The 117,500-nt window shown below is 36.1% G+C and overlaps 3 protein-coding genes and 2 long non-coding RNA genes across 8 annotated transcripts in view; 4 read left to right on the top strand and 1 right to left on the bottom strand.

Moving 5' to 3' along the window:
- The window catches only part of LOC144958643 (chitin synthase chs-2-like), a 43,144-nt gene extending 43,004 nt beyond the window's left edge, over positions 1–140 (top strand). The window contains exon 26 of the mRNA XM_078890746.1: positions 1–140. This exon is cut by the window's left edge and continues 4,436 nt beyond it. The gene's annotated coding sequence lies outside the window, so the exon portion shown is untranslated.
- Positions 141–6,936: 6,796 nt separating this feature from the next.
- On the top strand, positions 6,937–12,383 carry LOC144959338 (uncharacterized). Its single transcript, XR_013642601.1, has 4 exons — positions 6,937–6,986; positions 9,518–9,626; positions 10,054–10,104; positions 11,957–12,383. It is a non-coding gene; the product is annotated as an uncharacterized LOC144959338 (long non-coding RNA).
- Positions 12,384–16,696: 4,313 nt separating this feature from the next.
- Positions 16,697–39,330, bottom strand: LOC144959104 (uncharacterized). 2 transcript variants are annotated; one of them, XM_078891524.1, is made up of 6 exons: positions 39,172–39,330; positions 35,557–35,703; positions 32,836–33,031; positions 31,457–31,598; positions 30,957–31,025; positions 16,697–30,390 (listed from the first exon to the last, which is right to left on the bottom strand). In XM_078891524.1, exons 2-6 carry the CDS (start codon positions 35,668–35,670, stop codon positions 30,276–30,278), a joined length of 636 nt encoding a protein of 211 aa, XP_078747650.1. In that variant the 5' UTR covers positions 35,671–35,703; positions 39,172–39,330; the 3' UTR covers positions 16,697–30,275. The 2 variants fall into 2 exon arrangements, with proteins under 2 accessions (XP_078747650.1, XP_078747652.1); XM_078891526.1 differs by lacking the exon at positions 39,172–39,330 and adding an exon at positions 38,634–38,719 and having other exon boundaries at positions 29,130–30,390.
- Positions 22,277–22,904, top strand: LOC144959105 (uncharacterized). Its single transcript, XR_013642561.1, has 2 exons — positions 22,277–22,405; positions 22,755–22,904. It is a non-coding gene; the product is annotated as an uncharacterized LOC144959105 (long non-coding RNA).
- Positions 39,331–47,401: 8,071 nt separating the features above from the next.
- On the top strand, positions 47,402–101,678 carry LOC144959113 (SPATS2-like protein). Of its 3 annotated transcripts, none has more exons than XM_078891538.1 (15): positions 47,402–47,581; positions 76,750–76,823; positions 78,085–78,193; positions 78,832–78,872; positions 83,341–83,539; positions 83,957–84,136; positions 84,552–84,662; positions 85,204–85,333; positions 85,654–85,712; positions 87,653–87,762; positions 88,094–88,196; positions 95,454–95,513; positions 96,135–96,220; positions 97,402–97,468; positions 98,659–101,678. In XM_078891538.1, exons 2-15 carry the CDS (start codon positions 76,788–76,790, stop codon positions 99,120–99,122), a joined length of 1,755 nt encoding a protein of 584 aa, XP_078747664.1. In that variant the 5' UTR covers positions 47,402–47,581; positions 76,750–76,787; the 3' UTR covers positions 99,123–101,678. The 3 variants fall into 3 exon arrangements, with proteins under 3 accessions (XP_078747664.1, XP_078747663.1, XP_078747665.1); XM_078891537.1 differs by lacking the exon at positions 47,402–47,581 and adding an exon at positions 73,852–74,617; XM_078891539.1 differs by lacking the exon at positions 47,402–47,581 and adding an exon at positions 75,076–75,130 and having other exon boundaries at positions 98,659–100,188.
- The last annotated feature ends 15,822 nt before the right edge of the window (positions 101,679–117,500 follow it).

The raw sequence follows: 117,500 nt of genomic DNA, 5'->3' as shown, positions 1-117,500 counted from the left end.
AACAATTCCAAATCATTCATCTTCGATAACGTGTTTTTGTTTTTGTATGTTTGTTTGTGCGTTCTTCATCAGTGATTAATCGTTTCGTATACATCGAAATAAAAATTGAAATGTTTTTCTTTATTCGTTACCAACTGTCTCAAAACGGTATTATTTGGGTGGGGTTCCTACCTCCCATAGTGGGCAGGGAGGTACTTGCTGTGTCTTCTATCCCCTCTTATCTGTTTTCCAATTGCTTTCTGTCTTTGTCTTTTAGTGAGATTGCTTGGTTTTGTCCTGACCTTGGTCGGAGTACTTGGCTGAGAGGGAAACAGTCGAATGTATAGTTATTGTTTTGGGAGATTATATTTTTTTCCTTGTAAATCATCTCTTTGTTGTGTACTGTTACTCTTTTCATTTTTAACATGATTTTTAAACATTTGAGTGTGTTCCTCTTAGTGGGGATCTGTGTTTGTGTCTGGATGAGACTTTTAGGTGATCTCAAACTAAGTACTTTGATAGTGTGCTCTTGGAATGTACATCTGTTTCCTATTTGAACCATTCCCCTTTGTCTTACCTTTTTCTTGGATGCTTTAATTGTAATTCTAGAACTTATTACTATCCCGTTTTCTTCCTTTTTACTGGCGCTGATATGACCTTAATGTGTTGCAAGCGCCGTAAAACCCTCAAAAACATCAAAAAAAAACAAAAACAAAACGGTATTATCTCGTTACCTGATGCTAATAATGCCGGACTCTGAACAAAACAAAAAAGACAAATTAAAAAACGTTGGCCATAAACCTTATCCTTCAAATGTCCATCGATTAAAATCACTTTCCTCTTATCAAAATCTCTGAACTTTCAGACCTGAGATTTCCTCAAAGTCTTCTTTGAAGTCCCAGGTTTGAAAAAGTTTATAACAAGATGAGGGTCATACTGATCGATCGATATTTGATGGACGAGTTTTATGGCCAAAATTGTTAAAATGTGTTCTGTTTTTCAGAATATCTACGGCAGAATGATTTTGGTTTATTTTTAAGAGTGAGTTGAAATAGATATTTCAGACCTGCCTGCTACAACAAAAATATCGTAGTAACACGAATTTTCGGGTCCTAATAGGCGTCAACAGTCGTGAGGTCACTTCCCTCGTAATGACGCATAGTAACTTAGTAACTGGTTCTAAACTATCGGAACAATGGCGGACGCCCTTATGAAATACTTCTCCGACGTGTACCCAGATGAGAAAAACATTATAAATCTGATCATTTTTTTTTACTTTTATACATTCTGATCACATGACATGTGAAAAAGTTCTAGCCAGCATGAAGAGTAAAAAGTTCCGATGTTCTTTGTTTAGAACCAACCTGCTCGTTGCTGGGCGGAAGTGTCATCAGACGATTGAATCCAATTGATAATTATATAAAGATTTTTAATTCAATACACTTCCTGAAAACCACGTTTGGTTGCCAGAGTTAGTATATATATAAAAGAATTTAAAGCATCGATTTAATGTATTTTAACATAAACTGGTAATTTGTATAAAGTAGTTATAATGTATACTACGTTATAACCTCCGAAAACTACGAATGTTTCCAATTTCAGGTAGGCAGCTCTGATATCTTTATATGGGGGGGGGGGGGGGGGGGGGGGGGGGGGAGGGGGGAGGGGGAGTGTGTTTTGTTTCTTATACATAATTCAAAAGCATATATTTGTGACCCACCGTCTCAAAACGGTATTTTGTATGGATTATTATTAGGACCCTGAAAAGTGCATTTTAAAGTAAAGTTATAATAGATATGGACTTCAGAGGGTTTCGCTGTTTTTTTAAATTGTATTTTGTTTGTTTTTTGTTGAGGTTTTTTTTTCGTTTATTTGTCGTTTCTTTTTGTATTTTTGTTTTGTTTGTTCGTTTTGTTTCTTGGTGTTTTTTTTCGTTGGGTTTTGTTTTGTTTTTTTTTGGGGGGGGGGGCTGTGAGGGGGGTGGCGGGTGGGTTCAATGTAAGAAATAGTGTCTAATTTATAATCCACCACATTATACTGTATTTGACTTCGTTTCATATTTGTTGCTATAGATTCGAATTCATGACTTGGTTCACTTCTTTATAATACCGTTTTAACCCTCTCCTTACCAACTGAAGGAAAATCGTCACATTTGTTACGATACAGACAACAGTTTCTTGTTCAAATGTGTTTTATGAATCAAAAAATTGTAAAAAAATATATCTGTATGGCTTTATTAAGAATAGAATTATGTATGTCGCATGTTATTATTGCTTAAAGATAAGACTTTAACGATTCAATTTGTGTCTTGGGGAGACATTTCAGTAAAAAAATTTGATCACGGCTGGTAAGGAGCGAGTTAAAACATCGGGTCACATTTCATATTTATTTTTCTTATGTTGAATTCTAACATGATTTGATTTTATTCCTTTCATCAAGCAAGACATATCATCAGATTGATGTAACGGGTCACATTTTTACATGAAATGTAAATGTGGGCACCAATGGTCAAATATTATTATAAAGTGTTCATTAAATTATTATCTCAAATCCATGTACATAACAGTGGCCTTATTGTGTTTGTTTTATTTTCCAATACCTTTTTTATGCATGTATGATGGGTTTGTTTGTTTTTATATCAGTAGTAGAGAATCCGCAATATTTCCGGAGAAATAATGACTATTATGGACAGGCACTCATTGGTTTTAATTAATATTCCAACCCTACCATTGGAAAACCCTATCATTCATCAGTAAATACGCAATGGTTGAATAATGCTTTGAACGCGTTGAATAAAAAATTTATTCAAGGATTACAGAATATTTTCGCTAAATTCATTGGCTTAGAATAAGGTTTAAAAGACAACTGATTGTTTAGTTAAGAATAATATTTTGGTGGGTGTGAATACAAATTGTTTTTATTAGGGTTGAAAGTTCCATACTAGCAGACGAAGAATAAAAACTGTTTGAGAATGACGAATCATTTGGAAGGGATTGATTGGCATTGAGGATATTTTGAGTAATTCTGCACTGAGAAAAATAATTCAAAACCAGATAAAAGAACAGTAAAGCCAAAAATATTCTGAAATCAGAACGAAAACAGAAACGTTGATTGAGTCAATGGATCCAGTACATTACGTGCGTTTCACGCAATATGGCATCTCCTTAGCATCCCATGAAGGAATGGAGATAAACCAGCAAACAAACCTCTGTCGACAGGAACCAATCAAGTTGTCACACTTGGTGTTGTCCTGATCTCCCAAGGTGAGCAAGAGGTCACTAGTTCAGTCTTCTATCCCCCTATAACTGGTTTATGAGTTGCTTTCTGTCTTTGCCTTGGAATGGGATTACTTGGTTTTGTCCTGGCCCTTGCCAGAGTCCTTGGCTGAGAGTGAAACAATCTAATGTATAGTGTTAGTTTTAGAAGGTGATATTTTTTTCGTTGTAAATCATCTCTCTGTTATGCAATAATAGTTCTATTTTTTGTTGTAAATATTTGAGTGGGTTCCCCATAATGGGATCCTGTGACTGGTGTGTAGATGAGACTTTTAGGTGATCTCAAACCAACAACTGTGCTCTTGGAATCTACCTTTCTTCCCTATTTGAACCAATTCCCTTTGTCTTACTTTTTCCTATGCTCTTTATAGTAATTATATAATTTTTTGACTCTTCCAATTTTATCCTTTTTATTGGCGTTGAAATGACCTAAATGTGTTTCAAGCGCCGTAAAATCCTTAAAAACAAACAAGTTGTCTCAGTGTTCCCATTATTGTCGGTTAATAATTTTGCCCTGGAAGTTAATTTAAAAAGCATTTCTAGACAAAATTACATGATATTTTAGTGATATTTTACTCGAACTCCACCATTAATGATTCAAACTAACAACAATGGTACCGACTCTTTTACCCTGAATCAAGCGTGTAGAACGGCTTGAGATGTGTGTTAATCAAACAATTGAGTGATTTCTAACACAGATCGTGATCAGATTGAAGAGGGCGAAGGGAGAACGCAAACGATCCGATATCCCCTGGACAAACACACTGTCCTGTTTTACTTCGAGTAAGTCCAGGTTTGTGACCTTTCCGGCGAGGTCATATCGTGACTGTTTCAATGTTAAATGTTAAATTTGTGGCCATTTGTTGATCTAATGGTAAAGATATCTTGTTTGCAATTTAGTGTCTTGTGGTATGAAATCCGCTTTCAGAGCCGTAGGTTCCTGGTTTGAGTCTCCTTCTGGGCGGCAAAGTGAGTCGTCCTTGAAAAGGTTCTTTGCTTTCATTTTCTCACCGTACTCAGGGTTAAAATAAATATCTGTCTTTTATCCTCCGTATCTGTTTTTCCTTTACGTGTTGCTCTCTGTCTTTTTACTGGGATGAGATTGCGAGAGGTTTTTTTCGGGTCCTGGCGGGGTTCCTTAAATGAGAGGGTGGCAGTCAAATGTATAGTAGATCGTGGATAGAGATGATATTTTACCATCCCTTTATTCTGTACTTTTATAGTTTTTAGTTTTGAGTATAATGTTGTATTTTGTAAGCATTTGATGGTATTCTTCATAACAGGATCCTCTGTTTGTGCCTGGAAGGGTTTTTTTTAGATAATGACATAATAGGCACATTGATAGATTTCTTATGGAATCGTCTGTTCCATGTCCTCCTTTGTCTTTGGTTCCGTTAACGTAATATATGCACCTTTTCTTGAATCATCTTCCTTTTCACTTACAATGTAATGACCTTAACGTGTTGTATGCTCCGTAAAACCCTTAAAACAATCAAACAAAAAACAAACAAAACAATCTGGCTAACGTAACAGAATTGTCTCAGTCAAGAAATACTGTAACATCGACTTACAGGCGTCGAATCGTAAATCGTCCTCCGTGTCAAGTGCTGCTGTTTTCTTGGGACCTCTTGTAACGCGCTTTGAACACGTTTTATCGAGTATCGTATTGCGCTTTATAAATGCTTAAGCTTCACATTTTGTGCCCATTTTGTCCATTCAAATGTAAAAGCACATTACCCCCCCCCCCCCAAAAAAAAAAAACAAAAAACAAAAAAAAAAAACAACTTTTGTGTTAGCCTTCCATATTGTATTATTAAGAAATGAAGTGAGTAGTATAGAGGTACAAGAGGACAATAGAATTTTTTAATTATTATTTTTATTTTCTGCGACAATGGGGATTTGAATCCACAACACAACTGTTACGACAACTCCGCCCGGACACGAGTGGGACGCTCTACAATCTACGCCACTCAAAAGTTTTTTTAAGTGGTGTATTAGAACCCATATTACTACCAGTCACTGTATAATATAGTCGAGAGGAATTATGTATATCTAAGTAGGTACGTGCCTCTCTCCATTTAAAACCAGGTACTCAATTACACTCGTAAAGTGTATCGATGTGTGGTGTGTGAAATGCCGTGTCCAAGGACACAATGCTTTGAAAATCGTTTTCCAATCGATTCTAAGAAAAGATCCTGGCGTTGATATGATCTAAATGTGTCGCAAGCGCATTAAAACCCTTAAAAACTTAAAAACATACGAAAAAATCGTCGACCGTCTAGATCTTTTTTTAAAAAATAAATATGAAGTCCTCAAGCCGCAAGGTTTTGTAGTTGGGGTTTTTTTTTCTGTTGGGTTAAATAACCAGTAATAATTTATTGCTGCCCTTCGGATAGGATGTTTGTCTGGTGGTATTTTATCAATCCTGCTACCAAAATATCATTTGCTGGACAGAGAGGCGTGTAAAAAAACGTGGCTATCTGAAGGGCTATTTGATGACACGTGCTGTGTGGTATGGAAATAAGCAGTAAAAGAGGGAAAAGAAATGACAGTAATAATAATGATAATAATGATAATAATAATGTTAATAATGATAATAATAATAATAATAATAATAATAATAATAATAATAATAATAATAATAATAATAATAATAATAATAATAATAATAATAATAATTGTTTTTAAAAATAATAATAACAAGAAGAAGAAGAAGAAGAAGAAGAAGAAGAAGAAGAAGAAGAAGAAGAAGAAGAAGAAGAAGAAGAAGAAGAAGAAGAATATATCAATATATCAATGTCATCACAACCACCACCACCACCATCATCATCATCATCATCATCATCATCATCATCATCATCATCATCATCATCATCTTGATAGAATATAAATTCCATTTATCATCAGGGAATGTTTGTCTATAACAAGCACAACCCGAGACAGACCAGCAGGTGTTAGCCACTAAGTAAAGAATACGTGGCTGGGTTTCTTGCTCAATGGAAAAAGAGTTGACAACAGGAGGGATAGAATCCGATCCCTCGGGTCGAAGCCTAATCCCCTCATCCATCCCGTCAGACCCCCCCCCCCCCCACACACACACTTTCCAAACCCCTTTTCCCTTAAATCATTATGTAACGTAGGCAGTATTGTCAAACTGTGTTAAGTGGTTATATAAAGGTGCATATTTGTTTTTTATTCAACTCTCTCTCTCTCTCTCTCTCTCTCTCTCTCTCTCTCTCTCGCTCTCTCTCTCTCTATCTATCTATCTATCTCTCTCTTTCTTTCTTTCCTTCTCTCTCTCTCTCTCTCTCTCTCTCTCTTTCTCTCTCTCTCCCTCTCTCTCTCTCTCTCTCTCTATCTATCTATCTATCTATCAATCTATCTCTCTCTCTTTCTCTCTTTCCTTCTCTCTCTCTCTCTCTCTCTCTCTCTCTCTCTCTCTCTCTCTCTTTCTTTCTCCTCCCCTCCCATCCGTCCTTCAATCAGCTATACTCATGACGCTGAGTCATAGTTTCAACAATGGTCAATGCTAAGTAAACGTCCCAGCTTGACCTTTTGGGTGTCCAGTTTCCCTCGGACAATCGCCCTAGTCACTTCGCACTGTTTGCATTGCGTGACGTCACTGACCAGGCCTTCCTTATAAGGCGAGTTTTCAGAACACTCACGACTTGACGAAAAAATTAAAAAGGCGAGCTTCTAAATTTTTAGGGACTGGAAAAGTTTATCAGATCGGTAAGCCAAGCTTTTATAAGTAGAAGATTTTAATTTGATAGAATTGATAATGTATACAATGTTCACCCAACAGTCATTGGATAGCTGGGTCTTTTAGATCTGGCGGAAAGTACTTCGCGTTAAAATAGTATCCTGTTCATTTGGTAGCAAGAAATTGTTATTGTCCGTTTCATGCTATAGAAACCGGGATGAACTCCGGGCCTAATGTATCTAAAGAACTGCTTTTTGTCATTTTTAACTTTATCTATGAAATAAAATGAATGAAATAAATGAAATACCCTTTATCCATCCCAGAGGGGAAATTTGTTTTTAAGGTCTATTCCAAGGGAAGATTGGAAGAATCAAGGCGTTAGCCGCAGTGCAGCGCCGTAAATTTAACTAGGGCGAAGTGACTTGCTCAAGGCCTCACAGAGCAGCGGCGGCTGATCGAACTCGGTATCTTTTGGGTACGAAGCAAAGACCGTGGTATAGTGGTGTGACACTTGATGCTTGACTTGTAGGTCGTTGGTTCAAGTCCTGTCCCGTCATGAGCATCACAAGGTTAAAACGAGTTCTTGGCAGGTACCAACATTGTCCCGGTAAAAAAAAATTGAATATGGCCATTTTGGACATCTTGTTGTGTCTTGTGCAACATGTTAAGTGTTGCTGTTAACTTGGAACTGTTTGTAAAGCGCTTTAAGCACATTAAAAAATCCTCGAAGTACAAATAAATGGGTTTTTTAAAATGACGACTGATATTACAATTAAGTGAAGTTAGGATGACATTTGTCCTAATGAGGAAATAAGTGAAACAGTCGGATACGCTTGGAGCTTGGTGAATAAGTCAGTGCCAATGATGAACGGAGGGGTCACTTTTGCTGAGTGTTCTATCCACCTCTATCCGTTTTCCCTTTCCATGTTGCTCTCTGTCTTCTATCTGGATTGAGAGTGCTAGAGTTCATTCCTGGCCGTGACGGGGATCCTTGAGTGGGAAGCAGTCAATTGTGTATATCATCTTTTTCATGGAGTGAGAGTGAGAGAGAGAGAGAGAGAGAGAGAGAGAGAGAGAGAGAGAGAGAGAGAGAGAGAGCGATGTTTTTCTTTTCTTGTAACTCACCTCTCTGTAATGTACATGTTGCTTCTCGAAGCTCGAAGAAATAGAAAACAATGTGAAATTGAATGTAAGCTTCAATTTAATTACAAAAAAACAGATAGAATGGACGTTTCGGGTTTCCCCTTCATGTTATGTACTATTATAGTTTCCAGTGTTTGATATATTATTTTACTAAATATTTATGTAAAGATTTAGTGTCTCCTTCATAGCGGGATCCTTTGCTTGTGCCTGGATGGGACAAAACTGATACATCGGTGGTTTGCTCGTGGGAAATCTTCTGATCCCTATTTGATCAGATGAGGGACAGAATTCCGAACCCCCAGGTCAAAGCCTTATCCCCTCACCCATCATCCCCCCCCCCCCCCCCCCCCCCCGCCCCCACACACACACCCTCTACCCTTTCCTCGTTCTGTAACGTAGGCTTTTTTTTCCGTGGAGCTTTCAACTCCCTTCCAAGATATATCAAAGACAGTAATGATGCAGATTTCTTTTTTAAAATATCTTAAAACGTTTCTTTTTAATAAGTAGCACTGTATACTTATATTGTTTTGTTTCATATTGCTTGTTTGAGTGGTTGTATGTTTGAGTGAAAGTAGCCACTTTACTGTTAAGCGCTTTGAGCTTGTTGATAAACGGGGTAAGGCGCTATATAAAAACCATATATTTTTATTATTATTAACTTCAGATCTCTACAACTTTCCCTTTATCATCTTTCTTTATACTGGCACTGAAATGGCCTAATAGTGTCACGAACGCCATAAAACCCCGAAAAACAAAAACAAACTAATCATAATACTGTTTGTAGATGATAGGCAGAGTGTGTGTTGAACCCGTGACCTCAATAAGTCGGGGAGAGAAGGCTCTAGTTAGACTAAGCTTTGAAGCGACTTTTTTTAGGCGTGGTGGATAGCTCATACCGTAGAGTCACGTCTCCCCGGCCAGGCGGAGTTGTACCTGTAAGGTCGTGGAATCGAGCCTCCATTGCCACTGCCAAGTTGTTATTCCCTGTTGTCTGTCTTGTGGCACTTTCCTATTCACTTCATTTTTTGCAGACGTTCAATCGACAAACTCCTAGTATTCCACAAAGCATAAAATGGAAAACTCGAAATTCCAACTAGCCATTTGAAACGGAACAACAACAAAACAAGAAACTTAGCATTTAATTTTGAAATCCCCCACTCAAGAACAAACCATCATCTTTACTCTTTCTTCCCCTCCACCATCCGACTTTGGAACTCCCTACCAACCACTTGTAAACAAACCCTTTCGACTGATGACTTCAAAAAATCTCTCCCTGCTACTGCTTCTCTCTAAAACCCTTGTTACTGAAAAGACGGCTATACAATCTTCAGCCTGAAGATTTGGCCTGAATGGAAGAAGAAGAATATGATAGAATGGCACGACATGTGAAAAAATCAATCTCCAATTATTTCCACAGAGCAACCACCATGAATCGCTACATCTTATTGATTGGTCTGCTGGTCTTAGCAGTGGCGGCTTTTGCTGACGCCAAGGGGAGTGCTGAATCCAAGTCCAAACAAAAGATGGTGAGTAGTACTTGCTTACTGTATAATGATGCCTGCTGTCATTTTAACAGGGGCCGTCGGCAGTAGAATATATTATGAAATAAGTGAAGTTGATGTATTTCGACTATTTGTTATTGTTTTTAGACGATCTGTTGAGTGGTTTGTTACCACTAAAATCCCACTAAGATTAAGAGACTATAAACGTTAAAGGTTATGCAGATGTGTGTGTTGCTATTTTGATACTTTTCATCTGGTGGGCAGAACATGTGACTATTTTATCTAAACGTTTAGTATCGATAAGACATTATATATAGGATTTAAAACGCTAAAATGACAAGTGTTTTGTTATTGTACAGCAGAAAAACAAATAAATTTTTATAGAATTTGTAGACGAATGGCTAAGATGTTTCAATAATAAGATTTATACAAGAAAATTGTATTCACCCAGGGAGACATGAGCAAAGCTGACACTGGTAAAGGCAGGAATGCTGGGGAAAAGGTAAAACATAGCAAACACGATTAATTTTCATAGTATTCAAATTCTCTCTCTCTCTCTCTCTTTCTCTCTCTCTCTCTCTCTCTCTCTCTCTCTCTCTATATATATATATATATATATATATATATATATATATATATATATATATATATATATGTGTGTCTCTCTCTATTCTCTCTCTCTCTCTCTCTCTCTCTCTCTCTGTTTCTATCTATCTCTCTCTTTCTTTATTCTCTCTTTTTCTCTCTCTCTCTCTCTCTCTCTCTCTCGCTCTCTCTCTCTCTCTCTCTTCCTCTCTCTTTCACATACACACATACGCACACACACACACACACACACAAATATGCAAACACATATACACTCCGTCCGTCTAATCTCTCTCTCTCCCTTCCTCTCCTCCCTTATTCTCTCTCATTATTTCACATACACATAAAACACACTTATAAAAACACATATATTTGCAATTTTTTTAAAAATTACTCATTCACTCGCAAGCACATGCAGGCTAAGTAAATGAAACTACATTTTTTTTCATATTTAAAAATATCCATCTCATATTTCCCTTGCTTAGCTGCCCTATGGTTTTTTTAACTATGACAATAACGTATTAATTCATTCTTAATGTCTTTGGTCGCCATTTTGAGAGCCCATTGTGTCCAGTGGAACTTGATAAAGCCAACACCGCCGGACTGGAAACAGTTGTTGAATTTAACAAAGGCTCACTTTATCCTTTTTTAAAGGAACACTTTTAGATAAAGAACAGAAAGTAATTTGGGACCAACAAGAAGTGTTGACTTTAAGCAGAAGTTGACTTTAACCGTGTTGACTTAAGGCGGATTCCACTGTATAAGATTTTATCAATCGAAAACTTTTTGATAAAGAACTGAAAACTTGAAGCTAACAAGAGGTATTGACTTTAATCACGAGTTGACTTTAAGAGTGTTGACTTTATCTGAATTCCACTGTATCAGAATTCAATGGAGCACACTTAGCTAGAGATCAGAAAATTGGAACCAACAGGAGGTGGTTTGTTGACTTAAAGCAGAAATTGACTTTAACCAACAATAGGAAAATCGTCACATTCGTTACATTTTTCATATTCACATTTCTTTTTTACATCAGAAAATTTAAAGAAAATGAACAGTGTGTTGTAGAGCTTGCTTTACTAAAGAAATTATTAATCGCAAGAACTTACTGCTATTGTGTTTGAGTGATAAAAAAAATTATTGTATTAGTTTGGAGTGAAGTTTTGGGGAAAATCCTGAAAATAGCTGGTAAGGAGAGGGTTAACAGTGCTGACTTTATACGGATTCCACTCTGTCCGATTTTATCAATGGAAAACACTGACTTAGATAATCAGAAACTGACATTAATAGAGTTGGCTTTATGCGGATTCCACGATATCAGATTTTATAAATGGAAAACACATATATAATCAGAAACTGACATTAATAGAGTTGGCTTTATGCGGATTCCGCGTTATCAGATTTTATAAATGGAAAACACTGACTTAGATAAGCAGAAATTGACATTAATAGTATTGGCTTTATGCGGATTCCACTGTATCAGATTTTATCAATGGAAAAGACTGACTTAGATAATCAGAAACTGACATTAATAGAGTTGGTTTTATGCGGATTCCGCGTTATCAGATTTTATAAATGGAAAACACTGACTTAGATAAGCAGAAACTGACATTAATACAATGAATATGAAGAAAATATATGTATTTACGCAGTTATTTCCCTTGTGTAATATAATCGGGAAAATTTATGGCCTTAAACCGAAATGCTATGATTGTTGGCTTTATGCTGATTCCAATGTATCCGATTTTTGCATTTGTATTTTGTTTTAGGGAGACGAAGATGATGAGAAGTCTCTGACCAAACAGAAGCTGGTGAGTGACAATGGGTATTAGAACGATTTTCAATATCAAAGTATTGAGATAAAATGCGCCATGCAGCAGCTTTGTGTGTGTTTGTGAGTGTGTATGTGTGTGAGAGAGAGAGATAGAGAGAGAGATAGATAGAGCGAGAGAGAGAGAGAGAGAGGGAGAGAGAGAGAGAGAGAGAGAGAGAGAGAGAGAGAGAGAGAGAGAGTTTTGTTGTCCTGGATTTACACTAGTGTTTTTTTTTCAATATTTTTACTTTTCTTTTTGTTGTGTTATGTTAGGGGGTTGTAAGGCTTTCATCACTTCACGTAACTAATTTTTAAAATAAGAAATATGAAGAGCACACGGAACAAACAATAAACGTCCACTTTTCGAAACCTCTATGTATGACTGCCCCATCTCTCTCTCTCTCTCTCTCTCTCTCTCTCTCTCTCTCTCTCTCTCTCTCCTCTCTTTTCTCTCTCTCTCTCTCTTCTCTCTCTCTCTCTCTCCCTTGAGTGATGTCATGGGTCCAAACCTTCCCTCCATGAATAGAACAGAGGAAAAACTACAACCATTTATATGGGTTTACCTGTATGTTAATTTTCATGCTTTCAATCCCGATGTGCACTGTTTTAGCCCAGTTTTTCCTAATACAATGAATATGAAGAAAATATATGCATTTACGCAGTTATTTTCCTTGTGTAATATAGCTGTGATTATAGGGAAAATTTAAGACCTTAAACCGAAACGATCGGATTGATTGCCAGAATGGTTCTATAGCAGATGGGTTTTTAATGGGTCTTAGCAACCTGTATGCAAATTTTCATGCTTTCAACCCGAATCTGCACCTTTCCTTTGGGGGTTCTTTGTTGCATCCATTCCAATAAAATTATTTATATCTTGAGAAAAAGGACCTTCAGTATCCCTGATAGTGGAAATATGCTGCTGGAGTGTAAACTGAGGTGAATACTCGAATGCAAAAGTCCAGACTGCCTCACACAGCACTAAGAGGGTCCCCATCGGGAAAGAGAAATTGAAATAGAGGCAGACCATTGGGCACCTGGAGGAGGACAATTATTGAAGCTGGAAAGACATGGAATGAGCTGAGCTGGCTGGCCCAGGGCAGAGATGCATGGAGGAACGTTGTTTGAGACTTGTGTTCCACCAAGGAGCCAAGAGGTTAAGTAAGTAACACTCCTACGTGCGGCTATGTTGTGCGGCTATGTGGTCGAGTGGTATGACACTCGCTTTCGGATCGGAAGGTCCTGGGTTCGAGCCTTGCTCGGCGCATAGTTGAGTCCTTGGAAAAGACTCTTTACTCACATTCTCTCACCGTACTCAGGTGTAAAATGAGTACCTGGCCGTTAACAGCGTTGTCTTTGTCCGAAAAATTGTAATATCGCCTAACAGGCGTCATGTCTCATCTTACATGTTAAATGTTGCTGTTGACCAGTGACCAGGGACCCCTTGTAAAAGCGCATTGAGCACGTTAAGTGGATATTGCGCTATATAAATGCTCAATTTTTTTTATGTAGGTCTGATAACCCAAATTGTTATAGGTTCGTTGTTGTAATGGAAATACTCTCAAACCAATGAAAAATGTTGTCCATTACAACGTTAAAACTACCCCAACACTGTGTTCAGCTTATCAGACCATCTAATACGAGTACATAGGTTTTAGCTGAGGCTACCTCCACCTCTGTCTTTGCTAAGTATTGACCGTTGCCCAATCCACCCCACCGACTGATACCTGGTAGGCAGCTACATATGTTCCCCTTATTATTTTTTATTTTTTTTCAGATAAACAGAGGACCGTCACAAACTCGTATAGTCTAAGGGAGATAACTTGGTGATTGTTTTTGTTTTTGTTTTTAAGGGTTTATGGCGCTTGCAACAAATTTAGGTCATATCAGTATCAGCGCCAGTAAAAGGGAAGAAAATTGATTAGTAAAAAGTTTTAGAATTACAGTGAAAGCACCCAAGAAAAGGTAAGTCGAATTAGTTCAAATAGGAAACAGATGTAGATTCCAAGAGTACACTATCAAATTACTTAAGTCATAGATCACCTAAATGTCTCATCCAGACACAAGCACAAGCCCCACTAAGAGGGATGCACGCAAATGTTTACATTTATAATACGTAAATAAAACATAATATAGTGCATAACAAAGAGATGATTTACAAGGAAAAAAAGATCATCTCCCAAACCATTAACTATACATTTGACCGTTTCCCTCTCAGCCAGGGCATCCGACCAGGGCATGGACAAAACCAAGTAATCTCATTCCAAGACAAAGACAGAAAGCAAGTTGGAAAACAGATATAGAGGGATAGATGAAACAGTAAGTGCCTGCCTGCCCACTATGGAAGGTCAGGAACCCCACCCAGATAATTTGGTGAGAGCTTCATTCATTCAATATAGAATTCAGAAAAGCCTTGTTATACAACACAGTGCCTAATACACTTTTAGAAGAAACTACATATAATCCAACACTTCCAAGAAATTGAGTTTAAAAACATGTCATGTTTATTCACATCTTTATACAAAATGTCATTATGATAAATAATAATAATAATAATAATAATAATAATAATAATAATAATAATAATAATAATAATAATAATAATAATAATAATAATAATAATAATATATAATAATAAGATAATGGAACTCTATCCAAAAAAATGGAAATTCATTCATAGCATGGCATCAAATTGTATTGACAAATGTGAATACAATTCAATAAAACAAAGCAAGTCATTAATCCATCATCAATTCAATCAGATAAATTTACCATCGACAAACCATTTCTTCTTGTCATTATCATTATGTCCACCATTTTAGTGGACCTCAATTCATGGTGATTTACAAGAAAACTATACACTGCATACACCTCACAGTTCAGTTCCTCCACACGATTAAATGATTATGTCGCGGAAAATTTGATATGATTGTGGGGAAAAAAATCTGGAAAAAAAGTGTGTATGAACAATGCCAGAGAAAGCAAAGACAAAAATACAAGAAAACAAAAACAAAAACATCAACAGGCTGTCAAGGCAGACTGAATTTCTAGGGTGTTTTTTTGTTTTTTGTTCGGGTAGTCAAAGCCTACTGATTTCTTGGGATGGGTTTTTTACTGGTTATTTTTTTTTTTGTAATTTTTTGTTTTTAAGTTTTGTCTGGTCCTGTCTCATACACACCTTTTCAGATTTTTGTCTCTACAATTTGTCATTATGATTGTGGGGATGACAGTTCTGTTGAATGTCAACTGTAACACAATGAATGTCAACTGTAACACAATGAATGTCAACTGTAACACAATAAATATCAACTGTAACACAATGAATGTCAACTGTAACACAATAAATGTCAACTGTAACACAATAAATGTCAACTGTAACACAATGAATGTCAACTGTAACACAATGAATGTCAACTGTAAGACAATGAATGTCAACTGTAACACAATGAATGTCAACTGTTACACAATGAATGTCAACTGTAACACAATGAATGACAACTGTAACACAACACATAGCCATATCGACATAATCAGTGGTGAAAACCCAGCTCCTGTCCCCCCCCCCCCCCCCCCCCCCCCCCCCCCCCCCTCCCAAAAGAACAGCTATCTTACTATCAATTAATATTTATAATTGTGATCCACAGTGTATCAATATGGTATTATGTCATCTTAAACAAGATGGAAGATCAAATGGGGCAGCTTGGCTCAGCGATACAGTCTTTGCATCGTAGCCAAAAGGTAAGGAGTTCGAATAGCCTACCTACTGCACTGTGTAACCTTGAGCTAGTCACCTCACCCTAACTCAGTTTGCGGCGCTGCTCTACAGCTGATGCCTGGATTAATCCAGTCTTGTCTTGGAAAAGGCGGTCTCAACATATGAAACTACAATTATCTGGCCCCATTGCTGATAAGAAAGAGGAGCAGCAATGTGCCAAGCAGGTAGAGATATCTACAACACTTGGAATGAAGAGGAAGACAGTATTGCTTCACTTTTCTCTCAATTGTCTGAATACTGCCAACCAAAGTGAAATGTAACCTTGGCCGGACACAAATCCAACGGTAGAACACAAAGAGAAAATAAGTTAACCGATCAATTCGTAACTTAACTGCAGCTTCTAGCTGAGGACTGAGAAAAGTGACTTAAAGGGACTCCTTGAATAGGGACAGAATTATTTGTGGCACATTAGATGAGAAGGTGAGAAAACGACTACTGCAAGAAGTCAACGCACCTCTGGACAGAGCACTAAACATAGCTCGTTCAATTGAAGCTTCTAGGACACAATTGTCATTAACCCTAGGCATACTTCGTGTTCCAAAAAATGGAACGTTTGATTTTGTTTACATGCTGCTCGGCAACCGTTTGGAGCTCATGACCCATTTTCTGTGACATCTCAAATAAACCATTTTTACATCATAAAATAATATTATCATCCAAACCAGATTTTATACTTAAGAGAAATTAACAAAAATAAATAAATAATCAAGTCATACTTCGTGTTCCACTTTTTGGGTCATACTCAATAAGAGGGGAAAAAACAGCATACTGCACTTCATACTTCGTGTTCCACTTTTTGGGTCATACTTTTTTATAGTGGGGTCAGAGGTCACTTAGTAGGAAGTAGCCTCTTTATCATGTTTGATTTAGAAACAACAACAATGGCGTCAAGACAATAATCTAGGCATGGTTCTTGCAGAAATATTTTTGATTTTGTTCAACAAGGAGTTGGGAATGAAGGTGATAATGAAAGTGAAATACATAGTGACAGAGAAGAAGAGGATGCTGATCAAAGGAGTGAAGCTGTTGTAGGGATCTCTAGCCGTAAACAATTGTACAGCTAGTGACCTTGGCAATGGTCATTCCTACTTCCGCTCTGCCTCGTCCCGAGCTGACCCGGCCCATATAAAGCCGAGTGGACCTCTCCATACATAGACTTACCTACGACTCTTACCTACTGTACGCTTACTTACGACACTTACCTACTGCACACTTACTTCTGGACACTTCAAGCTCTACACTCAACAGACTCTCTACACCTACTCCTTTACAAACTCACACTTACAGACCTTTTCTTAACCTATATTTTTATACTTTAACATTATCTATTTAATATCTAGTTTTAACTCAGTAATTCCGTGATTCACCGGCCATCTGGACCCATCCTAACCATGGAGTCCTACAGCCAGAATACCGAGTTCTGGCAATCACGGTAGTTACTACACTGTGATGAGGAGGAGTTTGTCCCTTTGAGTGATGATAGTGATAGTGAAACTAGATCTAGATGTAGTAGTGACAGTGATAGTGATTGCAATGATCCTGGCCCCAACTCTTCCATCACTGAAGAGCTAATTGATGGAGATGTAGTTAGAACAAGATATTATACAGGAAAAGAAGGAACATAATGGAGAAGTACCCCTGTGGCACCAAATGCCCAAACTGTGAGGGCTAATGTTGTGACTCTTCCCAAGAATCGAATCCCTAACACTCAGAATGCTTCCAGCCCAGCAGAGATATTTAATCTATTTATAAGTGATGACATGGTAAAAGTCATAGTAAAATATACAAATGAGGAAGGAAAGAGACAGAAAGGCGTATCATGGAAAAATACAGATGATATAGAGATACGAGGGCTGATTGGCGTCCTGTTATGGCTTGGAGCTCAAAAACAAAGTAAGGTAAACCTCATCACACCTCATCCATGACTCCGTTACAAATGCAAGTGTTTTGTTATTGAGATATTATTATCAATTTGTTCAACAATGCCGGATAAGTGTTGTGTGCCTGGATGTCGGAGTAATTATCGTGGTGAGACTGAGAATGTGTCTGTATTTAGATTTCCTGTAGATACTGACAGAAAACAGTTGTGGCTCAAAAAAAATTCCCAGAGACGATTTCTTCCCAGTAAACGTTCTGTTGTATGTGCTAAACATTTCATAGAAAAATTTATTATTAAAGTTGATTCTGTGACACGACCCGACGGTAGTATTTTGTCTGTTGAAAGACAATTACCAAAACTTACGAGTGATGCGTACCCCTCAATATTCCCTAATTGTCCGGCCTATTTGTCATCTGAACCTCCCCCCAAAAGGAGAAAACCAGACGACAGGCGTGCTGAAGAGGAAAGAAGGAATGAACAATCCTATATTGACTGGATCGAGATGGACACAATCAAAACATTCTCAGACTTTACAGAAAACCTGAAAAAATATTCTAAAGAAAACTGGATTAACAGGATCTGTAAGGACAGCACAGGACTGGAATACATCAGCTTTTACTACATTCACGACACCTCAATTGTCAATAGTGAGACCCCTCCTGTTCTAAAGTCTTCAATTAGAATTCACTCCAATCTTCAAGTTGAAGTCTTCACTGATAATGGAGGTAATAATTTCTTTGAATAAGTTATAGTTTAATATCCGTAAGGATATTTCCCATGAATACATGGAAGTTTAAGAGAGTTAAAGTGATTAGTAAAAATGGCTGTAGTAAAAAAGGGTGACAAAAACTAGCCCGTCTGAACCATCGAATTAGAGCCCATGAAGTCAGTTTATCAAATCATTGTCATAAGTTGACTTTAATTTCAATACAACCTTTTTGAATATGACGTTTGTGATAGTACTTTTGCCAAAACTAAGTTTAGTAAAAATGGCTGTAGTAAAAAAGGGTGACAAAAACTAGCCCGTCTGAACCATCGAATTAGAGCCCATGAAGTCAGTTTATCAAATCATTGTCATAAGTTGACTTTAATTTCAATACAACCTTTTTGAATATGACGTTTGTGATAGTACTTTTGCCAAACCTAAGTTTGATCTCGCATTCCATTTCCAAGTGGCATGGAGTAACAACAACAATGGTTGCCATTCGTTATGATATATCTTTGTCGTTCCTCTGTAATTATAAAGGCTTTCTCTATTTTAGTATTTAATTGTACAATGGGGGAAGAGTATGAGAAATGATAGTTAAGATATTATAATATAATGTGTTACATAGCTCATTTCTTTATTTGTCACTATTTTTCTGCAAAGAAAATCGGTTCTAGTTGTTTGTTTTTCCCCCTTTTTGACTTTCAGTTCGAATACCTGATAAAAAACTAAAATGGATTTTTGGACGTTTGCCTTGCATTCTTGAAAGATGGTCACAGTTTGAAAATTTAATGTCACACTTTTCGTCTTCAAGTTCAGTCGATAACAACATGAAGAAAATTGAAATCCATATCGATGCCTTGTATGAAACGTGTTCCAGTCTTGATGAAATTGACGAAGAAGAAATATGTCTAAAGAAAAAGCTCCTGTTTTTGATGGACCAGCTAAAGTTATGCTTTTCTCATCAGAAGAGATATTCATGTGATACTTTACTCTTTGCATTTCAAATGTATGCATCATCATCCTCTACATATTCTCTTATCAGAAATAATCTATTAACACTGCTCAGTATTTCATACTTGAGAAAACTTTCCTCTGTTTTTAACGTAGGAAGTGGAATCAACTGTGAGCCAAACCATGTTAATTACTTACAACAAAAATGTCAAAATCTGAGAGAAGAAGAACGGACTGTCATTTTAATGATTGATGAAATTCATGTTGCTCACAATATATCATACACTGGTGGAAAGATGGAGGGCATGGCATTAAACCAATCATCAACTGAGGCCTCAACTGTCCAAGTTTTTATGTTGGCATCTTATTTTTCAAAAAATAAAGATGTCGCTGCTATTGTTCCAGTGAAGAATATCAACGCTGACACACTCCAAATGTATACATGTCGTGTATTGTCAATGCTCCACAAGGTCGGCTTCACTGTCATTTGCCTTATATCCGACAACAACAGAATAAATAGAAACTGCTTTACTTCAATGTGTGGAAAAACATTGAAGCCATGGATTCCACATCCAGATGATCCATCCCAGAAATTATTTTTTCTTTACGATTCAGTCCATTTATTGAAATGCATTAGAAACAACTGGCTTTCTCAGTTAGATGCAGAGAAAACATTTATTTTGCCTTCTTTTACACAGCACGACAAGACGATGCGAGCTGCATTTTATCATTTACGTAAACTCTACAACACAGAAAAATCATCACCAGTAAAGTTAGCCCCTGCACTCAATAACAAATCTATGTACCCCACAAATACAGAGAGGCAAAATGTCAATCTCATGATGAAAGTTTTTGATGTCAGGAATGCTGTGGCCCTCAGTCATTACGAGGAAGAGTGGAATGTGGACACAAAAGGAACAATCGAATTCATCAATATTATTTCCAAACTGTGGACCATTCTTAATGTAAAACACCCCATGAAATATGTTCGACTTCGAAATGATGATTGTCAACCCATTAGACAGATGGATGACAAGAATGTCAATTTTCTCTCTGATGTTGTTAACTGGCTTGAGGCTTGGGATGAATCTTCGCTATCCAGACCAAGAGCAGGATGCCTTTCTAATGAGACCATGTTTGCTTTGACACATACCATCAAGTCTATTATTGAGCTTTGTCAACATTTGCTCACTAATAAAAATTTTCGATACATTCTCCTTGGAAAGTTTCAAACAGACAATCTCGAATTTCGTTTTAGTCAGTATCGCCAGCTTAGTGGATCCAATTATCATGTATCAGTAAGACAAGTATTAGAAGGTGAGAAAAAGTTAAAACTGATGAGTGTATTGACCCTTGTATCTGCATCAAAAGGAACGATCGCTTTGAAAGATTTGACAGACACCATACACACTGATTCTTCTTTAGACATCCAATCAAGTAACAACGAATTTGATTCTTTTTTAAATTGCCTTCAAGAATGTGAGAGCATTGACATTACACCTCAACAGTCCCAAGTTCTTGTTTTTATTGCTGGTTACGCAGCATCAAAATTATGTAAAACGACATCCTGTGAAATGTGCAGGTCTGAAATTATAGTTCAAGAGAAAAGGTTGAATCTGGAGCTCGACGACAATTACTGTTATCTTCAAACTCTTGACAGAGGAGGACTAGTCTGGCCATCGCAAACCGTTTTGGACATTGTCACAATTATTTTCATGATATTTCAAGTGATCATTGGGAATAAAGAAACCGAGGATAGATTTTTAAGATGTAAGAACCAAAGACGTGTCATGACGGAGCTGACACTGAGTCACCTGAATAGAAAAGGATTTCACTGGTTTAATTGTGAGTCGTGTGAAACAAGTCTGGAGGAAACCCTGAAGAAAGCATTGAAACCCACAATCAATATTTTACTCAACAATTACTCTAAGAAATTGTCAGATAGAGAAGGAAATGACAGTACAAGAAAGTTAAAAACATTCACCAAAAGGATATAGATGTCTAATACCTACCAGGAATTATTTTTTGAAGACCTTATTGAGCTTAGGCAAAAGATGTGCCAGGCAGTTTTTCCTTTTATGATGTTCACCAGAATGGACCCAAGTACTATTAATTATGACATATTATTACAACCAAGATCTTTTTAATGGGCCTTAGGAAATGCACACAATAAGAAGAGTCGCAAGTTTATTTATCTAGTTGGCTGGTACAACAAATTTACCATTTAATTTTGTCCTATAAGTTTCGCACTTCTTTTTTTTAAATTTGCATTTACACCGTTTTGATGTTGGTGTGGAGATTGTTTTGTTCTTATTGTTTTTGTTGTTGATTCAGTATTTTGTGCATAGCCTATGGCGGTTCAAAGCCCGCAGCTGAATTATTATTCAGTAACTCAGATGAGAAGGATCAGCTGTTCATTAGCTAAATAATAGATTCACGTATATGGTTGAAGATTTAGTAAACAAATAAACAACAACAAACAAACAAAACACAACAGACTAAAAATTTTAACACACGCACGAACACACTCAAAGAACTAATATGCATACCTACATAAATTACTACTGACACACTACCACTTCGCCTCTTTCTCTCTCTCTCTCGCTTGCTTCTCCGCTCGCTTCGTTCTGGGCCGGCGCCCGTGACGTCACATAACCTATGAGCGGGACTGTACATAACGAAGGACACGGTCAAGGCCATGCTGTTATGGAATTGTCATTGCCATATGTAAACAAAGGCAAGAATATCACCATGGACAACTTTTTTATGGACACAGCCTTAGCCGAAAAGCTCCTCCAAAAAAGGACTACCATTGTTGGGACTGTTCGAAGGAATAAACGTTTCCTCCCTGCTGAAGGCTAAAAAGAAGTTGAAACTTAATGATTCCTTGTTTGGGTTCACTGATGAACAATGCATTCTCAGCTACCAAAGACATAAGAACAAAAACGTCGTCTTCCTCTCGTCCATGCACAAGCAGCCAGAGGTTCTTCCGGGAGAAAAAAGGAAGCCGCTGATGGTCATGGACGACAATGCCACCAAATGCCGGGTTGACACTATGGATCAGATGTACCTGAATTTCACCACCAAGAGACAGGTAATTATAATTTATACATTTTTATCTCTTTGAACAATTATGTAACTAATCCACTAAAGCCTATAAATTGATATGACTAACAAATGGGAGGGAGAGGGGGTGGAGAGAGAGAAAAAGTGTTAGTGTATGTGTGTGAGTGATATAGAGAGTGTTTGTGCGCGCGAATGAGGAAGGGGCAGAGTGCTGAAATTTTTAGAAATTAGTGTACTGGTAATGTAAATTTTTAAAATATTCATATTTATCTTCCTTTCTTTCTTTATCATTTTACCTTTTTGTACCTTTCAGTGTAAGGTTTCATATTAATCTAATATTAAATATCTAAAATCCATCTCTTTACATCCCTTTTCAGACAAAACGGTGGCCTATGGTTTTATTCTACAACATGCTTGACACCAGCACTGTCGCAGCAGGCGCAGTCTACAGAGAAAAGAATCCAAATGACCCACTCTCCACCACCCATAAAAGAGCAGACTTCATTAGGAGTGTGGCAAAAGATTAAATGCGGTTCCAAATGCTAAGAAGGTAAGTAGTTTGTATACTACCTATTTCTGTAGATTTCCGATACATGGTTATGTACATTATTTGGTGGGCACATGTTACAATTAGAACACCAAGTGAAGCCAGTAAGGCGCTTTTAACTTTTACATTTTTTTACAAGGACAACCTCACCACTATGACGGTACCTCCAAATTTAACATCCAAGACACATAATATTTGTAGTCGTGATTCTGAACATGTTACCACTCGTAAACTAAGATTGACAGGCTTAATTCTCCCTAGCAGCGTACTTCTATTATCTGATTGAAAGCGCTCTACAAATTTGGAGCGTACTAGGTTAAGTCAGATATTTCTTGAATGCACAGAAGATCATTCTAGTAATAAAAATAGAGCATAACTCCCTGTTGTCTTTATTCTGATCTCCACTCCAGATACCAAGTATTAGTATTAGTCAAAGCATCCAGGGGCCTAAGGGATGTTATGAGAGCTTGCTTGCAGGACATGGGACTGTCAATAGAGGAAGGACCTGCATCTGCTTCCACCGAAGCCAAGAAAAGAGGACGCTGTGGTCTGTGCGACTGGAAGTCAAACAAGAAGGGCACAATCAAATGTGCCCAGTGCAAAAACTTCATGTGCAAGGAACATGTCGCCAAAACTGTTGCCGTTTGCAAAAATTGTGACTAATGATCATCATTTGTACATTTGAAATAAATATATTCCATTTTTAACCGTACTTGCGTCTTCTTTTATTCAGTCATTTATTGTTATAAACAGCTTATAGATCATTCTGGGTATATAATCAAAATTGATTCACTAACAACAAAATGATATAAATAGTTTTCTATATAAAAAGTATGACCCAAAAAGTGGAACACGAATACTTTCCCTATATAAAAGTATGACCCAAAAAATGGAATACGGAGTACATGGTGTATGCAAAATATCGAAGTATGCCTAGGGTTAACGATTGTCAATAACAAGGAAGTAAGAAAATTACCTCACAAACACAGCCTGAAACCAACCTGCATAAGTTTTAGTGCTGACAACGCCTCTATGATGGCAGGAGAAATATCTGGTGTAACATTATATCTCTGTAGCGAAATGACTTTGGTTTAAGCATAAATTTCTAGTTGACAATGGATCAATCCAAACACACATGTCCTAACCGCAATGAGACGGCATCAAGCGTCCATATCACCAAAACCTTGGTACGGTTCAAGACTGTATATTGTTGTTAGTCATGGAGGAGGCAATCTACTAAATGTTATCTGTTGTCTCCACGGGATTTACCCCTGATCAAATTTCCTGTGAAATTGCAATAGGAATGAATGAGATGAAAGGGTGGTGTTATTTTGGAAGATTGGCGAGCCAAGCCAATGGTTTTGTCAACGTTATGGGTTGAAGGGCCCATAGTTGTTTTTGAGATTTGTCATGTGTTCAGGGGTGGAAATTGAGTAAAATTTCAGTCCTCAGAATTAACCAATAATCTTGGCAATTTGCGTTTGGACGGAGGAGGAGAGAGGACCAAAACGTTGCTCTCGTTAAACTAAAATATTCATCTTTGTTTCATAGGACGTAGATTTATTTTAACACGTGTAGTGTTGTGTTGGCTCTGGTGAGGATGGCTTATATATAGTGTATTCTGGTTATGCAAAAAAAAAAAAATGTGTTTAATTAAATAGGAATCTTTGGAGTTTATAATGTGATTGATTCACAAAGGAAGGCGACAACACGCGTCTTCCGTCAGCATGACATGATCAAAATGGCTGCCAGCTTTAAAAAGACGCGTGTAGACCTTATCTGTGGCTACTTTTGTTTAAAATTCATGCCTTGTTTCATAGGAGATTTTGAATTTTCAAGTGTTCTAAAATATTGTGATCTTCCAGATCAAGTCCACAAAACCAACAACAATTAACGGCACAAACTATCAAAAGGAGAATCTCTGTGTTCTTAGCAGTTCGTGGCATCAATTCATTTCAAACCGGACAAAGACAAAAACAGTGAAGGTTTCGAATTTCGAGCCAGATGGAAGGCTGAAATGAAAAAAAAACGAGAATCCTATCTCATCAAATGTTGAATTTCTAAAGATAATACGGTGAGGTTCTCATTATTGTGTTCTTCATGAAACCACACTAGCTGTTGTTAAAACTGTTATAATTTAAATGCAGGGTTTAATGTTGTCAGTATCATCTCTGATAATAATAGAATTAGCTAACGAGTATTATTTCTTCACCGCTTAGGCTTGTGAATTTCACGTTAGTAAATCTTTTAAATTACTGTGAATTGTTAAACATCGTTCACGGTTGTGATAACAATTATAATTTTGTCCTAATTAAGGGACAAAGTCTTTTCAAGGATGGCTTTGTCTCAGATATCGGTTTCAACGAGCGGGATGCTGGTTTTCTTATCAAGGCCAAAGTGAAGGCGGAGATGAAAAAGACCAGTCTACATTGTTTATGTTATTATAAACAAGGATGGAAAGGCGAGATTGATTAACTCTTGACTTCTAATAATATATTCAATTATATTAATTTAGCTGTTTAGATGATTTTTTTTAAAGTTATTGGTCTCTGAATTTGAATGCTTCATCTTCAAGTCTGCGATGGGCTCTGCTGACACACCATACCACAGACTACCGGTGCGATCTATGCACCATACCATGACATGGGCCATACCCTGATTTCCACTTCGTGCAAGATTAGTTCGATCCAGAGTCACTGGTTCGATCCAATCCAAAGATATAATTATTAAATTATTTTTTTTTAATTTGGAAGTCAATGAACTCTTGGTTTTAGAATTTTAGATTTCTCTTGCTTAAAAAAATATTGATCAGATTTATTTTGTCTGCGCATTCCTATGCAATTTTACTTGCTATTGCCCTTTCAACATGTACTCGGTGTGATGAAATGTTTTTATTGCTAGATCTTTCACTCACAGGAAATTGTCTTTAAGAAAAGTTGGTGTTATTAAAGTGATGTCTTTCTTAGCAAACTCTGATTCTAGTGATGTAAAACCCCTATCTGCAAGAACCATATTACCCCTATCAAGTTTATCTATTAATCCGCTCCTCAATGTTAACTCCTTATCAGAAATACTGCCAAACCAAAGATCTGAAATAAAGGAAATAGCTCCACTGGGTGTGATTCCAATCAATGCCTTGACAGTGTTATAAATATTATGCTCAATGCTTTCGGATAATGAAGTTGCCAAAAATTATATTGTATGCAAGTCACAAATCGGAAAAATAAGCAAACAGATCTGAGACACAAATTCAACGAAGTGTATGGTGAGATTGCTTCTGACATACTAGAGATGAAGCCCAAACTAGCGATGGTGACAGATCTCAAGAAGAAAGTCGCACTCTTAGAAAGCACCTTGGAGGAAATGAAGAATTCGAAGCTCTATTATAAGAGAAACATGGAAATGAAAAAGACCATAGAAAGTTTGGAAAGACAGGTCAATGATCTTTCAGAGTGTAATTCAAAGATTAATAAAAAATTAAAGGTTATGAAAGTGGAACAGTCCAAAAAACTGAAATTGGAGCAAGATCTCAAGAACAAATACAAGAGAGAGAAAACTGCTAAAGCTGAGGAAAACGAGAACTTGCTGTATGCTCTCAATGACATCACAGAAGAAGAGACCTTGTATTTGAAAGACAAGAAAAATAAAACCACTAAGTATACTGACAACATTCGACAACTATATATGGCTCTACAAGGGAAGGCTAATGTTGCTGGAACTCAGGCATCAAAGGCTGTCATCTTAGTGGCAAAGCATCTCTTCAATAAAATTATAGACCTAAAAGATCTACCATGTCCCAAAACATGTCTCAATTTTATGGATGAAGCAAATCACATTGCGAAGCAGCAGATTGTTACCAAAATTATGGAGAGTAGTCATTTCACGTATGCCACAGATGGTACATCAAGACAAAAAAAACATTTCATGGAGCACCACATAGTACTTAATTCTGGAGCTACACAGTTTTTCTGAATTACTTGATGACAAGGCTGATACCCTGCTAGAAAAAAGTGTGGACCTATTTGATGAACTTTCCGATGTCTACTGTCAAGCAAATGATGATGACAAATCTAACATTTTGATGGAAATTATCACAAAAATGCAAGCATTAATGAGTGATCGGGCAGTGAATATGAAAGCATTTAATCGCAAAATGTTAGATTACAAAAAGTCAATTTTAGGTGAAGATGCGGAAATCCACTTCCTCTATTGTAATGCTCATTTCCTCATTGGTTTGGCAGAGGAAACGGATAAAGCTGTTCGGGATAAAGAAAATGATCTCATCTTGCTCTTGAATCACAAACTTGGTAGGGATCGACATCAAACTTTTGTAAATTTTAAAAGTGACGAAACTTCCACAAGTCGTTTGATACGAACGTGTGCTGATGTCCTTGGCCCCAGAGGTGACGAGAAAAATGGCTGCAGAGAGGAATGGCTGGCACAGTGCGACTCTACAAGAACAAACTCAATTTTTACATCACACAGGTCAAACAGGTTCAACAACACTTTTGAAAACTCTATTGCCTTGCTTTATCACCACAAACATGCCCTTCATTTCCTTATGCACAGAGTCACACATTCCAACCGCAAACTATTGAGTGTGATATATGACCTTGAAGACAAACACATCATGTCTTTTGTTGCTGCAATCGCCTTACTTGCTGTTCATTTGACCACCCTATACTGGAAGCTAATGAACAGCAATACACCCTTCCGAAGCATGTACAAGCAATGAAGCTTAAACTGGAAAAATGGACCTCTGAGAATTTTGACCTAGATAAACTCAATGATGAAATTCCCTTGTTTGGAAATGAATTTAAAGTTTCCACGGAGTTAACAACTACCTTTGTTAATTCAGATGCCTGTCACAAAGATCTTACCACAAGTGTATTTAGGATGATAGCTAAGAGATGTTTGACAGTCCCGGACCGACAGCTTTTAGATTTTCTTCCAGGTGGTGTCTATGGAGATACGTTGCCAGATGACCTGCAAATGTTTTTAGATACTTGCCCGCTTACAAATCTTGTCGGAGAGAGGGTGTTTGGTGATCTTGACTATGACATGTCAAGACGTAGAACTGCTGCAACTCATTTGAGAAGCACATTAAGTATGTGCAAGCATAACAATGTCTCTTCATTTCTAGATAATATGTCACCAACAGTAAAGAAAAGATCGATGGAAGCTGGAAAAAAACATGGGAAATCATTAAAAAGAAAAAACGAGACAGTGAAGGCCATTAGGGAACAAAAAAAAGGAAAATTGAGGAGAATGAAAGAATAAAGGAGAAAAAAGCTATTGCTGATAAAGAAAAAGAATTGGCACTTTTAACGGAAATTATACACCAAGGTGGATTGTGCACAACAAAAGTAGAGCTTCACAAATTGATGAGCCAACCAAGGGCAATAGAAAACCTCAAAACTCAGATACGATTTCGAAAGTATCACATGGGTGCTAAAGATCTTAAACTAACTGGAAACAAACATACTCTCCTCACTAGCTTGTGCAACCACTTGGGTGTGGAGTATGACAGTGACAGTGACTTGAGTGACAGTGACAGTGACTTGAGTGACAGTGACAGTAATGATGAGGAAGATGATAGTGATAGTTGTTGAATTATTACTGGTGTACATACAAAGCAAAGACATCATATTAAAGCTTATTTTATCACTCTTCAATGGTGCTATTGAAATATTTAAACCTGAATGCCTTCATCAATATGAGTACAGAAGTAAAATTTATAACTCAAATTCTAGAACATACTTCCGATGTGATGCAAAAATTATTTACATCGGTAGTATGTTCTTTGAGTCATAAATTTTACTTTTGTACTCATATTGGTGAAGGCGATCAGGTTTCATTATTTTAATAACATCATTATATAGTGCATAAAACAAGCTTTAATATGATGTCTTTGCTTTGTATGTACACCAGTAGGTTTTTAATTTACGATGATTTTTGTGTCTAGGTTCATTGGAAGTACGCTCTTGAATTTGAGTTGTAAATTTTACTTTCATAATCATATTGGTAAAGGCAATAGGGTTTAATTATTACAATAATAATGTCATTAAATACTGCATGAAATAAGCTTTGATATGATGTCTTTGGTTTGCATGTACATTAATTGGTACTTATTTTACGAACATATTTCGTAAAATATTTTGGCATAGAATTATCTATTTGAGTCATAAATTTTACTTATGTCTTCTTTTTAATGCATTTTATTTCAAATTTAGTGCTAAATCTATGTTTCCATTGTAAAGTGCTTAAATTGAAGTTTTATTTGGTATCTTGCTTTTCCTTGTACCTTCAGTAGTTCAGTTTTTATGAGCGCTTTTGTAATCATGGTTTTCGGCACGAAGCCAAATTCCTTTGATCTTCTCACATTTCTCCGTTTTGAGCTTTGAAGCGTCAGTAACATTACCATTTATGATATGAGATGTGTGAAAAAAATTAACCTAAATCTCTGCATGTTTTTGAATTCATATATATAATTTTGACCACATGCAAGTACATTTTATTTTTTTGTGTTAACTTGAATATTGGTATTTGACAATAAAATGTTTGAAATGTTAATTTTGTGAATTTTTGTCAACTTTGTGGTCTTGTTCTGTGACAAATACACAAGTAATGACTATGATGTTGGGTGATTTGTCACACAATGTTATGAAATTCATGAAAAAAGCATATTTCCAGTTTTGGGAATGCAGTTTTTTTGTGTGTCGTCAATTGAAAATCGCACCACAGCACGATTTTGCGGGTATGCGAAATATTCAAAACTTTGAAACCTCACAAAAACTTTATTTGTTGTCCAATCTTCAAAATTTAAATTGCTATTTTCATGATTTATCAAGAAGAATCCATTTATATTAACCTTTTTTATGTATTTTTAAAAAAAAATTACGCTCTCCACACCTAATTAAAGAGATTGAAGACGTGTTTCAAGAAGGGTTTGCACAAAAGCCTGTTACGTAGAAACTGTTGTATACATAGTGTATTATGTATAGTTGTGTGCGTTTAATCTTCAACTTCTTGTTTATTTATTGGATTTATAAATAATTATATAATACAACAATAACAGTCGTCAATTCAAAATTTATACAATGCTTATCTTCAACGACTTCAGCACAAAATAAAAAATTACGAGCCCCTTACGAAGTTTTATAATCTAGACTAAGGACGTCTGCATATGCAGAGTTTTTCATATTTGAGATCATGACTAAAATCTATTCTCTATACCTATCTACACACACAAACAAACATAAAAAAAAAAAAGGAAGAAAGAAAAGAATAAAAAGGATAAATATGAAATTTACACATTTTTATCCAAAAAAATAATTGTAATAACAGAGTTTTATATGACCTCCTTCCCTATAGCAATCTTCAAATGTTCTGTGATGGTCCGTCTGGCGTCTTCCTTATACAACGGATGTTTGTAAACTTGACGGAAGACATTAAGGTCTTTCTTCCTGGAAATGATACAAAATAAAAGAACTGTAAAACTTTCAAGTGTTAGTGATGATAACGACGACGATGATGATGATGAAGAAGATATAATTGGTTGTCAAGACTTATGCTATCATACATTGAAACACAGATGAAAACGACGACGAAAAATGAAATTTCATAGCAAAAAATTTTTTTTTTCAATCGACTGCAGACACCACTTCATTTTACTCCGTCATCACATCTTACTGTTTTCACCCAGGTAACATAAATGTGACATCGTTTCAACCCCTGTAATGTTCAATAAAACATCAAACTCTCTCCATCATTCAATACAAATACTCAGAATTGACTTGACTTGGAGCAACAGATATCACATGACATCAATTCATTTAAAAATCAGGTCAAATTATAAAAACATCATGAAATTTATAAATTATATGAAAAGAAGACGTTGAAAAGAAAGCACTGAAAGTATGGTATAGTGACCACTAAAATTTTAAACCTAAAAAGAATAATCAACGATGAGAAGACAAAGCAAACAAACAAAACAAAAAAACTGTAAGGATGAAACAAAACAAGGCATTACATTTGCTTTTTCCTTTTCCTCTCAGGCTGGGTTGATCTAACTTTTGTCACAGCATCTGCATCTTCATCCCTGAAAAATGAAAAGTCAAATCACACTTAATAAATAAAGTGAGGAGGAAAGGAGGGTGATCAGATTTTACAAATATATCATCTACTAATAAAGAAGTTTTCTCAGTGAGGCCAATGGTGCCCTTAGTAATGTAGTGAGTATAATATAATTCTGTCTTCAAGGCTCCAATGTCATCCTTCTCCATGACAAAGACAGGCTGCAACAAAAAAGAAAAAAAAAAAAAAAAAGAAAGAAAAGAAGAGACCTCATGTTGACCTACTGTAGTTAATAAAAAGGGGACTGAAATCTAGCAATCATTGCCCACCTTAAAGAGACCAGTCTCCTCAGCAACAAAATAAATTGATAAAAAATAAATTAATAAAATATGAATGTTCAACAAATTTTACATCCAACCATATGAATTAAAAATTAAAATTCTATAGACAACCAACCTTTGTTTTGGCGTTGTCTTCATCAGCAATTCTAAGGTAGGTAAAGCCTCCATCAATGGATCTATGTTTCCTATAATTGGAGTTTGTTCCTTTTTCTTTGCTACTTTTGCTTTTTTGGCAGATGTTTGAATATGATCTATTTCTGTGGATACACGAAAGGACAAATTACAAACATAGCCTATTTCTCTTAATCTTGGTTTATTAGACACACACAATCACAAACGAAGAAAAAGCAGAACAGCAAACCGGGAATAGACACTTTGCAATAATTTCAAAGTTTGTTTTGAAATGGGTTTTTTGTGTTAAATGAACAAATCCAGTCTGTCATCAAGATGAATTACAATATTCATATTATAGTCTATTTCTCTAAATGAATTAATTCCTTCTGTCACCAAGATGAATGAAAAGACAGACATTACAATATTATAATCTATTTCTCTAAATGAACAAATCTAGTCTGTCACCAAGATGAATGAAAAGACAGCAATAACAATACTAAAGTCTGTGCAGCTATGTGGTCTAGTGGTATGACACTAACTTTCAGATCGAAAGGTCCTGGGTTCGAGCCCCACTCTGTGCATAGTTGAGTCCTAGGAAAAGGCTCTTTACTCGCATTCTCTCACCGTACTCAGGTGTAAAATGAGTACCTGGCTGTACAGTGTTGTCTCTGTCCGAAAAGAATTGTAACATCACCTAACAGGCGTTTGTCCCGTCCTAAATGTTAAATGTTGCCTTTGGCCAGAGATCCCTTGTAAAGTGCTTTGAGCACATTTAGTGGATATTGTGCTATATAAAAGCTCAAATTTTTTTTTTAATTTCATTTAAATGAACAAATCTGGTATGTCATCAAGATGAATGACGATACAGCAATTACAATATTAAAGTCTATTTCTCTTCATGAACAAACCTAGTCTGTCATCAAGGTGTATAAAGACAGAACTAAAATATAGCTTATATCTCTTCATGAACATATCTAGTTTGTCATCAAGATGAATGAAAAGACAACAATTATCCAGAATATCTGATTAAAATCATGAGAGTTAAGTGTTGTTGTTGACCAGGGACCCATTGTAAGGCACTTTGTGCATGTTTAATGAATATTGCTCTATATAAAAGCTCAATTAAGGGCTACATAGGTCAAAAGTCCTTTAAATACCATGTTTTTTTCAAATATAAATATATAATAGGAAATACAATCAAAATTAAAAGATCAAATTGATGCATGGACATTATAAGTTTACAAAATCCCATAACCATAACTTCAACAGTTGCATAATATAATAGCATGCATCTAGCATCAAACATGCCAACCAGTTGTAAACAAAAACAAAAAAAAAACAAAAAAAAAAACAAAAAACAAAAGATAAATGCTAACATACTGGCCATCCACGCCTCGTGTCGCAGTTTCCGTTTTTTTTTTTTGCTGAGGTTCATCCCCTTGAAAGTCTTGCTGGTTATTGTACTCCTGGCATCAAAGTCTGGAAGTTTCTGGGTGACTAAATCCAAGGAACCGATATTAACATCTTTAAACAAATTATCTCCTCTGGCACCAAGAGCTGTGGGATCTGCTGGGGGCTGGTTGGGGGTGTGGGGAGATTACAAGAAACCATGGAATGTGTAAATAAGTTGTAACAATCCGACATGGCAGTTTTTTTGCAACAACAAACAAAAAAATCCCAAATTCTGCAAGCCAAAAACTCAAAAACAACAAGATTTGAAAAAAAAATCTGTAAATATTTGCGATTAATTTTCCTAAAAACCCATCATTATTTCACAAAAGAGAAAGGCATTTGTTTGTTTTAAAGGGTTTTACGGCGATTGCAACACATTTAGTAGCAATGACTATGAAAAATGTCTTTTTCTCTTTTTGAGGAAAAATTGTGTCTAAAATCAAAGCCCTATCTCCACTGAGTAAAATTAATTTTGAATTTTGAAAATCCATTCATAAATAAACAAGTTATGCAGTTTCAAAGGTGTCCTTTATTTGGATCACCCACAAAGAGGAAAAAAACGCGAAAATATGGGACGCTTTTTCGGCATTTTTTTTCGACCTTTGGTTGTATCTTGCGTAATAAGTGGATTAAAAGATTGAAACTTGAAGAGCAAATTAGGATGGTGTTTTGTAAAATACGGGAAAAGTACTCGTCATATTCATATGAAATTTTACAACCAAAAAGAAGAAATGCTCATGTATTACCTTGTCAGCGACAAAACCTCCACGCCCGGTAGTTTTAGAAATATTTTACTCCAAAGAGTAAACATCTATTTTTAACGGTCTTCTGCTAATCGCACGAGTTTTGTCGCTTGACATAATCTAAAATGACCATTTTTCTAACTGTGTGACAACTTTCAGACATATTCATTGATAAACAACGTCGTAATTAATTTTTTTAAATAGCATATACGAAACGGCTTCGTCCCATATTTTGACGCGAATTCGGGCATTTCGTGAGCGAAAAAGAGGCCCAAAGATTTGTGCGGGATAGTCATTGCTACATTTAGGTTAAATCAGCGCCAGTAAAAAGGAAGAAAATGGGATAATAAAAAAGAAACTACTCTTGATTAATTATCTTTCACGTTCTGCACGAGCTATCAAATCAAAAGGAAAAAAAAAAAATTCTTTTTTTTTCTTCTTTACAAAATCTTGAAAATTTACAAAAATTTTGTTGCGGCAATGCAAATGAGTGATATTTAGCAATTATTTACGACAAAAACCTACCATGCCAGAAAAATTTAGAAGGGACAGCATAAGCAATCAATGGCAATGTGAGGCAGTGTCTTGCAACTTTTCAAACAGCTAAAACGGGACACCCTAACACACAATACCGCAATGACCCAAAACAGCAGTATGTTTGAACTGTTATATTATGATTATACGATATAATCTATATTTAGATATTTTTCTGTTTCTTGTTTTAATTTGCTAGTCAAAAAGCAGAATCCTTTACATGCAAAGGGTCACATTTTCCATATAAATGTATAAAATATCCAATTCTTAGTATAATAGGCAGGTCTCCAAAAGCCCCTTTTCACCACTTAGACTTACAACTGCAAATTTCATTCACCGCAATGTAACTTGAGCATTTATATCGCGCAAAATCCACTTAATGTGAGTAAAGAGCCTTTTCCAAGGACTCAACTATGCACAGAGCGAGACTCGAACTCAGGAGCATCCAATCCGAAAGCCAGTGTCAAACCACTAGACAACATAGCCGCAGCGCAATGTAACCACATCCACTGTGTCATTGTCAAGAAAACAGTGAGTCAACCTTTTGTAAAAGCTTAAAAATGGCAGGAACATTCCTCAACTCACAGGCCCAACACGAGTGTGAGGTAAACCAAGGGTCAAGTTTGCATTTGGATAATACTTTGCAGAGCTGGATGATGAACAACGGGTTGCAACACCAAAAATAGCAAAGTCAAATAGGAGCATTCACCTGATTTTATTTAGCTATTTTTCTTTCTTTTTAGGGCCTGAGGAAGAGTGGTGGATCGATATTTGAGCAATAGCAGACCTACCCAATTGAAAACTTCAAATTTAGTCATTTCTAAGTCAATTTTTAGTAATTTGACAAGGAACAACCACAATTTGACACTGATGATCATTTCAACGTTACATCGCCATGCTTATGCGCTGTAGAAATGCTTTATGATTGTTATCATTATTATTATCATCGTACATAATTATTATTGTAGTCATTATTATTATTATTATTATTATTATTATTATTATTATTATCACCATAAATATTATTATTATTATCATTATTTAAGTAATAGTAGTACTTATTATCATTATTATTATTATTATCATCATCATCATTATTACCAAGAATTAAAATTCGTATTTTTCCACACAATTTTCATATTTTCGTAATTGGCCAAGAAATTTGTCTAAAATTCGTAAAATTATGAAAAATTCCTAAGATTCGGCAGGTATGCAATAATGAAGAGTCAGAATTGCGATTAACTATATAGTCTGAAGATATAAATGTCTGTTTATACACTTAGCTCAAAAAAAAAATATCCAAAACGGTTGAGGTATTGATAACCCCGGTTGGAACAGCACATATTGTTGACAAGGATTATTCTGTACTTACAGGAGGAGGTGGCATTGTGTTATCTTTCATTTCTTGATCATCCTCGGGTTGTTTTTCTTTTTTCCGCTGGGCCACATTGTGCAGCTTTTGCCTCATTCGTTTCATTTTGGCCATCTTGTTGATATTTTATGATACAAATATTGAAACCTGTGAAGTACAAGAAAATGTAGGTACATACGTGAAAATCTTAGCAATCTACCAGGGTCTTGATAGTTGATAGTGATAGTTCAGCTGGTAGAGTATTCAATTCTCACCCAACGGGACTGGTATTGATCCCAGGTGCAGTCGAGATATTTTTTCTGATCGCCTTGCCTTGTCCACCCAGCGCTGATTGGGTATTTGAGTTTGTAAGATTGTAAGATCTAGAAAAAAGCTACGATAGACTAGTATTCTCTATCAAAAAAGTAGCAAGCAGTTGGTATTGTCATTGTCTGCATGTGTTATAGAAACTAAGGTGTAAACTATGGGCCTTTTCTGTCTCTGAAGAACTATTTTCCCAAGCCAAACAAGCACATCACATTCATGACATGTTTGTTCATTTAGAGTTTAGTGGCGCTGATATAACCTAAATGTGTTGCAAGCGCCGTAAAACCCTACTTAAAAACAAACAAACAAACAAAACAATTTAGAGTTTAGATGATGTCTAATAGGCAGTTAGAAATAGTCAATTTTGAATCATAATGTTACAGAAAATGACCAAAATTAAATTCAGATTAAGATGTCATTTTGAAGAGCAATGAACCACAAAAATGTGATGCCATAATCAAATAAATCAGGAAATGACTACTGAAGCAAACAGAGGATGAAATATGAAAACAATTAAATTTAGCAGTCATGTTCATTGTAACAGTTACATGAACTATGAACATGTGAATATGAGTCGTGCAGAATGTAGGCACTTTGATAACTCCAATCCGCCGATAGGCTCACTGTAAGGTGAAACTCGTTTTTTGAGACTTTATTTTTGGCCCTTTTAACTGTTTTGGTCACCATGGCGTTATTTGTGAACCTATGTGACTAATTTTGGTATCATTTTAAAGGGCACAAAACAATCTTTCTAGCGGTGTATTTCGTTCTTAATTCCTGATTATATTTCTCAGAAAGCTAATGAAATAAAAAATTTATCAATTCTTGAATTATAAGAACTTTTAAATTATGGATACGTTTTAATTATACTTCATACCTCGATAGACAATTAATTGAAGAACATCTCTGCCAAATTTCACCAAAATTGCTCATTTTATTTTACCCGCCATCAACCCCACTTTTTTGGGGACAAAAGCCTCATATTTTTTCCCATTTTCATTTATCCTTAATTTTTTCAATACTTTTCATACATGACATGAAAAAGATTTATATGAAAATAAAGCTTATTTTCTGACCTTTAAAATGATACCTAACACTTGCCATTTATTTTTTAATTGAAACAAAATTACTGAAAACAATAAGCTGTGATTAATCCCAGACACCTGTCTGGGAATAACGAAAATTGGTTATTCCCAGACACCTGTCTGGGAATAACGAAAATCGGTTATTCCCAGACACATATTTGAAACTCCGCCCTTTTAAACAATTATCCACATTCCAGAATATGGAATGTTTCCAAATGCACATAGAAATAAGGAAAGTTAATAAAATATCTATAAAAACATAAAATTAACCAACAATAAATCAGTTGTTACTACATATACACAATATACGTCGACTTCGAAGCGGGTGTCATGGTCGAATGGTTAAGTCGTCTGCCCTGGAAGGTTTACCAGAATCGATGTTGTGGGTTCGAATCCTGGTTCCGCCACTTTTTTATTTTTTAATTTTAATTCCGTCTTCTTTTTACAGAGCATTGCAAGGGATAAATGTCCTATCCATCCCACCTCTTTTTTTTTTTTTAAACTCTCTCTCTCACAGTTCCTTTCTAGCAAATTGTCATATTCGTCCCCACTCCGATCTCAAAAAGTATCTAAAAAGAATAAATAATTAAAAAACAAACAGAAATATTCAGAGAGCGACCAAATGGTGTAAGATAGAGGAGAAAAAAAAAAAACAATAATAGTAATAGATCTAGAGCAAATTAAATAATGAAATAATATTATCGGAGAAGTAAAAAATTCAACTGATTAAAAAACTCTTGCTCGGAACAAAAGTGAAAACAATGATCACCAAATAGGAAGAAAAAAAAAAAAGAAAAAAAAAAAAGGGGGGGGGGGGGGGTGCGATTGGATTCAAATCTGTGCAGCTAAAAGGAGTAAAATGAAAGGTGGCCCAACCAACTGAGCTGTCTATCCCCACCGCTATCGATGTATCTTAAAATTCATATATGAGCTAGATAATTTTCCACCATCTTTGCTTCCTTGTTTTGATAGTTATTTTCATCTCTGATTCGAATATATTGTTGGATATAGTTCTGTGGACGTGTGATAATAAATTGTATTGTCTTGTGAGAAGAAGACAGTAAAAGAACAGGTGATGTCGGTTTTGGAGCTAACAACAACTTGGCCTAGGAATTTGTCAGCGAAATAAAAAAATTCCCGGCCATCATCAATATCCCCAAAATGTGGCCAGAATGAACAAATTATAGAAACAAAAGAAGATCAATAAAGTTAACAGGTAGGTAGGTAGTGAGAATCTAAATGGTTGGTGGACTATGAACAGATTTGATGATTAACACTTTCTTCCTGGTTGAAAATAAATAGACGAATTGCCAGTTTGACGTTTTCAGATCAAAGTGATAAAAGAAATTTCATTGATCCATTTGCTTTAAAATATTTTTTTTAAAAAGCTGGTTTTGACATCTGATCACTATTTACTTTCATCTTGTGTTAAATATCACTTGATATTGTCTGTTTTGGGACACAAATAACCACTAGCATTTTTTTCATAATATTTGGTATTTTTCACGCCTAGTTTGGCATTTTGCATAAAATTTTTCTGCCCATTTGCTACATGTGTCTGGGAATAACAAAAAGACAGTGTCTATGTACATGGTAACCGGGCACCTAGCTTCAGGATCTACGTACACGGTAACTCCGGTAACTGGTTTGCCGCTACAATACAATTTTATCAAAGTGCTCAATTACCTGTAATTTCATCTCACTGAAACTCGGAACAGAAATTCTCATCACGCACGACGGCGGCTTCTCTGTCAGTGTCAGTGCAGTCAAAGTACAAGTGACTGCCTCTACTTGAGAGGAGGGATCAAATTGGCTTCTTCAGCCTCGGCCTCACTCTGACCGTGGCCATAGTTTAGTATGGCCTGTCACTGACACTGGCCACTGGCCAAAAATTGACGTCAAAAGACAAGTCTTTGGCCACATAAGAAAACAAATCGTGATCGTGAGTTGTATTCAATAGGTCAATCAATGGAATCACTTCGTTTCCTTGAGCTCGCACACACCTAAAAAAAAGCTACACGTCCTAGAAGGCTCATGTCTCAGGCAAGTTAATCGATGGCTACGCTCTGACTTTACCGTACGGACAGCTCACTAATCACAAAGTTCACAAAGTAACTACACTACACTAAGGACAATTATAACAGTAAACAGAAACATGATGGCATAGGATAGCGGTTGGTACGTATTATATGCGAGAGGTTGAGTTTAATAGTAAAAAATTTACCTTATCAATAATTAATCTAAGAAACAGCAACTGTTGTGTGATAACAATGATACACGTGAGAATATTTTTGTTGACGTTTTTTAACTCGCATCCATAACAAATGTGCCAGATAATATATAATAAATAATCCAAACCATTGCGAAAAATAATCCAGGTTTCAAAAAAAAAATAATCCAAATTTCAGTTGAAAAAAAAATGTCTAGCTTACCAAATAAATATCTTTTTAAAAGAAAACAAATAAATAGAGAAATGTCATCCTCATCCTCTGTCTCCTCCTGTCTTGGGTCTACACCACCATCTAAATTCGATGCTTTGGATGTCCTTGCTTTTGGCAGCAGCTTCTTATGGTTCACACTATTATGTTATGACGATCGACCCAATCAGCAAAGTCCGGTCCGCATTCGTGCACCGTCGCGAACCCGCCTGGTAGCATCGTCACAACACACCTTTCGACTAGATGCTCTGCCGTTTCGGGTTCTTGCCCACAGCGTGGACATTGCTTTTGGCGTACTGACGTCTGCAGTGCTGGACTCAAATCGTTGGATCATACTACTGTTTGTTACAACAAAATCTTTGCAACATTAAAACCATGTCACTGTGGAGCTCACATGGCCTCCAGTGTACTCAAGTGTCTTTGGTTCCTTGGTTTTGTTTTCCTTTCTATACAGCATCGCCAACAAGTGTGGTATGCTGGTATGGCACGTCAATGCACAATTTGCAAGTCACAAATTACTCATTTTGCCTCACTTAGGGATTTATACTAAAGTTGACCATTTTCATGTCTCAAAACAAAACTTAAGAATCACGCATGTTTTTGCTTTCAGTTCTCAGAGGCTAGCACAACAGATTTCCTAGGATTTCTTTGGCTACCGCCAAAACTTTGCACGTCAGCCGGTGACGTTCCAACCTCTATTATTAATATAATAATAATAATATAATAATAATAATAATAATAATAATAATAATAATAATAATAATAATAATAATAATAATAATAATAATAATAATAATAATAATAATAATAATAATAATAATAATAATAATATATAATAATAATAATAATAATAATAATAATAATAATAATAATAATAATAATAATAATAATAATAATAATAATAATAATATAATAATAATGATGATGATGATGATGATGATGATGATGATGATGATGATGATGATGATGATGATGATGATGATGATGATGATGTTAATAATAATAATACTCTTATAGAGCATACGGTATCCTCAACAATTAGGCTCTTGGCGCTTTAAATTACATCAACACAAAATAATATTTAAAGTACATGACATCAAAAAAGAAATGTTTTCAAGGATTTCTTGAAAACAGACAATGATTTGGATTCTCGGATGCTCTGTGGAATGGTGTTCCATACAGACGGACCAAAATGAGAAAATAAGGGACCTTGTTCCCGCCTTTAGCCAAACGAATGGTGTACCCCTAATACTCTTCAACAGTCGTAACGTCACTTCCTTCCTAATGACGCATGGTAACATAGTAACACTGGCTCTAAACTATCGGAACAATGGCGGATGCCCGTATGAAATATTTCCCCGGCGAGCATAAAAGCGTTTCGAGCTGAAAAAAAAAACATAAATTTGATCATGTTTTGACTTTTACACATTCTGACCACAAGGAATATGAAAAGTTCTAGCCAGCATGAAGAATAAAATGTAATGATTTTCTTTGTTTAGAACCAAGATGGCCGCCGTTGCCGGGCGGCGTGATATCAGACTACTGAATCCAGTTATAGTAATAAATATTGTGATTCAAAATGTATTTTTTCATTAAAGAATATATAATTTTGAAAATTTCTTAAGGCAATATAAATCCAATAATCCAAACTTAAAACGCCAAAAATAATCCAAAAATAGGCTGCTTGGATTTATATAATCCAATCTGGCAATCCTGCTACCAAAACTTTCAAGTAAACTGCTGGAAACTGAAAGCTACATCACAAAATCACACCAAGGGATATTACTATGAAAAATATTCAAATAAATAGTTTGTTATGAGTTATGGGTTACTGTCCGTAAGAAGGACAATAAATCCATTTTATCTTGTGAGCAGGAGAAAGAGAGAGAAAGAGAAAGAAAGAGAGAGAGAGAGAGAGAGAGAGAGAGAGAGAGAGAGAGAGAGCGAGAGAGAGGTTACAAATTACCCTGATAGATCATACCCCACTCCCCTTCTCTATCTCTGGTTCTCCTCGGTTCTCTCTCTCTCTCTCTCTCTCTCTCTCTCTCTCTCTCTCTCTCTCTCTCTCTCTCTCTCTCTCTCTCTCTCTCTCTCTCTCTCTCTCTCTCTCTCTCCCTCTGTGTGTGTGTGTGTATATATATATATATGTGTGTGTGTGTGTATGTGTTGTGTAATGTATATGCAAAAAATATAGATTTACGTAGGTGAATGGGTCTTTATTCTACAAATCCGTGTTTCTCTATCTCTCTATTTTTAAAAAAATCCTGTTTATCCTATTCATTCATCAATCTATCTACCTATCTATCCATTTATCTGTTTATCTATCTACTTCTCTCTTTCTCTTTTTCTCGATCTCTCTTATCTCTCTCTCTTTCGCTCTCTCTCTCTCTCTCTCTCTCTCTCTATCCCAATCCCAATATTCTTCCCTTATTATTTCCTTACAGTCTCTCTCTCTCTCTCTCTCTCTCTCTTTCTCTCTCTCTCTCTCAATCTCTCTCTCTCTGACTGGTATGCAATGTTCTTATATTGTGTAAGACATTGAAACTTCTACTAATAGTAATTCTACTAATCCCTGATAGCCTCGTCCCTCCTCCCCTCCTCCACCTCACCCCCCTCCCCCCACTTCCCCACCCCAACCCACCCACCCACTAATCTCCCACCGCCTATAAACCATCACAGTTGTCCAGGTCATTCACTCAACTTAATCTATGCAGCTTGACGTCTCGTCTATATCCGATTAATTGAACCGGAGGAATTTGTGCACATCTGTTGTCAAAAACTCAGTGCTGAGGAACGGGATCGGGAGTGTCCATATTATAATATACTATTTGTAACATAGAGTTTTACCAAGCTGTTTGAAGATGCGGGCAATTTTTTTTTTTTTTTTTTTTTTTTTGTATTGAGAGGAACAAATAAATATAGTTTTCTTCAGTACAAAAAAAAAAACCCTAACCCAACTCCAAATAAAAACAAACAAAAAACAAACAAAAAAAAGAAAAAGAAAAAGAAAAAGTAAAAAAAAAAAAACCAGCAGCATAAAAAACAATCAGAAAAATAACAACAACAACAACAACAACAACAACAACAACAACAACAACAACAACAACAATGAAACAAAACAATATTAATAGCCGTCTATCTTCTAGTTTAAAGTAATGTTTTATAAATCACAAAATTTGTAAAAAAAAATAAAATAATAATAATAATTGTAAGGCTTTAAAAATAACACTAAATTATGTATATAGCATGTTATTATTGCTTTATAAATTTGAGGTTAACGATTTAATTTGTGTGTTGATATGACATTTCAATAAAAATTTGAACATGGTCGGTAAGGAGAGAGTTAACGTACAAACAATACAATATACCGCCTCAATGACTCAAAGCGAGGACGAGAGACGCATGCGCACAACCAACATGACGTTCACTCTCTAATAACTTTTCCGCCGGTGACGTCCAATCAAGGGACGCTACTCTTCCGCTAATCTCATTCCCTATAGTGTCTTACCCAAAAACACAATGCCAAAAGCAAGATTTTTGCAATCATTTTCATTCATCTAGTGACTAACCACATACACTCATCATCGCTTGCACTTGTATTATAAGACGAGACACGAGACACCATGCATACCTTCCATTGAACTACCGATGTCATACCAACAACAACAAAAAAGGATTACACACAGAAACAAAACAAAAATCAAAACATAACAAACCAAAAATAAGCAAAACAAGACAATTCCCCCCCCCCCCCCCCCCCCCCCCCCCCTCAAAGAAAAAATTAAAGCTGTATGGCTTCGCTATTGTATTAAGCTGCTAGAAGTTGTGGACTGTAAAAGGTGTCTGTACAAAAATGAAGATGACAGCTTCAAAATATGAATAGAATACTCTATTTAGCCAGTTAACAGCTGTACTCTGGAGAGAGAAAAAAAACTCGTCTTCGGTGAATTTGGCCAGTAAACTTGTCCTTTAAATTATGCCGATCTATTGTTATGACTCTCATCTTGTTAAAGATGTGCGGCTATGTGGTCTAGTGGTATGACACTCGCTTTCGGATCGGAAGGTCCTGGGTTCGAGCCTCGCTCGGCGCATAGTTGAGTCCTTGGAAAAGGCTCTTCACTCACATTCTCTCACCTTACTCAGGTGTAAAATGAGTACCTGGCCGTTAACAGCGTTGTCTCTGTCCGAAAAATTGTAATATCGCCTAACAGGCGTCATGTCCCGTCCTACATGTTAAGTGTTGCTGTTGGCCATGGACCCATTGTAAAGCGCTTTGAGCACGTTTAGTGGATATTGCGCTATATAAAAGCTCAATATTTTAAATATAAAAGACACTCAAATCTGGGACATCATTGAAGTCTTCCTTGAAGTCCCAGGTTTGAGAGTTTTTGACAAGATGAGGGTCATTTAAATCAATCAATGGATATTTGAAGGACGAGTTTTCTGGCCAAATATTTAAATGTGAGTTGTTTTTGGGTTTGTTTTTTTTTTTTCAGAGAACTGCAGTTATCTGGTTAAACACGGACAATTTTCAATAACCTCCAACCGTCTTTCTGGATTTGACGTAATGTGGTAACATCTTAAGTGGTTTGTTTGTTGGTTGTTTTGTTTGTTTGTCTATTTGTTTGATAGTATTTTGTTTGTTTGTTTTCGTTTTTTTTTTTTTTTTTTTTTTTGTTTTGTTTTGTATTGTTTTTTGTTTTTGTTTTTTTCGTTTTTTGTTTTCTATTATTACTTGCTGAAGAAGGGTTTTGAGCCCGAAACGTACAGTACTTTAATGACGTCACTAGCATTTTATCTACATATTTGAACTCGGGGTGACCTGGTATAAAAGTCCGTTAGTGTGTACCTACTTTTTAAAAAATCATATCAATAATCTTTTGATCACAATCTAAGTGTCAGAAAAACAAACAATGTGTTATCGAGTTATAGACGCCAGTAATCCGAGTTGGACTTGAGGAAATAATTGATAAAACTAAAAACGATTAAAAAGAAATCAATCAACTAATCAAAACAACGTCAGCGGTTATTGATTTTGATATCAATCGACGTGCACATAGTTGCAGGTCTGATAACCGAACATAATTATGGGCTCGATTTAACATCTAGTCGTAATGGGAAATGTTTTACGTTCGTTTGAGAGTACGTGTTAATGCCCATGACAACAATGAGCCCATTGACATTTTGGGTTGTCGGGCCTGTAAATAAGTATACGTTGATTTGAACCCTTTTACATCTGGAGTTCGAATTTGTGCTTGACTCGTAGTTATTTCAAGTTATGATAAAGGAACCTACCAGGCGACTGGTACTGTATGAAATGGAAATATGTTTCCGCGTGTCCTGTTATGGGGAATAAATGAAATATTGTGTGTGAAGCGCATTTAGCATGGTAACTCCGTAGAAATGCGTTCATATAGATATTCATATTTAGATAATTTGTTTAATTCGTTTGACAACCCAAATTGTAATGGTTTGTTTCATAGTTAAAATGGAAATTATGGTCTCAGACCAATGTGAAATTAATAGTACCGATCCATTACAACAATGCTAAATTAAGCCGTGTCATTGCATGACATAATCAGTCGGAAGGTGAAAATTTTGGATTTTTAAAAAAAAATTTTTTTCCTTTTTTTTCCTCATAATCTGAAAGAATATGCTCACCATGATAGTATTTCAATTTTTATCTGAAGTAAATCGGGTGATTTTTCATGAAGTTATGGTGATATGTATGGGGAAGGTATCCAGCAACTTTTCTCAAATTTCATACGTTTTCAACATGACAGCCATAAAAAAAATATATTTAGAAGTGAAATTAAGTTTTGATTTTTCCCGAAGATATACAAAAAGGGTTGATTTAATTGTTTGTGACAAGAACTCATTTTTGATAAAAACTAAACTTGGTAATATCTCAGTTCATCATCATCAACAACAACAACAACAACAATAATAATAATAATAATAATAATAATAATAATAATAATAATAATAATAATAATAATAATAATAATAATAATAATAATAATAACAATAATAATAATAATAATAATAATAATAATAATAATAATAATAATAATAATAATAATAATAATAATAATAACAATAATAATAACGATAATAATAATAATAATAATAATAATAATAATAATAATAATAATAATAATAATAATAATAATAATAATAATAATAATAATAATAACAGCAACAACAATATCACCACTACCACCACCACCACCACCGCCACCACCACCACCACCAACAACAACTACAACAACAACAACAACAACAACAACAACAATAACAAAAAAAAACAAACTCTAACACAATACATGGGCAGGCCCAGGTCATGACAAACAGCAACGATTTGACATAGCTACTAGGTTTAGTCGAATCAGCAAAAAGAAAATACTTTAGCGAGAACATCCGTAAACAGCTGACAGAAAACGTAAGAAGAGAGTGTCTGGGTTGATGGAGGCTGTTATGGTGAAGGGGGATTAAACTAGTGAGAAATTTTGAAATAATAAACGAACAATAACAGATTATTGAATAACGTGATATATAGATAATAGTAAAACTGCAGACTAGGCAATCGGGGTATCAACTTTTCAATATGACGTATTTCACTCCTCTCCCAAAAATAGTAACGCGTAGTGATATCAAGTTTACAATAACAAATTGTGACGTCAGATTATCAAGCGTTAAATTTCACAAAAAATTAGATTTTTAAAAGAAAGACGTATCTATCATTTAAGTATAGATAGTATGCGCTTGGCTAAGAAGCTCACAACTTTGCCATCCGGAAGTGTAACGGACCAACACACAAAACTATGTGTAACTTTGAACATTTATAGTCTGGATAATACAGTTAAGAAAGAATTCCTCATAAATGTGATGGCAACAAACAATAACAAAGACCGAATGACGTCAACTTCATTATATCTATATTGGAATATGTCTTTTATTCAAAGATGACTTATCGGTGTCGACTGAGGGGTAGAATATACGATTCTTTCATTCCTTTGTATTCAGTTACGAGTTATTTTTATCGTGCCGAATAAAACTACGAGCTTACGAGTGTGCGTTATTGCACGATAACATATAATGAGTTTTATAAATACAAAGGATATAAAGAATACGTTTATTCCACCCCTCCATGTAAGATATACAAGTCTAGATATTTTGTGACCAATTATATGGTAGTAGATAGTACTTCTATTAACGATAATTTGTATTTTTCTCCATCTGCTGGAATTACATTTTCACCACAACAACAACAACAAAAATAAATAAGATAAAAACGTTAGATTTGTATTCATGCAAACCAAAAGATTATTTATAAATGCCAACCACACACACTCACACACAGAATCGCACAACACAACACACAGAGATAGAGAGACAGACATATATTTAGAAAGATATATATATATGTATATATGGGCATATATATAATATATGCATATATGTATATATATATATATATATATATATATATATATATATATATATATATATATATATATATATATATCTACAGGTAGATAGATAGATAGATAGATAGTAGATAGGGAGTGAAACAGAAATACGAGTAAGAGGGAGGGAAAGAGAAGAAGAAGAGGTGAAGAGAGAGAGAGAGAGAGAGAGAGAGAGAGAGAGAGAGAGAGAGAGAATGTACGCGTGTGTGTGAGAGAGAGAATGTGTGTGTGTGTGTGTGTGTGTTAGAGAGAGAGAGAGAGAGAGAGAGAGAGAGAGAGAGAGAGAGAGAGAGAGAAATAACACACATAAATATGTCATACAAACAAAATACCCACACATCAGTCGCCAGCCAATATCAAAATGACATACAGCCTTTACCTATATCTATTATGGATTTTAAAATCAATAGGGTTAAATCTATCCAAACCTCCCCACCTCCCACCTCACCTCCGACCCCAGTAACACCCAACCCCTGAGACCGTTGGACTTTAAATCCATCTCATTGTGACATTGAAACACGGTGCACCTTTAGGAGATAACAGCATTCCGACAAGCATTTTTCTTGTCTCCACAACAAGAGAAACTTACACTGTGTATTCACTCGTTTATTCAATACCTATATCTAAATTTTACACACAAGTTTTATCTCTGTTTTCTTCAGTCTTCTTGTCACTTTCAGTGTGTCAGGCGTTCAGCTGTAGGACGGACCATAAAGGACGAACGGTAAGACAATTTATTATTATTAATAATCATATTAAAGTGGCCCAAAACAGTGTGTCCTACGCCCGGACGTTTAAAGGGGAGATATGAATTGCTTGACTGAAGAAATATGATGTCGGGACGGCGATAATATAGTCATTTTCAAGGGAAACTAGACCGTTTGTATTTGCCATTTTCTCACATAAGAGAAAAGAAAGTAGTACGTGTTATCTTAAAGATATAAAACAAGAATCAGCATTTTGATATTCCCCACGAAACAACAAACCATCATCTTTACTCTTTCTTCCCCTCCACCATCCGACTTTGGAACTCCCTACCAAATGTAAACAAGCCCTTTCGACTGATGACTTCAAAAAAGTCGCTCCCTGCTCCCTTCTAAAGCCCCTGTTACTGAAAAATCGGTCATACAATCTTCAGCCTGAAGCTTTGGCCTTAATGGGAGAAGAAGAAGTAGTCGACAATTTAATTGTTTCTCTCTATTGATGTATCGCTTGGCTTTTTTTGACACAATAAATGAGGAGCAGATGCAAAGTGACTTTTTGTAAATGCGCACCCAAAAGATAAATTTCAGGTATTAAATTTCACATAAGCGTTACTACTCACTAGTTGTCACACCAAATGTGACCCATCGTCTCAAAACGGTATTATGTCGGAACGAACCAGATGATTAAAAGCCGAATTTAATGTTAAAACTGGTCAAAAATATAAATTGTTGGCATTAGCACCCTAGAATATGGTATCCATTCTCCTCAATAAATCGTATAAACTCAACACAAGTCTAATTTTTCTGGCTATAAATTCAATTTTCAACATCTTTACCAACCCGACTTAATACCGTTTTGAGGCGAAGGGTCACAAATGTTCACGCTGACTGAACGTGGTTTCAAAAGCCCTAGCTACCCCTTTTTGCACAAAGTTGCTCGACTGAAATGGGCACTGGGATCTCAGAATAATATTAATGTGGGACAGTGTTCTATTTACAGACGGATCGCACTATGAAGTTGATTCTAGAGACACAAAACGGATTTGGATTTTGTGCTATTGACGTCGAGGTGAACGTTTCAATGACGAAAGCATCATTGAAGAAACACATCGAAGACTTGAATCTGAAATAATGCGAGAAGTGATAATTGGAAGAAAAACCTAATTAATACGTATCAACCAAAGGCTCAACTCAGACCTATTATTCTTATATATTATATGTGACCCATCGTCTCAAAACGGTACTATGTCGGAACGAACCAGATGCTTAAAAGCCGCTGGTCCAAAATATAAATTGTTGGCATTAGCACCCTAAAATATGGTATCCATTCTCCTCATCGTATAAACTCAACACAACTCTGATATTTCTAGCTATAAATTCAATTTTCAACATCTTTACCAACCCGACTTAATACCGTTTTGAGGCGAAGGGTCACATATTATCTTATATGCCCTGTCGTAGCGGCACCATAAGATTCCGTCGCCTAGGCATTTCCTGAAGGAATATAGATAATCCATCAATCAGAATGTCTGATGTCAACAGGAATCACCAATGAAGTCTAAGTGAGCAAATTGGGGGTTAATAATCTTGCCCTAGGAAAAAAAAACGAAATTGCCTGAAGTGGGGCTCGAACCCGGGATAACCGTGCAATGCCATTTCGCCCCCTATTATTATACATCAACAATATTCTTGAACCAATCGTCGTCAAGTAGTGATATTCCAGCATGATGACTCCTCACCACATAGAGCTCGTCAAATTATATCTATTTTCCTAAACGATTCAAATGTAAGGGCTAACCAGCACCGGAGACTGACTTAGACGACCCGGCACTGCCTTCCTCTGCCGTCTTCCGGATAAAGACGTCCGGCACGAACAAAATACTAAGAATTAAGAATAAAGAGAAGAGCCGCTTGACCTACCCATACCAAGCATCCGACGGCCTCTGCCGTTTTTGTTTTATTTCGAGTTTGGTAGGTCTAGCGGCTCTTCTTATTATTTTGTCAGTGCCCGACGTCTTTATACGAAAGACGACAGAGGATGGCAATGCCGGATAGTCAGAGTCGGTCTCCGGTGTGTGTTAGCCTTAAGGCCCTTAACCCTGGGTGATGACGCCGTGGTCAGCTGGTCACCTGACATCAATCCCACTGAACAAGTGTAGGATTTTATTAATAGAAAGCTAAAAAAGAAAAAGAAAAAGCAAGCAAGAACGCTGCAGGTACCAAATTCGATGAACTGTCCGTCAGAATAAATACTATTTGGGATGACAACATCCCAGCATAAACAGCCCGTCAGCCGATATCATTAATGAGGCAAAGAGCTGTGGTACTGATCAATTATAACGGTGAACATTTAGTGCCGCGCTGATGACCGGACCGAGGACCGGTCCCACGGTCTTTTAGCTGTGAACCGTGGTCCAGTCCCAAAGAGGAAGACCGCCGGCGGTCCTCACTTCTTATCACCTTTCAACGGTCTCGCGCCATACTACTTCCCCAGCGATTCGTTGCCTCGGTCCATTGCCTATCTTCCACCAATCACCACCCATCCCACTTAATTAATCGCACCCACCCCCCTTTGCCATACACTAAACGACACAGACGACCATAGAGGCAGACGACCACCTCCCTCCACTCCGCAAACCGCCCTTTCGTGTGTGAGATGGGGGGAACAGGAGGCGCACGCCTTGGACGATTCCATTATATGGGGTAAATTTCAAAATTTACTACACCATAATGATCGCAATGACAATGATCTATGATGAAGGCATGACCCCTCTTCTCTAATGTTTGAAATGTATGTGACTACTAAAGATGTGTGTGTGTGTGTGTGTGTGTGTGTGTGTGTGTGTGTGTGTGTCGAACCTAGCAAGTTGCATTCTGATTTTTTGTTTTCTTTTGTCCATCTCTTGTCGCCACTCCTTTCTATCGCATTGTTGTCATTTAAAATAATACAATAATATTAAAATTTCGTTTGGTGTTTTAACTAATCAAGTAATATGAGTTTCATTAGTTTCTTCCGTCCAAAAAAACCAGTTATAACGTCTGTATTTTTAAAAGGTCCAATAGAATATTTGGGGACCCCGATAGCTCAGTTGATAGAGCACTCTCTTTATACGCAAAGGGCCAGAGATCGATCCCGGGTGCAGTCGATTTTTTTCTGAATCCCTGTCTACTCAGCAATGAATGGGTAGCTGAGTTTGTTAGATCTGGCGAAAAGTCACCATCGACCCCTCTTATCACCTCATCCACCCCCTCTTATTATAACTTCACGTCTCTCTCTTACTCTTCAATGCTCGCTGCCCTCTAATGTGTGTGTGTGTGGGGGGGGGGGGGGGGGGGGTAGGAGTTGCGTGTGTGTATCAACGCCACGAACAAGTCGATCAACGCCTTGGGCGATGCCATTATCTCCGTTAATGGGGATAAATTTCAAATTTTATTAAATTATCGAAGTAACAATGAAGTACGGTGAGCAAATAAAGAAGGCATCACCCCTCTTCTCTAATTAGGTTACAATTTGAAATGAGTGTGACTACTCCGTGTGTTTTACTCCTGTAGGCCACGGTTTTCATCGTGTAGCGGTCTTTAACGGTTCAAGAATGAACGGACCGGTCTCTCGGTCCTTGCGGTCTTCATTTCCCAAGGACCGTAGGACCGTGGTCCTTAAGCTTGCCAAGGACCGCCCCGCACTAGTGAACATTCAAAATACTAAAGTGAAGTGCGCCGCGTTTGATGATTTCAATTTTTTGCTCAATTTTGCAAAATCGAGTTTTTGATCACTGCATTTGGATATTTGCGACTTTGAAACGGTTTACATAAATTCAATGAATTATACACCAAAAGAAAACGAGTTTTGTCTAGTTTCCAAATCTGTATATATGTCATTGTATTTGTTCCATCCAGTATCGAAATATTGGCGAAAACAAAATGTCTAGTTTCTTTTGTAAACGACCATAATATGCGGCTATGTGGTATTGTGGTATGACACTCGTTTTCTGATCGGAAGGTCCTTGGTTCGAGCCTCGTTCGGTGCATGGTTGAGTCCTTAGACATGGCTCTTCACTCACATTCTCTCACCGTACTCGGGTGTAAAATGAGTACCTGGCCGTTAACAGCATTGTTTCTGTCTGAAAAAAAATTGTAATATCAGCTAACAGGCGTCATGACTTTTTCTACCCGTTGCTATTGATCAGGGAAAATCGTTTTGAGCACGTTTAGTGGATATTGCGCGATATAAAAGTTCATTTATTTTCTTTTAGGTGAAGAAGTTATGTGATGTCGGGCCTACTTAATTGTGAAAATTATAGACAAAAGAAATTACTTTGTAAAATTTATATATATATATATATATATATATATATATATATATATATATATATATATATATATATATATATATATATATATATTTTATTATATATATATATATATTATTATTATATATATATATATATATATATATATATATATATATACATCACACACACACACACACACACACACACACACACACACACACGCATTGTCGCCATAAATTCTTAACATTATATTTATACATTTTTATGCATGCCACGTCTGTAAACAAATTTCCAATTTGTGGATGAATAAAGTCTATTATTAGTAGTATTATCTTTTCGCTGGGTGTGGTGGATTTTCTTTCGTTCGAGTTTCTAAAGGTTGATGTTAGGAGGTTGTATCTGGTTTTGAAAAAAAAAAAAATGAAAAAAATAAATAACAATGTGAAATTGAATGTAAGCTTCAATTAAATATACGAAAAGAGATAAAAGTGGACGTTTCGGCTTTCCCCTTTATCAACAAAACAGGATGAATGAAACACTACAGACGAATGAGATAATGTGGTGGTGGCGTTGTTAAGATGAATAAACAAAAACATTGATGGGCAAGAAATAGTATCTATTCTATTTTGTGAGGAATCACGAATTAAAATAGAAAAATAAGATATCTATTTATAAAAGGTGCGCAATTAATTAAGTCAAAAGTGGGGAAGCGGAGAGGGACTGTGTAATGCAGTAAAGAAAGTGAAATAAAATAAAGTGTGGACTATTGTTGGAAAATAAATACATTGGAATTGGAAATAAATACAAAATATAAGGGATGTAGGTAGTAGTATAATCATTAGTGGCAGTAGCAGCAGCAGGAGCAACAGTAGTATTGTTAGTAGTAGTAGTAGTAGTAGTAGTAGTAGTAGTAGTAGTAGTAGTAGTAGTGTGAGTAAAGAGCCTTTTCCAAGGACACAACTATGCGCCGAGCAAGGCTCGAACCCTGGACCTCCCGATCCGAAAGTGAGTGTCATACCACTAGACCACAATATAGTCGGAATGGACAATACTTATCTATTATTATTTTATTTATTTTGGTTTGGCCGATTACAATTCGGGTTATCAGCCCTGTATGTAAATCAGGAGGTGACGTTGAGTCTCGCTGGATAGGGGTTAAAATGCTTTCACAGACCACTGATTTTACATAATGATAAGAGGTAGGATTTAAAAAAACGAATTAGATCTATGTGTCACTTCTAAACACGGGCTACACCCAGGGTTGCAATATCACCAGCGTTCCTTGTGGCAAATTTCGATTTCAAAAGGTGATCAAATAGATAGAACGAAATGGACGTCACTCAGCTCTTTGCTATTGTTTTTAGCCTGTCAGTGTGGTGAGTCGTTCTCATTCAATTGTATCAATGAGACTATAAAATAAACGGTTTTAGGTTACACGCAGTTTTGTATGTTGGCGCGTTCTATCCGGCTGGCGAAATGTTGTGAGTTTTTTGGGTTTTTTTTTTTTTTACCACAATATAGAACCTCGCGTAGCCAGAAGTTACAAACACTTCAAACCCATTCAAAAAAAACAAAAAAAAAAAAAAAAAAAAAAAAGAGAGAGAGAGAGAGAGAGAGAGAGAGAGAGAGAGAGAGAGAGAGAGAGAGAGAGAGAGAGAGAGAGAGAAACCAACTCATCAATTTTGGTAATCAAACAAATCAACTACACTAGGGGAAAGATTGCTATTATTTTTTAGAAAATATAAATTGGAAAGAAAAAAAAAGGAATACATTAACAACTGAAGCATTGTTATCCTTATAGCACAGAGTAGTTATAGTCACTTTAAGCTAATTTGGCCACGCACATATCCATCTGGCAGCATTGGTTAAAACCGTGTAATCATAACCACATTCTTCACAGTACGTGACATAACAAACAACTGGACAACTTTCGTAAGAAACCGAAAATCAAAACCGAAACCAATCTCGTGGGGTCTTCTTGGAATTTCTTTATTTAATGTGACAGATAAAACTGCACGCCAAATCATCATGGTAGGATTAAAGTCTAATATTGTGATCGATAGCATAGGCTTCTTAGATATTAAGCGACGTGTACTTATTTGCAGGTCTGATAACCCAATACCTTATGGGCTCATTACTGTAATGGAAATCTAAAAAAAAAAAAAAAAAAATTTTTTTAATGACGCAAAATATTGTCCATTACAACAATGTTAAACGAGGCCCATAAGTGGGATCGGTTGTCATAATAATATTATTATATGTACACGTCGGCTTCTTATGTATTTAGCGACATACTTGGAACACCTAGGTATTAAATTAAATAAATTAATAGAAAAAAAGAAGTGTCGACTGGATATTTTTTTAAGAAGAAGAAGAAGAAGAAGAAGAAGAAGAAGAAGAAGATGATATTGAGCGAATGCATTATCTACCAAATTCAGTCCCTTTGTTTGTGAACAAAGAAAAATTACAATGAACTCTCCACACAGGACTGGTATCTCGGTTTTCAGGCTTGTTTTTAAAATGATTTGTGTTGTTTTGTGAGTTTTGTCCACTCGTAGAAATCATCGAGCCCTTTAAAAATTGTTTACATGTGTGCTGACCTCGAAAAAGTATTCTCTGTGTTGGTTACAACTAAGCGACAGAATCTGTGATAACCGCATTCACCTTATAGATAGAATGCGCTTGGCCAAGGAGTTCACAACATTGCCATCCGGAAGTATAACGGACCAACACGCAAACTCTGTGTAACCATGAACTTTTATAGTCTGGTTAATACAGTTTAGTGAGAACAACTCACAAACGCGGATGGCAAAAACAATAACAAAGCCCTGAGTGACGTCATCTGCATACTATCTATAGTTGATTGTTTACAAAGAATAGAAAGAGTGAAGCTGACCTTACTCTGTTCTTTGTTATTGTTTTTTGACTCCCAGTTAGGTGATTAGTTCTCAATGGATAATTATATTATTATTATTATTATTATTATTATTATTATTATTATTATTATTATTATTATTATTACAGTGCCAGTATCCGCAAATAGTGCTCAAAGGTGCTTTTAAATAGTTTTTTTTTGGCGTCACACTAGTTCATTCATTCGACTACAAAATCACCACAACAGTCCACACACACACACACACACACACACACACACACACACACACACACATATATATATATATATATATATATAATATATATATATATATATATATATATATATCCTGTTCGAAGTTCACATAGAATCATGAAAAGCAGAATGAAAGAGATTGGTTTTTAAATGCCGTTTGAAGACTGGTAAACTTTCACATTGTCGGGTTTCATGTGGTAAATAATTCCATATGATTGGAGCCGAAAATACAAAACCACGCTCAGCAAACATTGTTCTTGGGATGTTTTTCTCCATTAGCGAAGAACTGGCGGATCGCAGAGATCAAATTGGTCTATATTCCCTCACAAGGCATGTCCCTTCTATGAAGGAGAAGTGGCAAATAGGAATAGACAGATAACTTCCCCAAACACATAAGTTGTCTGGTGCCACTTTTGCCCTGTTATAGTCGGGTTAAAATTCCTGACAACTCGACAAAAAGTTTTAAAAATATAAAGACAAAGGTAGTAGAAGTAGTGGTAGACTATTGGCACGTTATATAGGGATAGATAGGTTCAGAAAGTAAGTATTAAGCCATGTTAACGCAGAAATACTGTAATATAAATCAACAGAATTGCCTTACATAATAACACGTTAACACATAATTAGCCAAAAGAATAATAATAGTACATTTTAATTAATTAAAATAAGGCTATGGGTAGTTCATCCCTTCATGGTCCGTTTCTCAAATTATTATAATTGGTTCCTTATCTGTTTGGATATGACTGGTGACGGCGTTAAGGTTATTTTATTGAGGAGCCTTTTCGTCATTGTCTGGTTGTCCTAGTGGGTCAATTGGATTCAGTAGTCTGATGTCACGCGCCCGGCAACGGCGGCCATCTTGGTTCTAAACAAAGAAAATCTTTACTTTTTATTCTTCATGCTGGCTAGAACTTTTCGTTCCCTTTTCATATGCCTTGTGATCAGAATGTGTAAAAGTCAAAACATGATCAAATTGATGGGGTTTTTTTTTTCCTCTGGATACGCTTTTAAGCTCGCCGGAGAAATATTTCATACGGCGTCCGCCATTGTTCCGATAGTTTAGAGCCAGTGTTACTAAGTTACCATATATCATTAGGAAGGAAGTGACGGTACGACTGTTGAATCCTATTGATAGATTCAGCTCTGGATCAACGTGTAACCGAATGACGTTTAATGGTAACCAGATCTGTGAATAAACAGGGGGAAATCTTTGACTAGTTGCGAAATGTTTGTATTCCTTATGAGCAGTGATGGGAGGATTTCCAATTAACAAACCCGTGACATCACCACTGATCTAAAATTTGTTAGTCATGATCCTTAATTTAATTAACGGGCTACAGGTAGCTTGGTGGAGTGGGGAAAGATAATTAAACAATGAGAGCATAAGAATCATCACATATAAATACATAATATTACGATCACGTATTAGCGATAGCGCATTTGTAAATGTAAAAGGGAGGGGGGGGGGCGTGTCTCAGCGGTACGGTCTTTGGTTCCTACCCGAAAGGCATCGAGTTCGATCACCCGCCGCTCCGCTGTGTGGCCTTGAGCAAGTCACCTCGCCTTAGCTCAATTTGCGGCGCTGCACTGCGGCTGACGCCTGGGTTATTTCAGTCTTCCCTTGGAATCGACCCTCATGACAAATATCCACTATGGGATGAATAAAGGGAATTTTATCTTATTTATTTATTTTTAAAAAAAATTAAATTCATATAATGTAATTCATTCATTTGGAAGACATGCATACATATGTGACCATTCGCCTCAAAACGGTATTAAGTCGGGTTGGTTAAGATGTGGAAAATTGACTTTATAACCAGAAATATCAGACTTATTTTGAGTTAATATGATTTATTGAGGAGAATGGCGACCATATTTTATGGTGCGAATGCCAACAATATATATTTTTGACCAGTTTAACATTAAATTCGGCTTTTAAGCATATGCTTCGTTCCGACATAAAACCGTTTTGAGACGATGGGTCACATAATGATATATATACATATATAGATAAAGAGAGTGAATGAAATTTTTGTTATAATAACATGAGTTATCAATTTCTGTTAATAACATAACATGAGTTATCGATGTTTGTTATTTCATAGGTTGTATCTACTCACGGCCCAGACGAAAACACAATATTAATTATTACTCACTACACATACCAGTTTTAAATTACATTAATTGATCATAACACAATTTAAGTCCACAGCTAAAAGATTGATTTTTACTTCATACCTTTGTCCATACAATGCTTCCAGCTACATAGAATTTCAAGCTGGTCTCTAGAATAGCATCTTGGTAATGAGAGAGAGAGAGAGAGAGAGAGAGAGAGAGAGAGAGAGAGAGAGAGAGAGAGAGAGAGAGAGAGAGAGAGAGAGAGAGAGAGAGAGAGAGAGAGAGAGAGAGAGAGAGAGAGAGAGAGAGAGAGATCGAATTAGCTTAATCTTTTCTTATATAGAAATATGACCGGAGTTTAGTCAATCCCAGAAACCAATGATGTTCTAGGATTCGTTAGTGCCAGAATGTTACTGGTCAATTACTCGACACCAATTATATTCCGTGTGCCTTAGTCATGGCTGGACCGACAGGTAATAATTGTGTAATCCAATGATAATTTTACTGCGTTTTGATCGACGGTCAATTAATTATTCAACCATATGGCATCTCTCGTCTATCGACTGGACGTTAATTTATTCAGTGTCATAATTGGGCATTCTTGTAATTATAGCAGATGTCGGTGTAATAAATCATCAAGGCGCAGCTGTGAGAAAATATTATGTATTGAGTTATTTAAAATCCTGATAAAGTTAGGAGGGATTTGAAATAGATCATTACAAGGCATTCAAGGTATTCAAGTGATGTATGGTGAATGAAATTGTAACAAAACATGCGAATTTGTATATTATTTTTTTCTCTATTGGAAGCCAGTGGACCGGTATTAATAATAATAATAAATGGTATTTATATAGCGCTTTACCCCGTTGTCACAGGCTCTAAGCGCTTTACAGTGATATAAAACAAAACATATTACAGTGAGACAAGTGTGAAGGAAACGTGATACGAATTCAATTTAACAACAACAAAATATGAAAATAATATTGCAACATTATGACGTAAAAAGATAAAACTTTAAGCGAGATTTGAACGTTGTCAACGAATCCGAGCATCTCACGTGTGACGGGAGAGAGTTCCAAAAATGGGGGGCCGAAAATTGAAAAGACTGTTCACCTATTTTACGCAATGGCTTAGGTTTGACAAGGATTGATTGGTCATTGCTTGACCTCAAGTTTCTATTGGGGACATATATGTTTAGAAGGTCTTTAATATAGGAGGGACTGTTCGTGCTTAGGGATTTGTAGACAACAGTACAAATCTTATAGGCAACTCTTTTTTCAACAGGAAGCCAATGTAACTCACGGAGAAGAAGAGTTGCTGACGGGTATTTTTTGTTATTGCGTACAATGAGCCTGGCTGCGTTATTTTGAGCAACCTGAAGTTTGCTAATTTTGTCTTTAGTTAAATTCGCCCAAAGGGAGTTACAGTAGTCCAATTTAGATAAAACCAAGGAATTAATTAAAAGTTCTGTTATATGCTTCGGTATTAAATTACGAATTTTGCTTATTTTTTTTCATTTCTATGTACATAGATTGTATGGTGTTATTCACGTGGCTTGTCATGGAAAGATCTTTATCAATGATGACGCCAAGGTTTTTTGCTTTATTTGAAAATTCTATTGTGCTATTTCCGAGAGTAATTAGTGATTTATTTGCCTGTTTAAGGATACTCGGTCTTCCACACATTAAAATCTCAGTTTTACTATCATTTAATTTTAACTTATTGTGGTACATCCAAGATTTAATCTCATTAAAACAGCTCGTAATTCGTTGTATTAAGAACTGTAAATTACTAAGGGGTGCTGAATCATATATTTGCGTATCATCTGCATAAAAATGATAACTCAGATTGAATCTGGATATCAGACTAGAAAGGGGCTGCATATATACAGTAAAAAGGACAGGGCCAAGAACAGAGCCTTGTGGCACTCCAAAATTTAGTAAAACTTGTTCTGACTGAACACCATTCACCACGACAGTCTGCCATCGATCCTGTAAATATGATGTAAACCATTTAAGGGCAATTCCTTTTATGCCGAACGTATTTTCTAGTCTTCTTAACAAAATGTCATGGTCAATGGTGTCAAAGGCAGCTGAAAGATCTAAAAGGCATAATACATTGATATTGTTAGCATTACATAACAAGTCATTAAAGATTTTAAGAAGCGCCGTTTCAGTACTGTGTTGATGTTTGTAGGCTGACTGAAAGGGTTGTTCCAAACTGTTGTTCTTAAGATGAGATGTTAATTGTGTAAGAACTACCTTCTCCAAAAGTTTTGACAAAAAAGGTAAATTTGATACAGGACGATAATTGTTTAATATATTGTGGTCCAGTGATGGTTTCTTCAGAAGTGGTTTGACGAGGGCACTTTTAAAGCACGATGGAACTTCGCCAGTCAGTATGGATGTATTTATGATTGATGTAATGGATGGTAATAATGTATCGATGGAGCTGGCCAAAAGCTGTGCTGGTAGGGGATCAAGGTCGCAGGATTTAATGGGGGCTTTTTTTATCAACTCGTTTATGAAACTAGGTGAAACTGGTTGGAACTTGTCTAAAGGGGTACCACAGAATGTATTTGTATCTATAAATGGTTCATGCCGATCTAGTTCTGAACGAATGTTATGGATTTTGTCTTTAAAAAAAGTTGACAAATGTGTCTGGCAAGTCTCTTTGATTGGTTGTAGATGGTAATGAAGTGCATCTTTCACGTCCAAGTAGATCATTGCAGATGTTAAATAATTGTTTACAAGATTTAGAAGTTTCAAATTTTGAAAGAAAATACGTGGTCTTTGCCTTTTTTATTGTTGTCTTCCAGGCACGAAATGCGCTCTTGAAAATTTCACGATGAATCATGAGGCCTGATGTTTTCAGCAGTCTTTCTGCTCTCCGACACTTCGTTTTAGCTTCTTTAACGTCCGACGTATACCACGGAGCATACTTGCGGTTGGTGACGGTCCCATTACATGGCCCCACGAGCAGTTTTGTTTCGCATCAAAGCGTATATATTATATATATATATATTATATATATATATATATATATATATATATATATATATATATATATATATATATACATACTGTAAAATTAAGGTTACACATAGTTTTGTGTATTTGTGCGATTAATTAAGTGAGTAGAATAGGTTTGTATTATACTTAAACGCATACCATCGATTGTAATACTTGTATATTTCGCTTATTTTCGCAATCACAACAGACATGCAATGCGCTATTTTCCTTTGTAAAATCCTGTTGAAATTGTCGTTCGCATAGCAAAATTCTGCCTTATATGGATTACCTTACTTCATGTACAAATGAATTTTTTATTATAAGAAAGGCAATAATGGATATTATATATGAACAGAAGATACGCGATGATAGACAGTCATGAAAAATAATTGTTGTCTACACTTACAAGTTTACATAACTGAATCTCATCAGTTTCCGTGGTTTTTTGTAACAAATTGGATTCAGTAGTCTGATGTCACGCCGCCGGGCAACGGCGGCCATCTTGATTCTAAACAAATAAAATCATTACTTTTTATTCTTCATGCTGGCTAGAACTTTTCATATGCCTTGTGATCAGAATGTGTAAAAGTCAAAACATGATCAAATTTATGTGGTTTTTTTTTCCCCTCTGGATACGCTTTTATGCTCGCCGGGGAAATATTTCATACGGCGTCCGCCATTGTTCCGATAGTTTAGAGCCAGTGTTACTAAGTTACCATGCGTCATTAGGAAGGAAGTGACGATACGACTGTTGAAGAGTATTGTACAAATACTTCAATTAAACAAACTGACAACTCTTGTTTAGGACCTCTACACTATTGATAAAGGCAGCGATACCGATCTATACCCTTTATCCATATCACACAATTAATTAATTAGCCTCACATTTCGATGAATACTAAGACTACTTCAATTCATGGGTAGATTTTTGCATTTTAAATAGGAACTAATAAGTGCAATGTTAGTTGTGTACATATATATATTTATTAACAATTCTTTAAACAATATTTGCTAAAATTATCAATGAACTGAAACGAGGAAAAACATGGTACAGAGTTTGTTTGTTTTTCAGACAAAAGAGTTACTTTGCGCGTCACGAAATATCGGGCTTTGTTGACTATCAATTTGTATCATGATATAATATAACATGGCCGTTGCTGTCATTGTTTACTTTAATAATTATTCCAACTTTCGACGGGCGTGGTTATTTTCCGTTCAACTACAAGTTCATTACATCAATTACAGTTTTCTCTGAAGGATTAAAAAGTAGCCCAGCAGGTTTTGAAAGTCTACTTCTCTCTCTCTCTCTTATATATATACATTTGTCTGTGACCAATCTTATCAAAACGGTATTATGTCGGGGTGAACCTGTCGCATACCATCCAAATTTTAAGGTTAACGTACAACATTTAAGCATTCGTGTCGTAGAATGAGTTTTCATTCTTTACCTTCACACGACTGAAATTTTCTAAACGTTATCATTTCGACTTCAAATAAAAATAAATGTCCTTTATGGGAAGTTTGTCTGTAGAATCTATTCCAACGAAAGACTGCAATATACCAGGCGTCAGCCGCTGTGCATCGACAGCAAATTGGCTAGGGCGAGCCGTGTGCCACGAAAACTAAATTTTATCTATCTAGTTCATTTTATCAGATTACCATATTGATGCCGAGGCGCACACTTATGTTTGGCCTGCCGTGACCCACGCCCAAACATTAAATCGAAACTTGGTTCAATATAGATACCAAGTAGAATGGACCATGACCACGCCCCTCGGACAGTTGTCCGAATGTAAACAATGGTCGTTAGTGCTCAACAAACATATTGCATGGTATTACCATCGCGTTGTGTGCGTTTCAGTCAAACAAATAAGCAAATCTAGTGAAAACCAATCAAACAGTTAGCAGTCGATTAAAAAAAAAAAACGATGACAGAATGATGTCAACTTTCTTCATTCGTTTGTTCGTAATCAACCAACTATGTTTGTCCGAGCGGGCTGGAGGGTGAGTTACAAATGCCGCGTCTTGATTAGTAAAAAAACTACTGGTTAATTCGTTAAGAAGTCAAATGAAAGTATTCAATTTAACAAAGAAAAGCATAATAATATAATACTAATATTAGACATCGTGTTTATTTTAATCGAAAGATCAAATTTGTTTCGTCAAATCCCATTGATTGAAAACAGACTCCATCATTTTTTAGCACGTGAGTTTGTGTCAACTTTCCGGTTAGCTTTTATGACAATGAGGATGGGAGGGGGGGGGGGCATTGAATCGATACAAGTTAGTGGTTCCTCTCTCATTATTTTGAATAACTAATTTCTTAAAGTCTATACATATTGACGAACCATTTTCCATTCTAAACATTGGGAGAGAATTCTACAATAATTTAGCGAAATACATAAGATATTAAAAGCAGAAAATATCTCTCTTCGCCCAAATAAAAAGATTCGTGGAGTTCTCTTACGAAGTCGAAAAACGTAGGGATTGTCTATTAATACAATAGAAATTGAGTTCAAATCTTATTCAACAGTTGAATCATACATTTTGAGTTGATCGAGGCAACGTTCATTCACTGGACAGCTATGTTTGTATTTTATATTATGTTTGAGTGAGAGTATGTGTGTATGTTATATATATGTATGTATGTATGTATGCGAGAGAGAGAGAGAGAGAGAGAGAGAGAGAGAGAGAGAGAGAGAGAGAGAGAGAGAGAGAGTAAATGCTATCATCACCCACTCGCATCTAATCTAAGAAGCGCCGTGGGGTGAGAACACTGTGTTGCTGTCTAACGCAACGACACGTCAGCAATAAGAAAAATGATCTAATGAGAAATGCAGGCCCGCGTTACAAGGTAACCGACACCATCGACTCTTTTCCCTCCCCTATCGTCTTATCGAGCAATAATCGACTAGCCATTTGTTATAGTATCGATTATCAAGTGTTCGACGATGTCATTGAAATTAATATTAGTTTAGTACTGTTATACTCCGAAAAAAATTGTGGCCGGAGAAATCGTCCTTCAAATATCATCGGTTAAAATCATCATCATCATCTTGTCAAAAAACACTCAAACCCGAGTCTTCACTGAAGTGGCACATTGAGAGTTTTTGACGAAAAGAGGAGTATTCAGTGGCGGTTCTAGCCTATTTACAGTGGTAAATACAGTGGTATATATATATATATATATATATATATATATATATATATATATATATATATATATATATATATATATATATATATATATTTTTTTTTTTTTTTTTTTTTTTTATTTTTTTTTTTTTAAATTTATCTTTTTATTTTTTTAAAGTTATTTATTTATTTATTTATTTTTTAATTATTTTTTTTAATTATTATTTTTTTCACCTTTAAAAAATAATATTTTCAACCACAAATAATCACATTCATAATGAAATGACAATACCAGTAGATTTTGATTATTCCAAACGTAATCAAAAATGAATCACGAAAGAGAATAAACTAAAAATAAGCGACGAGACATAATGCGACAACACCTTGACAATACAAGTCCATTTCGTTCACTCGAAAAATTAAAGATTTGCTTTAATCCCTCAACGGCGAGATTAATATTTCTGTTACATTACTGGTTTTCAGTAGTATGTGGTAACCATAAAGTTTTAATCGAGAAGCAACAACAGCGATATGACTCGAGTTTCATTCAGAGCTCAAATTGCATTTAACTGCTGTCTTGATGATTAGAATGATTGTGCCGGTGGTGGTAGTGGTTGGAATAGTGGTAGCGGTGGTGGTGGTGGTGGAGGAGGATGTAATTATGGTAGTGGTTTTGGTGGTGCTGTTGGTTAGAATGATATTTATGGAGACGATGACGGAAATTTTATGATGATGTTGATATTGTTTTTATTGCTATTGTAGTACTTGTTGTTTATATTGTTGTTGTTGTTAATGATGAAGATGATGATGATGATGATGATGATGATGATGATGATGATGATGATAATGATGATGATGATAATGATGATGATAATGATGATTATGATGACAACGACGATGTCGTCGACAATGATGGTTACCATACGATATTACAATATTACAAAGTTTATTCAATCTTAGGCTTTCGACAATAAATCATACAATTTGATGACCACATACATGAAAGTGGAAAAAAATGGTAAATGGAACCAAACAATAAACTGATACCATTAATAACCACAAAAAATACAACAATAGTAACACCACCAATACGTACAATAATAATAATAATAATAATAATAATAATAATAATAATAATAATAATAATAATAATAATAACAATAACAATAATAATAATGATGATAATAATAATAATAATAATAATAATAATAATAATAATAATAATAATAATAATAATAATAATAATAATGATAATAATAATAATAATAATAATAATAATAATAATAATAATAATAACAATAATAATATTACCATCATCATTACTACCACCACCATCATTACTACTACCACCACCGCTACCACTATCACTACCACCATCACCATCATTATTACGTTTCCAATCATTTTTTCTCGTTTCTAAAAATTTGATATCTATCAAAACAGACGAAATTCCGGTCATTTTTTTTAAAGGGTAGTTAAAATATCTACGATTTTATTAGCCCTAAAAACTACGATTTTTATTTTCCTATTTCAAGTAGGCAGGTCTGCTATGACAAGTATCAGTATCAGTTCCATAGTCAAAAGAAGACCAACAAAAACACAGTTTATTTAATCTTAGGCTTTCGCCAATACTTCATACAATACAATTAAGACAAAATAATGTTACCAATTTCTCCTCATGCATTCGTTAGACTATAACAATAACGACCGTGTTATCTTTACTCCTCACCCAACCAACCCCGAGCTTCCCGCCTCTTCATCGTGAACTATCTTGTATGTATTAGCTTCAGGACGGGCAAGTACGGAATCTGCCCACCCTTCCGTATTTCCTCTATAACTTAGAATTCAACTCTCTCCTTTCTCAGAAGAGTATTTCTCGTATACTAATTCAATTGTTGAGAAAACCAAAATGGTGGTTGTATTTTATATATTTATTTAGTCGTGACTTTTGAATAAAAGTGTTTTGTTTTATTAGACGGAATACAATAGAAAATTGCATTGTTTTGCAAAATTATTTTGTCTGGCAATAAAAATACAGCGGTAATTATTTAAGAATTAAAAAAAAAAGAACTAACAAATTAATTTGTTAAAAAACAAAACAAAAAACACCCCAAACAACAACAACAACAACAAAAAAACAAATAAGAAAACAATTTAAATAAATGAGTTTTGAGAAGCACTAAAGAAAACGAGAAAAAAAGAAAAGTTTAAATGGATAAACAAATATATAAAAACAACACAAATTAATACTAAATTGATATAAAATTAGTAAATTAATAAATTTAATTCAATACTGGAACATTCCCAAAGTCATTACATCAATGGTACCAGCACAAGTAAGGCAATAAATAAGAAAAAGTTCGTTTGCCAAAATCTCGATTTAGTTTTCACTGGTTAATAAGGTGGGCTCATTTGAATTAGCCCGACCTAGTACTAGAGAGGCCAGACAGCAAAAATCGGAGTTAGTTCACCGTCAGGCGACGTAACGATGAGATGACGATGTGGGCGGAGTGGGGGGGGGGGGGGGGAGTGATAAAAAAGAACAGGAGCGTATCCTGGTTTATGCATTAAGGGATGCATAGTGATTCGCAATCTATTAAAAATACACACAAATTGATTTCAGCACGAAGTATAAAGTTTAAGTAGTAACTTTTTAAATTATCTAATTTAAATTTGATTATTTCAGACCTGGTAATACAGCATATAACTTGAAAAAACAGGCTGGTATTTGCCCACCCTGCCCATTATTACCAGCCGTCCCTGGGAGTATTATTCTAATCGATCTATTATTTATTTGAAGGACGTGTTTTGGCCGGAAAACTGGAAAACACGTCCTACAAATAATATAATAGATCGATTAGAATAATATTCCTCTTTTCGTCAAAAACTCTCAATGTGCCACACTCAGTGAAGACTCGGGTTTGAGTGTTTTTTGACAAGATGATGATGATGATGATGATTTTAACCGATGATATTTGAAGGACGATTTCTCCGGACAAATTTTTTTTAATATGTTGTTTTTGGGAGGCTTTTTTTTTCAGAATACGGAGGCGTCCCAAAGAAAAGAATATATTTGTCCTCGGTCTTGCGTGTTCTGAGCGAGGGGGGTGATACACGTGCGTACATGCCTGTGCAGCAGCAATATGGTTTGTCGTCTTGTAATAAAGTCAAGCGATTTTTAGCGTTGTCAATGACTGGAATGGTAAAAATCATCCCAAAGCTGGCCAGGAAGATGTATCCTCTGCACATTACCTAACTTCACTGAGATGTGGATGGATACCTGGCTAATAGGAGGGCGATAGTGTAAATAATATTAGTACGAAAGATGCGATCAACAGGCGACATATAGTGTATGAAATGAAAATTCGGTTCCCCAGACATCGTGAGTGATACCGTGAAGATGAACTAGATAAACGTAATATGTTACCAACCTCGTCAATCTGCTATTAAAAACAAATTTAAAATTGAGCTTTTATATAGCGCAATATCCACTAAAAGTGCTCAAAGCGCTTTAGAAGGGGTCCCTTTACAACAGCAACACTTTAACACGTAGGACTAGACATGACGCCTGTTAGGCGATATTACATTTTTTTTCGGACAGAGACATGACTGTTAACGGCCAGGTACTCATTTTACACCTGAGTTTGGTGAGAGAATGTGAGTAAAGAGCATTTTCCAAGGACTCAACTATGCGCCCAACGAGGCTCGAACCCAGGACCTTCCGATCCGAAAGCGAGTCATACCACTAGACCACATAGCCACACTGTTATTGTGTTGGAATGAACCAGATAAAGAATAATTTGTTTTAAGTCAAGATGTGTGTGCGTGTGTGTGTGTGTGTGTGTGTGTGTGTGAGTGTGCATGTGTGTTGCTTTTTTCAAAAAGCCAAATGATATTGAAATCTTGTTACGACATAATATGACAGTTAAAGGCGAAAAAAAACCCGACAAAAAACTAAAAACTAAACAAAAACAACAAAATCTTTAAAAACAACACAAACAAACAAACACAAACACACACACACAACACACGCGTGTGCGCGCATTAACACATCTTGAGCTTTTATATAGATAGTATGGTTGTGAAACGCTTGACAAAGTATAGATAGTATGCGCTTGGCCAAGAAGCTCATAACATTGCCATCCGTAAGTGTAACGGACCAACACACAAAACTGTGTGTATCCATGAACGTTTATAGTCCGGTTAATACAGTTTAGTGAGCATTACTCATAAACGCGGATGGCAAAAAACAATAACAAAGACCTGAGTGACGTCATCTGCATACCATCTATAGATAGTATGCAGATGACGTCACTCAGGCCTTTGTTATTGTTTTTGCCATCCGCGTTTGTGAGTTGTTCTCACTAAACTGTATTAACCAGACTATAAAAGTTCATGATTACACAGAGTTTGTGTGTTGGTCCGTTATACTTCCGGATGGCAATGTTGTGAACTCCTTGGCCAAGCGCATTCTATCTATAGGCAAAATCCGCTTAATATGTTACACGGGACCCGAAGCCAACAACTATGAAAACCTAGGATGAGACCTTGCATCATAATATTTACTACTTTTTTTTTTCTCGATAAAGACAATGCTGTAACATGAGTCTTTTCCGAGGACTTTTCCTTGTGCCACTTTCTGCGCGAACCAGAGACCACAAGGTTACTGTCACACCACAAGATGACATTTTTTTAAAAATTGAAAAATAAGTGAGCATTTATATAGGGCAATATCCACTAAACGTGTTCAAAGCGCTTTACAAGGGGTCCCTGTCCAATAGCAACATTTAACATAGGACAAGTGACGCCTGTAAGGCGATATTATTTTTTTTTCGAACAGAGACAACGTTGTTAACGGCCAGATACTCATTATAACACCTGAGTACAGTGAGAGAATGTGAGTAAAGAGCCTTTTCCAAGGACTCAACTATGCGCCGAGCGAGTCTCGAACCCGAAAGCGAGTGTCATACCCCAAGACCACATAGCCGCACATAACCGCATGGTTCGACCAAAAGAATGGATCGGTAGCCCAATTTCCCCAAATAGGCCCTACAATGAATATGAACAAAATACATGTATTTACACAGTTATTTCCATTGTTTATAGAAATGTAATAGTGAAAATTTAAGGTCCTAAACCGAAACCTTATGATTGATTGCCAGAATGGTTCTATAGCAGATGGGTTTTGAATTGGTCTTGGTAACCTGTATGCAAAATTGTCAAGCTTTCAACCCGGATTTGTACGGTTTTAGCCTAATTCCCCCTACTCAGGGAACGATGTTCATTTTTACCGTGAGTTTCAAAACAAAATAAAAACTTAGACATTATTATTATTATTATTATTATTATTATTATTATTATTATTATTATTATTATTATTATTATTATTATTATTATTATTATTATTATTATTATTATTATTATTATTATTATTATTATTATTATTATTATTATTATTATTATTATGAACAAGGTTTGAAGAATCTGGTGGAAGCAGCCAAAGTGTGTGGGTCCTTAGAAAAAAATAAATTAAGGGAAGCAAGTAAAAAGTCATAAATATTGGTGGCTTTCAAAACCTGACATGTGACAAATAGACACTTAGATAACCACGCCTCTCGGACATTCGTCATAATGTAAACAATGGCAAAGATTGGTAAATATAGCAATCTACCCGTTTTACTATCATTGGTATGTGTCTAAGTAAAATACCCACTATTCTACCCCTTGATCAATAGAACCAACAAAGAAAACTATGAGTAAACGTATACGTTTATAATATGATCGAGAAAAGCATATAAAAACTAGTCACCCATTTGGCTGTATAAAAACAATAACAATTACCAGAGAGCTGTCGATTTCCTTCCAGGTATTGATTATAAACAATCAACTCTGTTTGTCCGAGCACGTGTGAAGGTGTGTCACAAATTCCATGTTTTGATTGGACAAAAATCTACTGGTTAATCAACTCTCTCCTTATCAGACATTTTCAGGATTTCCCCTCAAACTTCATACCCAACTAACACAAAAATATATTTTTTATCACTTTGACATTATAGCAGTAAAGTTCTTGCCATACATAATTTCTTTAGCAAAACATACTCTACAACATCTTTTAAAGAATTTTATGATGTACAAAAGAAATTTGAATAAGAAAAATGTTGGTTGTATCGTAACGAATGTGGCGATTTTCCTATAATTGGTAAGGAGAGGGTTAAGGAACAGGCACGGGTGAAAGATAAAGATCTGAAAAGGTGTGTATAGATAATATGTGCTTGGCTAAGAAGCTCACAACATTGCCATCCGGAAGTATAACGGACCAACACACAAATCTATGTGTAACCATGAACGTTTATAATCAGGTTAATACAGTTTAGTGAAAATTACTCTTAAACGCGGATAGCAAAAAACAGTCACAATAACTCGAGTGACGTCAACTTCATTCTTTCTATAAACAACCACCTATGTTTGTTCGAGCACGTGTGAAGGTGTGTCACAAATTCCATGTTTTGATTGGACAAAAAAAAAGGCCTGGTGATATCATCTTCGTTCTATCTATGCCAGACAAAGCTTTTGGGCACTAACACATACATATCTTCTTCCATTTTCTCTCTCTCTCTCTCTCTCTCTCTCTCTCTCTCTCTCTCTCTCTCTCTCTCTCTCTCTCTCTCTCTCCTTTTCCCCATTTATCCCCGCCTTCCTTCTCGTGCACTTCATCTTGCATCGACATTCAACATCCTCATTTACATTGTTTCCACATTTGACAAAATGTGATATTTTGTAACCTTACATATTTGTGTTTGTTTTTTGTTTTTGTCTCTTGACGAAGGCCAAGGGCCGAAACGTTGTTTGTATTGTGTTGTTCCCTTATATATTTGAGTCACATTTACTCACTTTATCTGTCTCTCCGTTTGGCACTGTTTCATGCACACTTTTCAGCTCTTTATCTTTCAAAACCAGCAAAGTCAAATCAAGTGAGTAAATGAGATAATACTCTCGATCTTTCAACCAATTATTGACGCTTTAATGTGCTTATTTAAAATACCTACTCACATGATCCACCAGCCGGATATAAGTACCAACACACAAAAATTATATATGTGCAATCTTAAACGTTTATCGTCTGATATTACAAAAGTTAGTGAGAACTACTCATAAAAACGACTGGCGAAGAAAAATAACAAAGAGCTGAGTAAGATGAATTGGATTCAGTAGTCTGATGTCACGCCGCCCGGCAACGGCGGCCATCTTGGTTCTAAACAAAGAAAATCATTACTTTTTATTCTTCATGCTGGTTAGAACTTTTCATATGCCTTGTGATCAGAATGTGTAAAAGTCAAAACATGATCAAATTTATGTTTTTTTTTCCTCTGAATACGCTTTTATGCTCGCCGGGGAAATATTTCATACGGGCGTCCGCCATTGTTCCGATAGTTTAGAGCCAGTGTTACAAGGTTACCATGCGTCATTAGGAAGGAAGTGACGTTACGACTGTTGAAGAGTATTTCATTCCTTCTGTTGGACTCCGTGGAATCAAAATAAAAAACAAAAATCAACATTGTATGGTACTTCAAGACAAAGAATAAAAAAAATCTCATGTTTAGCTCACTCAATCCTAGAGATTGTTGCTACTTTTCAAAATTGTAGAAAAAAAAATGTATTGAAAATGAGCATGTGCATAAATACTTTTTTTTCAACTTGTACCATTAACACGTAAAAACGATAAAAATTAGCTTTGATACTACGCCTATAATTTATCTCATAAAATGTAATAAAAAAGGCATGGGGTAAAAGTAACCATGGTAAATTACGGATATAGTGGGTGTTAGGGTTGAGTGAGTTTATAAGTAACTAAATAAATAAAAAAAGAATGGTCGTTTTCTTTGAATGATAAAAATGAGGTTTTATAAGTAACCTCCTCAATCTAACGCCCCTCTAATTTAGAAAAGTGAGTGGTGCAGGTACTTATGTTGATCATAACAAGAAATGAAGTAAGTAGAAAAGTACCAGAAGACAATAGAAAATTTAAAAAAAAAAAAAAAAAAAAAAACTTCGCCGCGATGGGGACTCGAACCCGCGACCTTGTCGAGTGGCGGATGTCTTCGACTGTAATAGCTACCCTCTCTCAGCCAGGCGGAGTTGTCGTACAAGGAAGGTCGCCGGTTCGAGCCCCCATCGCCGCGAAGTTTGAAAAAAAAATTTCTATTGTCTTCTGGAATTTTCTTCTCACTTAATTTCTTGTTATTAGTATTAGCCCCTCGAATTTGTACACCAAGGTAAATTATATCAGGATATGTACAGCCCTTCAGTTTTGAGTAAATTGTTTTTAGAACAGAATGTGGCATCGTGCTTTAATCTATCTATGGAAGCTTTAGGTAATAATTTGTGCTTACATAGCACATAATACGTATCCTAGATCATTTCGTAAGCAACACACAAACACACGCTCACACGCAGGGACGGCTGGTAATAATGGGCAGGGTGGGCAAATACCAGCCTGTTTTTTTCAAGTTATAAGCTGTATTACCAGGTCCGAAATAATCTAATTTAAATGAGATAATTTTAAAAGTTAGTACTTAAACTTGATACTTCGTACTGAAATCAATTTGTATGTATTTTTGATAGATTGCGAATCACCATGCACCCCGTAATGCATAAACCAGGATACGCTCCTGTTCTTTTTTTATCCCCCCCCCCCCCCCCACCTTTCCCAACCACTCCACTCCGCCCACATCGTCATCTCATCGCCTGACGGTGATTTTGCTGTCTGGCCTCTCTAGTTCTAGGTCGGGCTAATTCAAATGAGCCCACCTTATAAACCAGTGAACACTTAATAGAGATTTTGGCAAGCGAACTTTTTCTTATTTATTGCCTTATTTGTGCTGATACCATTGATGTAATAACATTGGGAAGGTTCCAGTATTGAATTAAATTTATCAATTTACTAATATTATATCAAGTTAGTATTAACTCGTGTTGTTTTAATATATTTGTTTATCCATTTAAATTATTTCTTTTTTTTTTCTCGTTTTCTTTAGTGCTTCTCAAAATTCATTTATTTAAATTGTTGTCTTATTTGTTTGTTTGTTTGTTTGTTTTTTTTGTTTGTTTGTTTTTTTTTTTTTTTTTTTTGTTGTTTTTTTTAACAAATTAATTTGTTCCCTTTTTAAAAAAAATCTTTAAGTAATTACCGCTGTATTTTTATTGCCAGACTAAATATTTTTGCAAAACAATGTATTTTCTATTGCATTCCCTCTAATAAAACACTTTTATTCAGAAGTCACGACTAAATAAATATATAAAATACAACCACCATTTTGGTTTACTCAACAATTGAATTAGTATACGAGAAATACTCTTCTGAGAAAGGAGAGAGTTGAATTCTAAGTTATAGAGGAAATAAAGACGTTTAAAGGAAGGGTGGGCAGATTCCGTACTTGCCCGTCCTGAAGCTAATACATACATAAGATAGTTCGCGATGAAGAGGCGGGAAGATAGGGGTTGGTTGGGTAAGGAGTAAAGATAACACGGTCGTTATTGTTATAGTCTAACGAATGCATGAGGAGAAATTGGTAACATTATTTTGTCTTAATTGTATTGTATGAAGTATTGGCGAAAGCCTAAGATTAAATAAACTTTGTTTTTATTTGTCTTTTTTGACTATGGAACTGATACTTGTCATAGCAGACCTGCCTACTTGAAATAGGAAAATAAAAATCGTAGTTTTCAGGGTTGATAAAATCGTAGATATTTTAACTATCCTTTAAAAAAATCACCGGAATTTTCGTCTATTAAGGTATCAAATTTTAAAAAACGAGAAAAACTGATTTGAAACGTAATAATGATGGTGATGGTGGTGGTGGTAATAGTGATAGTGGTGGTAGTAATGATGATGGTAATATTATTATTGTTATTATTATTATTATTATTATTATTATTATTATTATTATTATTATTATTATTATTATTATTATTATTATTATTATTATTATTATTATTATTATTGTACGTATTGGTTGTATTACGATTGTTGTATTTTTGTGGTTATTAATGGTATCAATTTATTGTTTGGTTCCATTTACCATTTTTTCCACTTTCATGTATGTTGTCATCAAATTGTATGATTTAATGGCGAAAGCCTAAGATTAAATAAACTTTGTAATATCGTACGGTAATCATCATTGTCGAAGACATCGTCGTTGCCATCATTATCATCATCATTAACAACAACAACAACAACATTAACACCAAGTACTACAATAGCAATAAAAACAATATCAACATCATCATATAATTTTCGTCATCGTCTCCACAACTATCATTCTAACCAACAGCACCACCAAAACCACTACCATAATTACATCCTCCCTCACCGTCTCCTTTTCCTCCTCCTCCTCCTCCTCTACCACCACCACCGGTACCACTATTCCAACCACTACCACCACCGGCACAATCATTCTAACCACCAAGAGAGCAGTAAAAAATGATGCAATTTGAGCTCTGAATGAAACTCGAGTCATATCGCGGTTGTTGCTTCTCGATGAAAACTTTAAAGTTACTACGTACTTCTGAAAATGTAACAGAAATATCAATCTCTTTAATTTTTCGAGTGAACGAAATGTACTTGTATTGTCAAGGTGTTGTCGCATTTTGTCTCGTCGCTTTATTTTTTTTGTTGTATTCTCTTTCGTGATTCCTTTTTGATTACGTTTGGAATAATTAAAATCTACTGGTATTGTCATTTCATTGTGAATGTGGTTATTTGTTGTTGAATAAATTTTTATTTAAATTTTTATTTGTTGTCGAGTAAATCAATTCAATACCTTATAAAAGAAAACTGTTCATTTTGTTTTATTTAGATCCTCTATAATCAATTCATTTCTTCAGTGCATGCGTACGTCTAAAAGTTGGTAATGTAATTCCAAATAAATAAATAAATAAAGGACGATAAATAAATAAAGGTTAATTTTTCTTCTCCTAGCATTTACTGCCAGATTGTCATTTTTAATCCAAAAAAAAAACTTTAAGCATAAATATACAATTTAGAAGCACTCCGTTCAATAAGTCTCAATCAATTGCATGCAGAGCTAAAAAGTCTCTAACTTAACTTGAACTAACAATGAGCTGAATGGCTGTAACATAAGAAAATGAAAGATTATGGTGCTTGGAGTGAATCAGGCACTTTACGACTATTTTACGTAATTCTAAACCTTGTTTAGATTTTTCTTTAGATATAAAATAGATCTGGCATACCTTTAGCAGAGTACGACGTCAGATTAAAGACTTGACTTTTGTTTTGTTCGACGAGCGAGAAAACACTGTCTTTCGTTCGATACAACCTGAAAATGGCAAGGAAAAACAACTCAAGAGAAGGTTTGCATTTTTTTTAAAATGAAGACATAATTTATTGTTAATCATAGAAACCGTTTCATAACTTTTTCACTGCCGCTGTGATGTTCTATTTTATTTTTATCACCTAAACTAAACGCTGCGTAAGCTTGACAATAAGTCAAGAAGGCCATTATTCCAATTCCAATTTCCTAGCTTTCAATTCCAAGAAACCTCTCTGCACGTAAACAGGCGTTCTCATTCAATATTTCACACAATATAAACAGCCAACTTTCAAAAGTAATAAAATTTGCATTTGAACTTTAATTAACGAACGTGTAAATGGATTTTTTTTTCTTTCTAGAATAATCCCCCCAGAACCAGTTTCGTTAAGTTTAAATTTCTGTTTCAATTCATTGATCTGTGTCAGGTAATGTCACCGAGGAATTCAGGTTTAGAATAAAGGAAATTCTAGGAGTAATAAGAAATAAGAGTGGAATATGAGTATGAGTCAATTGAATATGTGTTGTTTAGCTGCATGTAACATTGTCTTCTTGTGTAGGTGGAAACATTACCTAGTCACTAGGTTGATTGTCAGTATTTTTCGGGTCCCAGTACAACACTTCAAAACTGGACTTTAAAAAAATATCAAATATCAGTTTCTTGTCACTGTTCAACCGTTCCCTTCCTTACCTCATATCTGTTTTTGATTAGGCCGCTCCGGCTCAATTTCTCCGAACGCTCAGGAAAATAAACTTGAACTCTATTTCTCTGAATGATCGACTAGCCTCCAGTAGCTGATGGGTTACGGACGTGATGTCGGTGCAAAAGTAAATGCTCAGAAAGAGTGGACAGGGAATTCTCACGTATCATGACGGTAGCGTTTTTTAGGCACATTGTTGGCAAAGATAGATTTTATCAAAAAGTTGTGCTATCGCGAATACTTCTGCACTTCACACTGCACTATCAAAAAGAGAACAGAAGCAAACCTAAATAACAAAGCCAATCAAGATAGAAATCTAACAGAAAGTTGGGAATAAAAGACAGAGCGCCCAAGCAGTGGTGAAAGAAAACCCTCAAAAAATGCATACAATTCATCATTCACAGACACTCTCGCAAATAACTAAAAAATCTTGATTACAGAAACCGATCGGAGAAATAGAGATCAAGTTTATTTTCCCGCGCAATCAGAGAAATATTCACTTCGTTTTGATTATTTTCACTGAGACGACTTGAAGATTATATTTTGTATAAGCAAAAACGGCAAAGAAATCACCATTAGTTGAACTGCCGCAGGTTCCAAGCAGAGATGTAATGACAACCGTTTACCCAGACAATTGAAAGATTTTTCTTTCATTCTAAAAGGGTTCAGTTATGTAACACTGTAGTTGGGCAAATTTGTTGCAATCAACACAATAAATAAAGCAAAATTAATGATTTAAATATCCTTTTATCTCTCAGCTTTGGATCACTATTAATCAAAGGATAGGATTTGAATATGTATATATTTGTGTCGATTTTATCTGGATACTTATATTATAACACTCTTGAACAATTTTGGCCTGTGTGAAAAAAATGGCATCTATCAATCATTATGTTGTATGTAATCTTTGACTTTTCAACTGTAATCAACAAAAATGTTCCCAATTTTGCATGTTTGACATTTGAGGCCTGGCCATAGATTCAACACGTATAATTCAATTTTTCAAAATTAGTTCATATCAGAAAGGCATTTTTATAATATTGAAATTATAAATTTCAGCATTACATGCTTTAGGGTAAATTTACAGGACACCATCATAATCATACTTATTCGAAAGGTGACCTTTTGTCTACAATAGAAGCAAGGACTAAACTTAAAAGTAAATTTTGAAATAAAATGCAAATACTGTGTATTAACCTGAAAATTCTTGATTCAGATGTGAGTGAGAACCTGGCTTTGAACCCAGAACCCTAGCCCTGCATGCAAAAGCACTTTACTCACAATATCACACTTGAATCAAGTACGAATGAAGTTAAAAGCATATTAGCCACTGTTGTTATTAATATGCTTTTTCTTGTAAATTTCATCATAGTTTTTAATTTCCGTAACATTGGGGTCCTGGAGAGAAAAAAAAATTATATTAGAAAAAAAATGTAATTTTATCTTGTTAATTTTTTTTTTCTCATCTTAACAGAGGGAGCTATCCACTTTGATACAAGAACAAGAACAGTCATGGCTGAATCAAGACAGGAAAACCTGAAAGAGAAAGTATGTCGTCTTAACTCTTTCCGTACCGGCTGTTTTCAAAATTTTCCCCAAAACTTCACATCCAACCAACACAAAAATATTTTTTTCATTCAAACACCAAAGCAATATAAGTTCTTGCCATACACAATTTTTTTTTTCTTTTTAGCAAAACAAGACCTACAACACATTGCTAAATTTTAAAAACTATAACAAAAAATTTTCTTTAAATTTTGTGATGTCACAAAAGAAATCAGAATGAGGAAAATATTGGCTGTATATTAATGAATTGGCGATTTTCATATGTTTGGTAAAGAGAGGGTTATCTCTACTTCAAGGTTTAATGAATGTAATGACACAATTTTGCAAAGAATGAGACTTGGAACAGCACAGTACATTCTGAAAATAACATTAACACATGCAAGATCAGCTAAAGGTGAAAGAGAGAGAGAGAGAATTCCAATATCACTGTGCTCACTAAGTTTCGGGACTGGGTCAATAAAATACAATGGAAAACCTTGTTCATTCTTTTTCTGCGATGTTTTGCTCGTTCAGTCACTTGAAAAGGAAGATAAACCCAATAGTAACAACGTAGGACAAGACATGATGCCTGTGAGGCATTATAGCAATGTTATTTCCGACAATGCTGTTAAGGGCCAGGTACTCATTTTACACCTGAGTCCAGTGAGAGAATGTCAGTAAAGAGCCTTTTCCAAGGACTCAGCCTTAGAAGTCCTACCACAAAAAAATCTGAGTGAGTCTGGTACATCCTAAAATGATATTTATATATTATAATAATCATAAAGTCATGAGCAAGGTTTCCAATTTTCCATATATTTATGGAATTCAGTTTATTTTTCAATCACCTGCCAAATGGAAAAAAAAACTTGGGCTAAGTACGTAATGTCATATTAATGGAGTTCAGCGCGCAGAAAATGGTCAGTCAATGTGTTTGTGTAAAAGTTCGGTAATTTTTTTTTACTTCCGGATTAGCAACCCTGATTGAATTTTGACAGGGCGAATAAGATGTTGAATATTAAATTTTGTAACCAAAATGATATAAATATTAAGAAATTTTAGTTCTTTTGCATTTTGTTCACAACAAACACATATTAATTTAAATAAAAGTTTTACAATCCATACCTGATATTCAGTTTTTAGCATCTGGTTATATCTAAAATTATAATTATTAGAGATTGATATGATAATTTACAGATAAAATTAGATCTGATTGTCTTTGTACATGTTTAAATTTTTTGTTTGAAATTATTTGGATTCTTCCTAGATAAAGGCTGTCCGTGAAGTTGTACCAGGACAAAATCGAGATGAGCTTGTGTTGGTGTTACAGTATTTTGAGTACAACGTAGAGAAGACAATACAAGCCTATTTAGAGGGTGAGTAGAATTTCATTCAGGACAAAAATGAGACTTCAAAATTTGTTCATTGTCATTGTCACCAAATAATGTCGCTGTAATTTGGATTCAGAACAGTTTTAAAATTATTATTATGTATTTCTGACTGTTTCCCCCCCTTGATTTTTTTTTTTTTCGCTGGAGCTGGAAGGTGAGATGTTTGAATGAATTGAATGATGGGTGCGGCTTGGCCACAGTTTTTGCATACTTATTGTTTTTATTCTTGACAAGAAACTTGTGTATTGCTCACACACATTGCCATGTTGTTCTTCTAATGAAAACTGGATGAGTTCCATTTCTTTTTGAAATAGAATTTTAAAATGGTTGATGGCTCGAAGTAGGAGGCAATTTTTTTTTTTTTTTTTTTATATTATTGTTATTTTTTTCTTAGCCACAAGTTGCAAATAAAGATACAGACTTGCCAACTCAAAATTGTTTCTCTTTTGTTTTTCTGAATAATATTTTTTTAAACAATAGACTGAACTATTTTCATAGTATGATATGATATCGGACTGGGTTGAAATCGAACCCGATCTGAAAGAAATTGACGTTTATCAGAATGAACAATGATTGTCAATTGTGATGAACAATTTTTTTATTTTTTTTTAATCGCACTTCAGATGGAGCCAAAAAAGTTTTGCAAGAGTGGAATCACATGCAGGTAATTAAATTGATTTTTTTTTTCTCACCTTGATCAATATTTTGCAATGGATATTGTTTCAACTCTCTCTACCCAAGCCTTCAACCTGTGTGTTATCTCATAAGCCCAGAGAGTATTGGTCCTTTTCAAAACTTAAAAATGAGTTTGCAAATTGCCCAATAGAAAAGAAAATTGGCACTTACATAGTTTTTGTTCAACTACGATTAGAAACGGGGGTCCCCATAGCTCGGTAGTTAGAGCACTCACTTCTCACGCAAAGGAACTCAGGTCAAACCCGGGTGCAGTCGAGATTTTTTCTCACCCCCCTGTCCACCCAGCAGTGAATGGGTAACTGAGTCTGTTAGATTTGGTGGAAAGTACATTGCGATAGAATAGTGTCCTATCCAAAGGAAGCAAGCAATTGCTATTGTCCATTTCACGTCATAGAAACTGGGATAAACTCCGGCTCCATGGGGCGAATGGCTCTGACAGACTACTTGTTTTTACCATTAGAAACAAGAAATAGTAGCCAAAAATATGCATATATCGTATTGCTTATATTATGTTCATTTTGCTTTCCCTTTGGTGAGTAAAAACAAAAAAGAACAATCTATTTCGCCACAATTAACATCATAAATAAAAAGAGATTTGCAATTTACATTTGCTTAATTAAAAATGTCATTTCAATGACTTAAAAAATGGACTTTAAAACCATTTTGAATCCATTCAATTTAACTTGAAAGGGGTACCTTAATTGATGAATTATTCTGCAACACGAAAACTTGCTTTTACAGTGTTTGATCACCCAAACTTTTGTATGTCGTTGATATTTGAAAAAATTATTTTCTTGGATGGTTACAACAGTCTGTTTAGAGGCAGGCCTGCCGTTTGTTTAGATTTAATTGGATATATATTTTTTGTGAGGACAAAATTTGGTCAAATTCAGATTTTTTTTTTCATCCAGTTTCAGTTTTTTAAACAATGTTTTGGAGAAAAAGTTTAAAATATTATGGTACTTTTTAAGTCAGAATTGGATATATGATCAAATTCAACCAACATTTTTCTCATTCTGATTTAATAAAATTCCGTTATAGTGATGAAACTTTAACACTTTTATAGTTGTCTTTTTGCTAAGAAAAAAAAATTGTATATCATAAACTTACTCTTTTTGTGTTTGGGTGAATAAAATCCTTTTTTGTGTGCGTGTTTTTGTTTTGTTTTTGGTTTGTTTTTGGTTTTTGTTGTTTAGATGTGAAGTTTTTTGGAAACCCCTGAAATTGGGGGAGTAGAGGAGAGTTTGTGATAATTCATATAGATAAGAATGAAAATTGTACATGCATTTGTGACCCTCCGCCTCGAAATGGTATTAAGTCGGATTTTTCAATTTTGGGTTTTTGGTACCCAATCTTAACGTATATTATGCTTAAAAATTTGATACCAAATTGATAAAATTCTGATTATTCAGTGGTAGTTGTGGTTGTAGTAGTGGCAGTGATTGTAGTAGTAGTGATGATGTGGTGTGGGTGGTTTTAGTAGTAGTGGTAGTGATGATGATGTGGTGGTGGTGGTTTTAGTAGTAGTGATAATGATAATGATGTGATGGTGGTGGGTGAAGTAGTAGTGGCAGTGATGATGTGGTGGTGGTGGTGATTGTAGTAGTTGTGGTCATGATGAAGATGCGGTGGTGGTGGTTGTAGTGTGTGTGTGTGTGTGTGTGTGTGTGTGTGTGTGTGTGTGTTTGAGAGAGAGAGAGTGCTGAAAGTGCATGTAGTGATAAGCAGAGTATGAAATTGAAAAACGAGGCTAAAGTTTGAGGTCAGAGTATTTGTGATTAGCTATTATTATTGGCAAGTGCAGGAAGGTGATCATGAAGATTAATCCAGTGAGAGCAATTTATTGATGCATGTTCGTGTGTGTGTTTGTGTGAAGATGGAGAGAGAGAGAGAGAGAGAGAGAGAGAGAGAGAGGGGAGATAGAGAGAGAAAGAGAAAGAAAGATAGAAAGAGAGTGAGAGAGAGAGGGAGGGAGATAGATATATAGAGAGAGAGATTTGAGCTAAATTTATTTAAAGGGTTTTTACGGCGCTTGCAACACTGGTTGCAGTAGTATTGGTGGTGGTAGGGGTGGCGATGTGGTGGTTGTAATAGTAGTTGCAGGGATGGTGATGTGATGGTGGTGGTAGAGATGATGAAGTAATAATGGTTGTAGTCGTCGTGGCATGGATGGTGATGTGGTGGTTGTTGCAGTAGTGGTGGTCGGGATGGTGATGTGATTGTAGTAGTAGTGGTAGTGATGGTTGTAGTAGTAGTGATGATGATGTGGTGGTGATGGTTGTTTTAGTAGTAGTGGTAGTAATGATAGTGTGGTGGTGGTCGTTGTAGTGGTAGTGATGGTTGTGGTTGTAGTAGTAGGTGATAGTGATGATGATGTGGTGGTGACGGTTGCTGCTGTAGTGGTAATGAAGATGATGTTGTGGTGGTGGTTGTATTAGTAGTGACTGGACACGGGGGGGGGGGGGGGGGGGGGGGCGTATCCTTGGAACAATTTAACATCACCGGAATTCGACGGAAGTTGCCCGTAACCCCGAAATTTTTTGCTCCAGACCGGATTTTTTTCCCCGATGAAACCGGAGTTTTGGCATCACTGAATCTGGCATGAGCTTAGAATATACATTTGATAATGTACATACACATTTTTGAAAAATTCAAGTATTACCTTTGTAGTTATTCATTATTATGTGAGATGTCCTTTAAATAAATAAAACACCCAAAAAAAATTTTTTTAATGACGACAATTTTATGACATTGCTCACTTTTTGAAGAATTTTTGGTATTTAAATAAAGAATCAATGAAATAAGAATTTCAATTTGATATTTTTGTCTTATTTATTAGAGGAAATGCGATTTCAAAATGCCAAAAGTTAAAGAAGGATTTATAATTTAAAAGTACAATTTTGAAACAATGTGAAGCTGGGTGGGCTGGGAAAGAAATATAAAGAAACAGGATGGGAGAGGAAGAGAAATAATGAGAGAATAAAATACATACACACACACACACGTGAGAGAGCGAGCAAGAGAGGAGAGGAGAGAGAGATAAAGAAAAAGAGGAGCGAGAGGGGGAGGGTAGAGAGAAAGTAAGTCATAGTCAATCAACTGGAAACATATTGACCAATGAGATTGCAATTAAAGAAATGGGCTGGTCAAATTTTTCATTCCATTGTTCCATTTTGAGACAGATGACAGCTTCAGGAGGAGGGGGTGGAGCTTATTGTGTAATGACTTACATGAAAACATGTTATTGAATCTCTCAAGTTCTTCACCCACATCGTTGATTGTCTAAAAAGCCCCCCCCCCCCCCCCCCTTCTTTCAATATACAAAGAAAAGATGACTAAACGAACATCTCCCTCTCTCTCTGTTTGTCTCTCTCTCCTTTTCATCTATCTATCTATATATATCTATCTATCTATCTACCTATATATTTATCCATTAATAGGTCTGCCTCTCTTTCTCTTTGTCTATCCATACATTTAACTTTTTTCATTTTTTAGTTACATGTAATTCCATGGGCAGTTCATTGGTTGTTGAAGGCTCTATTTACTATTCTGCTTAATATGAAATGTATATCCTACAACAATCTCTGTAAGTGTAAGATTAGGCAACTGTTGTCCTATTAAAGTTGTAGCATGTCCTATAATTTCGTGAATAAAGAAAGAAGGACAAAGGACCCTCACCTCGATTATTAACCAATGCAGCTAGGCAAAGAAATGATAGCATGTGTTGTGTAACAAAATGCATAAACACACACATATATGAAACACGCATGCTGACGTCATGACACACCGCCCGGGCATTTTAATGGTCAACAGGCACAAGTGATAAGCGTTGACCAATCAGAATCATTAATTTGTAAGGTTGTCAGGGAAAAACCTAGACTTGTTTACAGTTTTTAAAGTTCATTATTGGTTGAACCATGAAATTGTGGAAACAGTCATGCTTTCTCTGAGATAGATAAGGACACGCCCTCTGCTGTGGTATCTTACATGGTATTGGTGGAGGAAAAGACTTAACATTACTAAGCCTTGGAAATGGTGGCTCTCTGAGAGAAAGTCATTTCTTGTTTTGAATGTTTCACCGATAGTTGCATTTTTAAAATTTAAATATATATAACTTATCGTCAATATTTATGTTGAATTATTATGTTTTCATGTAGAAAAATGATTGTTGTTTGTGAAATAACCAAAAACTGAAATTTGATCATTTTGACCATTTCCACTTTAAAACCGGTTTTCTTCGTTTTCCAAATCCCGACTTAATACCGCTTCGAGGCGTAGGGTCACATTTGAGGTTAATATGGATTTTTTCCCAGAGATTATACTGATTTTTTGTTTGTTGCTTTTAGCAGGGCTCACATATGTAATGTATGATCATTTTTCTGTAATGAAAAAAAAACATTAAATAAAAGATACTTTCTTATCTTCTTTGTTAACAGCCAAGACAAAAGGGCAAAAACAAGAAGAAAGAACAGTCGGATTATAAGCCAAACAACAAAAACAAAGATGCAGCGACAAAGACCCCTACTGTTACTGTCAATGGCACCAAAGAATTGGAGAGCAATCACATTGACAATGGTGATGATGCTGCAGTCGAGAAGGATGAGAGATCTCTACCCAATGGTCGTGTCCCTCATGGTAATGTTATAATTTTTCAAAGAATTGAATCAAGAGTAATCATGCACCATTAAAAAAAAAAAATTCACTTAAGTGAGTTTTACAATCATCCTGGTTTTATGAAAAATAATTTGTCCTGCAGCTATAGGACCTAGGGATCTGGGGTTTTTTCCTGGTTTCTCTAGAGTTGAAAAAGACAGTAACAAATTCCAGTTTATATGAGGTATTAGTAATTTTTTTTTAAAAACTGTACAAAATTATCTCCTTTCTTATTTTATTCTTTCTTTCTTTCTGTCTGTCTTTCTTTCGTTCTTTCTTTTTTTTCATCCTTTCTTTCTTTCTTTCTTTCTTTCTTTATGTATTTGATATTAAATTTTTCAATCCACGTCATTGTGAGTTTGCATGATTTATTTTATTCTTTTCAATATTATAATACAGACCATGTTGACAGCCCAGAACAAACAGACAACGAAACACCAGATCAACCTTTCCCACGCCCATCTCCTGAATTATCATCTATGACAACAACGACAACTGATAAAACGACTGGTCCATCCCAGCCACAACGCCATCACCAACAGCAGCGGAATGATAGAACGAGAGGAAAAGGCCCAAAGGGTAAGTGAGGAAGAGAAGGCGGTGGAGAAGGGAAGTCATTATGATTGCCATCCAGTTAACAAGATGATAACAGAATGCAAGAATAGAAATTCTTTTTAATAGAAAAAAAGAAAGAAAAATAAAATTTCCTTTATTCATCCTCAATATTAAATTGTTTTTAGGTTTTATTTCAAGGAAAAACTTGAATAAGCCTGGAGTCAGCCACAGTACAGCACTGCAAAGTGAGCTAGGGCAGTAACTCGTTCAAAAAATCACGCAGCATGGCAGGAGTTTAATTCATACCTTCAGCTACATATGCTTATATTTTTAACAATTGATTTATAATCACCAGTGTTATGAGTATTGCCAAGTTTTTGGGGTTTTTTTTTTTGTTGGTACATAATGAAACTAATATGATTTCTTGTTCATCTTGTAGAATCCCACGGTGTTCATCACAATTCTTTGAAACAGCATCAGCAACGAGAGAGAACAATAAGTGAAAGAAATAATGCATCGTCTGCTTATGGCGGTGAACATGGACATCACAGTAAGTATGGATGCATGTAGTCAGATTTTCCAATACACAGAGCTGCCAATTCCTATATTTTTTTCCCTAAATTTTTTTTTTTTTGTTGTTGTTGCTATTTTCGGCTTTAAAAAAAAAAAAAAAAAGCCAAAACCAACCTGATTTTTAAATTGGAAATCCAGAGTTTAAGGTTTTATCAGATTTTACTGGCATCTCGGTTTGGCATCTTTGAGTACACGGGTTACTTTAGCCTTTTGACGTATTTATCACACAACTCTGCCAAAGGTAAAGAAAGTTGAAGTCTCATGAAATAAGTGATAACTATTTTAACTTTCTTTCATTCTAAAGGCACTCGTAATAAAATTAGTATCTGGCTATTAAAGTGTTGTCTGAAATTTTAAAAAGTTATAATCGCCTAACATACGTTATGTTACTCTGCATGCCAAGAGTTCTTGTTGGCTTGGGACCCCCTTTAAAATGCTTTGAGTACAAGTATTGGATATTGCATCGTATAAAAGCTCAATTTTAAAAACAAAACAAATCCCATCTTCATTTGTACCAGATTTAGACAAATCCTTCAAAGATCTCCAGCGACAGACGACCTCCCTGGAGCGTTTAAAACACCTCTTGGATTCCGAGATTGACAGGTCTTGTAAGAGTGTCAAGAAAGTGTTTGAAGAGATCAGGAAAGGGTAAGGAGAGATTAAGTACTACGAAAGGTTATATTCAATTATACAGTCATAATAATAATAATTGTAATAATAATAATAGTAATAATATAATTATAGTAATAGTAATAATTTTGACAACAATAATAATAATTATAATAACTATGATAATTATTATTATTATTATTATTATTATTATTATTATTATTATTATTATTATTATTATTATTATTATTATTATTGCCATCGTGTCCATCTTCATCATAATCATCAACATTGGCAGTTTGGTTGTTGTTGTTGTTGTTTTTATGATTAAAATTTATTACCCTTGTTATCTGTTTCAGATTGGATGATAGAGAATCCAAAATTCTAGCAGAATTAGACGTTGTCAAGAAAGAAGCCAGTGAGTTATATCATCATCATCATCTTCATCGTAAACATCATCACCACCATCATCAAAGGGAGATAATTGATGTTTTCATATATAAACTGAATTTTTGTTTTAGATACATTGCACCCCCTCTATAACGAAATCGTCAGGACCAGCAACAATAGCGAATCAAAAATGTTTGTGTGTGTGGGAAGGGGGGGGGGGGGGGGGGGGGGGGGGGGGAAGGGTTGTAAAATACTAAGGATGCATTGGTATGACATATGGACCAGTTGAATCATTGGCAGTCGCTTTTTTTTTTTTTTTTTTTTTTTCTCTATGGGTACAAACCATGTTGTTTGATTTCCTCCTGGTTCTGGAAGTACTATTTGTTTTGGGAAATCCCATTCTTGGCAGCATTGTCCTTTTTTGTCATCATCATCATCATCATCTCTTCAACTTTGGGGAGAATCTGTGACTTAACATATATTCATCAGTGCTTTTCTCTTCAATTTGGTGAGAGTAGGAGTAGAAATCTTGATTGCATTTCATTGTTGATAACATATTAGTAGTAATTATAACTTAATCTTTTATATAGATAGTATGCGTTTGGCTAAGAAGCTCATAACATTGCCATCCGGAAGTGTAACGGACCAACACACAAAACTGTGTGTATCCATGAACGTTTATAGTCGGGTTAATACAGTTCAGTGAGCATTACTCATAAACGCGGATGGCAAAAAACAATAACAAAGACCTGAGTGACGTCATCTTCGAACTATCCATAGAGCAGTATCCACTAAACTTGCTCAAAGCGCTTTACAAAGGGTCTCTGACCAACAGCAACACGTAACATGTAGAACGAGACATGACGCCTGTTAGGCAGTAATACAATTTTTTTCCCTAACAGAGACAAAGCTGTTAACGGCCAGGTACTCATTTTACACCTGAGTATGGTGAGAAAATGTGAATAAAGAGTCTTTTCCAAGGACTCGACATTGCGCTGAGCGAGGCTCGAACCCAGAACCTTCCGATCAGAAAGCCAGAAGTAGGGTAACCAAGCATTTTTATGTGCTAGAAGTACATGATTTCATTGGCCAGAAAGCCAATATTTTCTTTGAAGAGAAATTTTGTCTTCATTGATGATTTGAATTTGCTAATTTTTGCCAAATTGATGTCACTCCACAAGATGTTTGCTAAAATGTATGTCGTTGTGGTGAGTTTTTATTACCATTGGGTGGGGTTCCCGACCTCCCACATTTGGCAAGGAGGTCGCTTACTGTATCTTCCATACCCCCTTATCTGGTTTCTGAGTTAATTTACCTTTACTTATCTTGGAACTTGATTTTGTCCTAGCCCGGGGCGGAGTCTGTGTGGGAAACAGTCAAATGTATAGCTATAGTTTTTGGGGTTGATATATTTTTTTTTTTTTGTAAATATAATCTTTCTGTTATGTACTGTTCCATTTTTTACATTAAATATATATAATGGTTTGTAAACACTTAAATGTATTTCTTTTTGTGGGAACCCGTGCTTGTGTCTGGATGAGACTTTTAGGTGATCCCAAACAAGTACACTGATAGTGTGCTCTTGGAATCTAAATCTGTTCCCTATTTGAACCATTCTCCCTTGTCTCACTTTTTCTTGCCCGCTTTCAGTTGTAAATCTATAACTTTTTTGAGTATCCCATTTTCTTCCCTTTTACTGGCGCTGAAATGATCTAAATGTGTTGCAAGTGCAGCAAAACCCTTTAAAACAAAAATATTTTTTATTACGATAGATATATAGGGAAACGAAATTGGGACTTATCACCATGTTATTATAAAGAGGATGTTATTGGTCGACTGCAGTGTTGGTGACATTTGAAGCCACAACAAGTCCAAATTGGGTTTGAAAATTGAAATTGATTCCATTTGTGGCATGTATGAGTTTATCAAGTCCACATTATATTGAGTTGTTCCTTCTTCTGTCCCTAGGTGACATGTTGGACAGTCGTCATGCCAAGGCCATGGATCTTAAGAGAATGGTTGAGAGATCGGAGCGCTTGAAGGAGTCTGAGATTGTTGATGTCAGAACTCAGATTAAGGTCAGCTGGAATGTTTCTTTTTTTTTAATTAGCTCGTGATAGATCAATGTGCTATGATAACATATGAGGCTATGTCAAAAGGTTGATTTTGTGGTGATTTTGTAGTCGAATGAATGAACTTGTGTGATATAAAAAAAAAACTATTGTGAAGCACCTCTGAGCACAATTTGTGGATACTGGCGCTATATCAAATAATAATAATAATGATAATTTAAATTTGGCACTTTTGTATTATTTATTCTTTTTTAAACGGAAGGTCCAGAGCTCAGCTGGTTGCTGGTTTGGATTATTAAGGAAGTAAGTAATACATTCTTTTTTATTCTTTGTCTAGCATTTCGTGACGGACAGACGGCACGACGAGGAGATGGGCAGGACAACGAGATTCATGTACGACTCTGATCATCTGCTTAGTGAGGTCAACAAATTTGGGGAAGGTATGGGGCTATTTCTGTACTTCTTAAAAGATAGGTGAAAACTACATTAGAAATTTAAATTACTTTTTTTTTTCAAGTATGATTATAATTTTTGAGGAAGGTACCCTGTGTCTTTTTTTTCTTTGGCTTTGTACTCCAAATCCAAAGGGAATTTTGTTTGTTTATTTTTAATTTTTTAAATTATATTTTAGTAAAAGAAATGTAGAAAGTCAAAATTGGATAGTTGTTTTTATTAGTTTGAGCTCCACGGGTGCTTTTTTTCTTTTTTTTTTGTTTCTTATTCTTTTTTTTTTTTTTAAATATATTTTCATTTTAATGGCTGAAACTAAAATCATTTTTCTGATTGGTCTGATTGGAATCACTTTTCTTATATAACTTTTCAAAGTGTTGGATCTAGCTCAGCTTTTTAACACTCAGATTATTTGTCTTCCCTTTCTAGTGATTTATGCCAGTGCGGCCATGTAGTCTAGTGGTATGACACTCGCATTCGGATCAGAAGGTCCTGGGTTCGAGCCTCATTCGGCGCATAGTTGATTCCTTGGAGAAGGCTCTTTACTCACACTCTCACCGTACTCAGGTGTAAAATGAGTACCTGGCTGCTAACAGCGTTGTCTCTGTCCGAAAAAGATTGTAATATCACCAAACAGGCATCGTGTCACGTCCTACATATTAAGTGTTGCTGTTGACCAGGGACTCCTTCTAAAGCACTTTGAGCACATTTAGTGAATATTGCGCTATATAAAAAAGCTCAAGCTCAATACTCTTCTTCAGATATCTAGTAGTCGTGTCATATGGCTGTCTACACCTCCATGTGCTTGTCCCTCATCCAGTCCATAAGAGTTTCCTCTCCCTGGTGTACTGTGAGGTATCCCTCCATGTGCTTGTCCCTCATCCAGTCCATAAGAGTTTCCTCTCCCTGGTGTACTGTGAGGTATCCCTCCATGTGCTTGTCCCTCATCCAGTCCATTAGAGTTTCCTCTCCCTGGTGTACTGTGAGGTATCCCTCCATGTGCTTGTCCCTCATCCAGTCCATTAGAGTTTCCTCTCCCTGGTGTACTGTGAAGTATCCCTCCATGTGCTTGTCCCTCATCCAGTCCATTAGAGTTTCCTCTCCCTGGTGTACTGTGAGGTATCCCTCCATGTGCTTGTCCCTCATCCAGTCCATAAGTTTCCTCTCCCTGGTGTTCTGTGAGGTATCCCTCCATGTGCTTGTCCCTCATCCAGTCCATTAGAGTTTCCTCTCCCTGGTGTACTGTGAGGTATCCCTCCATGTGCTTGTCCCTCATCCAGTCCATTAGAGTTTCCTCTCCCTGGTGTACTGTGAGGTATCCTCCATGTGCTTGTCCCTCATCCAGTCCATAAGTTTCCTCTCCCTGGTGTTCTGTGAGGTATCCCTCCATGTGCTTGTCCCTCATCCAGTCCATTAGAGTTTCCTCTCCCTGGTGTACTGTGAGGTATCCTCCATGTGCTTGTCCCTCATCCAGTCCATTAGAGTTTCCTCTCCCTGGTGTGCTGTGAGGTATCCCTCCATGTGCTTGTCCCTCATCCAGTCCATAAGTTTCCTCTCCCTGGTGTTCTGTGAGGTATCCCTCCATGTGCTTGTCCCTCATCCAGTCCATTAGAGTTTCCTCTCCCTGGTGTACTGTGAGGTATCCCTCCATGTGCTTGTCCCTCATCCAGTCCATAAGTTTCCTCTCCCTGGTGTTCTGTGAGGTATCCCTCATGTGCTTGTCCCTCATCCAGTCCATAAGTTTCCTCTCCTGGTGTTCTGTGAGGTATCCTCCATGTGCTTGTCCCTCATCCAGTCCATAAGTTTCCTCTCCCTGGTGTTCTGTGAGGTATCCCTCCATGTGCTTGTCCCTCATCCAGTCCATTAGAGTTTCCTCTCCCTGGTGTACTGTGAGGTATCCCTCCTGTGCTTGTCCCTCATCCAGTCCTTAGAGTTTCCTCTCCCTGGTGTACTGTGAGGTATCACTCCATGTGCTTGTCCCTCATCCAGTCCATAAGTTTCCTCCCCTGGTGTTCTGTGAGGTATCCCTCCATGTGCTTGTCCCTCATCCAGTCCATTAGAGTTTCCTCTCCCTGGTGTACTGTGAGGTATCCCTCCATGTGCTTGTCCCTCATCCAGTCCATTAGAGTTTCCTCTCCTGGTGTACTGTGGGGTATCCTCCATGTGCTTGTCCCTCATCCAGTCCATTAGAGTTTCCTCTCCCTGGTGTACTGTGAGGTATCCCTCCATGTGCTTGTCCCATCCAGTCCATAAGTTTCCTCTCCTGGTGTTCTGTGAGGTATCCCTCCATGTGCTTGTCCCTCATCCAGTCCATAAGTTTTCCTCTCCCTGGTGTTCTGTGAGGTATCCCTCCATGTGCTTGTCCCTCATCCAGTCCATTAGAGTTTCCTCTCCCTGGTGTACTGTGAGGTATCCCTCCATGTGCTTGTCCCTCATCCAGTCCATAAGAGTTTCCTCTCCCTGGTGTACTGTGAGGTATCCTCCATGTGCTTGTCCTCATCCAGTCCATAGAGTTTCCTCTCCCTGGTGTTCTGTGAGGTATCCCTCCATGTGCTTGTCCCTCATCCAGTCCATTAGAGTTTCCTCTCCCTGGTGTACTGTGAGGTATCCCTCCATGTGCTTGTCCCTCATCCAGTCCATTAGAGTTTCCTCTCCTGGTGTACTGTGAGGTATCCCTCCATGTGCTTGTCCTCATCCAGTCCATAAGAGTTTCCTCTCCCTGGTGTACTGTGAGGTATCCCTCCATGTGCTTGTCCCTCATCCAGTCCATAAGAGTTTCCTCTCCCTGGTGTTCTGTGAGGTATCCCTCCATGTGCTTGTCCCTCATCCAGTCCATTAGAGTTTCCTCTCCCTGGTGTACTGTGAGGTATCCCTCCATGTGCTTGTCCCTCATCCAGTCCATTAGAGTTTCCTCTCCCTGGTGTACTGTGAGGTATCCCTCCATGTGCTTGTCCCTCATCCAGTCCATAAGAGTTTCCTCTCCCTGGTGTACTGTGAGGTATCCCTCCATGTGCTTGTCCCTCATCCAGTCCATTAGAGTTTCCTCTCCCTGGTGTACTGTGAGGTATCCCTCCATGTGCTTGTCCCTCATCCAGTCCATAAGAGTTTCCTCTCCCTGGTGTACTGTGAGGTATCCCTCCATGTGCTTGTCCCTCATCCAGTCCATAGAGTTTCCTCTCCCTGGTGTTCTGTGAGGTATCCCTCCATGTGCTTGTCCCTCATCCAGTCCATTAGAGTTTCCTCTCCCTGGTGTACTGTGAGGTATCCCTCCATGTGCTTGTCCCTCATCCAGTCCATTAGAGTTTCCTCTCCCTGGTGTACTGTGAGGTATCCCTCCATGTGCTTGTCCCTCATCCAGTCCATAGAGTTTCCTCTCCCTGGTGTACTGTGAGGTATCCCTCCATGTGCTTGTCCCTCATCCAGTCCATTAGAGTTTCCTCTCCCTGGTGTACTGTGAGGTATCCCTCCATGTGCTTGTCCCTCATCCAGTCCATAAGAGTTTCCTCCTCCTGGTGTACTGTGAGGTATCCCTCCATGTGTTGTCCCTCATCCAGTCCATAGAGTTTCCTCTCCTGGTGTACTGTGAGGTATCCCTCCATGTGCTTGTCCCTCATCCAGTCCATAAGTTTCCTCTCCCTGGTGTTCTGTGAGGTATCCCTCCATGTGCTTGTCCCTCATCCAGTCCATAAGTTTCCTCTCCCTGGTGTTCTGTGAGGTATCCCTCCATGTGCTTGTCCCTCATCCAGTCCATAAGAGTTTCCTCTCCCTGGTGTACTGTGAGGTATCCCTCCATGTGCTTGTCCCTCATCCAGTCCATAGAGTTTCCTCTCCCTGGTGTTCTGTGAGGTATCCCTCCATGTGCTTGTCCCTCATCCAGTCCATTAGAGTTTCCTCTCCCTGGTGTACTGTGAGGTATCCCTCCATGTGCTTGTCCCTCATCCAGTCCATTAGAGTTTCCTCTCCCTGGTGTACTGTGAGGTATCCCTCCATGTGCTTGTCCCTCATCCAGTCCATTAGAGTTTCCTCTCCCTGGTGTACTGTGAGGTATCCCTCCATGTGCTTGTCCCTCATCCAGTCCATAAGAGTTTCCTCTCCCTGGTGTACTGTGAGGTATCCCTCCATGTGCTTGTCCCTCATCCAGTCCATAGAGTTTCCTCTCCCTGGTGTACTGTGAGGTATCCCTCCATGTGTTGTCCCTCATCCAGTCCATCAGAGTTTCCTCTCCCTGGTGTTCTGTGAGGTATCCCTCCATGTGCTTGTCCCTCATCCAGTCCATAAGAGTTTCCTCTCCCTGGTGTTCTGTGAGGTACCCCTCCATGTGCTTGTCCCTCATCCAGTCCATAAGTTTCCTCTCCTGGTGTACTGTGAGGTATCCCTCCATGTGCTTGTCCCTCATCCAGTCCATCAGAGTTTCCTCTCCCTGGTGTTACTGTGAGGTATCCCTCCATGTGCTTGTCCCTCATCCAGTCCATCAGAGTTTCCTCTCCCTGGTGTTCTGTGAGGTATCCCTCCATGTGCTTGTCCCTCATCCAGTCCATAAGAGTTTCCTCTCCCTGGTGTTCTGTGAGGTATCCCTCCATGTGCTTGTCCCTCATCCAGTCCATCAGAGTTTCCTCTCCCTGGTGTACTGTGAGGTATCCCTCCATGTGCTTGTCCCTCACCAGTCCATAAGAGTTTCCTCTCCCTGGTGTACTGTGAGGTATCCCTCCATGTGCTTGTCCCTCATCCAGTCCATCAGAGTTTCCTCTCCCTGGTGTACTGTGAGGTATCCCTCCATGTGCTTGTCCCTCACCAGTCCATAAGAGTTTCCTCTCCCTGGTGTACTGTGAGGTATCCCTCCATGTGCTTGTCCCTCATCCAGTCCATAAGAGTTTCCTCTCCCTGGTGTACTGTGAGGTATCCCTCCATGTGCTTGTCCCTCATCCTGTCCATCAGAGTTTCCTCTCCCTGGTGTACTGTGAGGTATCCCCCTGGGATGGGTGATTTGGGGCAGGAAGGGGGGGGGGGGGGGGGGGGATCCAGTGTCGTGTGGTCCATTTCCTGCTGGATGATGGCATTGCAGTTGGGACAGGCAAGGGAGGTAGTATGTTACAGTGAATGACATAATCAGTCGGATAGTGAAAAGGTTTGAACTGAGATATTGACAAGTTTAGTTAGAAGGTCAATTTAAAAAAATAAAAAATGAGTTCTTGTCATAAATAATCAAATCAACCCTTTTTGTACATCTTCAGGAAATATCAAAGCTTAATTTCACTTCTGAATATTTTTTACAGCTAGTCAAGTTGAAAATATGAAATTTGAGAAAAGTTGCTTGATACCTTTTCAACAAGATATGAAGTGAGTAGAAAATTGCCAGAAGACATTAGAGAATAAAAAATTTTTTCGCGGCGGTGGTGGGGTTTGAACCTGCGACCTTATTGGTACGACAATCCTCCTGGCAGGTGAGAGCGTGGCTCTACCGTGTGAGCTATCCACGAACACAAAAATATGCGTTTCAAACTCAAAGTCATTTCTAGATCCCTCTCTCACCCACTTCTTGAGACCGCTGATTCGTTCACCACCATCGCGAAGTAATTTTGACCAGCAGTTAAGCTTAATAGCCAATATTCTCATCACAAACATATAACATAGAAACGATTGAGACATTGAGTATGCTCCTGTGTATGGGGTGAATTTTTAATTCAGAAAAGTGAGTGGAGCAGGCACTTATGTTGGTAACAACAAGATATGAAGTGAGTAGAAAAGTGCCAGAAGACAATAGAGAATAAAAAATTTTTTCGCGGCGGTGGTGGGGTTTGAACCTGCGACCTTATTGGTACGACAATCCGCCTGGCAGGTGAGAGCCTGGCTCTACCGTGTGAGCTATCCACGAACACAAAAATATTCGTTTCAAACTCAAAGTCATTTCTAGATCCCTCTCTCACCCACTTCTTGAGACCGCCGATTCGTTCACCACCATTGCGAAGTAATTTTGACCAGCAGTTAAGCTTAATAGCCAATATTCTCATCACAAACATATAACATAGAAACGATTGAGACATTGAGGATGCTCCGGTGTATGGGGTGAATTTTTAATTCAGAAAAGTGAGTGGAGCAGGCACTTATGTTGGTAACAACAAGATATGAAGTGAGTAGAAAAGTGCCAGAAGACAATAGAGAATAAAAAATTTTTTCGCGGCGGTGGTGGGGTTTGAACCTGCGACCTTATTGGTACGACAATCCGCCTGGCAGGTGAGAGCGTGGCTCTACCGTGTGAGCTATCCACGAACACAAAAATATTCGTTTCAAACTCAAAGTCATTTCTAGATCCCTCTCTCACCCACTTCTTGAGACCGCCGATTCGTTCACCACCATCGCGAAGTAATTTTGACCAGCAGTTAAGCTTAATAGCCAATATTCTCATCACAAACATATAACATAGAAACGATTGAGACATTGAGTATGCTCCGGTGTATGGGGTGAATTTTTAATTCAGAAAAGTGAGTGGAGCAGGCACTTATGTTGGTAACAACAAGATATGAAGTGAGTAGAAAAGTGCCAGAAGACAATAGAGAATAAAAATTGATACCTTTTCCATACATCTAACCATAACTTCATGAAAAATCACCCGATTTACTTCAAATAAAGATTAAAATGCTCTGGGGGAGCACATTCTTCATTCTTTCAGAAAATGAAAAAAATAAATGCAAATCTCAAAATCGTCACCTTCCGACTGATTGTGTCGTCCACTGACACATCTTTCCTCATCTATGGAGGTTGTTGGCTGTTCTGGAGGTTGTTGGCCGTTCTGGAGGTTGTTGGCTGTTCTGCCATGTCTTGCTCTAGATTTCTAGGGAGTTTGACAGATGGACCAATCAGTTTGTTTTTTTTTCCTTTTTAACAAATTGTCATTAATTTTTTTTTTTTAATTAAGCTTTATATAGCGCAATATCCTCTAAAATGTGCCCAAAGCGCTTTACAAGGGGTCCCTGGTCAGCAGCAACAACATGTAGGACGGGACATGTCGCCTGTTAGGCGATATTACAATTTTTCGGACAAAGACAACGCTGCTAACGGCCAGGTACTCACTTTACACCTGAGAGAAAGTTAGTAAAGAACCTTTTCCAAGGACTCAACTATGCGCCGAGCGCGAGGCTCGAACCCAGGACCTTCCGATCCGAAAGCGAGTGTCATACCACAAGACCACATAGCCGCACATTATCATCACATATAACATAGGTCTTTCTAATTTGTTTGTCTCTTTTTAGTTATCCATATACCAAAGCCTGTTGTACGTCCCGCATCCTCCATATCTACAACCACTAATAGTGAGTATGAAACTGGTACTGTATTAATTAATGGCTTCTGATGATCCCAGGCCCTTCCACGTTTACAAATTTGATTGGTATATATTCACATGTAGGCTACTTATTTGCAGGTCTGATAATCCAGATTGTTATGGCCTCATTGCTGTATTGGAAATACTGTCAAACCAATGCAAATTGTTACTTAATATTTAATACTACTACTACTCCTACTACTACTACTACTACTACTACTACTACTACTACTACTACTACTGCTACTACTACTACTACTACTACTACTACTACTACTACTACTACTACTGCTACTACTACTACTACAACTACTACTTCTACTGCTACTACTTCTACTACTGCTATTAATACTACAACTACTACCTTTAAGTAATACTTGTTTTCGGGTCTCATGGTCTTACTTCCATTAATGTAAAATTATTGTTATTATTATTATTATTATTACTACTACTACTACTACTACTACTACTATTACTACTACTACTACTATTACTACAATTATAATCATCATCATTATCATTATTATCATTATTATTATTATTATTATTATTATTATTATTATTATTATTATTATTATTATTATTATTATTACTATTATTAATTTACCAGGTAACAATAATGCCTCAGGGAAAGACACCAACCACAGCCAAGTTGATGATGTGGAGGAAAGGTTGAAAAATAGTTTACATATCCAGGTAAGCTGTTGACAACATTTAAACAAGAGAAGACATGATTGTGTTTCAATTTGCCTCTGACCTCAATAGACAAGTAGATTTTTGACCACTCAAAACATGGGACTTGTGTCATTCTGTCAATTATTCCCAAACAAACATAGCTAGTTTACTACAAACAATAGAATGAATGAAGCTGGTGTCATTCTGCTCTTCATTCTTGTTTTTAGACTGCCAATAAAAATCGGTGACAAATTCTCACCTGATTCATTGCTGTGTTGACCAATCGAATCATGGTATTTGTGTGACACCCTCAGCTCGGACAAACATAGCTTGTTAATTACAAACAATGGAATGAATGAAGCTGATGTCATTCTTGCTCTTCATTCTTGTTTTTAGACTGCCAGTTTGGTGATAAATTCTCACCTGATTCATTGCTGTGTTGACCAATCAAATCATGGGATTTGTGTAACACCCTCAATCATGCTCGGACAAACATAGCTGGTTGTAGCAATAATGAGTGAATGAAGTTGATCTCACATTCTGGCTCTTTGTTATTGTTTTTCGACCCCCAGTTCAGTGATAAGTTCTTATTTGATTCTCTCAATCAGACTAGTGGTTCCACAGTGTTGTTAGATTGATCAGGAATATATAGAACATTGAGTATTTTACTTAAACACATACCAACAATTGTGATACTCGTGTAGCTCACTTAGTTAAACAATCACTTAATCCTGATGAACTGACTACAAACAACCAAGATTACACAAAATGTATATGTGTTGACTGTTACTATTGTTGTTGTTACTATTATTGATGAGCATTTTCTCTAACACATTCAGTGTGTATAAGTATATACGATGCATACTATTCAGAAATCCCCAAAACACAATGTGTTCTGATTTGCAGGCCTGATAACCCAAATTGCCATGCGCTCATTGTTGTGATTGAAATACTCTCAAACCACTGCAAAATATTGCCCACAATAGAAAATGTTAAATCGGCCCTATTGTGACATTTGGTTATACAAATAAGTATATGTCGCGGCACTGAAATGATGTTACTTTTCTCAATATTTAACAAATTCTCATATCGTACTATTATTTTTTTATGAATTTTTAACATTTGTTCAACTTATGTAAATATTTATTTATTTATTTACTTAGTTTCTTAAATCAAATTTTTTGTTCCATTGTGTTGTCCAGTCACCAACTTCATCCAGCCGTCAACAGTCAGCTCCATTGAATGGATCAAGGAATAGGGGCAATTCAGGTCAGTATTATTATTATTATTATTATTATATTATTATTATTATTATTATTATTATTATTATTATTATTATTATTATTATTATTATTATTATTATTATTATTATTATTATTATTATTATTATTATTATTATTATTATTATTATTATTATTATTATTATTATTATTATTATATTATTATTATTTCTATTATTTCTATTATTATTATTATTATTATTATTATTATTATTATTTCTATTATTATTTCTATTATTATTTCTATTATTATTATTATTATTATTATTATTATTATTATTATTATTATTATTAAGTTCAGTCCTTGTAGGAGGTTGTTACTCACATTTTAATTTTTTTTTTTTTGCTCTACATTGACTTTGTTCAGAATATTACCGCAAAATTTGTGGCTAAGTAAATGCTTATTGCACATTGGCACACATTTATTCTGATTATTATTCTAACATGGTAGAGCAAGTCAAATCATTTGAGCCTTCTACAATCAAAAGCACACCATTAATAAAGTCTGTAGGTATGCGCAAATGGATCTGGCAATCTTTCTACACTCGATTTAACTTACTATAATAACACTGCGTTCGTTTTGATGTGATCCAATCACAAAATTTAAAGGCTAATTACAATCCGGCAGTTATTCCTTTTAATGATAGTATTATCGTGGAAATGAATTTAGACCAAGGTGAATCTTTTAAGCCATCAACGGTCAAAATCAATCCAGTAATAGGGAATGAGATTAGCGGAAGAGTAGCATATCTTGATTGGACGTCACCTTACAGAGAGAACGTCAAAATGGTTTTGCGCATGCGTCTCTCTCGCCCTCGCTTTCGGTGAAATGTCTCATGCCGCACAACCAACATGACGTTCTCTCTCTAATAACTTTTCCGCTCGTGATTTCCAATCAAGGGACGCTACTCTTCCACTAATCTCATTCCCTATAAAGTCTGTAAGTGCATACGAAATAGACCAGTTTTTAAAAGTAGTGGATATCTTTAAAAATAGTGGGTATCTTAAATATGAATGAGTCTATATGCGTTGTCAGTAAAACTTCTTATCTGGTTCTCCTCAACTTAATTTGACAGTTCATCATTCCCCTTCCTTTACTGATTCTGATATGAAGAAAAAGTGATGCAAGCACTGTAGACTCGATCCTAAAAACAAATATTTTGTCATTTCTATTCTTAGATAAACAGCCAAGAGGGCCCAAGTCACCACGAAACAGAAGATCCAACACGCCTTCATCACCTGCATCTTCACCACCACCAACATCATCCTCATTAGCAACTTCTTCTCAACCACAAACATCAAGTTTACAATCCCAGCAACCACAGCCACAAAGGCAGCGTAGACCCGATTCGGGTCGAAACAGTCGAGGAGGAAGTGCTAACGCAAATAGGAACACCAGCAATAATATCGATGGTGGTATTAGCAACGACGCCCAAGGAACAAGCTCTGACAGAGATGGTAACAAGAACAACAACAGATCTCCAAACCGAGGAGGCAGGGGAGGTAATAGAGGCCAAGATCGAGGTAGGGGGTCGGGTCGGGGCAGGGGTGGGCGTGGGGGTTACAGAGGAAATCCGCAACAGTCTAGTCTAGGTGGTGATAACAGCAACCACATTAATACCAGCCAGCCTGTTACTGCCTGAGATATATTTGGTTTGGAGCTATCTGTCACCTTAAAACAGAAGAGCAACCATTAGGCCTATATTGTTTTATGTTTGTTTTGTACGAAAGCATAATCCGGTCTTGGAAAATCTACACATTTTTTTTTCTTTTGATGAATACATTTTACATTAGATTTATGACCATTCTCATATTTTATGATGTAGTAGCAAAAGCAATTTTGTGACATTCGACATAAACATAAACGGACATTAATATTATGTTATGTGCAGCTATGTTGTCTTGTCGTATCACACTCACCTTTGGACCGGAAGGGTCACAATCACTGTGTCTTCTTTCCCACTACATCTGTTCTCCTTTTTACGTTACTGTCATCTTTGTTCACGATAAAAAAATAACTGGGGGGCAGCTTATCTTTAAGTCAAAATTGGCCAAATTCAGATTTTCTATTCCAAATTTGGACTTTTGAACCAAAATTTAATTAGAAAATAGGTGAAAATATTATTGTTCATGGAAAATATAGACACAGGTCTAAATTTCATAAAACGGTATCAAATCTAAAGAATTTTAAATGTGGCAATTCACATAAATAAAGGTTGAAGTCTTGCAGTTTGAATTAATATAGATTTTTTTCTTTTTAAAATTTAGATTTTTTTTTTTTTCAAAAAACATCCTGGCAGGTTTGCATATTACACATGGTTGTTTAGAAATATTTTTTAAAAATTATATTTATTTTTCAATTTATAGACTTAATAATATTCTTTTTAAAAAATTATGGGTGCGTTTTTAATGGTTGTTTAGTTCCATTTCATTCCAAGATTAATTACATTAGGGTCTTGCTCTAAGAGTGTAACTGGTAATTTTGGCTAAGGCAGTCTTTTGAGCTTAAAGTAACGATAAATCCTGGCCCTTCATTCATCTGGAAAGAAAGAGAGCTTTATAGACTGTACATCTCCAAAAAATTCACTCAACCCTAACTTCGACTATCTCAGTAGTAGTTTCCTTTTACCCCATCACTATTCACATTTTTGTGAGACAAATTCTAATCATATTATTAACGCTACAGTTTTTATTTTTTTACATTTAAAAGGGTGGTTAGATTAAAATATGTACATGCCAAATTTCTTCTACATTGAGTTAATGAGGACATATTTTTTTTTCAACTTTGAAAATTAGCAAAAAGAAATTCTCGAGGGATAGCGAAAGTAGAGGGGCTGGGCTGAGTGGGTTAAATTATTAAGAAAATGAACAAGCCCTGAGGTTCAAGTCCTGTAAACATAAACAAAATGTCTGCTTTTCAGTTTATTAACGGAATTCAGTATGTTGAAAAACCTTTGTATATTTTTTAATCACATGCCGAACGAAGAAAAAATTAAGTACCATGACATACTTGCCTATTATTACGGAATGTCCGTAATTGTTATGGAAGTGTAAGGACAATTACGGACTTACGGAAATAGAAGAAATATTACTGATACAAATGGTTGCAACGTTATATTAAAAAATAATTTTTTTTTTTTCATTATTTACCGCATGCTACAATAAAAAACTCAATGCTAGGGAAAGACAATGGTGTGATAGCTTTTTGTAAGGAAAAGAACCCCAATATTATTTTATCAGGCTGTCCTCTATATAACATGGTAAGTTTGTTTTACATGTATAAAAGGGTGTATCTATCATTATTTTTGTTTGCTTTAGTATTACTGAAATTTGACCATTGATTACTGATGAATTTTGTATTTCTTACTGAATTTGAAATTTTCAAGTAGGCAGGTATGCCATGATGTGTTTTTACTGGAGTTCAAATGCTCACGTAGGGGTCAGTCGATGTGAATGCGTAAAAGTTCAGTTAATTTTTGTCTCTTGAATTGGTAACCCTGTGTAAATCACATGTTTTGTGTCTAGTGTAGAATTTACACAACAGTTACACAGTTAGAGCAAAACATCATCAACATTATGCTTTTGTTGTTTATTGTGTTTGATAAAGAGATCTCAATATTATTGTATTGATTAAAGGTTTGACAGTGCAAGGATAATGCGTATGCCTAGTGATATTTCATGGTTCAATGTAATGCTGATTTGTGTTGACTGGCAAAAACAACGAGACCACTGGCCTATTGAAATGTTAACAGAATTAGCAGCAAAAATTCTCGTTAGTTCTCAGGGAAAAGATACCAGTCTCGTAGTAGCTATTTTAAAAATTAATTCACAGCTTGTTTTCAATGGGGTTTAAACAATACTTTAACTCGCTCAACCCTAGTGCTGGCAATCTCTACACTATTTATTTGTGATCACTCAATATAGTCTTCTGACCTCCCGTTGTTGGCAGGAGGTCATTTGCTGTGTCTTCTATTCCCCTATATCTGTTCTCCGAGATGCTTTCTATCTTTGTCCACACTTTTTATTTTTAACCCTTGAGAAACCAATTCTGCTATTCTATTTTTCTGATATACCTTCAACTGGGGTGACTTGGCCTCTTAGGGTGACTTTACCTCAACCGATTTAGAGCATTTTGGGCTTTCTCAGGCTTGTCGCTGTTATTTCTTTCATTAGGGGACTTCATTTTTCATAAAAAGAAATTATGTTACAAATATAAATACAATCTAATTTGTCCAAATCAAAAGAGGCCAAGTCACCCCAGTTGACGGTATCACTAGTTTTTGGAATAATTTTGTGGTGAATGTAAAAAAAACAAAAAACCTTTTTGGCAAAGTCTCATAACCACGTATAAGCTTCAAAAAGTAGAAAATACTTAAGTCGTTTTTTTTAAGCTGTTATAGTCATCTGAGTACATAACTGGCAGAACATGTTTAAGGGTTTATTGTCAGAGAGATTCTTATCTGACCAAATCTGCAATATGATTTTATATTGAATAGCAGGGTAGTGGGAATCCTGAAGTTCCTGCAGAGGATATACAAAGCAGGGGTTCATTTGTACAGTATTTGAATAGAGGTTATTTTTTTGGCTAATTAAATTCATTATTAATGTTCTTATTTTCAATATGTTTCTATTAATATATATATATATATATATATATATATATATATATATATATATATATATATATATATATATATATATATATATATATATATATATATATTATTGTTGGAATATAATACCACCACAATTATCATCATCATCATCGTCTTCGCTACTGCCATCACCATTGTCGTTGTCATCAAATTCCTGTAGAACATATACAAAGCAGGTTTACAGTAATACAGTATTTGAATGGAGGTTATTTTGTGACTAATTCATTATTAATGTTCTCATTTAAAATATTTATATATATATAATGCAATCACAATCATCATCATCAATGTCATCTTCATCACTGCCATCATCATTGTCTTCATCTTCAAGTTGCCCTAAGTAGCAGCATCCATTTATGCCTTTTTAAATTTTATGCAAAAATATTTTTTTTAAAGTAGTATATTTAACATGCAACATTAAGAAAATGATATTTTCAGATTTTTAAACTCCAGAAGGAAAACATAAAGCCATGCTCAAATCAAGAATAATGCAAAAATGGAGGGGGAAAAAAGCATAAATATTTTTTTTAAAAATCAGATTATGTATACAAACTATTTACATACCCAGCACTATGAATTACATTTTTTTGTATTTCTCGCAGTTGAGTAGCCAGTCCATATTATTATTTTTATCATCTCCCTTTTCTCAACTGGTAAGAAAGGGGCAGGATGTTCCGACTTCCCCTGGTTGCTTTTCTGTCTTTGTCCTTGGTTTTGCCTTGGCCTGGGCTGGAGTCCTTGGCTGAGACAGAAACAGTAATTTTGGGAGATGTTTTTATTTTCCAAAGTCAGTGAACATTAAATTCCCACCATACATCCAAACACAAGACAAAACAAAGAAGGGGACACGGTTCTTAATTCACCATATCTGCAGCCAGAACAAAAAAAAAAAACCAGACAAACATTCCCTTTGCCAGATCCTTTTGGCATGAATTCCTACAAGATGCTATTGACACTCTGTGCCCCAATTCTATTCAATACACTCCTTAGAATCCTGGGGTCGACTCTAATTTGTTTTCTACCACGAGGTCTTTGAATATTACGTCTAACTGTAAACATGGGTAGTTGTACTGTTGATTCTCTCAAGGCGCCTGGCAGCTTTATGCATCTGCAAGAAGAAGAAGACGAAATATGGTGCAAGTTGTTTTTTTTAACATGGGTAGTTGTACTGTTGATTCTCTCAAAGTGCAAGGCAACTTAATGCATCTGCAATAAGAAGAAGAAGAAGAAGAAATATGGTGCAAGTTGGTTTTTTTAACATGGGTAGTTGTACTGTTGATTCTCTCAAAGTGCAAGGCAACTTAATGCATCTGCAAGAAGAATAAGAAATATGGTGCAAGTTGTTATTTTGAATTCGGTTCAAGTTAGGTCAATGGACTGATAAGTTGTCCTCCTTTTTTTGTTGTTGAAAAATTGCCATTATCATCATTTTTCAAAAGAATGCTTTTGATAACCCAATTTAATTTAACGTGCATATCAATATTTAATGTAAATATTACAGGCCGTATGAATCTGTGGATAGTAATGGAAGAAGCATTGTTTTTACTATCCAATGTTTTCCTTATTATTGGCGCTAATAGGACCTAAATGTGTTGCAAGCGCCATAAAATCCTTAAAAAACAACAAAACAAACATATTCTACTAGATCTAACAGATTCAGCTACTCAATCAATACTGGTTGGACAGGGTAAAAGGGGGAGGGGGAGAGGTCGATCTCTGTCCCCTTACGTGTGAAAAGAAAGCTCTACCAACTAAGATCTCAGGATTCCCCTTTGGAGCATTTTGACTAATCTAAGCTTTGTTGCAGTTATTGTATCCGTTAAAAGACTTGAATTTTTATCAAAGGAAATAATTTCCACAGAACTTTATATAATCTCTAATTGGTCCAAAATTCAAGAGGCAAAGTTTCCCCTTTAGGCAAAGTTACCCCAGTTGAAGGTACTGAATTCGGTAAATATACGGAAAGTTGGCAACAATGTTGTTCTTTTCTGCAGTTGTTAAATTCTGTTATTTTTTTCAATATTTTCATGCATATCATAAGGCATATCTCCGTTATTGGCTGTGTCATATATTGTTGTATCTTGAAAACTTCTTAAAAACGGGAAAAAAAAGATGTGTTGATGAATTTACCCCCATTGTTACAATTACTACCATCATTACTATTACCATTACTACTATTTCTACGACTACTACTACTACAACTACTATTTCTATGACTACTACTGCTACTACTATTTCTACAACTACGACTACTACTACTACTACTACTACCAGCTTTCATGGACATGTTTTTGTTTATATGAAAAATCCCCAAATTCAACGAACAATTTAGCCATCCATTGAAATATTTTGTGCATACAAATATTTATGGCGTTATGTAATTGATGTGAATACTAAGATGTAAGAAGCTGTGGACTGTACAAAAATGAACATAACCGCTTAATAGAATCAACAAAATTCTAAACAGACAAGGTTTTGGGCTCAATAACGAAAAAAGTCAAAACGCGTATACATCAGGTAAATTCAACGACATGTTTATTAGGGGGAAATTATGATGACTAAAGAAGAGTTTTGAGCCTATAATGTTCCATGTTTAGTTATTTTATTATTTTTAAAGGGGTTATATTCATTTCTTTTACGTTACTTTTTAATGTTATTGGTGATGACGAGGTTGTATTTCATGAAGTTCTATTAATTGATGAACAAATTTTATATTCTATTTTTAATCATAATTTTATTCGAGATATTCAAACTTTAGAATGTTTGCAACTATTTGCATTCTTATCCTTGTGTGTCTTACATTCATGAATATACATAATTTATATGTAAATATGTTGTTTTTTTCTCATATATATGCTGTAATAATGTATTAGTTTACCCCCTCGCCACATAGTATCGTGCAGCATTGATTTCTTGGATTAAACTCTTCAATAATAGGTCAACAATTTTATCAAGTTGATTAAAGAAGCAAATGTTTTGGGAGATGATATTTTTTTGTCTTGTAAATCACGTCTCTGTTATGTACCTACTGTATTATGTTTTGTTTACATATTAAATATATGATTTGTAAACATTTGAGTTTATTCCTCTTAGTGGGGACCTATTCTGATGTCTTGATGATGAGACTTTTAGGTGATCTCAAACTAAGTACTTTGATATCTAGTGTGCTCTTGGAATCTTCATCTGTTTATTATTTGAACCAATTCCCCTTTGTCTTATCTTTTCTTAGGTGCTTTAGTTGTGATTCTAATTCTAGAACTTTTTACTATCCCATTTTCTTCCTTTTTTACGAGCGTTGATATGACCTTAATGTGTTGCAAGCGCTGTAAAACCCTTAAAAACAAACAAACAAACACTTACAAACAAGCAAATGTTTAAAGGATTGTCAGGGCGTTGACCCTACTTCAATCTGAAACAGTTAATTTAATCTACTAAGCTACTGACAGCGACTTGTGGGTGGGGCAGTGAGGTCACCTTTTCTGCATCTCTTTTCCCCCTATAAAATTTCCTTATGGAGGTTCCTCTTTGTCTTTGTCTTGTAATGAAATACCTTTGTATCGTCTCGGTCCAGGCTGGAGTTTTTGGCTGAGAGGGAAACAGTATTTTTTCCCCTTGTAAATCATCTCTCTGTATTCTACTGATTTTAGCTTTTTTATTGTAGTGGGATCCTATAATCGTGTCTGCATGGGGCTTTAAGTTGATCTCAACTAAATACATTGATAGTTTGCTTTTGAATCTAGTTTTGTTTCCTGTTTGAACCCGTCCCCTTTGTTTGACTTTTTCGTAGGTAGTTTTTATTCTAAATCTATGGGGGTTTGGGGGTTTTTTTCTTCTTCCTGTTCATTGGTTTTGAGATGACCTTAACTCACTCAATCCTAGAGATTTTTGCTACTTTTCAAAATTGGAAAAAATGTATTCAAAATGAGCATGTACATAAATAGTTTTATTCAACCACAATTAACATGTAAAAACTAAAAAACATTAGCTTTGATACTACGCCTATGATTTGTTTCAGAAAAATGTAATAGGCATTGGGTAAAAGTAACCCGGACAGTCTACGGATATAGTCGGTGTTACAAGCATTGTAAAAACGCTTCAAAACAAAACTAAGTTAAATTAGGAGTGGGATGCCCATGTGGTTTACACCCCGTTTAGTCATGGCCGGGATGTAGATACCAGGCCTAATCCTGACCTCCCATAGCGGGCAGGGAGGTACATACTGTGTCTTCTATCCCCTTATATCTGTTTTCCAACATGCTTTCTGTCTTTGTCTTGGAGTGAGATTGCTTGGTTTTGTCCTAACCTTGGTCGGAGTCCTTGGCTGAGAGGGAAACAGTCGAATGTATAGTTATTGCTTTGGGAGATGATATTTTTTTCCTTGTAAATCATCTCTCTGTTATGTACTGTATTATGTTTTATTTACATGTTATATTTGATTTGTTAACATTTGAGTGTATTCCTCTTAGTGGGGGCCTGTGCTTGTGTCTGGATGAGACTTTTAGGTGGTCTCAAACTAAGTACTTTGACAGTGTGCTCTTGGAATCTACATCTGTTTCCTATTTGAACCAATTCCCCTTTGTCTTACCTTATCTTGGGTGCTTTAATTGAATTCTATAACTTTTTACTATCCCATTTCTTCCTTTTTACTGGCGCTGATATGACCTTAATGTGTTGCAAGCGCCGTAAAACCCTTAAAAACAAAAACAAACATACCAGGCCTATATTACATCATCTGCCTATTTTTGTCATAAATGAGATTGATGTGGCCGTGTTCAAAATTTTAAGATATTTTTCCAGTGACCAATCATGGGAGGGGTGGGATCTGTTTCATCTCAAGGTAATACCGTTTCGAGACTTTGGGTCACATTTTGTTTCTTCATATTCAGATTTGACAGAATATTCAGATTTTGTGTTTCCAACCTGTGGTCTTGCCTTTTACTTTTATTACATGAATAATTAACACGTTTATTTGCTAACAACAAAGAGAATGATTCTTCATGTATCAAGTCAGAGAGCTTTGGGGGCTGCCTGAAGCCTGGGATCGTGAAAATACTAACGAAAGAGTGAGAAAATGGAGAGGCTTCCCCATTCGAAGTGCACATAACCGGGCGCAATTATGGACATCTTTTAACATTTTGTTGTAATGGAAAATAATTTGCATTGGTTTGAGAGTGTTATTTCCAATACGACGAAGCCACACCATTATCACTCTTTCGTTAGTCGTCTATATCAAGTTATTCATATTTTTTTTAAACTTTTGTTTGTCATTTACCTTATCAACGAAGATGATACCTACAACAAGCTGCCGCATTGGACACGTTTCTAATTGATTCGTCTGTTAAATTAACTACATACTCGGTATTTGTGTTAGTGCATGACATAATCAGTCGGAAAGTGGAAATTTTGCATTTTTTAAAATATTTTTTTTCCATTTTCTGAAATAATTTGCTCTTCAGAGCATTTTTATCTTTATTTGAAGTAAATCGCATTTTTCATGAAGTTATGGTCAGATGTATTGGAAAGGTATCCAGCAACTTTTTTTCAAATTTCATACTTTTTCAACTTGACTAGCTGTAAAAAATATTTAGAAGTGAAATTAAGTTTTGATATTTCCCGACCCGAAGATGTAGAAAAAAGGGTTGATTTAATCATGACAATATTTCATTTTTTATTTTTTTAAATTGACCTCCTAACTAAACTTGGAAATAAATAATAACAGGAAGTTGAATGTAAGCTTCAATTTAATTACAAAAACAGATCAAATGAACGTTTCGGAATGATGAATCTTAACTACGCCACTACCACATCATCTCATTCATCTGTGGTGTTTCATTTATCCTGTTTTGTTGATAAAGGGGAATCCCGAAACGTTCATTTGATCTGTTTTTGTAATTAAATTGAAGCTTACATTCAACTTCCTGTTATTATTTATTTCTTCGAGCTTCGAGCAGCAACATTTACACTAACTAAACTTGGCAATATCTCAGTTCAAACCTTTTCACCATCCGACTGATTATGTCATTCACTGTAACATATTATTTCTACTACCTCTGTAGATTCTTGAAAGTGGAAGACGTTGAGTACTTAATACATTTTTAAGCAGTTGATAATTTAAAAAAAAAAGAAGTGTGGTAATAATAGAATGTTATACAGGGTGGGTCAATAAAAAGTGAATACTTCTTGTGTAGTAAGTATGACGCGTTCAGTTGAAGTGTGCACATTTTAAGTTTGATTTGTTCAGAGTGATTCAATAAAATGTGAACACTTCATGTGTCCTAATGCGTTTAATTGAAGTGTAAGAGGTTCACATTTTATAAAATCATTCTGAACACATCACATCGACTATGCTTAATGCGTTCAATTGAACTGTGCTCCATTTAGATTCGACTTGTTCAGAGTGATCCAATAAAATATGAACACTTCGTGTGTCCTAATTGCGTTCAATTGAACTGTGCACATTTTAGTTTTGAGTTGTTCAGAATGATTCAATAACACATAGTCTACGACACATAATGCGTTCATTGAACTGTGCTCATTTTAGATTCGACTTGTTCAGAATGACTCAATACATTGTGAACAGTTCATATGTTCCAATGCGTTCAATTGAACTGTGCTTATTTTAAGTTTGACTAGTTATATTTTTAATGGTGTCGCATAATGGTAATGATGTGAGTGGATGCCAGTATAAAATATTCACAATTTTATCGAGTCATCTTGTATAACTTGTGTACCTAATGTCGTATTATTGCAATGCATACCGTACCTACCTTGATTTCATGTTTTATTTCAAATTCGTTTCAACAGTGAATGTGAATGGTTTTGAGATAATCCTGTTTTTATTATCATTTTTCTTCGATCATTTTTTTTTCTTCTTCTGCTGATAAAATGTTTTTCCCTATTTATAATCCCAATGTTATTTGTGTGAAATCGTATTTTATCTGGTCTTATCCCATAGGGGGCAGGGAGGCACTTACTTTGTCTTATCCCTCCATAGCTGTTTTCCAATTTGCCTTCTTTGTCTTCGAATTAGATTACTTAGTTTTGTCCTGACCCTGGCCGGAGTCCTTGGCTGGGAGGGAAACATTCAAATGTATAGTTATTGTTTTGGGAGATGATATTTTTTCCTTGTAAATCATCTCTCATTTAAGTATTATTATATTTGTTTTGAATGTATAATGTAAACATTTGAGTCTATTCCTCTTAGTGGGATCCTGTTCTCGTATCTGGATGAGACTTTTAGGTAATCTCAAAAGAAGTATACACTGATAGTGTGCTCTTGAAATCTACACCTGTTTCCTATTTGAACCAATTCCCCTTTGTCCTATCTTTTCTGTTTTGCTTTAATTGTACTTCTAGGACTTTTGACTATCCCATTTCTTCCTCTTTACTGGCGTTGATATGACATGAATCTGTTGCAAGCGCCGTAAAACCCTTTTTAAAAAAAAAGAGAAAACAATATCTGGTCTTACTTTTAAAATCTATTTTAGTTTTAATTATTTAGAAACTTTTATCTCTTTCTTTTTTTCTTTCTTTTAAATATTTTTTTACAAGTGTAGAAAGACACGCATTAAAAATTTGTCCAGAAAACTCGTCTTTCAAATATTGATCGATTTAAATGACCCTCATCTTGGTAAAAACTCTCAAACCTGGGACCCCGCGAGGGTCAAGATGAGGGTAATTTAAATCGAGTGATATTTGAAGGATGAGTTTTCTGTCCATTTTTTAAAAAACGCGTCTTTCCAGCGTACACTTTAGCTCACTCAATCCTAGAGTAGAGATTTTTGCTACTTTTCAAAATTGGAAAAAAATGTATTAAAAATGAGCACGTGCATAGATAATTTTATTCAACTACCATTAACATGTAAACATGAGAAAACATTAACTTTGATACTTCGCCTATAATTTGTCTCATAAATATGTAAAAAATAGGCATGGGGTAAAAGTAACCCTGGTAGACTACTGATATAGTCGGTGTTAGGGTTGAGTGAGTTAAACAACCATATCCTACAGGAAGTTGACAGTAACCCATATCTAGATTACCAGCTTGGCAGCGACTTGAAGTCAGACGGCAAAGCATTTCAACGTTATAATATTAAAGGCGAGTCGAACATTGGGATTCTTGGAGAGGAATCTTAGGAAATGCCCTTGGGTTGGGTTCCGATCTCCCATAATGGACAGGGAGGTACTTCCTATGTCTTCTATCCCCGTGTATCTGTTTTCCAATTGCTTTCTGTCTTTATCTTGGAATGAGATTTGTCCTGACCCTAGCCGGAGTCCTTGGCATAGAGGGAAACAGTCGAATGTATAGTTTTGAGAGATGATATTTCTTTCCTTGTAAATCATCTCTCTGTTATGTATCGTTATATGTGTTGTTTTGAATATATAATGGAAACATTTGAGTGTATTCCTCTTAGTGGGATCTTGTGCTTGTGTCTGGGCGAGACTTTTATGTGATCTCAAACTAAGGACACTGATAGTGTGCTCTTGGAATCTACATCTGTTCCCTATTCGAACCAATTCCCCTTTGTCTTACTTTTTCCTCAAGTCTTTTTAAATGTACACTGTACATCCAGAATGTTTTTACTATCCAATTTTCTTCCTTTTTACTGTTGTGTTGCAAGCGCCGTAAAACCTTTTTTTAAAAACAAAACAAAGGGTCCCTGACTAACAGCAACACGGGACGTATAGAACGAAACATGACGCCTGTTAGGCGATATTACACTTTTTTCCCGACAAAGACAACGCTGTTAACGGCCACGTACTCATTTTACACCTGAGAATGTGAGTAAAGAGCCTTTTCCAAGTACTCAACTATGCGCCGAGTGAGGCTCGAACCCAGGACCTTCCGATCCGAAAGCGAGTGTCATACTCTTAGACCCCATAGCCGCACAAAGTTGTTACTTCAAAATTATACAAGCAACAACAAACCAGTACAGACACATGTGTCAGTGCATGACATAACCAGTCGGAAGGTGAAAATTTTGGATTTGCTTTGTTTTGCATTTTCTAAAAGAATATACTCCCCAGAGCATTTTAATCTTTATTTGACGTAAATTGAGTGATTTTATTTTTCATGAAGTTATGGTCAGATGTATGGGAAAGGTATCCAGCAAATTTTCTCAAATTTCATACTTTTTCAACTTGACTAGCTGTAAAAAATATTTAGAAATGAAATTACGCTTTAATATTTCCCGAAGATGTAGAAAAAGGGTTGATTGAATCATTTATGAAAAGAACTCATTTCTGATCAAAATTGACCTTCTAACTAAACTTGGCAATATCTCAGTTCAAACCTTTTCACCATCCGACTGATTGTCATTCACTGTAACATATTTCTAGTTCGTACAGTAATTCAGGACTGGTATCAGCTGGACGAAAGTGCGGTCACTTGTAAAACTGTTGACGCTTTCAACTCATATGTACGCAAAGACTAGCCGCATGCATGTGGGCACTTGAGCCCACCGCCCCCTGCGTGTGATATTCCACTATAGTCCGTTCCACAACCCGTGCGGTTCGCACGCGTTGCGTGGACATCTTCACAATCCTCTGATGGAATTTAATGATAATAGGCTCCAACAGTCGTGACGTCACTTCCCTGGTAATGACTATCAGAATAATGGCGACGCCCTTATGAAATATATTTAGGAATAACCATTGATAGTTCCCTCAATTTCTCTCAACATATTAATATAATATCTAAGAAAGTTGCCCAAAGATTATACATCCTAAGGAAATTGAGAACATTTCAAGTAAGGAAGAAAACTATGTTAATAGTTTATGACTCATTGATTAAAAGTGTAATTGCGTTTGGCTGCACCATATGGTTTGGAGGATGCCGACTTAAAGATAAATCAAAAATTTCAAAATCTATCAAAGAGGCATAAAAAATAATAAACCATCCTCTTGATGGAGTAGAAAGAATTCATGGAAAAGCAATAGAAAGGCAAACATTCTCAATTACCAACAATAAAAAAACATATTTTATACCATGAATTTAGTCTTTTACCATCTGGGAGAAGGTTTTGTCAGATTAAATGTAGAACTAACAAGTATAAATCAACGTTCGTTCCATCAGCAATAAAAATTTTGAATATTTCATATGGTACAGAAAAACCAAGGATTGATTCGTTGACTGATTAACTGATTAATTTATTTAATGTAAGATTAACTGACCAATTGATAATGATGATAATTTTTGGTGTCGAATTGCCACAATCGTAACAAATTGAAAACGAAATGAATATGTTTATGTTGTGTATATCGCACGGGTGAAAGAAAGTGAGGAAGAGAGAGAGAGAGAGAGAGAGAGAGAGAGAGAGAGAGAGAGAGAGAGAGAATGAGAGAGAGAGAGATAGAAAATAAGTAGGAGTGAAATATCTGTTCAATGTTACAGTTATCGTTTAACGTTATAACAAGTGTAACTAAATGACAAATTGCCATATTTATGGACAATAAAGATCTATTATTATTATTATTAAATACTTCTCCGTCGAGCATAAAAGTGTATCCAGAGGAGAAAAACATGATAAACCTGATCAGGGAAAATAAAAAGTACCGATTTTATTTGTTTAGAACTAGAACCAAGCTGGGCGGACATGACATCAGACTATTGAATCCTATTGGCTCGAATACTAGATTTGTTATTGACATTCCGCCTTTTTTTCCATTGGTTACAGTACCATAATTTGGGATTTTTCTTCTTTACGGTATAGATAGTATGCAGATGACGTCACTCAGGCCTTTGTTATTGTTTTTGCCATCCGCGTTTGTGAGTTGTTCTCACTAAACTGTATTAACCAGACTATAAAAGTTCATGGTTACACCGAGGTTGTGTGTTGGTCCGTTATACTTCCGGATGGCAATGTTGTGAACTCCTTGGCCAAGAGCATTCTATCTATATAAAAAACGAAGGGTCTGGGATGAGTGGAGGGTTAATGTTAACAATATAAGACACAGTGAATTCTGTTGTGATTACTATCACTGAACTCCCCACAGGCCTGCCTGACTTGGAGTTTACTTTTCCCGAGATTCATGTTCACTACTCAATAACATTGCCAACCTGAATTCAAAATGACACAGCAAATTGTACACTTTGTACACACTTAACATAAACAATTGTTACATTTTAATTTTAATAGTTGAAAGCCAGAGGCGTAGCTTCCTGTTGTGATTTCCATATTCATTTTAAAAAAACTGATAACAATATTGATTAAACATGCAAATTTGCCACAATGAGGAATATTTACAAGTATTTCTCCAGAGAGGCGAAGCGCAAAATTACTTATATTTCATTTTAAACCATTTCTCTTCAGTATTATATGTATTTTTTACTTATTGATATGATGCACATTGTAACCTAATGACTACCCGTCTCACTAGCTCGAGTCTTTTGACCTTTAATGGTGGCCATGAGGTTATTTCCTGTCTTCTATCCCCCTTCATTTCTTTTCTGAGTTGCTTAAGCATCACTGCTGGCTTGTAAACACATTTCACGGAGTGTATGTGGGTGTTGAACTCATGACCTCAAGAAGTCGGGAGACGGACTCGGGACAGACACTATGTTTGAAACCACTTTTTTGAGTGGTTGATGGTGTCGACTGCATAGATAGAATGAATATGACGTCACTCGGGTCTTTGTTAATGTTTTTTGCCATCCACGTTTGAGTAATTCTCACTTAACTGTATTATCCAGACTATAAACGTTCCAAGTTTCACAGTTTTTGTGTGTTGGCCCTTTAGCCGCGAATTTTTTAAATTCACTATTGTCTTCTGGCACAAAAATGTGAGGTTTTTTTGGGACACTTTAAATTAAACTTAAATGGACTCCTAATCTCGTTTTACTTAAAAGATTCTATTTACTCTTCTGATACTTTTACATTAACTTACTTTAACGATGATTTTGTAGGAAGCTGTACAAGTGGGGTGTTATAATACAGTTTACGGCCAATTTTGAATATCTGGGTAACCTCGGATAAGCGCCCCCCCCCCCCCCCCCCCCCACTAAGGTCGGTCTGGTCCTCGGTCCAAAAATCCGGTGAATGCATAGCAATCAGAGAGGGCATTGCGTGAAGGGAAGGTCAAAAACTGTTCAATATGAAGTAAATCTACTTAAATAATAAACAATAAACACTCATCTTGTGATAACATGCGTTATCGATAAATAACACGTTTACAATATCAAATGAGGGTTTGGTGGTTGGGGGAGGGGGTGGACATAAAGACGACTGTTTGGATACGATATTGAACTGAAAACTGGTGGCTCTGGTTCAAGCCCCCATTTTGGCCTCTTGTAATATTATTTGGGGGAAAAACGTACCATATCCCGCATTGCTTGCTTTGGTGTTCTGCAATGTGGTTGATAGGTATATCATAGAATTCTTTCATTCAATCGTTTTAGAGTTCATAACTTGACCCCAGCCAAAGCTGGATGGCCTCTTCTGACCTCCTATGATGGTTGATGGCAATTTCATAAGATTCACTCATTCAATCGTTTTAGAGTTCAGATAACCTGACTCTAAACAACGCTGGATGGGGTCTTCTGGCCTCCCATGATGGTTGATGGGTATATCATAGGATTAAATCATTCAATCGTTTTAGAGTTCATATAACCTGACCCTAAACAACGCTGGATGGGGTCTTCTGGCCTCCTATGGTGGTTGATGGGTATTTCATAAGATTCATTCATTCAATCGTTTTAGAGTTCATATAACCTGACCCTAAACAACGCTGCATGGGGTCTTCTGACCTCCTACTTTTGCTGTGTCTTCTACCCCACTTCAGTTTTCTGTTGTACATTATGATTTCTTCTGGAATTCAGATTGCTCGGATTTTTCCTGGTCCTGACAAATATCGTTAGCTGAGAAATAAGCGACCAAATGTATATCGTTTTTGAAAGATATTCATTCTTTCCGTGTAGATTATCTCTCTGTTTTTGCTATCATAATTATTAGTCTTGAATATACTATACTTTGTAAACATTTGGAGTTTTCAGGCTGCTCTTGGAACCTTTAGTTCCCTATTGACATTGATCTCAAGACAAGTTGAGAACTGCCTAATATTACCAAAAAATCGTAGAATTACGAAATTTTGGCTCCAATTTCAAAAGTTCATGACCCTCTAAGTCATTAAAACTTGTAGAAAATGAAAGTTGATGGCACACTACACAATCTTAAGTATTATGAAGTATTTTGGCATCTCGTAATATTCTTTGGACAAGGTAACGTACAGCCGCCCCCCCCCCCCCCCCCCTCCTCCCTCCCTCACATTGCTCGCTTTGCCGTGCTGCAATGTGGTTGATGGGTGCATCATGTGATTCATTCGTTCTATCTATCGTTTTAGAGTTCATGGCCTGACCCCAAACAAAGCTGGATGGGATGGAGTCCTCTGACCCTTGTGGGGGGGGGGGGGGGGTAAATTGTTGAAAAGAAATAGGGGACAGCGTGGCTCAACGGTACGGTCTATGCTTTGTACCCGAAAGGTACTGAGTTCGATCACTCGCCGCTGTGCCGTATGGCCTTGAGCAAGTCACCTCGCCTTAGCTCAATTTGCGGTACTGCACTGCGGCTGACGCCTGGCTTATTCCAGTCTTTTCCCTTGGAATAGACCCTAGAGATAAATTTCTGCTATGGGATGAATAAAGGGAATTTTATTTTAATTATTTTATTTATTTAAGTTAAGATATAGCGACTAAAATAGTTATCTCCCAAAATTTACAAAGTTTTAGATTTTCCAGTATGCAGGTCTGCAATTCGGGTCATCAGACCTGCAAATAAGCACACGTCGGCCCTTACATATAACCGTTTGGATGCGATAAGTCACATAACATATTTAAAAATAAAAGTTTGTCTCTAGGGTCTATTCCAAGGGAAGACTGGAATAACCCAGCCGTCAGCCGCAAGGCAACGCCGCAAATTGAGCTAGGGCGAGGTGACTTGCTCAAGGCTGCACAGCGCAGCGACGAGTCATCGAACTAGGTACCTTTCGGTTACGAAGCAAAGACCGTACCGCTGAGCCACGCTGCCCCCCTAGATATTATAACCAATCGTCGCTTGTCACAGTGAACCCGGATGATAAAATTGTAATTTTCCAAAAAACCACGACTGATAAGAACAGTCGTTTACAGTTATCGTTGAACGTTATAACAAGTGTAACTAAATGACAAATTGCCATATTTATGGACAATAAAGATCTATTATTATTATTATTATTATTATTATTATTATTATTATTATTATATTATTATTATTATTATTATTATTATTATTATTATTATTATTATTATTATTATTATTATTAAAGTACAGAAGACCTGTTTGTTTGTTTTTGTTTTTGTTTTTTTGTTTTTGTTTTTCTTTCCTGGTTTTACGACGCTTGCAACACATTTAATCCGCCTCAGCGTCGATAAATGTTCAGGTTGAGATGGTTTGACAAATGCTGACCTTTGGACCAGAACAAACCAAGAACAAACAGATGTTCAGATCAGATGCAGAAAGTGGCCATGGGTTGGCCATGCCCTTCTGAAGGAGCCCTGTAATTAAACTGAGGGGGTTTTGGAGTGGAACCCACGGGGAAAGAGGAAACGAGGTCGTCCAAGGCAGACTTGGAGGAGGAGAGGCCTTCGCCAAGATTTGTGAGTCTCCAATCCTACCTGGAGTCCTGGAGTGAGGTAAAGGTCTGTGCCAGGGACAGAAGAAGATAGAAGAGTGCTGTTGAGGCCCTATGCTCCGCCAGGAGCCAAGAGGCACAAGTCAAAGTCAAGTCAGCGTCGGTACAAAGGAAGGAAATGGGGTAGTAAAAAAAAGTTATAATTCAAAGCAAAGGGGAAAAAGTAAGACAAGGGGAATTCTTTTTTCAAATAGGGGATAAAAGTACGAGTATATTCCAAGAACACACCATTGGTGTACTTAGTTTGAGATCAACTAAAAGTCTTATCCAGACAAAAACACAGATCCCCACTTGGAGGAATACACTCAAACTTTTGTATACCGTTATATGCACATATACAAAATTGTATACCGTTATATACACATATACAAAATAAACTTTACATTTTTACATGATAAATCATTATTGTTAAACTAAGTGTTGAAATTTTTTTAAATGTATATTACAAAAAGTGCATTTATTAAACAACAGACATGGTTAGTTAAATTGCAAAAAAAGCTTTTTACTCACATTCTATCACAGTACTCAGGTGTAAAATGAGTATCTGGCCGTAAGCAGCACTCTCTCTCTCTCTCTCTCACACACACATTGTGAACAGCTTTGATCTCTATCTAAAAGTTCGTTTGTTTGTTTTTTTTAAATAATAAAATCAATTTCTCAGCTTCTAAACCCTCCGAAACGACATCTGCAAATATGTACATG

This window comes from Berghia stephanieae, chromosome 13, assembly GCF_034508935.2.
Source record: "Berghia stephanieae isolate SIO BIC M18660-M18661 chromosome 13, UCSD_Bste_1.3, whole genome shotgun sequence".
Classification (NCBI taxonomy): Eukaryota; Metazoa; Mollusca; class Gastropoda; order Nudibranchia; family Aeolidiidae; genus Berghia; species Berghia stephanieae.
This window is presented reverse-complemented; position numbering and strand designations above follow the sequence as displayed.

Excerpts from the sequence above, each read along its gene's own strand:
- LOC144959104 (XM_078891524.1), bottom strand. The coding sequence starts at position 35,670 with ATGGCCAAAATGAAACGAATGAGGCAAAAGCTGCACAATGTGGCCCAG. Across the intron at positions 31,599-32,835 it reads ACACGAGGCGTGGATGGCCA|AAATAGATCATATTCAAACA; the intron begins GTATGTTAGCAT and ends GTGTATCCACAG. Across the intron at positions 30,391-30,956 it reads AGGAAAAGGAAAAAGCAAAT|GAAGAAAGACCTTAATGTCT; the intron begins GTAATGCCTTGT and ends TATCATTTCCAG.
- LOC144959113 (XM_078891537.1), top strand. The coding sequence starts at position 74,590 with ATGGCAAGGAAAAACAACTCAAGAGAAG. Across the intron at positions 85,713-87,652 it reads CGTTGTCAAGAAAGAAGCCA|GTGACATGTTGGACAGTCGT; the intron begins GTGAGTTATATC and ends TTCTGTCCCTAG. Across the intron at positions 95,514-96,134 it reads CATATCTACAACCACTAATA|GTAACAATAATGCCTCAGGG; the intron begins GTGAGTATGAAA and ends TTAATTTACCAG.